The 133848-nt window shown below is 51.7% G+C and overlaps 2 protein-coding genes, 1 long non-coding RNA gene and 1 other non-coding gene across 7 annotated transcripts; 1 reads left to right on the top strand and 3 right to left on the bottom strand.

The window, feature by feature from the left end:
• Positions 1-14727: 14727 nt before the first annotated feature.
• On the bottom strand, positions 14728-42157 carry Padi3 (peptidyl arginine deiminase 3). Its single transcript, NM_017230.2, is given in 16 exon segments — positions 14728-16024; positions 18344-18469; positions 19302-19381; positions 21820-21922; positions 22037-22181; positions 23693-23844; positions 24659-24766; positions 26353-26464; positions 26553-26656; positions 27223-27401; positions 29015-29140; positions 29881-29998; positions 31064-31125; positions 32697-32769; positions 34385-34565; positions 42025-42157. Coding segments are annotated over 16 exon segments (1995 nt in total). The 5' UTR covers positions 42117-42157; the 3' UTR covers positions 14728-15790.
• A 2420-nt stretch (positions 42158-44577) lies between these two features.
• On the bottom strand, positions 44578-77041 carry Padi1 (peptidyl arginine deiminase 1). Its single transcript, NM_019332.1, is given in 16 exon segments — positions 44578-46432; positions 48618-48743; positions 49801-49880; positions 50841-50934; positions 51782-51926; positions 56480-56631; positions 58130-58237; positions 58589-58712; positions 59593-59696; positions 59781-59953; positions 60838-60963; positions 61058-61172; positions 62281-62342; positions 62963-63035; positions 63857-64037; positions 76820-77041. Coding segments are annotated over 16 exon segments (1989 nt in total). The 5' UTR covers positions 76912-77041; the 3' UTR covers positions 44578-46198.
• Trnaa-ggc1 (transfer RNA alanine (anticodon GGC) 1) lies at positions 73365-73436 on the bottom strand. The gene has a single exon. It is a non-coding gene; the product is annotated as a tRNA-Ala (tRNA).
• A 27641-nt stretch (positions 77042-104682) lies between the features above and the next one.
• On the top strand, positions 104683-109610 carry LOC102546642 (uncharacterized). Of its 4 annotated transcripts, none has more exons than XR_005505073.2 (3): positions 104683-105067; positions 108997-109273; positions 109411-109610. It is a non-coding gene; the product is annotated as an uncharacterized LOC102546642 (long non-coding RNA). The 4 variants fall into 4 exon arrangements; XR_005505074.2 differs by having other exon boundaries at positions 109196-109273; XR_354383.4 differs by having other exon boundaries at positions 108997-109610.
• Positions 109611-133848: the final 24238 nt, after the last annotated feature.

Raw genomic sequence — 133848 nt, forward strand, 5'->3', positions numbered from 1 at the left:
TGTAACACCAAGCATCTGAGGGCAGGTCTTTGCCAGCCCATTTTATAGATGAGAAAACCGAGGCTCAGAGAAGAAAAACACACTTGTCCTGAGGGCCATGGATTGCCTGTTGCTTGACCTAGAGTTGAGGTTTGCTGCATACCTTGGCTGTATGACTCTATGGGATCTTCCCCAGAAGACCAGATGGTGCAAGTGTGGGCCGTACCTGCCCTGAGGGCACTTGAGAGCACTTGAGGGCGCTGCACTTGGTGCCAGGGCTGTCTGCTAATGGGTAAACTGGGGGTGGGTGTGGACAAGTCCCAACAGGGAGCACCCAGAGGAGGTGTGCTTCAGAGGCTGTGGAGAGCACAGGGTGTTTGGGGGGCTGTAGACCTGGGCTTTTCTTCTCCATTGGCTTCACATCAGAGGCTGCAAGATTAGGTAGACTTAAGCACATGGCTTCCTTGCCAGCGTCTCCAGAGTTGGGTCTCAGCACACGTGCGTGTTGGAGAGGAGGCTGCTGGGGCTCCGAGAGGCTGAAAAGGCTCCTGGGTCCAGAGATCCCTACATAGGAGCAAGGACCAGGGTCACTTCCTGTCCTCAGGGGGTTAGGTACAAAAGCCAGTGTCCGGCCATAGGATAACAACAGAAGTCCTTTTTGTCCCTCCTGTCCCTCTATCATGTGAGTCCTGGGCGTCAAACACAGTTCCCAGGCAAACACCACCTCCCTGTCCCCAGCTTGACTTTTGAAACAGGGTCTGTCATTGACCAGGACCCACTAAGTACACTCTGCTGGCTTCCAGTGAGTCGCAGAATGAGTCTCTGCCCCTTCAATGCTGGGATTCAAGCGCTGGCCTCCCCCCCTGCAGGGCCTGATACATGTGTTACACACCTGTGCACATCTGTGTGAGCGTGTGAGCCCACATGTGAGTGTGTGAGCCCGTGTATGAGTGTGTGAGCGAGTCAGCGTATGAATCTATGAGCCCACGTGCGAGTGTGTGAGCCCGCGTGTGAGTGTGTAGAAGCCACTGGGCAATGTTGAGCATCTTCCTCCATTGACAGCCACTTTATGTTTTGAGACAGGGTCTCTCACCGAACCCAGAGCTTGCTGATTGGCTGGATCTGCTGGTTAGTAAGCTCTACATATCCCTTGTCTCTGCCTCCTCCCCTCACAGTCCCCCTCCCTCCCCCATTCTCTGCCCCTCTGCTACTGCCCCTGCCTTTTTATGAGGGTGCTGGGTGTTGGTATCAGGAATTGCTTTCACCTCCAGCAGTGACACTGTCCGGTCACTGTTGCCATGGCAACAGCCATACATTCCCAGTATACCTTTGGCTTAGTTCCCAACTTCACCTGGGAGCAGTTACATCATATTCCAAATAAAAAGCAGGCATTTTCTGCCCTTTCTCTCTTTTCTTTCTCTCGTCCCTTCCCCTTCTCTTGTTCTCCCATTAAATCTCTCCACGCGGAACCGTGTTGGCTTCCTGTGCTTTTTCCGGGCGTGGGCCGATATTTAAACAACGACACCGAGGAGGGGATCCAAACTCAGGTCCTTGGGCTTGCAAGGCAAGCACTTCACTGACTGAGCCGTCATCCCAGACTTACCCACTGGTTGTTGAGAATTGTATGTTTTCAAGATGCACAGTGTGCTGTGGGATGTTTTCCTTGTTGTTAAGCAATAATATCATTATCATTATTATTGGTTATCATTATTATTAGAAGTGGTACTATCATCATTATTATTTATTATTATTATTATCATCATCATTATTATTGCTATCTTTGTGCGATGCATGCATGTATGGGGGACAGAGGACAAATCTGTGGATCTGATCTCCCCTGCTACCTTTACCTAGGTTCCAGGGATCAAACTCTGGTCGTCAGGCTTGGCAGCAAGCCCCTCTACCGGCCGAGCCATCTTGCTGACCCAAGGTCGCCATTGTCAAATGATGGTTACAATCAAGCTATCTCTTCACGTAGGAAACTGTCACATTTTCTTTAGCCTGCCCTTTTTGATGGGCACTTATATTTACCGCCGCTCTCCCAAATACCGATTTATCGTTCTATGCCCAGAAGTGGGATCGCAGAGCAGAGTCAGACACTTTTCCAAACGATTCCATCAAACCACACCTACCTGAGCCCGCTCCTCTTATCCTTGTGCCATCCCTGTTTGTTTGGTTTCTGTTTCCACGGTGTCATTTGCCACGGATGTCGCTGTCGATGAGACCCGCAAATGCTTCAGATGTCGGGGTATCGAGCGTTAATCAGCGGAGGCCTTGCAGACACTGGACTACTTTGAAGATTCACCCCTGTGCTTTGACGTTGAAGACCCCGTTCCCATCTCTCCGATGGCAACTTGAGGGCTGAGCCGGCAGCCTTCAGAAGTAACATTGACATCTGAACTTGAACCTGGGGAGGGTTTAAAATAACACAGACACCTACACTTTCCTCAGGCATGCGTGGGTGATTCTCTTCCTGAACTTGTTTATTTGCCCAGTAGATTCACACCCAGCAGAAAGTTGCTGGGCAGGGCACAATGACCAGGTGTGGCCAACACAGCCCGGGGCTTCTTGGCTCCGGCTTCTTGGCTCCTCCGTGCTTCTGCTCCCTGTCTCCCAGACCTCACCAAGCTCCTCAATTGTTGAAGCATCATCTGTCACTCGAGGGCCCTGCCAGGGCAGCGTGAGCAAGCTTCTGGTAGTTATGGAAGTCATAAGTAGCCATGGCGCATGCTCGCATCCCTTGGCTGTTCCCCTGCTCTCCCAGCTGCAGTAGCTGGCTGTTTGTCTGGCTCTTGGTGCAGTTCCTCCTGCCACTGGAAGGTACACTATCTTCTAGGTCTCAAGGATTCAGGCCTTGGCTTCTTTGGGATGCTATTGTTTCAGAACTCGGGCTCATAGTCTATGTGACCCAAGAAGCTAGGCGGAGCCACCCGATCTCAAGAAGCCAATTAAAGCAACCACAGAAATAGCAAAAAGGTTGGGGATTTAGCTCAGTGGTAGAGCGCTTGCCTAGGAAGCGCAAGGCCCTGGGTTCGGTCCCCAGCTCCGAAAAAAAGAACCAAAAAAAAAAAAAAAAAAAAGAAAAAAAAAAGAAAAAAAAGAAAAAAAAGAAAAAAAAGCAGGAAAAGGAGATTTAGTTAACGTGGCCACAGTGGGAAGAGGGACAAAGAGATGCAGTGAGCCTCTCAAGTCCATCTTCAGGGTCCTGAAGTGAGACTGAAATTTAAATATTGGGCCGGAGAAATTGGCTCAGGGAGTAAGAGTGCTTGCTGCTCTTGCAGAGGACCCGAGCTCAGTTCACAGCCATTTGGAACTCCACTTGCAGGAGATCTGTCGCCCTCTTCTGGTCTACTGTGTGTGCGCGCATGCGCGCGCACACACACAAAAATAAAAATAAAATTTGAGAGTTTTTTTAACTTTTAAATAAAGGGTCGGGGATCTGCACATCTAACCACATCATGGTCAAGGGGTCCTGCCGACTGCTGACCTGTCATTATCTGGGCTCCAGTTTCTTCAGAAGGGTAATCTAGGGAGTTGTTGGCACTGTGGGGAATCTTTTGTGGGAGACGATTTTCCAGCTTTTTCCTTTGCCTACCATGAGATAGCCAGGTGGACTCCAGTGTTGGCGTGGTCCACCATTAATAATCTGATAGTCAAAGTGAGGGACACAAGAGTCTCTAAAATATCTTTCTCTCTGGGAGGCCAGTTACATTGTGATGGCTGATATATGGCCCCTGAGTGCAGAGAATATCCCAGGGCTACTGAGTGCACCCTGAGCCTGGGCGACCCTCTCACCTGCCTGAGAGAAAGGGTCTGTCTGTAAGAACACACGACGAGAACGCACAGTGGAGTTGCTGCTCCACTCCTGCCACTCAGATCTGACAGTGGAGACTGTCACAAAGGCCTTGTTAATTCAGGAATAAGAGATCCTTCTGGGCTGGGAGCTGGTAGTGCACGCCTTTGATTCCAGCACTGGGGAAGAAGAGGCAGGTGGATATCTGTGAGTTCGAAGCCCGCCTGGTCTACAAAGTGAGTTGCAGGGTCATCCAGAACCACATAGAGAAACTCTGTATTGAAGGGTTTGGGGGGCGGGGAGATAATATTCTGAAGCCAGATATGACTGGCTATGGCCTGGTAACGTTCACGCCATGCTTAACGACCATGTTTTAGTGCAATCACACTTCCATGAAGTTCTCACAGTAAAAGAACAAAAAGAAGTCACAAATCAGCGATGTGTGGTGGCGCGCACCTTTGATCCAGCACTTGGGAGGCAGAGGTAGGCAGAGGCAGATCCGTGAGTTCGAGGCCAGCCTGGTCTATCCATCAAGGTCTAGACCAGCCAGGGCTACAGAGAAACAAAACAAAACCCACTCATAAATGAAGGCTTTTTTTTTTTCAGATATACTGGTGGGAACATCAGGTAGATACTGGTGGGAACATCAGGTAGACGGTTACAGAAGCTCAGGGAAGCTCTGCTGTGGACCGCAGAGACTGTCTGATGATATTCTGAGGGCTGAGGTGCTAGAAGTTGGTGGTTTGTTACATCACATCCCCCAAGACCTCAGTGCCAGTCACAGGGGTCACATCAGACGCTGATTTTGCTCCCAGATCTGCAGCTCCAGGGGAACTGATGCTCTCTGGCCTCCACCGGCACCCCCACACTTGTGGTGTATATGAACTCATGAGGGCACACACTACACACTATGCTGGCAAGTCTTGGGTCAAATTGACAAAAGATAGCATTGTCTGAAAGGAGAGAACCTCAATTGAGAAATCCATAAGACTCAGCTGTAGGGTTTTTTTTTAAAATTAGTGAATGGTGGGAGGGGCCAGCATGTTGTAGGCGATGCTATCCCTGGAGTGGTGGTCCCGGGTTCTATAAGAAGGCAGACTGAGTGAGCCAGTAACTGGCTCTCCTCCACAGCCTCTGCATCAGCTCCTGCCTCCAGGTTCCTGCCCTGCTTGACTGAGTTCCTGTCCTGACTTCTTACAATGATGAACAGTGATGTGGAAGTGTGAGCCTAATAAAACCTTTCCTTCTCAACCTGCTCTTTGGTCACAGTGTTTCATCATGGCAGCAGAAACCCTAAGAAACACACACACACACATACACACACACCATACACACACACACACACAGACACACACACACCATACACACACAGACACACACACAGATACACACACACCATACACACACAGACACACACACAGATACACACACACCATACACACACAGACACACACACAGACACGCACATACACAGACACAGACACACACACAGATACACACACACCATACACACACACAGACACACACACACACCATACACAGACACACACACACCATACACAGACACAGACACACACATGCACATACACACACACACACCATACACAGACATACACAAACACAGACACACACAGACACACACATACATACACACACACCATACACAGACACACACACACATACACACACCAAACACCACACACACAAACACACAGAGACACACACACACACATACACACACACCATACACAGACACAGACACAGACACACACACACCATACACACACAGACACACACACAGATACACACACACCATACACACACAGACACACACACAGATACACACACACCATACACACACAGACACACACACAGACACGCACAGACACAGACACAGACACACACACAGATACACACACACCATACACACACACACAGACACACACACACACCATACACAGACACACACACACCATACACAGACACAGACACACACATGCACATACACACACACACACCATACACAGACATACACAAACACAGACACACACAGACACACACATACATACACACACACACCATACACAGACATACACAAACACAGACACACACAGACACACACATACATACACACACACACCATACACAGACACAGACACACACACACACCAAACACCACACACACAAACACACAGAGACACACACACACCATACACACACACACACACACACACACACACACACACCACAACTGGGCTAGTCTGGAGGAAGAGCCCTGACTAGACTTCCGGTGTGATTCAACTGCCTTCTCTACCTTTCTGGTCTGCTTGCTCTCACCAGGATAGGTGAAACTATTGACACAGCTGTGCTCCACCCACACACTTAGGGACTCTTCTGGCTTTGGCATGGCAGTGCGATGTTATCTTGCTCTTTTGGGAGCTCCAGGCAGCTGGCCCCTTGCCAGCAGAACCCCAGAACCCCTTCTCTGTATGCTGCCCAGTTGCCCACTGCCTGCCGCAAGCTCGGCTTGATCTGCTCACTTGCACATTCCAAGTTCCCCTTATCAGCCACCATCTCTTAAAATTGCACAGCGTGCCAGGCATCACGAGGATGCGCAAATACATGGAAACTTTAAAGACTGTTAAGCTGGAGTCTGCACCGATGCCACCTGGGTAAAGAAACAGCCTTGAGGAGATGTCGGTGATCATCCCCCTGACTGTACCCCTCCACCCCAAGCACAATGGTGCAAGCTTTTCCATCTAGTATGTCCTTGTTTTCCTTTATGGGTTTCACATTATTGTTTGGGCTTGCCTTTGTGTTGACGGATGGATACTGTATGCCTCTGTGACTGGTTTCTTTAATGCCATGCTGCTAGGGGTATTCATCCATGTAACTGTGTAGGATACAGATGGTTCATGGTCTATGTGACCTTTCAGTCCCCGCACATGTAGTAATACAGTTATGCAGCCTACGGGCAGCAGGAGTCCAAGTTTTTGGTTAATACGACCATTGCCAACTTGACATGCGACAAGCCATTTTTCATGGTTGTACAGTTTCCTGTCACCAGCAGCTATGAGTCTCCAGCCACCCCGTCTGTTGCTAACCTCTGCTGCTGTGCTTGACTGCTTGTCTTCTCTGTATCCAGGGAGTATCATACATTCCTTGTTTGTTTGTTTGTGTCCCTGTGTGATGTGTGGGACAGTTGGAGGATGTGAGTAGGGTGGTCAGAGGACAATTTTCAGAAGTGGATTCTCTCCTTTCATCATGGAGGTTCTCAGGATTGAACTCAGGTCTCCCTGCTTGGTGGCAAGCGCCTGGATACCCTGCCAGCACCCCCTTGGGCCTATTTGAACATTGAGTGAGTGGACTCAGGCTTGGTAATGTGAGATTTCTTGTAGATCAGTGACTCTCAAACATCAAAGCACCAGAGTGGCTTTTAGAAGGCCTGTCAGAATACAAATGGGGTCTGGGACTCAGTTGCTGGCCTAACATGTACAAAGCCCTGATCCATGCCTGGCACTGCACAAAACAGGCATGATGGTGAATGCCTATAATCCCAGCACTTGGGGGGGGGAAGCAGAGGGTTAAAAGTTCAAGGTTATCCTCAGTTACAGAGCAGGTTGGAGGTCAGTCTGGGCTCCATGAGACCCTGGGTCTAAGAAAATAAATAAATTCCCAGGCTATCTCGCTGGGCTGAGTGGAAACTGTCCGCCATAGTTATGAAGGTGGACTAGCCTGGGAGGGGATGAACAGGGATCCAACTGGGCTTAGGAAACTAAGAAATGGGAATGTTGGGTCTTTGGTGTCTGCCAGACTCCCATATTCCTTAAAGAACACAGACGACTCTTGTCCCTCCCACCTTCTGGATGAAGAGGGACCCAGTCACAGGACACCTCTCAAAGTCACAGCAGCTGCAGAGTGGTAGCTAAGGACCTGACTCCATGCCCCCCGATGGAAGTCATTGCTGAGAATCTCATTGGTGTTCTTCCTTCCCGCTAAAAACCGAGGCTGACACCCACGGTCCTGGGTGTCTGGTTAAGGTAACTAATTAACATCGAGCCACGGAGTCAACAACAGCCATGATTCAATTAAAGACCCTCTGGGGTCTGGAACTGCCTTCCATCCTGGCTCCCAGTTCTTCAAAGGCGACAAGGCATCTTTCTTCCTCTAGATTAGGAGGCCCGAGTCTTTGGAGGGCCACGCTGACCATGCCACAGAGGAGCCAGCCCCAAGGGAAGCCATGTCCCTGGCTTTCTATCAGAGCTATGTCAAATCCCTCCCACCAGAGAACAATGAAACTCAGGGACCCTGGTTGGGGGCCCAGCACTGAGAGACAGTCAGTCTTAGGGGAAGCCAGAAGCCTCCATCTTCTCATGAAAAAGTGTCTCCTGTCGTCTTCAAGTCCTAGGGAGTGGCTCTGGCATTTTACTATGGGCATCCGGGAACACATGCCTGCTTTGCCGTCAAGTGTTGTCACACTTCTGTAGACAGACAGATGTCACTTCAGAAGACGCCAACATCAAGAAAGAGTGGTTAAGAAAAAGCGGTTAAGAGACTCCTGGCACGGGAGAGCAGAAAAGCAGCAGTGGAACCAGACGCATCTGACTTTCTGGGGTTTGTTGTTGTTTTGTTTTGTTTTTACTTTATATATATATATATATATATTTAGAATTTCAAAGTGTGTGTGTGTGTGTGTGTGTGTGTGTGTGTGTGTGTGTGCTTAACAGCATGTATGTAGGCACTATGTGTGCACAGTGCCAACAGAGGCCAAAAGAGGGTGTCAGATCCCCTGAAACTGGAGTTACAGAGGGTTGTGAGCCACCATGTGGGTGCTGGGTACCCAGGTCTGCCAGAGTCCTGAGAGCTTTTAACTGCCCAGTCATCTCTCCGGGCCTGACAAATTGTGTTTATGACTTTGCTTTGTTTGGGTTTCTGTGTTTGTTTGTTTGTTTGTTTGTTGCTTTTTGTACTAGTTCTCACTTTGTAGCTCTGGCTATCCTTGAACTCAGTATATAGACCAGGCTAGCTTTGAGATCATGGAGATCTGCTTGCTTCTGTCTCCTGAGTGCTGGGTTTAAAGGTGTATGTCACCATGCCTTCCTCTTCCTCTTCCTCCTCCTCTCCTCTTCTTCTTCCTCAGTTACTTCAAATTACATCCGTCCCCCTCACATAGCAACAGTCCACTGAGCGGGTGCACGGTGACCTCTCAGCTGCTCCCAGAAGTCCCTGGGATGGATGCCAGCACTATCTCCATCTTACTAAGGAGAGTAAAGTCCAGAGAGGGTGAGTAATTTATCCTAAGTCACACAGCTAGCGAATGGCCTAGCCAGGATGTGTATCTGGCGCTATCTGATCTGTGTCACAGACATGGTCACTTACTGTCTGGGATACATACAGTGTGCCTTCCACACGTAGCTAATGGATTGAGAGAGTTCGGATCAGAGGCTCCCGATTCTTCCCCCATCCACAGAGCTCTTGCTCCTGAGCAGAGCCCACACAGGGTGCCAAACAAAACCTCAACCCAGTGTGTTGGCCCATCGTCCACTTCCTCCCTTGTAAACAGGAAGGCAGGAGGAAAGACAGAGAACCACTTCTGTCTTCAAACTCCGAGTCCCAGAGGGCGGCTTCTGTCCTCAAGCGCTAAGACTTTTCTTTTTGTCCTTCTTGTCTTTACATTTCTTTGTTTTGCTTTGCTTTTTACATTGAAGAGGCCCCTGACTCTTTCCTCCATTTTTCGTGTGTGTGCTTGCACATGTGCGCGCGTGTATGTGTATGAATGCACTATTGCTCTCCGTGTGTGTACGCTTGCACATGGAGGCCCAAGGCTAACATCTGGATTCATCCTCAAACACTCTTCTACTACTTCCTGAGGGGCATGGTAATCCTGTGATTCGCCAGAAAAACCAACTCTACCTTCTTGGGCCAAATGTAAAGCAAGAGTTTATTAAATATTAAATATTATTAAATATTAAAAATTGACCAAGAGATGGACTTTGGTCAGGACCATCCCATGGAATTTCCTACCTGAGAATGGCCTTGAGCCACTGCTGCAGGGGCTTATAAGGGCAAACTTATAGGCCATCATACTTTCCCATGAGGCATTGTTATTTTCCAAAAACTACATTTCCCAGCATTCAAGGAAGTTACCTGGTTCCTGGGTAGTTGGGGCTCACAGGCTAATTTTTGGGCATTACACTGGGTCTCTCAATCAAGCCCAGAACTTGCCAAGATGGTTCGTCTTACTAACCAGCTTGCTCTGGGAGTTCCCGTCTCTGCCTTCTGAGGCTGGACTCCAGACGGCTTGCCCATGTTAACCCAGCATTAACCTGAGTTTCTGGGTATCTGAACTCTGGCCCTCACACGTGTGTGGTTAGTGCTTTAACTACTGAGCCATCTCTCCAGCCAAACACTCTTGGATCTCTTCAGGATGCTGATGACTGGTAGTGTCTATAGGGAATGGCTGATTGGAGCGGGGATCAGACAGGAGCCTGTAGGCATGGGCTGGGTCTGCTCAGCCGCAACTGTGACAGAAAAGGTGAGGGTAAACCTGACTTCTTATTGTGAAGCAAATGAAATGTGTGCTGGATGTGGAAGGCTGGGCCCTAGCTGCCAACAAGGGGAAAAGAAAAAAAATAAAATTTTTTGAGACAAGTCTAACGCGTCCAGGCTGAACTTGCTATGTAGCCAAGGATGACCTTGAATTTCTGATCCTCCTGCATCTGAGTGCTAAGTCTTCATGGGTGAACTATCATACCTGGCTTAGGTGGTGCTGGGATGGAAGCCAGGGTTTCCAGAATGCTATGCAAGCCCTCTGCCAGAGAGCTACATCCCTGGCTTGTGAAACATTGTATTTTTTCCCTGCCTCACTTTTTTTTTTCTTCTGCCTGTTTTCTCCTGGGAGCTTGCAAACAGTTCTCCCTTCTCTGCATAAAGGAGACTTGACTCTGGGAGGCAGTTGCCCAGCCAAGGACTACATTTCCCAGAGGCCTTTGCATCTGAATATAACCAAGAGCCATGGTGCAAGTCCCTCTGATCTAAGGCAGTTAAAAGCAGGTTTGTCTTCTCTCTCTTCCGTTCTTTTTTCTCAAGCTCAAGTTCATGGTGACTTTGGAATGCACACTTGGAGGCCGTCTGGGTCTCTGAAGGGCAGTGCGGAGGAGGGAAGCCGTCCCATCCAACTCTGACACACAGCATGCGACACACAGCGTGCCCATTATTCAGACCTAACCACCTTAGCAATACATTTATCACTGTGTCAGTGTGGGTGGAGCACATGCCATAGCCCGAAGGTGGAGGCCAGAGAACAACTTTGGGGAGTGAGTCTCCCCACCATTTTGTGGCTTCCAGTGATCAACTCGGGTTGTAGGCATGTCCAGAAACTTCCTAGACTGCCTGAGACATTCCCTTGACCCCTAAACCACCATCAACTGTGGACCTGGGCAAGGGAGGCAGGTTTATAACGGCTGGGCTTGTCTACACCTTCTAGTGTCTCTGCTGGAGGAGCCGGCCTTCCTGGAGGATACTTCCCCATACTTGCCCCCCTGTGTATCCTCTCCTAGAGCCACTGCCCTGCCTTTCATTAAAGCCAGGGAGCTCAATATATAGACTAGAGGAATTAGAAAAGATCTGCTCCAAGGAGCCACACCCAATGATGAAAGTCGTTTTGGTTTGGTTTGGTTTGGCGGTATCCTACGCGTGCCAGCCTGGGCCCAGGAATGCAGGGTACTGCTCTGAGGCAGAAAAGGAAGACGGGGAAAATTATAGGTGATAGGTTACTTCTTGGCTGGCGAAATGAGCCAATTAGAGCCAGATCAGATGATATTAAAGGCAGGTTTATTGAGAAACTGCTCTCGAGTGAGTTGCCTGGCTCCAAGGATTGAGGTCAGGGGAGTCGCCATGGTTGGGGGGAGGGGGAGAAGGAGAGAAAGAGCGTGAGTGCAGAGAAAGAATAATAATAATAATAATAATAATAATAACAACAACAACAACAACAATAAGAAATAGGGGAGGAGGAAGAGGAAGAAGGAGAGGAGGAGGAAGGGGAGGAGGAGGAAGGGGAGGAGGAAGGGGAGGAGGAGGAAGGGGAGGAGGAAGAAGAGGGAGAGGAGGAGGAAGGGGAGGAGGAAGAGGAGGAGGAAGGGGAGGAGGAGAAGAGGAAGAGGAAGAGGAAGAAGAAGAAGAAGAAGAAGAAGAAGAAGAAGAAGAAGAAGAAGAAGAAGAAGAAGAAGAAGAAGAAGAAGAAGCAGAAGCAGCAGCAGCAGCAGCAGCAGCAGCAGCAGCAGCTAAAATGTCTAGCTTATATAAGGAAGAGACTCTGCCCCTGAGCTGGAAAGCTCTAGCTTTGGGGCAGGGTCTGCCAGATGGGGACTGAGGGATGCTGGAAGAACCTGGAGGCCAGGTCTGCTTTGATATGTAAAATGTGCATGTCAGTCCCTTGTCTCCAGGTTCAAAACCAAACAATGGGAACACAAAGGTGCCCCTCACCTTTCTGCCTTCCTAGAGGTGAACCTAAAATCTAAACCTAGGGATCTCATTAGAAACCCCATGTATAGGGAAGGCAGGTGCACTTGTGTAACCCTGGCCCCCGGGTTTAACTTACTTGGGTGCTTTAGCCCCACACCAAGGCCTCTCTACAGAACCCCCACAATCTCATCGAGAGAGAGAGAGAGAGAGAGAGAGAGAGAGAGAGAGAGAGAGAGAGAAGGAAAAGGACATACAGAGATAACACGAATGTTTCCAGCATCACCGAGAACAACAGAACCTACTTCCTGGCTCAGGAGGGCTTAGCCCAGAGATCAAGGCTCCCAGAGGCTTGATGGCCTCTCAGGTCACTCCAAAGCCAGTGACTCCCAGGTCGGTGGATCCTGGGACGAGCAAGGACAGTATGAAAGCAGGCAACGCTTTGTGGAGTCGGAAGCAGCTTCCCACAGGGGCATGGACACAAAGACCCGTGGCTGGCCTTGCCTCTTGGTTCTTTTTTATGTCCAGGATCTGGGCCTAATTGGTTGGGCCTCCATGTAAAGGAGAGATTGAGTTTGGGCTCCTGTTTGGCAGAGTCAGATGGGTGTAGGGTGAGGTAGGAGAAACAGGCCTGGGGTGGGGGTGCAGTTGGGGTGGGTGGGGATGGGGTAGGGGTGCAGTAGGGGTTGGGGTGGGTGGATGGGAGGCAACCACCAAGAAGTTTCAAAGAGGGAGGAGGAACCAGGAAGTGGGGAAAGTGAGGTAGCAGTCAGTCATTATTACCATGGTGAGGCAGGGCCTTTTAAAAGTCACAGCTTCTAAGCTAAGCGCACCCAGTTTTGGGGGTTGGTTTAAGAGGTTTTGGGTCACATCTCTGCATCTACTGTTGGAGCTCATGTAGAAGCCTCCCATTAGTTTGCATTGCTAGTCTCTCTGGAGGCACACATAGCACCCTTGGAGGCATCTCACTTCCTCTACCATGTCCTCAGAAGCCCCTGGCCACTCTCACACTTTTGGGTGCCTTTCATTTGTTTAAAAGAATAGGAATGGAAGCTGAGTGGCGGTGGTGGTGAGGCAGCGGTGGTGAGGCAGCGGTGGCGGCAGCACACATCTTTAACCCTGATGCTTGGGAAGCAGAGCAGGCAGTCTGTGAGTTTGAGGCTAGCCTGATCTACAGAGTGAGTTCCAGGACAGCCAGGGTTACCCAGAGAAAACCCGTCTTGAAAAACACAAACATAAAAATACGCATGCACGCACACACGCACGCACGCACGCACATTGATAGGTTATTTCTCTGCAGGTGAAATGAGCCAACTTAAACCAGATTAGATCAGATTAAAGGCAGGTTTATTGGGAAGCTGCTCTCAGGTGGGCGAGTTCACTGGCCCCAAGGACCAAGGCCAGGGAAGTCGCCATAGGAAAGGGGGCATAGGGGAGGGAGAGAGAAAGAGAGAAAGGGGCACAGGAACAGAGAGAGAAGAAGAGAAAAAGAGAGCAAGAGGGAGAGACCATATGTCTGGATCATATAGGGAGGAGCCTCTGGAGGGAAGGGTGGCTCAACCCCTGGGCTGGAAAGTTTAGGGTTGGGGGCAGGATATGCCAGATAAGGGTCTGAGGGATGCTGGGAGAACCTGGAGGCCTCTGCTTTGGTATGTAAAATATGCACCCCAGTCCCTTTTCTGGGGGTCCGAAACCAAACGTGCACAGGCGTGGGTGCCTCTGTGTGTGTGTGTGTGTGTGTGTGTGTGTGTGTGTGTGTGTGTGTACCATGTGAGTGCAGTGCCCACAGAAGCCAGAAGGGGGCATCAGATACTCTGGAGCTGGAGTTATGGATGGCTGGGAGCCACTAGGTATGAGAGTGCTGGGATCTTAACCCTCTCTCTGGCCCTTCAGGATAGCAGTAAGCACATGAACTGTGGAGCATTTCTTCAGCTCTCACGTGTGTTTCTGAGGTGCCATCTTCCCCCTCCCCCGGAGCACTCAGCACGTCTTGGGGTTACCTTTAATAAGGACTCCAACTCTGCTTCCTATTGACTACATTCCTTTCTGCATCGAAGCCACCAATCCTGGATTGGTCTGAGCCAAGATCCTTAAAAATCAGGGGGACTCCTCGGGCTGCTCTGCTGAGGGTGACAGTGTGGAACTGTGCCCTTTGCTACTGGCACTTGGACGCCGCACTCAGAACTCCTACCCCAACACTCCAGCCCCAGCCCCAGCCCCAGCCCCAGCCCCAGCCCGCCTGATCCCTGGCAGCTTGCTCAGTCCCTGTCCAGCATCCTACCCGTCGGCTTGCTTCTCACCGATTTCATCCCATCTGTTCCCGGATCCCTGGTTCATCCTTATAGCATGCTAAGGCGTTCTCACCATAGTACCCAAATCTGGGATTATCAAACCTCACACGCCCGAGGAGGAGCCAGGCAAGTAAATGCACCCATTGCAAGCAACCCCCTCATTTTAGTCACCCAAGGAAGACCAAGATTGGACCCAGGGCTTTTGAGCCTCTGTTTTATTTTTTGGCCAGCTGAACTCACAGAAGACCCATACTGAGACAGCCACATCCCTCCCTTCTCCCAGTATGTGGAGAGGCTTAACTGTCCCTCTAAGTCCTGCCTTGATGGCACCCAGGGTGGCACTTCCCGGGCCTCTACTACGGGATGGCTGTATAGGCAGAAGGCTCTGGGCTAAGTCAGCCTGGGGTCTCCTCTGCACAGAGCCCCCAGGCAAGCTGATGGAGGAACCCCTTCAGATGGTGGGACCCCGAGGGTCAATCCTGTCTTAGGAAAGGCGTTCTCCCCTGGGAATCCAGCCCCCCAATCATTCACTTCAGAGAAACTCCAAAAGGATTTGGACAACCAGATTCCCAGACATCGGATGATGGGAAGCCTGGAAAGCTAAGGGACATCTGTCATTGCAAAAGCATCTAGAGGTCCCCATTGTGTGACAGGTCCCCACCGTGTGATAGCCCAGGCTGGCTTGCAGTAAAGGCCGGTCCTGCCGGGAGCTTGCAGTGGACATGATGGACACACTTTGACCTGAATGGACCCGGGGTGCTTCCTGGGAGGGTAGACTCCCTCTAGTCGAGTAGTGAGGGTGTGAAATAGTCTGACTTTACAACCATCCCCTGCAGGGCAGGAGGCAATGGCCAAAACAACCCCACCAACCCCCACCGCCCCAGGCCTTCCACCATAGGAAGCACAAGCCAAGGTCAATGCTTCTAGATACCCAAGCGGATTTTTCCCCACAAAGAGGAGTTTTGGAGTTTGCGGGGGTGGGGGGGGGGTGAATGGTATTTAAAGTTATCCCCATGGATCATCTCGACCCGCAGGAGAGTTTGGTTGACATGGGACCCTTCTTTGGGGGCACCAAGAGGATTCATGTCTGGGAACTGAATGGGCAGCAGGTGGATGCGGACATTTCAAGAGAAAAGGCTTCTGAGAAGCTTGGGTCATTCAGTCTAGAAACTGGGAGTCTCTGGGTGCTCTGGGGTCTGTCGCAGTCTCCACCTGCCGGGCGGATGCCCTATCCTGGGGGACGGATGGGGGATGGGTGGCGGGCGGCTCAGGGCACCATGTGCCACCACTTGAAGGCAAAGGGCTCCCGGCGCACGTTGGTGCCACAGTGAACCTCCCCGTGCAGCATGTGGTACGGTGTGAAGTCATCAATGAAGGTGCAGTGCAGACCCAGCGGCTCCAGCAGGGAGCGCACCTTCTCCTCCAGGCAGCAGCGGCCATTGATGATGGGCCCGAAGGGCTTAGGGATGCCCAGGTGCTTGCCCAGTACCAGCATGTTCACCTGCGGGAAGGTAGGGGCCCCGATCAGAGGCGGAAACTCAGCATTACTTTCCCTCCCTGGCAGCCCCAGGAGAATCTGGGATTATCTCCAGGCAGCCTTAAATAGGTCTGCTTGCTCATTCCTGTGTGGTGATAGGAAACCTGGCTGGGAGAGCCAGTGAATCAGACACCAGCAGAGGGATCTGCACAGCCAAGGCTTGTGACTTCCCCAGCCACTGCCCTCATCACTGACGGACTGTGCTGGCGGCCATGTTTGTTAGGAGGAGGCCCGACCTCCTAGGCTAACTCTGATTGGACCAAGTTAAACAGCTGTCCAAGATGAACCAATCAGATTCTCTCTCCCAGGAAGTTAAGAGTTGGCATGGGGGAGTCTCGGTCTTTGTCTATGCAGGGCCTGCATCTCATGGCCATGGTCACTGTGGTCGTTTGAATGAGCCTCATATATGTGAAAGCTTGGGCCCCAGCTGGTGGAACTGTTTGGGAAGGATTAAGGAGGTGTGGCCTTGTTGGAGGAGGTGTGTCACTAGGGTAAGCTTTGAGCTTTCAAAAAGCCCACACCATTCCCAGGCAACTCTATCTGCCTCCCACTGGTGGATCAGATGTCAAGTCTCAGCTACTGCTCCAGTGCCATGCCTGCCTTCCTGCTGCTGTGCTCCCAGTCCTAAAGGTCATGAACTCAGTCTCTTAAGCTGTAAGCCCTCATCAAATGTTTTCTTCTATATGATTGTCTCAGTCATGGTGCTTTGTCACAGCAGTAGAAAAGTCACTAAGGCATTTGTCTGTTTGCAGCATTTGTGTCTGTTTGCAGCATTTGTGTCTGTTTGCAGCATTTGTGTCTGTTTGCAGCATTTGTGTCTGCAGAACAGCAAAGGAGAGAGTGCGGCAGAGAGATAAAACAGAGGAAGGGATATGGACTGAAATGAGAGAGCTCCAGGCCATGCTAAAACGCTTGCCATAGCTGTCCCCACCCTCAGATGTCACAGTGTCCTTGTCAAACCTCCATCTGGCTGGGCCAGCTTGGGTAGGCCTCTGTTTCTAGCCCACACAAGAACCTCAACCCTTGCACAAACTTCCGGGAGCACGTGGGTTAATTACAAGGCTGCCCCAAGCATGTTAGGAAGGAAGGGGGTCAAAGAGAAGCTTTGCAAGCTGGGGCAAAAAGCCAGAGAAGGAAGGAAGGAAGGAAGGAAGGGAGGGCCAGGTCAGGGTTAGGTTGGTGGATACAGGCTCAGAGGATGGTGAGTGGAAGGACAGTTGGTGGCCAGGGAGGCAGAGGTGAAGCTAGAGTTTCATTAAAGGGACCTCTTCTGTGCAGCCCTCTGGGATCTCTGCCCCTATCTCAGGTTGGCTTCACTTTGTCCTGTCTGTGAGTTGACCCCTTATCCCTTCACCATACACAGTAGTTGGTTGGAGCATGTCCTCAGACACACGAGGAAAGGGTCCCCTCACTGGGGAGCAGGGACCATTCTTAATGATCTCTGTTCCCTACGGGACATCTGCATCTGTGTGGGGTGATGGGCAGCCAAGAACTGGGAGGACAGAAGCAAGCAGACCCCCCTCAACTCCTGGGTGATGCCACGTATCCTGCACACACGATCTTGGGCAACTTTACTTCATGCCACGGATATCAAATGTGTCCCTTCTTCCACGGGCAGCCACAGGAAGCCACAATGTCAGCCTGGGCAACCTGGGACCCTGGTTCTCCTTACAGCCACTGGTCACCACAATTTCATCTGTGATGGAAGTCAGATGCCTTCCCCCAGAAGTGAGACTCAGAGTCTAGCCGAGGAAGCCCACGTGTTGAGGTTCGGTCTGTTGCTGTGTACCGTAATGCTAAATTTTGTACCTGAAGGTTTAAGCCTACAGTGAATTCTCACAGTTACCAGCTTCTGTTGTGCAAACCTTGTTCCTTAATTGACAACTATTGGCTAAATAAAAGTGGCTACAGCCAATCACTGGAGGTGGGAGGGTTCTGAGTTAGCAGGGGAGAAGACAGAAAAAGGTAGGGGGAAGAGAAGACGTCGTGGGTAAGGGGTCCTGACGCCTGACCATGAGGGCTGGCCACTGGAGTAAGAGTGGCCCAGGCGGAACATGGGAAGTCATATCTCGGTGTAACTGACATAATCTCACAGAATAGGGAAGTAGACGCAATAGCTTAGAGGGTAGGTATCTGCCCAGCTCTACTGCTGTCTAAGGCGTATTATAAATATCCACGTTTTGTGTCTTTTATCTGGGAACTGAAATCTCTAAGGTGGAATAGAAATCTCCTATTCAGATTAAATAGTTACCACAACACCCAGGTGCCGGGTGGGGAACTCACCAGGTCCGGGAAGAACGCCACCGCCTTCCTCTTCTCCGACTTGAAGAGCTGTGGGATGTCAATGATGTCGCTCTCCCCCAGGCCTAGCTCCCGCTTCAGCACCTCACGGTTCCAGTCAATACAGCTCTGCAGATGCACAAGGGGCCAAACTGGAGAGACCCTGCAGGTGTGGCTGAGGCTCAAGGGCCCGCCATCAACTATACAACCCCTCCTGCCTAGATCCCACCCTCCATGCCCCACTCTTACTTCCTAACACCGAGCTAACCCTAGAACAAGCCACCCTAGACCCCGACTTAGGGGAGACCCATCATTCAATACATGGTTTAAGATTCTCCTGTCCAATGTGTGTGTGTGCAGTACCCAGGCTGGCCAGAAGAGGGCATCAGATTCCCAGGCCTAAGGTAAAGTCATTTGGACTTGCCTGCGTTCTTCAGTTCTGTGACCACCCTATACTTAGCAGTCCGGGCCGCAAGCCTTGCTGTTATTTCGAGATCTACTTCCTTTCCCTCCACACTCAACAACGCTATCCCAGTCTGTCCCCATCTGCTTCCTCCTTGCCACCTCCCTCTGGAAGGCTGCCCTCTGGCCTGCTGGGAATTCAGTGCCTTTACCCACTGATCTGTGCGTTCCTTCCCCCTACCCCCCCCCCATCTGTGTTTCCACACAATCCCAACCACAGGGGCACAACAGGCCATACTCTTATGTCTAGCTCGATACTCATAGCCCCGGAGGCTCACAGCCCTGGATACTCACCGCCCTGGGTGCTCACAGACCAGGCTGACAATATTTTTTAGATGCCCAGGCTGCTCACCCTTAGTTCTCCCAGGTTAAAGGAGGGTCTGGGCCTGTTTCAGTCTGACTGACCTTGCATGAACTGTGGGTGCCAGATGTCTGCCCTGGCCCTGACTCCAGCTCTATCCACATCTCCCTCCCATCCACAGCCCCACGGCCTTCGTACCTGTGCAAACTTATTAAAGTTGATAAGGCTCTGGTTGGAAAGAACCTGATTGATGGAGATGGTCTGGACCCGCCTGTCACCTGTGAAAGAGATGGCACTCACCCCAGGACCAGGGTTTATGGGTTCACTAGGCAGTGAACCAACCGGTCCCAGCAGGTTCTAGGAATCCAATACCAACAGGTTTTGGCCTGCTTTTTAGGAGACTTCAGGCCTGGTCTTCCCGCCTGCCTAGTGGAGACCACAGACACAGGGCTGGCTAGAGAGGGGATGTAGGAGCCAAAGGCTTCCAGTCCTCCTGGTTGCCAGCTAACCAAACTCAGATCGTGAAGCCAGAAGAAAGCACCACGGGTCTCCTGACTCTGCTGCACTCTGCAAGGGACTGCAAGGGACATCTGACTGACACGGGGGCTCAGAGAGGTCAGGTGACTTACCCAAGGTCACACAGCTGTGGTTCTCAACCATCCTGACGCTGCGACCCTTTAATACCTCCCCTCATGTTGCGGTGACCCCACCCCCAACCATAAAAATCATTTCATTGCTGCTTCATAACTGTAACTTCAATACAGAACGAAGTGTTACTTATGAATTGTAATTCAAATATCTGATATACAGGATAGTGACCTGTGGGGGTCGAGACCCACGGGTTGAGAACCACTACCACACAGCAATAGGTTGGGGGGGGGAGGTCCCTGAGAGCTAAGTGCTTAGGAAATGCTCCTAGACCTTCCTTTAACCTGGAAGAAGTAAGAGGGTGAATTTTGTGTCTCTGAGGGCCAGGTGGGGCACACAAGAGCTCCTTTGACCTATACACAGAGCTGTAGGTTCCATGTTCCCACCTAGAGGCAGCCACTCTCATCACAAACCCGCTCCATGACATCTTCTGTGAGGCCCTAGGGCCAGCACCTTCTCCCTCCAAGCCTCGACTGACGGCAGATCCCCCCACTGAACCCCTTCCCCAGAGGCCTGTCAGGACCATCAGGATAAAGCCCGTCATACCCCAACCCTGGGGCCCGACACTCCTATGCTCTCGATAGCATCCTGGTGTGTCTGCGAGTGGGGGCGTGTGATTGCTGCGTGTGGTGACACTGGCAGCCCCTCTAGGACCTTGCCGGTCCAGGCAGGTTGGACTAATGCTGGTCCCGCCATTGCACACTGTAAAAAAAAGTGTGGACCGCTGTCTGTGTGCAGGCGAAGGCAGGCACAAGATAAGACGAGGGCTGTGATTGGGCAATGAATAAGTAAGAGTTTCGGGGAGAGGAGAGGGAGAGGAGAAAGAACCAAGAAGGAGGTGAAGGACAATCCAGACCTGTGTGGCCTGAAAGGGCCACACGTAGTTATGAATATTTCATAAGGGATGGAGTCTCCTAGGACAAGCGTCTGATCTAGGTGGGCGGTTTGTATCATTATCAATTGGTTGCGAGTTTACTGTGCAGACGTTTCTGCGGAATGAGAATTGAAGATATCAACGATCGATAAACTATACGCTTATTGAGTTTTGATTTTAACAGGTTACTGGGTGCTGTGACTCCAACCACAGGGCGTGGACACTGGGAATGTGGGCAGTGTAGGGATGGCATCTTTATGCAGCAGGGCAGGCCCAGGATAAGGCGAAGCCTATCATTGGATGAGGAGGAAGCGTAGGAGGGGGAAAAGTCCAGGAAGGAGAGAGGAGAAAAAAAAAAAGGGATCAAGAGGGAGTCTATGGAGGATGGTTCAGATGTGGGTGAACTAGATCGATTTTATCTTGTCTAGGTGGGCGGTTTATATCGTTATCAATGGGCAGTCAATTTATCGTGTGGATGAATTGTGGGTTGAGAAGTTAACATGTAGATCTAATTGCTAAATTACAAGTTTCTGGAACTTTGATTTACTGGGCTAAAGAACTCAGTGTGTGAAAGAAACGGCTGGGAGGCAGCTGGAGGGTGCGGATCTGGTTCTGTTGCTGGTCCAGAGTGAGAAAACGCAGGGACCCCAGGATGAGGTGTGAGGTGTGTGTGTGTGGGGGGGGGCATGGTAACTACCAAGCATGGAGAGGGCAGCTAAAAGGGAGACAGCCGGGAGAGGGCGGCTTGCGGACCACATGGCAGAGCAGCAGCAGAGTGAGCGAATCCGGCTCTCAGGAACTGATAGAAAACGTTCCTTTCTAAATGTTACCACAACAGCAGAGGGTGGCAGAGACCCCTCCCCTCTTCCCAGGGAGACGGAGGGCAGTGATGGAGATTCTGGGGTTCGTAAATCTGCTAGACTTCATTTAAAAACTGACCTAGACTTCGAACATAGCCACCAAAGGACGTTAAACCTGTGCTCCGGGACCTTCTGAGCAGAGACCTAATGGGACATCCCTGGGCACACCTGGCCCTCACCTTCTCCATATCCTCTGCCCTGCATCTGCCATAGCCCTACCCCCCCACAGCCAGAGGTCACCAGTGATGGAGGGCGCCAGGTCAGAAGTCATCGTGCGTTCAATTCAGGAGAGAGATTCCGCACAATTTGGGAGGGACTCGGCATCTTTACTCACCAATGACCCCCTCGAAAAGGAGGGACCGGCCATGGCCCCACTTCTGCTTTTCCTGGAATAGCCTGAAGCAGGCACCAGGGCTGGCCAGGAGGAGCCGGAAGCCCTGTGTGTGGAGAGCAGGCACAGTTGAGCTCATGGACTTACAGGCCTACCAGCCCCAGCTTAGCCCCGGGCCCCAAACTCTAGAGGCCGCCAAGACACATCTAGAAGTCCTTACCTTTCCATCTGGTGCAGGGACGAAGCTCAGAAATTCATCCACGTGGCCCACAGCCAGCCAGTCCACAAACAACTCCACCAGAGGTTGCACCTTCTGGGCATGGAGGAAGTCTCGTACCACCTGGGTAACTCTGCGGCCTCTCGACCTGGGCCGGGGTTAGGGAAAGACACCAAACTAAACACACACTCCAGAAGAAACAGAATAGCCTCACAGCGGCTCTCTCCACAGCATCTGACTCCAGAATACATTCCCGGGCACAGTAGCTCAGACCTAGCACTCCAGCATTTGGGAGGCTGAGGTAGGAGGGTTGCAAATTCAAGGCCAGCCCACAATATATAGTGAGTTCTAGGCCAGCCTGAGTTACATAGTAGGACTTTAATCTCAAAACAGCACATTATTTCATAAACAAGAAAGATAGGAAGTGTATTTTAATAATCCACTCAGGGTGGGTTCCGATGAACCCACTTAGCACAGGCTAGTTATGATGAGTAACGACCACTTCAGAACCACTCATTCTCCATGACATGACCGCCTCTTGCCTTGGGTCTCACATAGCTGAGTATCTACACCTCTCTTGCTGCAGCCTCAGTTTCCCAGGATGTCCATGGAAAGATTGCCCCAGCAGGTCTCACGACCCTGGTACTTTCTGTTCACACATTTGCAACCTACGCATCTTTGGCCTTCTGGCAAAGAATCAATAGCTCAATCCCAGCATTCTCCCTCAAGCTCCACTCCGGATCCTTCTACCATTGGATCTTGTCTTCTGGTGGTTTTGTTGACTTGATTATAAATATTACTCTCCGCCATCAGCTGGTGTCACATGCAGAACACCCCACCTCTGTTTGGATGTGTGCACATGTACATGTGTGCATGTATGTGTGCATGTATGTATGCAGATGTGCACACATGTGTACGCATGCATGTGTGTATGCATGTGTGTGTGCATGTGTGCATGCATGTATGCATGCATGTGTGTGAATGTGTAGGCATGTATGTGTGTATATTCATGTGTGTGTGCATGTGTGTATGTGTGTGCATGCATGTGTATGCACATGTACAAGCATATGCATGTGTGTATGTGCAAGTGTGTGCATATATGTGTGCATGTATGTATGCACATGTGCACACATGTGTACGCATGCATGTGTGTATGTGTGTATGCATGTGTATGCACATGTACAAGCATATGCATGTGTGTATGTGCAAGTGTGTGCATGTATGTGTGTGTGTGCATGTGCATGCATGTATGTGTATGTGTATGGGTGTGTGTACACATCAAGGCTACAGTCGTCTCAATTTACAGTTTAGTCAATCCCTCTCCTGCTCTCAGAAAAAGACCGAACAGTAGTCGTTTCCACCACTAGGCGGAACAAGCTTCCACTTAGATGTTACTTTCCTCTCTGCTCTCAGCTGATACCTCTCTTATCTACCGTATGTCTGTTTCATAATCAGGACTTCAGTCTAGCCAGAATGTTCCGAGTGTGACTCAGCCTCTCTGGCTGAACTTAACAACATAACAACATGTTAGGTCCCTGTCTGCTCCCGCCTGCTTCTGACTTCCCAGGGGAAGCGTAGGCAGTCTGGAGAGTGGCCCATCCCGTGAAGGACTTCCCTGCTTCCATCCCGCCACCACCATTAGTGCCCCAAGCCTCTCACCCAGGCAGGTTGCCCCCGATGAGAATCCTCCCCAGTGGATACTCCTTCCCATTGGCCACCACGGGCGGGCTGACCTCCAGGTTGCCAAAGGAGTCCAGACCGCTCACAGAACTGTCTGGAGGTTCTCGAGTCACGTAGCCAAAATCTAGACCCTGGTGGGGGAAACTGAGTCAGGCAGGGGCAGAGTACCAGGAAGAGCCTGAAATCACGTGATGGGCCCTCCTGTCAAGTCCAGGCCAAGGGGTCCAGGGTCTGGTTGGGTGCAGGGGGAACCTCTAGGCCTCAGTCTTCAAATTCTGGGCAGTGGTGGCCTCCCCCACCCTGCTCCCCTCCTGTGTCTCTCAGAAGGAATTCAGTTACCACTGAAGGCCAATGGGTACCTGATGCGGTCATGTGACCAGTCGGGGAGTTAGCCCAGCCCTTGTGGAGCTGAAGGAGTCTCCCCTCCTCACTCAGGGGAGTTCACTGTTACTCAGTCTATTCTAAAAGGCAGCAGAGCACTACAGGCTCCTTCCCACAGGCAAGCCATCGCAGTGACAATGACAGGCTTTATAAATGCCTGGGAAGCTATTTCTGCAGTCGAGGAAGTAAGAGCTCTGAGGGAATGTAAGTCTGACACACAGCCTGTGAGTGACAACACACAGCCTGTGAGTGACAGCCAGACACCAAAGCCCTCAGGCTCTGCCCCGCCCCCTCCCCCTCCCCCTACCTGCTCCCACTGATCAGCAAATAAAAACACACCACAGTACACCGCCGTCACATTTGAAGCATAAATCAATGCATATTTTAGCATATGTCTATCCCGTATAAAGTGTGGGATAGACTTACAGCAAAAGACCATCCCTTACCTCTTTACAATCACCACTGGCCGTCTCATCCACTATAGAACAAGCGCTCCTCCCCGCACACCTGGCTGTCCCCGGGATAAGTGCTCCCCATCCCCAGGGATGCACACCCCGGACTCACCAGGATCCTTTTGTAAGGGAAACCCTGCAGCTCCCCATTCCTCGGAGAATCAAAGACCACAGGCAAAGTCTTGTGTGGCGCCTGCGTGTACCCCAGCTCCATCTCATCCTGCCGATGGGGAGAGAGACCGTATCTGTAGATAGCCGGCAGTGCCCCCAAGTGTTGGGTACTGGGCTCTCAGGGAGGGCAGCTCTTAGTGACGGGGCATTCTCTGCCCTTGGCGGTGGGGGAGCCAGCAAAGAGAAGGGACTGGGGGCTTGGTTGCCTATGAGAGTCATAGGAGTAGAAGAGAACACAGTTTGGGGTATGGCTGTGCTGGAGAGGGTTCGGGGTGGCCACAGCAATGCAGTGTGGCCGGGGCTCAGAATGCAGGCCACCCTCTGAGCATGCACCACTCCTGTGGCCTCCATACTTGGTCATGAAGGCAGCGGGGCTGAGGGACCTGAAGCAGGGCTGTGTCCTCAGAGTTCATAAGAAACAATGGCCCAGAGTGTGTAACGTCACAGCAGGAGAGCAGCCTGCTATGTGCCGGCCCCCAGCTCCCTGTGAACACGGACTCCATTGGTGTCCACGACTCATCCATAGAAGACACCATTATCATCATGTGAAATATGAGACCAGAGAGGGATAGAGGAGACTGTTTCTTCAAGGGCACACAGCCTGTCAGTGGCAAGAACCTAAACTCTAGCTGTGTCTCGCCAGGATCCCTCCCAGAGTCACCTCAAGGGGCCAAACCTAACCTCTCATGGCTCGAGTCTAGCTGAACTACAAAGTCTGGAGGAGCTTGGTGTTCAAGGCCTTCGCCTCGGTGTTTGTCCCTTCCCAGAACCACTGCCCTGACCCGGGAACAAAGGAGGCTCTATCTCCTGCCTCCTACCTCTGGGCCTCTGCAGGACCCAGCCCGCCTGATGCTTGGCACTTCCGAGTCCCAGCACTGCCTCTGTCAGCATAGTGGCCTGGGTGTTCATTCCATGAGCTCATCAGCAAACACCCAGAGGTGACTGAGGCCAGAGAGGAGTCAGTAATGCCATGCAGGGCCCCCGGGGGTGGGGGGTGGGAGAGAGCAGGGAATATTCCCAGAATTCCCTGTGGGATCTAATCCAGCTCACACAGAGGCCCCTTTCCTAGCCTCTCCTTCCTGGGCCTTTTCCTTAGAGGATCCTCCCCTTGGGCTTTCTTCCAGAAATCTCAAACCTTGGAGCCCATCCCCCCTCCCATCCATGCCCCTTGCACAAACAGTAAGGCCTCTTCCAGTCCCTCTGACATCCATCCGGTACCCCCTTACACCTTTCAGGACCGTCTTACACCTTCCGGGACCTCCTTAAACCCTGGGCTCGAGGGATTCAGAAACAGTCATTCTCCATAGTGGGTCTTCCCTGACCCATGCTATTGATATGTTGGGCCAGGTTGTTCCCTGTAGGTCTAACCTTGGTACTGAAGATTTAGCAACACTATTGGGTCACCCTATGTGACAACCATAATATCTCCAGATGCTACTTAATATCCTCTTGTGGGACAAACTGCCTCTTAGCTCGGCTGCTGCATGCTGGGAACGTGTGGCTTTTTGCGTCTCACCCAGCGTCCTGCCTGCTTGAGAAACTTTGGAATGAAGACTCTGAGTCTGGAGACAGGGATCCCCGGGGACTCCTGGGTATTTTCTTGCAGGGTGGTATCCCAGAGGGGCTGCTGGTTACCTGGATCCATCGGTCATTGCGGTTCTCTGCCTGAGGACAGATGGTGAGTTTGCAGCCTGCCTTCCTGGCCAGCTCCTCCACAGCTTCCACAAAGCAGGTGTTATTCCTCACCCTGTGAGTGACCGGGGAGGACGGAGGGACTCAGAGCCAGGGTCCAGGAATGGAAGTGACTCTAAAGGTAGAGCTCCACCCAGACTTACTGGCACACGTACACCTCCAGGGGTGGCAGGGTGCTGGGCGTCATGATCCAGGGTGCCACTCGGAACACCACTGTGTCCGTGAAGATCGGGGTCTCGGAGTAGTCCTTTGCAGGAAGACCAAGATAAAGAGTGCTGGACTCAGGAGGAGTCCAGTGGTGGCAGGAGAGTTCTGGATCTCTGAACCCTCTCTAGGGTCTTTAAGAAATACCCTGGTAGGGGTTGGGAATTTAGCTCAGTGGTAGAGCGCTTGCCTAGCAAGCGCAAGGCCCTGGGTTTGGTCCCCAGCTCCGAAAAAAGAGAGAGAGAGAGAGAAAAAAAAAGAAAAAGAAATACCCTGGTTTGGGCTGTGGATGTAGTAGTACATCTGGTAGAGTGCTTGCCTAGCATTCGAAAAGTCCCAGGTTCAATCCCCACCACTGCATAAAAATGGCAGCCTTATAATCCTAACAGTCAAAAGGTGCAGATAGGAGGGTTAGGAGTTCAAAGTCATCCTTGGTTATGGAGTGAGATAAGACCAACCAGGGTTACAAACGACCCTGTCTCAGAAAAGGTCCCTTGGCTTTTCTCAAGGATGGAGATGCCCACTAGGGTCATGTGGGAGTGTGAGGCCCTTATCTCTAGCCATGCCCACATCTGTCATTTGTGTCACCCTCTGCCTGGCCAACCTTACCTCATTGGAGTCATCCAGCAGGGTGATATGGAAGGAGAGGATCCCTGGGAAGCCTGCATCAGGGAAGGAGAGGCCCTCCACGTAGAAGCGCTCCTCATAGCCCTTCAGGCGGGGTACCTCATAGGACATCCGGTCCGGGCCCAGAACACACCTATAGGCTTCGCAGGAATCCTCGGGGCCTAGGGGAAGAGGAGTGATCACGGCCATGACTTGCCAGAGACTGTGAAGGGGTCAGGAGAGTTGAGCATCCTCACCCAGGGGCAAGGCAAGCATCCCCTTCCTCTCCGACCCCCAGCCAAGAAGCAAAGAAGGCACATGTCTGTGGGGATGGTGGGGACAGGCACTCCTTCCTAAGAGACAAGGTAATGTTTGCCCTAGCCCATCATGCTGCTTCTACAAGAATATGCAGACAGGCGCTGGAGAGGCAGTTTTGGCAACCAAGAGCTAAGAGCGCTTGCTGTTCTCGGTCCCCTATGCCCATGTTGGAAGGCTCACAACCACCTAATTCTAGCTCCAGCGGATATGATGCTCTCTCCTGGCCTCCCTGAACACCGGCACACACGTGCAACACCCACACCCTCATGCACATAAAATAGAAACAAACCTGGAAAACTATGAGTGAAAATTCATTAAGAATGAAGGGACTCTGGCCAGCCTGTGTGGCAAGCATGGGAGCCAGGCCTTCCCTCCTCCCTCTGCCTTGCTAAAAGCCAAAGACTACATTCTTAAAGCCAGCCACCAACATCTCTTCCCTAATGTGGCCACTTCCTTCTCCTGAGGCCGAATACCAAGGTCCATCCACTGAAGTCTTGAACTCCAGCAGCCAAGAGCTCCCTCTGGTTAACCCTAATTGATACGCCCATTTAAAATTAAACACCCCATTCTAACATGTGGTTTCCTTTGTACTATTACAAACCACCATTTGCTTATGGGCGACACCTGTCACCTAGAGAGGCAGTTCTTTTTCCCTCGGGGACAAACACCCCTTAACCCTGTCCCTGTTCCCTTAGCCTTCTTCCTCACCCTCTACCTTCTGTGTTTGTTTCTTATTCCCTGACTTCTGTCCCCTGAGGCAAAGAAATCTCCTATTGTGCTGAGAACTTGGTCTTGGGGGTCCTGAACTGATCCATTTCCTTTCAAAGAAGCCCCACTTCAACACGTCCTTAATCCCAGCACTTGGAAGCAGAGGCAAGTGGATCCCTGAGTTCAAGGCCAGCCTGGTCTACAGGCGCCAAAGTTACACAGAAAACCCCTGTCTGGGGGCAGGGAGAAAGAAAAAAAGAAATCCCGTTGCAGGGATGGAGTGGACAAGCCCATTCTACCAGCTACAGGGATGATGATGGCTCAGTCAATAAAGTGCTTGATAGGTAAGCACGAGGGGCCATCCGAGATCTGTGTCCAGAAGTCTTGTTTAAAAAGCTGGTGAAGGAGCTGGGTATGGGGGTACACGCCTCTAATCCCAACACTTGAGAAGCAGAGGCAGGCAGATCTCTGTGAGTTCGAGGCCAGCCTGGTCTACCAAGAGAGTTCCAGGACAGCCAGGGCGCAGAGAAACTCATCTTGAAAAACAGCTGGTGAGGGACTCCGTCTCAGACAAGACAATGACACCTGAGACTATGTGCTGGGCCCCACACTCCATGCACACTCGCATGCACACATGCACGCACCCCTCTCCCATCTCCAACTGCTCTGATACCAAGGGTATCCTCGGATCCGGAGCTGAGATGCACATCTGCCCGCAGCAGGGAGGCAGAAGAGGTCCCTGGTTGGGCGCTGCTCGGCAAGCACTCACCACAGACGTGGAAGACCCGTGCCCGCTCCGCATCACAGCTGGAGGTGTGGAGGATAAGCCTGTGGTCGTCAAAGAGAGATTCGGGGCCCTGGGTCCGTAGGACCATGACGGACATGTCTTCCAGATCTGCGAAGGCAGACAGGGGCTGTTGATTGACAGCTGTTCCGCAAGGGCACTGATCGGGGCTGGGGGCTGAGGAGCCCAGCCTCAGCTCATGGAGACACTAGGATCCACTGGTGTGAACAACAGTGTCACGTGTATACATGTGACACTACCCTGCCTGTGTCTTCTTTGCAGCCCAGGTAATCCTCATCCCAGAGAAGCCCACCTGGGCATCTCGCTGGGCAAGCTATGCCCCCTTCCATTTCCAGGGGATTCTCACTTTAGAAGGAAGGGGGCTTCTGTGAGCATTATGCAGGGACTGGCTCAAACACAAGTTAGAGATCCAGTGGGGAAGGGTCTGAATTTGGGGTTTGCAGCCCACAGACTCGATGTGCAATTTGGGGAACTCTCCTGACCTGTGAGTCTCCTCTCTAAACTGGGGTGACAACACTCGCCCCCTTGGATGATTAAAGAAAGTTCTCGGGGAAGGGCCTTGCACACAGTAGGTCCTCAAACAACACTAGCAGCCTCTTTCTCTCCAGCAGGAAGAGAATTCTGGGTGACCCCAGAAGGAAAGAGTACCACTAGGACCAAGGACTGTGGAGAGGCAGCCGCCAGCCGGAGCTGGGTTCTGAGGAATCCCATGATAAACTCTACCTCTCCCTGGCCCCACTTCAATGCCCCAGCTGGGGGTTGGGACTCCTGTGGGGTAACTGAGGAGGGACCTTGGGTACCCAAAGACTGGGCTGTCCCAGCACACTCACCTTGCAGGCAGCGCACACATTGGTCACAGTTATCTTGGGCATCAGAGCTGACCTCGTCCCGATCACAGTTCACCAGCAAGATGGCTCCGTACCCATCAGGTCCCCACATCCACTGCCTCTGTCAGTGAGAAAATACAGCTGTCAACAGGGCTCCAGCAGACCCAGGGCAAGCCTCTGACTCAGTACTTCCTGCCAGCCTCCTCAGTCTTCACCACATCCCAGGAGGAATCCACCATCACTGAAACATTAACGGCACCTCAAAGCTTACACCATCAAGTCCAAACCACAAGGCTGGCTGTTATGGCTGGCTGGGAGGTGCCTCTCTGGCCATGACCCTCTTTCTTTGGCTCCTCCCTCATCCCGCCTGCCCAAGTCCTTTTCCAGCCAATGGAATCCCTCCATCCCTCACCCTTCCCAACACAGCTCGGTCATTCCTTCCAGGAAGTCCTCCTTCCTTCCAGTCACCTTGGTCTCTTTTAAACCCACAATGCATCAGCCCCACCAAGACTGCGTGGAAGACAGTTAATGGTGTCTTGTACGGTGGGCTGCTCTTTCTGCCCAGATGTGCGCCTCACATTGATTACCTGTGAGACAAATCTGCTCACTGCCTGTGTTTATCAATAAAGTTTTATCAGAACAGTCTCACGATCAGTTTCTGCTTCAATTGGCTGCTTCAATGAAATATAGGTCACAAGGCCTAAAACACTTACAATCTGGCATTTACTATCTATCTATCTATCTATCTATCTATCTATCTATCTATCTATCTATCTATCTATTTAAGACAGGGTTTCTCTATGTATCCTTGGCTGTCTTGGAACTCCCTCCATAGACCAGGCTGGCCTCAAACTCAGAGATCCACCTGCCTCTGCTTCCTAAGTGCTGGGATTAAAGGCATTTGCCGCCATGATCCAGTAAGTGGATCTGTCTGTCTGTCTGTCTGTATATTTAAAGTTTCACAACCCTTGACCTAGTTTATAAACCTAGAACTTTCTCCTCATCAACCAAGGATAGCCCAGGGCTGGGAACCCATGTTGTGACCATGCTTGCTGATGATGACCCCCCCAGCCATGCCTGGTCCCTTCTGGCTACCCTGACCTCGCATCAACTGGGAGGAAGGAGGACAATCTTAATGGCCTTGCCCCTCTGACCTGGAGGACAAGAGCTCACACCTGCTGCCTACCTTATCCACGAAGCTCCTGTCCTGCCGGTCAGCACAGTTCATGTCACAGTCCAGGGTGATGTCTGTTGGGGAGGCAGCAGCAAGTGAGTCCCCATGACAGACCATGGGTAACATTCACCTCAGTCAGCTGGGCCACCCCGAGGTTAGGGCCCTGGAGTCTCCCATTCTCAGGCAAGGGAGAAGGTCTTTTTTTTTTTTTTCTTTTTGGTGGAGGGGAGGGTCCAAGCAAAAATGGACCAAAGGCTGCCCCTGCAGGAAGCTCTCCTTGATGGCTATCAGTTCCAAAGCCCCAAAGCCTTTGCTGCATGGGACACAGCAGGCGCTGAACCCAGGTGACTAGGGACAGTCTCTATCGACAGGATGCTCCATGGGGGATGCTCTCAGCTCCTCAGGAGGAAGCAGCGAGCTTGGATTTTGGTGTCAGAAGGACACAGTGTGAAGATGGGCTCGGCCACCTCGCCGTACAGCCTGGGAGACGCTCCCTTGGCGTCTACTCTCTGACCAGCCCAGCTGCTCAGCCTTTCTCGCTGGAAACCATAGGGCTCTTAGAATGCTGGCCCGGCCTATAAAATGGGTAGTTCTTAAAGGACAGACAGACAGACAGACTTTATCCACCTACCATTGTGACAGGAATGGTAGAATCTTACCAATATACCACAGAAAAGAGCAGGTACCGAGGGGATTCTAACCACAGAAAACCCAACAGACTCCACACTTGGCTACATGTGTGACAAGCCACAGGGAACATTAAAGGAAACCCAGGGCGAGACAGTGTCAGTGTGGTGGCCTACATCCCGGACTCGGTGTTTGCTGCTTGTTTGTAATTATTCATTTGATGTACACAGTTGGGTGCGTGTAGTGATTTTTGTTTTGAGACAGGGTCTCCCTCTATAGCCCTGGCTGGCCTGGAACTCACAGAGGTCCTCCTGCCTCTGCCTCCCAGTGGTGGGGTTAAGTGCGTGTGCCACCACATGTGGCCTTCAACTTTAACGGCAGAGTCTCTCGCTGAATCTGGAGCTCAAAGACTCAGCTAGCCTGGCAACCCAGCAAGACTCCAGGGTCCTCCTGCTTCCTCCTTACAGCCCTGGGATTATAGGCACAGGCTACCACGCTCTGGTCTGATCTGGGAGCTGGGGATTCGAACTCAGGTCCTCTCGCTTGTTTAGCAAGCACCTTACCTACTGAACCATCTCCCCAGGCCTTTCAATCCCTATGCTTGAATTTTCTAATGTGCACTTCTTTTTTCCAATTAAAAACTTTTTTTTTAGGGGTTGGGGATTTGGCTCAGTGGTAGAGCGCTTGCCTAGCAAGCGCAAGGCCCTGGGTTCGGTCCCCAGCTCCGAAAAAAAGACTAGAAAGAAAAACGTTTTTTTTAAAGTTTGGAGGGGGGAGGGGGTTGTGCTTGTGTGTGTTGGTTTGTGTGTCTGCGTGTCTGTGTGTGTGTGTGTGTGTGTGTGTGTGTGTGTGTGTGTGTGTGGTGTGGTGTGGTGTGGTGTGTATCCTTGCAAAAGCTAGGAGGATAGTCTACTGTGGAATTGCATGCCCAGCTCCCAACTGCTTCTTTTACAAAATTCAGTTCATCTCCAGCCCTCCCAGGACTCCCTGGCCATACCCTCAGCCCTGCTCCACTTACCCACACAGGTGAGGTAGAGTACTGCATAGGCCAGGGGCAAATGCTCGTGACTGGAGTGGTAAGCTATTTGAACCTGCAGAGAGATACTCAGTGTCACATGTGGACAGGCCCGTGGAACCTGGCAGTCAGCAACCTCTGTCCCTGTGTCAGCGCCCCTTTAAGCTTCTCAGGGTCACTTATTCCCATACCTGGGCACATCTATAAGTGGGTGCCATTTGTCCTAGACCCATGGGGATCTGGATTCTAGTCCTACCCACAACTACCTGGACTTGAGGTCAACATCTCTTAGCCAAGGTCCTGTGCCTGTCTGAGCTACCTCGATTTCCTTCTGATCAGAACTGGAGACCCGCACTCCCCTCCTCACCCCCATTTTGCAGGTAAGGAAACCCAAGAGTCCTGCATTTGGCTGTCCTGAGTTTGCCACTCACTGGTCACAGAAGCGCACTGCCTGTGAGCCCCACGGCCGGCTTGGTCCCAGATCCCACACCTGTGATCGTAGCTATCCTGAGACAGGTTCTGACCTTCTCTGGGCCTCAATTCCTTCAACCATAAAGTGGCGGATAATAATGGTTGCTACCCTGTAGGATGTGTTACAGAAGGTGGGTTAAAGAAGCAGAGCATGTGGGGTTCACTGCTGTTGGCCCAGCTCAGCTCCCAGCCACCATTATGGGGGAGGATGGAGGTGGCAACATTGGGAAGTTGGTGGAGGTGGTTTAATCACTGACTCTTTGATCTGTTCCGTGGACCGGCTAAATCCTTTCTCAGCCTCAGTTTCTTCTTCTGAACAATGGGTTTATCGAGCTCAGGACAGAAGCCAGATTCAGAAGGGAGATGAAAGGAATGAGTGGGTGGGTGGGGGGATCAGATCCTGATGTGTAGGAATTCTGTTCCTTGGCTGGGTGAGCTCCCTGACAGTTACTTGGTGCCCCACACAGGGGAGGGGGTCTGCCAATAATAGATGGGCTACCCAGGGCGTAAAAGTGGTCAGTGCTTCTTTCTTTTCTTTTCTTTTCTTTTTTTTTCAGAGCTGAGGACCATACCCGGGGCCTTGTGCTTGCTAGGCAAGCGCTCTACCACTGAGCTAAATCCCCAACCCCTGGTCAGTGCTTCTTAAAGGGCTAGTTCCCCAAAACATTGTCTTTGATACTAGAATATCTTCCTCGTGACAGGTCCTGGTCCCCATCAGCTCTTCAAGGGAATGCTACCAGAAACCATTCAAAGGCCACCTATGTCTTGCTTTAAATCTCTCCTAGCTTTTAAATGGGGACAGGAAGAGGGTGGGTAGGAGGGAAGTGAGACCCATCAGGGAGGTATCAGCTCCCAGATGTTAGTTTCCCTCTCCGTCCCTGCTCTCTCCTCCACTCAGAGCAGCAAGAACCTTGTACCCAAGCCCTTCCTTGCAGATGTGGAAACCGAGGCCCAATACAGCAGGACTATGCTAACTCCTTTCCTCACGGGAGCTGGTCAAAAAGAAGGCACTCAGGGTCCATCCCCATCCACCCTGGGAAGAGGACTGGGATGACCCCATCCTTCAGATTGACACACCGAGGTCTGAGGACATACAGCCAAGACCTGTAAGTTGGAGAATTGGGGTTCACACCCAATAGTCTGGCCCTCGGGTGAGTGTTCCCCCATGGAGGTATGGCTTTCTGGAGGAAGATGGGAAGCAGGACCTGGGGTGAACTCACGTGACTGTCGTTGAGGTCATTGCTAGGAGAGTTCATGACCACGATGATCTCCAGCCCCTTGTTGAAGCACCACCGCCTGGTGTCAGCTCGCTCTCGGTTCCTCTCCATGCTGGGAGACACGTAGATGTCCACTCCCGGTGTCCCATAGACCTCAAACATGTCTGTGCCCTCAGGAACCGACCTGAGAAGAGCAGGGAACAGGAGCAATGTGAGGGACTTACTCAGACACGTGAGCTCAAGCCGCAAGCTCTCCTCCAGAAACCCTTCCCTGACTATCCCAGCAGCTCACGGCAAGCTCTGGGAAAACGGAGGTCGGGCACTACCCAAACCCATGCGCACTCTCACACCTAAGTGCTAAGATTCCAATGTCCCATCACCATCCGGCTCATTTGGCACTGGTGAACACACACACACACACACACACACACACACACACACCAGAGAAAGACTCAGAGAGGTGGAAGAAAAGGCAGACATAGGCTGGGCACTGTGGTGCATACCTTTAATTCCAGTACTTGGGAAGCAGAGACAGGTGGATCTCCTACGAGTCTACATAGAGTTTCAGGACAGCTATAGCTACATAGTGAGACTCTGTCTTCAAACACAACAAATGGCAGGAAGGAAGGAAGGGAGGAAGGAAGGAAGGAAGGAAGAAAGGAAAGGAGGCAGGGAGGAAGGAAAGAAGAAATAGAAAGGAAGGAAAGAAAGAAGAGAGGAAGAAAGGAAGGGAGGAAGGGAGGGAGGGAGAAAGGAAGAAGGAAAGAAGAAAGGAAGGAAAAAGGAAGGAAAGAAGGAGAGACAGAAGGAAAGACAGAAGACAGACAAAAGGAAGGAATGGAGGAAGGGAAGAAGGATAGCCGAAAGGAAGATAAGACAGGCACGAAAGCTTAAGCCACAGAGGAAGTGCTCTCTTGGGCCCCAGGGAGAGAAGTGCTCTCTCTTAGCCCCAGTAGCCAGGAAGCTGGTCAGATTTCTTTTTTTTTTTTTTTTTTTTTCGGAGCTGGGGACCGAACCCAGGGCCTTGCGTTTGCTAGGCAAGCGCTCTACCACTGAGCTAAATTCCCAACCCCTGTCAGATTTCTATAATAGGTCCACCGCCAAGCTTTTCCCTGTCCTGTGACCACCACGAAAGGCAAGGGGCTTTGACATCTTCCTGGTGTGAAGTCCTTTGGCTCTGAGGCCCCAGTCACTCGGCTCCCCTGGGCTCTTCCCTAGGTCACCCTGTCAGTTTGCTGGGAGTCCCTAGGGTTGCTGGAGACAGCCTGACCAGGAAGAACACACAAAGGTGGTAGCTGTCACTGGGATCTACCCCACAGCCTGGGCAGAGTCCAGGGTTCAGTGGAGTCAGGGCTGGGGTCAGCAGTCGGGCAGCTATCAAGGCGGGTCCCACTTCTGCCAGGTGACCTTGACTAAATCACCTTGAGTGTGGGATAATGACACACACTTGGCCAGCCTCTTGGGAACCAGGAGGCTCGAGTGTGTTTATAGCCATGAGAAGCTTGGAACACTCCTGACTAGCACAGGGAAGGTGCTATTAAGGAGAATTATGGTGCAGGCTGCAGGCGCATGGAGACAGCTCTGACAGCAGCCTGGGCGGGCGGCTGAGATGCGTCTGAGGAAAACGGCTTTCATGCTGGAGCCCTGGGAGTTCAATGCTAGACTTTGATGGCTTGAATCCTGTCTTATCCCTGTGACGGAGGAAGCCAGCAATAGCTCTTGGGTGGGGAGAGAGGTGGCGTGGCAGGGTGATTGACAAACCTGGGTTCTCTGCAGTCAGGAAGCCTGGGTTCAAGTCCCAGCCCACCACTCACACCTGGAGGCCAGCCAGAGCCTCCCTAGCCTGGCAGTCTATCCAGCTGGCATGGTGGAGTTGGAAGGAGAGGGTGTGTTAGTCTCCTGCTGGGGAAACTGAGGCAGCCAAAAGGTGAGACTCCAGACCGCCACCCAGGGCCGATGCCCCAGCATGTAAGCTGTGTGTTAAGATGGCCAAGGTGGCCATTGGAAAGAGAACTGGATCTGGAAGAGAGAACTGGAAGACAGTAGATCCCTGCTTCCTGGAATTTAGGAATTGGCACCCTATCCCCATTTCCTGGAAGTTACAAGCCCCTAAACCTCTCCTTTGCAACACTGTTCCTTAAGCCAGGCCACCATGACTGACAGCGAAGCAAACCCCACACCCTAGCTTCTAGACGGCTCTCCGCCACGCTCCTAGGCTGGCTGAGGCTGTCCCCAGACCTCCCTGATAGCTTGAGTGTACAGCAGGCAGCGGACGCGCTAAGATGACCAACGTCACGGGACCCAGGGGATGTTTTTTGGGACACTGAATATCTAGAGCTAAAACCTAGGCAGGGGCTGGTGAGACGCCTCAGAAGGTAAATGCACTTTCTGCCAACGTTGATCAGCTGGGTTTGATCCCCAGGGCTACAGGGTTAAAAGAGAGGGGGAACTGACTCCTGAAAGTTGTCCTCTGATCTCCATGTGCATCCTGTTACACACTGCCCACAAATAAGTGGTGGTGGTGATGATGGTGGTGGTGGTGGTGGTGGTGGTGGTGATGATGGTGATGATGGTGGTGGTGGTGGTGGTGATGATGGTGATGATATACTGGACAGTCCATTTATCCTATGGGTTGTCAGTCTCTGGAACCTTGTGGACTAAGCTCCCAGGGCCAGTGGCGCTGCAGGGGCCTGGCCATTGAGCCTTTTCAATGGCTACCGATGCCTTAGTCTTATGGCAAAAGGGCTGCTGAGAAATGCTGGCCCTGAGTCCCGTGCTGGGAGCACAAGGATGACTTGGGGTGAGACTACCTGGACTTGGGACCTGTCAGCCAACTCTCTCTCTCAGTGCCTTTGTCCCTGCCCACCGTGAAGATGACACTGCGGTTTCGGCAAATGAAGCTGCACCCCAGCATGATGCGCCCACTATCGTCTCACTTCAGGGAAACTGAGGCTCAGGGGTGACTTGTCCAAAGTCAAGCGGTAGCTAACTGGCAACTGCCGGTCTTGGGGCTTAGCCCTTCCTATCCTCACTCCCGGGCAAAGCCGGCCTGATGCCTCCTTTCTCCAGCTACAGTTGTGCACTCTAGAGGTTCTGGTAGTTGAAACAGAATAAGATAGCAGCCATGTCCCCTCAGTGCTGGCTTGTGAGGATAGAAACCACCATCATCGCACAGGCTTTGAGAGGCAGTTTCAATGAACAAAGGCCCCAGGTGCCCAGCTTGGCTCACGGAACTAAGCTCGGGAAACTCTGGGCCCATCTGACGTCACATCCCACCTACCCTGCTCTGGCCCGGGACAGTGGTGGTAACACTGACATTTCTCCAAAGACAGTGGCTCTGAGACCTCTCATCCAGCCCCTTCCATCGGTGGTCAGAGGAGCTGGCCCTGTTGGTCCAGGGGGCTCTGAGGCCTCAGCACAGGCTCCTTCTATGCTCGCCTCTTCTGGTGTCTTCTAGGAAACTGAGGCCCAGGGAAGAGGATCCAGTGGATAGCACAGACTTGGAGACACGTAGGACCCAAACTCAAGGCACCATAGGGCATCTCATGGGTGCCAGGAGCTATTTCCACCACCCCCTCCCGCCCCAACTAGCAATGTTCAAACCCCTCAACTAATGAGCTGGGCCAGCCTTTTTCATTTGTTTTTGAGGAGACCCAAGCTGCAATGGATGTGTGTGTGTGTGTGTGTGTGTGTGTGTGTGTGTGTGTGTGTGTGTACGTGTGTGTGTGTGTGTGTGTGTACGTGTGTGTGTGTGTGTGTGTGTGTGTGTGTGTGTATGTGCTGGTTTTGACACACAGATTCTCAAATACACTGAGTAAGTGCTTTACCACTACAAGACACCCCTAGCCATGCCCCACCTGAGATTTGGAGATGAGATAGCCTTGGCCACACTTTCTTTTTCCTTCTTTGGTTAAAATCTCAATCCCCCCCCCCCAGGGTCTCAAGTAGCCCAGGCTAGCCTTGAATTTTTTATGTAGCCAAGGATGACCCTGAACTTCTAATCCTTTTGCTTCTGTCTCCTACAGGCCGAGTTCCAGTCACAGGCCAGCGTATCTGGTTTTTACGGTACTAGGAATCACAGCCCTTCCCCACTCCCAGCCTTGCACATGCTAAGGGAGCCTATTATTAACTGAGCCTCAGACCCAGCGGTTCTCCTAAATGCCTCAAAGATGCAGGGAGGAGGGTGCCACTTCATGGCTAGTTGTGTTTGCAAGAGACACCTGACCTAGAGAAAAGCCTCCCTGGGGAAGCCTACACAGCTTCCTGTTGGTAGAGACCTCCCTGGTGGGTTTCCGTCATGGCTGCCCATCTTCTGGGTTTCCCAAGTGTAGCTTCTGGGGCTTGCTCCAAGGTGACTGGGCTGGCTTGAGAGAGCATGTGGCCACCCTGTGACTACTGCCCCACTGCAGCCAGGCAGACCAGACCTGACTCTTCTGGGGTCTCCCAGATGTCAACCTGAATATACATGGAGCCCTGAGCTTCCACCAGCCTCAGGGACCTTGGGAACCAGGTCCCCGTCACCATATGTCATGGGCTGTTTGGGTCTCAAGGCCTGGCTTCTATCTTAGCTCAGTTTCTGAACCTGGCTAAGTCCTTTCACCCACCAGGCCTCAGTTTCCCTACTCAGAAGAAGGGATGGGTGAGCCCCAGAAGCCACCACCGGGCCAGCCTGGGGACTGCTTTCCACTCTCATACATGACACATCACACATCGTAAAGATGACAGCTGGGCCTGGCAGCCCCAGGGGACAGACACCTAGAAGTGAGTCACGTGTGAAGAGAATGTCTGAAGGTTGCTTTCAGTCTGCCTTCCTGTCTCACTGCAACCTGCGACTGCGGCCCCGGGTAAGCCCACTAACCCTTCCAGAACTTTCCTTCTTCCCAAGATGAACCAAACTATCTTCCTCTGCCTTCAAGGCTGATGCCTCAGCCCTGTGAACGGTCCTTCTTTCCCCCCATCCCTCCATCTCCTGGTCCTAGCCAACTGCTCCATGGCAGGGTTTGGGAACACTCGAGACTGTCCCCAGACTTGGGGCAGAGCCATAAAATAATGGAATGATACCGACGGTGACCAATCCCATGACAGAATGTCCTGTGCATTGTCGGCCTTGGCTCTGCCCTCCGTATTCTACATACCCTCTCTCCCCTCCTCCCAGGGTCTCCTCGAAGAAAGAACCAAACAGTTCAGACAGCCTCATGCCTCTCTACCAACTGGCTACGTGACCAGGTTAATTAGCCTCTCTGCATTGACCTATGAGATGGTGAGGACAGCCTACCCTCTTCCGGTACGGTAAGCTCGGGTATCTGGGTAAAATACTTAGGACGACACAGGCCACCAAGAGCCTGGTGCTCAGTCGCATCATTTAGTAGAGCTCAAAGAAGAGAGTCCATGGGGAAAGCGCTTCCCAAGATGAGGCAGCCCGGAAGGGCCAGAGTCAGGGCTGAGCCGTCACCCTGCTGCTCCAGGTTCATAGGCCATGACTCGGCTCCAGGAAGAACAACTCTAAGATGTCCAGTCTTGCTCCCCCCTTCCATGACACAGATTGTGGGCTGGAGAGATGGCTCAGCCATTAAAGGCAAGGCTCACAACCAAGACACAGGCCATCTCTGCAGCCTCACTGGACAGCCGCCTGAACTCCCTCCCCAGGTAGGAACAGTCTTCTACTTCTGAGAGTCCCCAGGGTGGCCATACACTAATGCTCAAAGAAGCCCATGATGGGTATGTGAATAAACCCCACTCCATTTCCCAGGGGGATTGGCCATCCTGGTGTGTGAACATCCTTCTATAAGATACCAAAACCCTGCCACCACTCATGACTGCCCCATCCCCAGTTCTCTTGGTGAACCCCCACCATGGCCCTAGTCACTCATTACCCCCAACCAATTGCTTGCCTCCCACCCAGCCCATCCTCCACCCTCGAAGGCACCTCTGAGAGGATCAGGAGGAGGAGCTGGAGGAAGAGGAGGAGGAGAAGGAGAAGGGGGAGGAGGGAGGAAAGGGGAGAAGGAGGAGGAGGGGAAGGGGGAGGAGGAGAAGGGGGAGGAAGAGGGGGAATGGGGGAAGAGGAAGAAGGGGAAAGGGGGAGGAGGAGAAGGGGGAGGAGCTATCCCCAGCTCCCTGGACAGGTCAAACCAGAGACATATCTATCCAATGGGCACAAGGCAGCCGGGCCGTGAGTCACTCCCATGGGCACGCAGCCCTGGAGCAGGCTGTGGCGCCAGGCCGCATCCACCCCCCTTCCTGTCCTGCCTGCTTCTTTGGAAGCTACAGACTCCCCTCTGCATATCTCCCAGTCCACCAACCCTCGGCCAGGAGCCAGTCCTGGTACACAGTTCATCTCGGACTTGGTTATCTCCTGTGACCGGCAACTCACTCCCTGAGGAGGGTCCGTACCTCAGACCCTAACTGATTTCACCCCACTTTTGAAAAATCTTACTTCTGGACTTGTGTACTGAAACTTTGGCCCCTGGGGCATACCTGACGACATCTGAGTTTTGGCTGACCCATCAGAGGTGGGAGCACTAAGGGCTCCGGCAAGTGGAGACCAAAGATGACTCTCACAGTGTTACAGTGAATGGCACAGTCCCACAAGGGCTGTTGGTGTCCCAGTGCTGAAGCCACATCCAAGAAGGGGGCAGGGAGGTCTGAGGGGTGACACCCGACCCCAGCATCCTTGGAATCTGTCCTCAGCTCAGTCTCAGAGCTGGGACTCAAAAGCCTAAGAAACCAGCCTCGCTCCTACAAAACCCCTACCCAAACCACCCTGTGCTGTATGGGCTCAGCCTGGCACGCAGCAGCCACAGCCCACAGGTGACCAGCCACCGTGGATCCAAAGCCCTGGGGCTCCAGTGGCTGAACAGCTGGACAGGAAGCACTTAGTAAGTCCACAGTGGGCTCAAAGCTCCGCTTAGCCTCCAGGTGACTGTGTGACCTGGGCTAATGGCTCACCCTCACTGTGCCACCACTTGCACTTTGTGAACACCACCACCTGAGATGCTGTGAATGGCAGGGCTCTCGTTGGAGTGGAGTCTGAGAACTGTGACCAGCTCTGGGGACAGAGTTTGGCACCTTAAGGGCTACGTATGTGAGCAGATGCGGCCTTTTAAGAAATGATTCTCCCTGGGTTCCTAAGCCAAGGGATTGGAGGACAAGAGGACAGATCCCTTCCTTTTCTTGTGGGCCATAGACAGAGTGACCAGCCTCTCCTGAGGACCCTTAAACCGAGTAATGAGCCCATGGCCCCCAGAACCATCTAGGACCCTCTATATGGTAGGAGCTCAGTCCTGCCTGGATCCCCTGGTTCAAACACCCTGCTGGGAACCATCTAAGCCCTTCTATATGGTAGGAGCTCAGGCCTGCCTGGATCCCCTGGTTCAAACACCCTGCTGGGAACCATCTAAGCCCTTCTATATGGTAGGAGCTCAGGCCTGCCTGGATCCCCTGGTTCAAACACCCTGCTGGGAACCAGGCTGACTACAGCAAGGACCCATACTTCCCACGGTGGGCAGAGGTTTCAAGGTTAAGACCCCAGGCACCCTTGGCCCAGCCTGTGCCCTGGGGAACATCCATTTGCACAGCTCCTAGCAGGGGAGGCCCAGAGACTCAACACTAGGAACCCCAGACCCTCCAGAACCAACTCTTACCCATAAATGTCCACGATGGTCTCAACCCCTGCCACACACACAGCGCTGGTTGGGTGTTCCAGGGATACACGTACAATCCTCTGCAGAGACATGCCGGCCTAGGATGGGGGCTTTGGCCACCAAACCCAGCACTAGCCAGAGGTCCCCACAAGGATGTGCTTTAAAAGTACCCAGCTCCTCCCCTCCAGCCCAGGGTGCAAGCTCATTGGCTCCAGCTCTAGAAGCCCGGCCTCTTCTCGGAGGCCAAAGAGCCAATCCCCTCTTCAGGATTGGCTGGGAGGGTTCTGATATTTGCATACGAACCTCAGGCTCCCACCCCAGGGGACCCAGGGAGTTAATTTCTAGCTGGAGAGAAAACAAGTCCCCACAGGTGCTTGGCCAGCACATCTGGGATGGTTGGGGGTGGAGTGGGGTTGGAGGGGCGGGGAGGACGTGCAGGGGAGCACAAGGCTTTGTCTGGGCCCTTCTTTGTCTTCTTGCCTCTGTTTTCTCTGCACTGTTGGAAGGACATCTGAGGATGCAGGATGCCTGGCCCATTTCACCCTGGTGCAAGCAACTGGAGGTGCAGGTGGCCCCTGGATTCTTCATGCAAGGCTATGAGAACTACTGGTCTTGCTTCCTTTTTCTCTTCCCCCTCCCCTTCCTCCTCCTCTTCCTCCTCCTCCTCCCCCCTCCTTCCCCCTCCTCACCAGTCCCTCCCCTTCCTCTCCCCACCCACCTTCCTGTTTTTTATTTATTTTTTATTTTTTCTTTCTTCCTTCCTTCCTTCCTTCTTCCTTCCTTTCTTTTCTTTCTTTCTTTTTTTTTTCCTGAGTCTCAATACCCCAAAGTCACTATGAGGTTAAGGAGGGTCTTAAACCTCGGATCCTTCTGCCTCCCAAGCACTGGGATTACAGATCTGCACCGCCCTACTCAGTTTTATCTGGTATTGGGGATCAAACCCAGAGTTTTGTGCATGCTAGGCTCTACCAAGTGAAATACACCCCAACTACCATTGGCCTTCCCCCTGCTCCCACTTTCTTTAAAATATTATCTCTATATGTACATCAAGAGCGCTATGAGTTTTACACTTCTGGAGGCGGCAGTGCCCGTGTGTGCCATGGTACCTGTGCAGAGGCTGGAGGAGTTATTTCCCTCCTACTGTGCCCAGGTTGTCATGCTTGGTGGCTAGCATCGATACTCACTGGGCCACCTTGCTGGTCCCCTGCCTACCTTTGTTAATTAAAAGCTTGGGTTGTAAGACTAGAGTGAGCTTCCTCTTGCCTCAGCGTCTTTCTGGCGGCACTTCACACACACACACACACACACACACACACACACACACACACACCTTGCTTCAGCCCTGGCTGCGGGGATCACTGCTGGACAGATCTGGACTCACTCTCCTAACTGCTGTTGCTGATGTTGGAGGTCAAAACCTCCTGGGGGGGGGGGGGGCAACGATAACAGCAGTGAACAATGCCATCAGGAGCCAAGGGTGTCAGAGTAGGATGCCCTCTTGTAGGTGGGGAAACTGAGGCAAGAGGTGTCTGGAACTGTGAGAACAATGACTCTGGGAAGAGCAATCGGGTCTGATCGGCTGCACCGTGTATTGATGAGATCCCGTCTCTTCTCCCGAGGCCTGTTTCCTTAGCTGTAGAAAATGTGGCCAGTCGCAGGCTCGCCCGCTCAGGCAGAGATCATGGCTGTGGAGGCTCAGAGGTGCTGAGTAGAGGTTCTTTCTTCCTCCCTGCTGCTGCCGCCCCTCCAGGGCAGGGCAGGGACCAGGATCCACTTCCTAGGGTCCCCCATTTGTGCCAGTCAGAGGAGACTGGCATTTAGAGCCTATGACTGTCCCTCTGCAGTGGCTCAGTGTCCGGGAAGGGCATTCTCCAAAGCAGCCAGGGCCCAGGGCAGCTTGTTCCCAGCAAATGGCTGGGTCGTGGAGTCAGCTTTAGGAAAGAACCAGAACTCTTGATAAAAGTCCCAGATAGCCTCCCTGACTGGGGTGGGGATGGGTGGGAAGAGTGGATAACCCTCCTCCAAGGGTACTGGCACATTGGGCTGGTCAAGGGGTATAGTCTGAGGTCACAGCGAGTGTGTTAGATGAGAAGGGAATGGTGTTTCAGACCACCAGGCCTGGGGAACTCAGCACCAGAATCAGTGCTACAGTATTGCATTGACTGATATGTCCTGGACCCCAGCACGGTGGAGCACTGTCCCCCTTCTCCTAGCAGGAGCCCCCCCTTCCTCTTTCCGTCCTCCCCAACAGACAGAAGATAAAGCCAAGGGAAGAGGAGAGGAAGAGGAGAGGAAGAGGCAGGTCCTCCTCGATAGTATCTCAAGCAGGCAACAGGGGTGGAATTGGGAATGGGTTAAGGATTCTGTTGAATCAGCGGCTGCCTGGCACTCACCTGCCTCAGCCCAGGAAGCTGCTCAGCTGACAGGAGCGGCCTGAGGCCTGCTGGCACTGAGCCTAGGGACCTGTGGTAGGGTGTGGAGATCAGAGAATCAGGGCCCCTCATTTTCTTCTCCCTCTGTCAGCCCCGGGCACAAATGAGGCAGCCACGTAAAGAATGCACAACGATGTTTTTAATTGATGAGGGAGAGGGTGGCCAGTCAGCCAGGACCCCAGACGGTCTGAGTAGCGACTCCAGAGCCCACCTCATGTGGCGCAGAAGACTTGCTCCCATGCTTGCCGAGGCTCTGTAGTCAGTCTCCTGAGTCTTCAGAGGCCAGGCCCCGCCCCCAACCTTCTCATCCCCCTTTATCTTCTTCTTCTTCTCCTTCTCCATGGCTTAACCTCAGCCAGGCCATGATCATAGAGGAGGGTGTTGGTGTGGGGAGCCTACAAATGGGGGTTCCAGTTCCACAGAACCTTCTGGAAGGGGGAAGAGCCAATGTCTACCTGGCCATGCCTATCCTAACAGCTCCAAGGAAGCCTTTGCTAACTAAGTGTCCAGTGGTTACCAAGTGACAGCAGCTGCCTCAAGTCAGGGGTGGCACCAGAAGCTACCAAAATACAAAGACAGAATCCAGCAGCCTGTTGTGGCTCCTTGACCAGAGGAAGCCTCTGCCAGCCGTGCCCTGCAGCCGGTTGGCCTGCCTGCTTGCCGACACATGTCTCTGTGACCTCACCCAATGCTATTAGCCTCCAGGCCAGCTGTCTGTCCTACTGTGGGAGGGGGGACACAGGCCTGCCATGGGGTTTACTGGGGCTGTACAAGTGTTGTGTAGGGTCCCAGGCTGCTGGGGGAGTGTGGGCCCTCCCCTCCCACTGCCTGCAGCAGGTTAGGGAGTAATTAGAGACTATTAGAGGAAATTAAGCCTCACCTCCAGATGTAACTTAATGGCCTACCCCACCCTCTTCTAATACCTTGGGCCCCATCCCCTTCACATCTGGACCAACAGCCGTCAGGTTCAGGGGCCCCAAACACCCAGCCAAGAGTTCCAGGCTTCGAGGTTCCCCCACCCCGAGATGGGCAACCTCTCTGCCTTCCTGGTGCGACCTTCCTGCCCACCCTTCCCCACCCCCACCCACGCTTGCAGACTTCCGAGGGCCTCCCTATGCCCCGAAGCATCTTCCAACAGGAAGCACCAGGGCTCGTAATTAAAGGCTGCCCCAACAGGTAACAAGCATTCTGCAGAGGTGGGACTGGATGGAGTTTGGCATTAGAGGGGCTTTTGTGCCTGCCCGCTTTCAAGGACTGGGATTTCCTGCCTTTGTTTGACTACGTTGAGCTGAAGGGTGCCAGGGGGCCATGGCCTGAGGTCCTCTGGGAAAAAAAGACGCCCCAAATCTTCCTTTTCATCTTGCGCAATCCAGGAGTCATACGAAACTATGGTGTTCGTGCCCCAGGGTCCTGGCATGGTGGGCATTTCTGAAACAGCATCAGAGAGGTGTCCAGAAGGGAGGGGGGAAACAGCTCAAAGTAGGGCGTGGCCTACAGGCTTAGCTTCCGACCTTGACCCTCTGGGGGCTCTGGCTGGGAAAGGGTGAAGGAAAAGTGTCAATAGTCTCCTGGGCAGGACAGGCGACTCCAGAAACGAAGAAGTGTGTTGTCCTCCGGGAGCCCAGCTGACCACAGTAGTCAGTCCGCTTTCAGGCTCCAGGAGGGTGGAAGCTGGTTCGTGGCCCTTGCCCTTGCTCTGGGGTTCTCATCAGCAGGGCAGCGAGGGTGGTGTTCGGGCAGGCTCAGGGCACGGAGTTCCACCACCTAAAGGCAAAAGGTTTCCTCCGCACATTAGTGCCACAATGGATCTCTCCAAGCAGTTGGTGGTAAAAGAGAAAGTCGTCGATAAAGACGCAGCGTAGACCCAGCGGCTCCAGCAGGGAGCGCACCTTCTCTTCCAGGCAGCAGCGGCCATTGATGATGGGCCCGAAGGGCTTGGGGATGCCCAGGTACTTGCCGAGGACCACCATATTGACCTGCAAGGGAGAGGAAGAAGAGCCCCGGTGACCAAGGATGCACCGCACCTCTGAGCTCTGGCTCTACTGATCCATCCTCACCAGAACCAAGGATTGGTCAGGAACTAGAGTCTAAGATGGGGGTGGGGTTTGTGCCCTATATAATTTAGGAGTCGTAAGCAGGAAGATGGTGCGTTTGAGGCCAGCCTGGGCTACATAAATAAAACGTATCTCAAAAAAAAAAAAAAAAAAAAAGTAAGCGGTGGGGAGGGCTTGCTGGGGATGTAGCTCAGTGGTAGAGTGGTTCCTGCCCTTAACATCTGCGGCTGTACGGATGGCAGTCAGCCTCTCTCCTGTACTTTCTTCCATCCCTGGCCATATTGTAACAAGTTTGTTACAAAGATGAAATGTGCTGAGTGTCCTCACTGTTAGGTCTCAAACTCGAAACAAATGGTCAACCGAGATGCCTATTTGACCTATCAAAGCCAGTCTGGCCGCCAGGTTCTCCCAGCACCCCTCAGTCCCTACCTGTTACAGGGTCCTCCTGGCTGGCATGCCCCACCCCCTACCCTGAACCCTTCTGCCCAGGGGCTAGGCGGCCCTTCCCTATATAATCCAGTCATTTTGGCTACCCAACTCCTTTACTCTCCTGGCTCTCCCCTCTCCCCCCCTCCCACTTCTCACATGACCCAGCTCAGGGTCATGTTCACTCAGGACTCTCCCAGATGTCCCAGCCTCTGGCTATGCGCTCCCTTTTATAAATAAAAAAAAAAACCTTTTATTTCCACCATATCTAGGAGCAGTCATATCCTCCCCTGTGTGTGTGTGTGTGTGTGTGTGTGTGTGTGTGTGTGTGTGTGTCTCGCTCATTAGCGTGGCCACACCTCTGCAGTACATAGCTTACCTGGCTGTTCATAGCATCCTGCTAGTCCTCAGCTCTTACTGAGAATCCATGTACATCAGAAGCATCATCCCTAAATCTCACAGCCCGCCTCTGAGGTTGTGGCTCAGACAGGTTAAGTAACATTACCAAGTTCACAAAAGCCTGTTGTGCCCACTCCATGGGCTGGAGTGTACGTGCTGAGGGTGGAGGGATTACAGGGAGTCCAAAGATAGGGGGAGGAATAAGAAGCCATGCTTATTGCCATGCCTAGGACTCTGCTCCCAGAGTTAAGAGTTCGAAGCCAGCCTGGTCTCCAAAGTGAGTTGCTGTTATACAGAGTAACCTTGTCTGGGAGTGGGGGCAGGTGGGGGAGTCACAGCCCAAGATCATGGACTTTAATCTCAGTCATGCCCAGTGATCCTCCAGTGTCCTGATGCAAGCAGCCATTAGGACATGTGGCTGTGTAGGGTCAAATCACTTCCTGTCTCCAGTTGTTATCTGCAAGCCACATGTCATCCCAATGGTTTAGAGGACAGACTGCCAGAGAGCTCACCCCTGCAGAAGGCACAGTTTCAAGCAGCACTGATCAGCGCACAGGGAAGTTACAGGAGGCCAGAGAGGCTTTCGGTGCCCAGCAGCGGTAGGCTCAGGGGGATATGACAGGAGGCATGATATCCTGTCAACCTGAAGGCTCCACTTCAGGGACAACCAGGGACCTGGGTACCCCCTCACTCCAGTTTGCACACCCCTTCCCTAACTTGGTTCTACTCTGTTCTTGTCCCAAGAGAAGTACCCAAGTTAAAGGCACAAGAGAAAAGGGGGGTCACTTCCCACTCCAGAGCCCACCTCTCATTGAGAACCTCACCACCTATTTTTTCCTGGCAGGAAATGGGCTGACCAGCTGGCTGCTTTGATACCATCGCTCAGGCCCCGCCCAATGGAGGATGCTTGGCCTCATGGGCCTGTCAGCTGCCTAATGGTTACTATTCATTCTGTCTGTCTGGAAGCCCTACACAGAAGCCCCCTTGTGGGATCCACAAGTGTACGGTGAGAACTAAATAAGCCAGTCAGCCTCCAGACAGAAAGCAGAAACATCCGCATCTATCTTTCCATGTAGAAGATGAAAGCTCCTTCCTGTGCGGCTGGCCTTCCCACTGTGGGATGTCTAGCAGCCCTCTAGGTGCTGTCCACTAGGTACCAAAGACACCAGTTCACTGTGGCCTTCAGAGACGCCCACGATACACATCTGCCCCGCTTAGGAGCTGCTGACCCAGCTGCCTCTGTATCCACCTGTTCTCACATCCACCCACCAGGGACCCTCACCATGTCAGGAAAGAAGGCTTCAGCGTAGGCTCCCTTCAGGAAGAAGAGCTGTGGAATATCCACGATGTCGCTCTCGGAGAGGCCCAGCTCCTGTTTTAGCACCTCACGGTTCCAGTCGATGCATTTCTGGGGAAGAGGGAAGCCACGGGCCAATACAGAGGAGTCTAAGTGTTCTGTGCCTGCCTGAAGCCCTGAGCTCCTGTGGGCGCCTCCAAGCCTTTCAGTGGCTTTGTGCAAACGGGTTCGCAGATGTCCGAAGTGGGGAAACTGAGGCTCAAGGCAGCTTGCCTAACTGCCCAGAGCTAGGAAAAGTTCAAGTTTGGTTCTAAATGACCTTGTTCCTTGATTACGATTTTTAAAAGTTATTTTTTATTTTACGTGTACGGGTGTTTTGCGCACCTGTGTGCCTGTGTGCTGTATGTATGCCTGATGCCAACAGAGGCCAGCAGAGGGCGCCAGCTGTCTTAGAACTGGAGTTATAGATGGCGGTGATTTGCCATGTGGGTGCTGGGAATTGACCCTTAGTCCTCTAGAGGAGCAGCCAGTGCTCTTAACTGCTAACTCCGCTCTTTAGCCTCTGGTTACACTTTTTAACCGTGGTGCACGCGTGCATGCACATGCGTGGGTACATGTGTGTGTACATGCATGAGTCTATAGGGATATGTGGATTCCCAGAATCAAGCTTAGCTGATCAGGCAGCAGGAATCTCTAACTGCTAAGCCACTTTGATAAGCCCCTGTCATGTGGCTGATAGGTCTGTTAGCCACAGCTATCTAGGTAAAGTCCCTGGCTTGGTGCAGAAGGGTCAGGGCATTTTTCCCTTCACTGAGAACAGCACCTCACACAGCAGGCACCATCTTTGACGAGCCATACCCCTTCCTAGACCTGTCCCACCTGATCTCTGCACATGGGCCCTGAGGACCCCATGTCTCTGCCTCTCACATTCACACTTCCAGAGTGAGGGCTTGAATTCACGTCTGTGGAAATGAACTGCACCTCCCAGCGCCAGGCAACCCCAGGTGCCTGCTGCGGCCTGAGGGTGGTCAGCCTATCCCCAAATCTGCCAGCCCCCGAGGACAAGGCTCATTTTCACACCCTCAGAAATCTGCAGGACAAACTAAGGCTGGGCCCTGTCCCCCACAGGCTGGACATTGTCACCACCCAGACTCCATTTTGCCCTCACCTGCACATGCGCACTGTCCCTCCTGAGGTGCCTGTCAGCTAAGATGTCATTGATGCTTCTCTTTGTCTTATGCTTGAGGCCTGTGAAGGACAGATTGCGTGAGTTCAGGGGCACAGACTGACAGACTGTGTGTTCAGGGGACAGAGACAGACTGCGTGAGTTCAGGGGCACAGACAGACTGTGTGTTCAGGGGCTCAGACAGACAGACGGTGTGTTCAGGGGCACAGACATTGCATGAATTCAGGGGTACAGACAGACTATGTGTTCAGGGGCACAGATAGACAGACTGTGTGTTCAGGGGCACAGACAGACAGACGGTGTGTTCAGGGGCACAGACATTGCATGAATTCAGGGGTACAGACAGACTATGTGTTCAGGGGCACAGATAGACAGACTATGTGCTCAGGGGCACAGATAGACAGACTGTGTGTTCAAGGGCACAGACAGACTGTGTGTGTTCAGGGGCACAGACAGACAGACTGTGTTCAGGGGCTCAGACTGTGCATCACTCAGGGACACTGTCTGGAGCCCCCAGGCCTGAAGAAGCACAGTGCAGGTCAGTGACTCTGACTGAAATAGGTTGTGGAGGGAGAAAGGCCAGACACTGAGGGGCTGCTTCCGGCTGCAGCGAAGACTCAGAAATGCGAGGGAAAGGGCCCAGGCTCCGCACAGCTCCTAACACTGACCCCTCACAGCTGTGGGAGTCAGCTTAACTCCTTGACCTTTAAAACCATCCTAGGAGGGGGTGGTTATCATTTTCAATTAAGAGAGGGGAAACCGAGGTCCAAAGAGGCAAGAGCACAGCCTCGGTTGACCCCCACCTCCAGTGAGGGTTGAGCCCATTTGAACTCAGGTGGGACCCGCGCATCTCTCTCCAAGTCCTAGGCTGGAGCTGCACTACCATCTAAGGATCTGGGGTGACTCTCTGGTTCCTCAATTCCCCTCCTTGCCCCAGGGTAGCAGTAGGAACAGGCCCAGGGATGCCAGGAAGGACAGGATCCCTGTGAGGTGACAGGTAACACACAGCCTTGGGCACTCACCATCAAACTGCTTGGCCTCCCCGTAGCCCTCCTCCTTCTTCTCCTGGAACAGCTGGAGGCAGGCGCTGGGGCTGGCCAGGAGTAACCGGAAGCCCTGCCACACAGGAGACAGACAAATGGCTGAAGGCATGGATACACTCGATGCTGGAGACCTCCAAGGACACTTCAGGAGCCTGAAGTGCACTGGGCTGTGCTCTGTGCAACCCTGTCCACCCCACCCACAACTGCCGTGCGTCCCACCTGCAGGCCTTTCCCCACAGTGGTCTCCCTACCTGGAGCCCTGCTCACTTTGCCTCCTAGGGAACTCAGTTCCTGTCCCCCCACCCCCCACCGAATCCTGGTGTGTCCCTGCTCTCCTCTTCACTGTTCCTCCCCTTATCAGAGCTCTCGCCACGCTGGGCCAGATTCATCAACCAGCCACTACAGTTACTTATGTCCATGATGTCCGAGGGCCACTTTCTTCCTAAGCCCTCTCTACAAGATGGTGGGACTCTGGTCAGTATAGAAACCAGAGGCCACACCTCTTTACGATCCTAACCAGCCAGCCTTAGAGTTTATGGATCTGAGTGAGGGCAAATCCCTTCTGAACCTCAGTTTTCTTACCTGTAAAATGGAGTCAATAAAAGGGCTTGTTGGAGGGTTGCATGGCTAAAAGTGTGTGTGAGTCTGGCATATAGTGTTTGAGTCATTTTCCCAACTCTTACCCATGCTGTTCCTGACTCTCAGAGTGGCCTGGGTCTAGCAGGAAGCACACAGTGTCCTCCTGGCCCAAGGCTTTTGATTCCTCCAGGAAGCAATCCCTGATTAACACAGCCCAAGCCCTATGCATGCTGAGGGACTATAGGACTGAGCTGGTGGCAGTGCCCCTGTCCTGAGCTACCCCATCAGGTCAGATGTGACTCAATCGGACGTCGGTGGAGTGGTAGAGCAGGGCGTCACACCTTTTGGTCAGAGGTGGGCACGAAGCTCAGAAACTCATCCACGTGGCCCACGGAGAGCCAGTCAGAGTAGAGTTCCACCGGAGCCTGCACCTGCTGGGCATGCAGGAAGTCACGCACCACCCTGGCCATCCGCCGCCCGCTGGACCTGGTGGGAAGAGATACCCAGTGTGACTCCATATGTCCTCACAAACTTCTGAATGGGTCCCCTTCACCAGAAGGGAAACTGAGGCTCAGAGAGCTCAGGGGACACAGTCTTGGCCGCACTGAGCTAAGGTGATACCGCCTTGGCCACACTGCTGAGAAGGGGCAGGACCACAGTCTACCCATTATAAACCTGGAGATTGGGGGCTGGGGATTTAGCTCAGTGGTAGAGCGCTTACCTAGGAAGCGCAAGGCCCTGGGTTCGGTCCCCAGCTCCGAAAAAAAAAAAAAAGAACCAAATAAAATAAAATAAAATAAAATAAACCTGGAGATTGGAAGCCAAAGCTGAAGCCATTGGGAACAGAGGGTGCAAGAGAGGCAGACGCCATAGTTCAGGGGACAGGGTCATGGCAGATACAGGCCAGGCCAGGGTCGGGGGTCAGGTTTGACAAGGGGGCAGAGCTTGTTTGGGTAAGGCCTCCTGAGCCCAGCTATCCCTGCTGAAAATAAAAGTCCAATCTTACTCCCTCCAGAGTGTTAGACTCTCACTGCCTGGGGCATTTGGGGTTCCCCACTGCCCAACCCCCAGAAGTTCCTGAGATCAGATCTAGCATTTCCTAACCTCTTTTACCCAGGAACCTCCCCTGAGGATGAGGATGGCTTTGAACTCCTGGTCCTCCTGCTTCTAGCTCCCAAGTGCTGGGATTACAAACGGGTTTCCACAGTGCTGGAGGCTCAGGCATGTCACCAGCTGAGCTGTATCCCAGGCTGGTGCTTCAAATCTCTGGCCTTGAAACCCTTAAGGTCTGGCCTTGGCCTTTCTTGGCTGTGTGGTCCAGGCTGTGTTCTTGGCTTGGCTTCCCAAGCCTTAGTTTCCCCTCCGGGAAGAGGACCCACTCGAGGAGTTATTTTACATAAATAAAACTGATCCTCTTCCCGATAGACTGCCCAGCCAAAGGCCACGCCACCCACAAGCTCTCAGACCTGCTCCCTGGGGAGACTCTGCCCGAAACAAGGAGCAGCACCAATCAATTCTTCTCATTCCCCGCAGCCAGCGGAGACCTCCTCTCTGGATGGCCAGTGGACTGTCCCTCTTCTTGGTGCCCATTGGAGCTCTATCCCTTATGATCCATCCAGAGGGAGGCTTTCAAAGGCCAGACTATGTCCTTCTTCCAGACGGCCTCACTCCCATCTCACCTCCAGAAACTGCCTGGCCCCTGCCTAGCTCCTCTTGACTTCTGCATGGCCTGTGGTCTACCTGACCCCACTCTGGCTCTGACCCTCTCCGCTCCACCCATTCTGATCTCCTGCTGTCCTCTGAACTTACCAGACACATTCCTGCCCCCAGGACCTTTGCACCTACTCTGCCCTCCGGCTAGAATCACAAACCTCTCCCCGTAGCCCTATGGTTCCCCTCTTGCCTCTTCCAGGGCTAACTTAAAATCTTGCCATCTTTCTCTGAGGTTCAAACTAATAGAAGCCAGGTCCCAACTCCCTTCTTGGCTTCTTTTATTTCTCCGTGGCACTGGCTACCACTTGGGACATTACTTGCCCGGGGGCTCACACCTTGCTGTGGTGCACATCCTCCCAGGGCAGGGCCAAGGGGGTCTAAGGTGTTCTCTGCTGAAGCTCCAGCCTTTCTCCCACAATCTCTGTTTCGGAAACACTGGTGAGTGAAGCAAATGCTTTGGAGCGGCCCTGTCTAGAGGCTTCAGAGATGGCTCAGTTAGCGCGGTGCTGGCCTAGCATGCATGATGTCCTGGGTTCAATCCCTGGTACCGCCTAGACAGGGTGTGGTGGTACACAACTGTCCTTACAGCATCAGAGAGACAGAGGCAGGGGGATCTTTGGCTGCATTTTGAGTTGGATGTCAGCCAGGGCTACACGAGACTCTGCCTCAAAACATTAAAAATAACCCAAAAGTCCATAATCGATAGTAACCAGAGCCTATCACTGACAAGCTTAGGACATGTGCAGATGATGCACCTGCTTGGAACTGTGGGTAGAAGGTGGGAACCACATTGTTCTGTCTGCTGGTCTAATGTAGCGTGGGCTATTTTGAAGGCCGTCTTCAGAAACAATGAGAAACTATTCAGCAGGTACAGAGCCTTGCTCCTCCTTGGAAGCCTCTCCCGCCCTCCTTTCTGGAGGCTGAGGCAAAGAGGAGATGGTCCAAACCCCAGGACCACCTGCATCATAACCAAAGACACCACCAGGAGGCAGACTTGTTCAAAGATCCGAGCTCAGGAGTGGAGGACCCAAGGCAGCCAAGAAAGTATCCAGTTTGTTGGGTACCTCCTGGGTGCTTGGCTTGGGCTTACCGCCTTTAGTCCTCAAGATCATCCTGAGTCGGGCGGTGGTGGCATGAGGTGGCAGGGAGGCAAAAGCAGGTAGATTTCTGAGTTCCGGGCCAGCCTGGTCTACAGAGCAAATTCCAGGACAGCCAGGGCTACCCAGAGAAACCCTGTCTCAAAAAAAAAAAAAAAAAAAAAAAAAAAAAAAAAAAAAAAAAAAAAAACCCAACCAATCAAAAAAGACCATCTTGGGATACATGCATAGTAGCAAAGTCACCATCGGAGGGTCACCCTCCCAGTCCCTCACCTATGGGCCTCTCCTTTCTTTCTCCCTCAGCTTCAGCCCCTGCCCACCGGTCTCCTTCCCATTTCTCTAAACCCCCTGGCAAGCTCCTACCCCAGGATAGCAGACCAACTACCAACTTCTACACTGGGACCCACAGAGGATACCTGAATCGACTGTATCACTCACTAATCCTGTGTGGCTCTAAACCTGTAGCAGTCCCTCTCTGAGCAGCAGGGTCTCATCTATCTGCTAACGGTCTTATTCCTGGTTTTTAACAGTCCGTAGCCTGCCAGGGGTTCAAACTCAAGCGAGAGGGCCTTTCATTGGGCCCATTTTACAGCTGGAGAAAATAAGGCATGGGGTCTAAAAGAAATCGTTCATTTAAAATGCACCAGCGTCGCCTCTCTGCACCCTTAGACCTTCCTTTGCCAGATGCTGCTCTGTGGTTTGTTTGCTCTGCTTTGTCCTTTCCCGTTTGGTTTGTAATTTTTCACTTAGGTTTCATTTTGTTTGTTTTTTTTTTTTTTTTTTTTTTTTTTGGTTTTGGAGACGCACGCCTCACTGCAGCCAAGCCTGGCCTTGAACTCGAGACCTTCCTGCTTCAGCCTCTTGAGTACTGGGATTATATGCTCCATACCCACAGCACTTTCCCCCGTGCCTGGCATGTGACCTTAATTTGAATGAGCAAACTGACCACTGATTATTTGCTGGACACCACGGTGAACACCTGCTGAGTGGCACAGCCCACAGTCATGGGCATCAGGCGCCAGAGACTCACAGCTCCCTCCCTGAAGACCTCCAGGCCTGAAGCCCAGCCTCTGGTAGGCTATTTGACCACAGGGACCTGGGTATCTGTTGCAGTAGCAATGGTCATACATTCCCAGCATACATTTCATTCAGTTCCCACCTTCATCTAGGAGCAGTTACATCACAGTTTAAATAAAAGGCAAACCTTTCCTGCCCTCTTCCTCTTTTTCTTCTTTCTCTCTCCCCCTCTTCTGTCTCCATCGTCCTCAATAAACCTCTTCCGCACGGGACTCTGTTGGCCTGGTCTGTCTGGAGGTGAGCCACCATTCTATCACAACACCCAGCACCCACCTTCGTGGCCCCCTGGGTACCAGCAAACCCTGCCTTGTATGACTTAGCAGCCTCAGGCTTTCCACCCAAGGCGATGTGACCTTCCCACTGTCAGAGGCCAGCTGGGGCTCAGAGGACAAGTTGGGGCACACCAAGCTCTTCAAACGAAAGGGTTATCCAAGGTCTGCAGGGGAGTGGTCCCCCTGTCTTCCAGGAGCACACTCTCTTCTGGCAACTCGGGGCAGGGAGGGGCTCACTTAGTGTCCTGAGCAAGCATCTCATGAGTTAACTGAACCTTAACAGAGGCCTTGTCCTCTGCTCCCTCACAGCATGGGGCTACTGAGATGCTCAGCCACAGGGCCACCCAGCTACTTACTCACTCCTTTCCGCTGCCTGCCCTGCCCCTGGGCCCTTTCAAGACGGGACGACAGTGAGTGGCTTCCTCATGTCTGTCCCTGCAGCAGTGGTGGAGGCCATGTCACCTCCCAGCTTGGCTGACCTCAGACAGGTTCTCCTTGGCCCAGGCTGACTTTGAATTCTCAATGAAGCTGAAAATGACCTTGAACTTCTGATCTTCCCTTCTCCGCCCACCCAAGTGCCGGGGTCACAGTCTCTGCTACCTCTCGGATTACTCCCTCCAAGGTGGAAATCCAAGCCAGGAAGGTACGTGTGCATGTTAGGCAAGCCCTATCAACGGCGCTCATCCCCAGCCTCTGACGCGCCGGTTTAATGTAGCATCTATGCTTATCAGACTCCGAGGGACTAATTTGACCCTGAGACCTTCTTATCTTTGGGAAAGTCATTCCCATGGGCTGGAGAGCATCTCCCAGCCCGGAGAGCCCCATGGGTGGGTGAGCTTACTGAACTCTCCCACACCCCACACCCTTCCAAGCCACTCACTTAGGGAAGTTGCCACCGATGAGGATTCTGCCGAGGGGGTACTCTGTGTTGCCCACCCTCACTGGCGGGCTCACATCCAGGTTGCCGAAGGAATCCAGGCCAGAGGCACCTGCGAACTGGATCTCCCGGGTCACATATCCAAAGTCAGGACCCTAGAGAGGCACCATCGGAGCCTGCCTCAGACAGGAGGGTCAGGAGGGGGGAGGGAGCCATGCCTAGCTGAGGAGAGGACACTGGATACCCGTTCCCTGGCTCTCTGCCAAAAGCCTGCTTCCATCCCAACCTACCAAGCCCTGTTCTGCATTCTAAACAGCTCAAGATCAAGTCACTGCCCAGAGGCGAGCAGAGAGTCACCAGACCCTTAATCGAGCAGCATATGCCTAAGGAGTTCATGGATGGACAGTCATGGAAGACAGACCATGGCTAGGAAAGGAAGGAAGAATGAAGTACGTAAGAGCTGGGAAGATGGCTCCAGAGGTAAAGCAAGCACTTGCCACACAAGCGTGAGGACCTGAGCTTGATCCTCTGCACCCACAGAAAAGCCTGGGTGGTGGTACACACTCGGCACTCTAGTACTGGGAGGTGGGGGAGACGTGTGGAACTCTGGGACTTACTGGCCAACAGCCTTGGCAAGCTGGCAAGTCCCAGGCCAATAAGAGACACTGTCTCCCAAAAATAAAATAGACGGCTACTGACGACACACGACACACACACATACACACACACACACACACACAGAGAGAGAGAGAGAGAGAGAGAGAGAGAGAGAGAGAGAGAGCGCAACAGAGACAAAGACAGAAGAAGAAGGAGAAGCAGAACCAGCAGAAGCAGAAGCAGCAGCAGAAGCAGCAGAAAGAGAAGAAGGAGGAGGAGGAGGAAGAGGAGGAGGAGGAGGAGGAGGAGGAGGAGGAGGAGGAGGAGGAGGAAGAGGAGGAGGAGACACCACACATTAAAGCTCAGGACTCTTAACATACCCATCAGGAAAAGACCTTCAGAAGCCTCAGTCTAAAAGAAAGAAGCACCATGAACTCAGCAGAGACTGAGGGATCACAGTGAAAAGCCAAGGCACTCCAGTCCCCACAGACACTCTGCAGGAAGAGACTTGGGGCCCACAGACCCACAGAGAATAGGCCACCTCAGGAGAAAGCGCAGCCAACTGTCAGGCAGGTGCCGGAAGGCACTATTAGGATTAGTGCATGGGCACCCCACTGGTTTAACCTCTCCAGCCTCAGTGTCCTTAGTACTGAAAGCTGGAGGGCGGTGTGAGCTGTACCAATGGCTGCCATCGCAGCACGGGGAGTAGCACAGTCCCTGACACAGCATGCTCACCAAGATACAATACCCCTTCAAAGTCAAGGCTGACATTTCCGTTGACTCCCTACCACTGAGAATGACTGAGCCCCTGACCAAGAACATTGCCATTCTGCCTCTCCCAGGATGCAGCAGTAGTGGGAGTGGGTGTCTATTTGCATGTCATTTGAATATGATTTGTATTATCAGATGGCCCCCTTCTACGCTACTACCCTGGTTGCTGTCACCACCCACACCAGTCTCTGGACCCTAAAGTTCCACCATGGCTCCTAGGAGAGGAGCCACCAAAGGCCTTCCCCCCAGCTCCCCCATCCCAGCCCTGTGTACTTGGCCACACACCAGGATCTTCTTAAGGGCGAAGTCCCTCAAGCCTCTGTTTCGGGGGGAATCAAAGACCACAGGGAACGATTTGTGAGGGGCATCAATGTAGCCAAACTCCATCTCATCCTGTATGAAGAAGAAAGACCTACAGGGAGCCTCCTCAGGGGTTTCAGGAAAGGTGACCACCCAAGACTTGGGAAGGATGTGGGGGAGGAGGGGAAGCCTCCAGGGCTCCATCCAGGAGACCCATCCCAGAGACAGGGCATCTGGAGGAGGCAAGAGAGATTTCTCTTGCTGGAGCATAGCTCCTAGTTCTGTGCCAGGTTGCTCTGGCTCCAGACAGGCAGGTCCATGTCCCCAGACTTGGCTGGTAGGCATAACTGAGCTCCTGCCTCTCCCCACCCCAGTCACCCACCCATTTCCCCCAGTCACCCACCACCCACTCACGGTCCTTCCCTGGGTCAGCCTTGCACCGACCTGGATCCATCGATCATTGCGATTCTCTAGCCGGGGACAGACCACTAGTTTGCAGTTGGCCTTCGTGGCCAGGTGGGACATGTCCTCCAAGAACTTGTCGTTGCTGCCATGCATATCTGTCACGCTGCAAGGACAGTGACAGAAGCTGGGACCAGAATCCATTTGTGCATGAACTGTGTCCCTGTGTTTGTTCTGAGCTTCAGGTCTATCTGAACCTTGGAGAGGCTAGAAGACCTGGGGGGTGAGGGGTCGTGTTCTTAGATCACATCAGATGAACAGTGCATGAACCGGGCAAAGCCAGGCTGTGGAGCCTGTACCAACCCTGGTGGTTCAAGGTGGCTGTGGAGGTGACAGGGTTGATGTCACTGATAGAATGTCAGTAAGTGGGCTAGCCTTGTCTTCTCGGAGCAGAGTGAAGGTGAAGACTCCGAGCAGACAGGAGGCTGGGATGTTCCTGGCCACGTCTTGCTCGAATCTGCATCTAGCTTAGGAGGCCTGTCTTCCTCTTCTCCCTGTGATACCTCAAGGGTTGGCCAGCAGAGGCCACCAGATACCAGACCATGGCAGACGGCCCAGGACAGCCAAAATGGGACAGACTCACACTAGACCCTATGGCTGGGTCCCTAGGTCCTCCAAAGATGCAGAAGTGACTGAAGGAGGGTCCCTAGCACAAATGCGGGGCTCAGCCCCACCACCCAGGGTCTCATGTAGCAGAGGCTAGATTTGAACTCACAATCTTCCTCCCTGTACCTCCCAAATGAAGGATTTCAGGCCTGTACGACCACACCTAGCCCCAACTATTACCCAGACTGAATTCAAGGTATCTGGGCCTCAAACCAGGCAGGGAGCCATTGGACTTAGAGCAGGTGCTGGTGGCTGTAGCCTGACCTCCACTGCAGTCCTGTGGCAGCTCTGGGCTACGCGACACCTTTCCTGAATGAGCCCCATGTCAAGATTCCTCACTTACTTCTCTGGCTTTAGCGAGGTGTGGCTGGGGGGCTCACCTGCACACGTACAGTTCCAGGGGCGGCTGGGTGTTGGGGGTCATGATCCAGGGGGCCACTCGGAAGGTCACGCTGTCCGTGAAGACCAACACCTCGGAGAGGGGCTGGGGGAGAGGGGCGCTCAGTGGTTTTGTGGGTTCCTGGAGCCCTACCCCTTTCCCCTGACACAGGCCTCATATTGAACTTACCCGTGTGTCTACCAGGCTGACACTGAGAGACAGCAGCCCTGAGAAACTGGCATCAGGGAAGGCGAGTCCTTCCACGTAGAACTGAATGTCCCTCTCCCCAGGATGCCTTTCCACCTCATAGGAGTTATGACGGGGCCCCAGCACCTGTTTGTAGTTGGAGAGGGAGGTCCCACCTAAGGAGAACAGGGTCAGACCAATGTGGGGACAGGGCTGGGGCTGGTAGGACAGGAGGACAGGAAACCTGTGGCTGGAATCTGGGCCCGAAGCACCTCTGGGGAGCTCTGCTTCAGTTCCTTTTCAGCTCTACGATGATGCAGAAGCTGTGTAACCTTGGCTCAATGACTCAGCCTCTCTGAGCCTCAGGTGAAGGGTATAGCAGATAAGTAGAATAAAGTGTCTGACCCCAAAGGTGATGAGGACCCAAATGTCTGTCCACGGTGCTCATAAACAAATTATGCTAAATAAGGTATGTCCATAAATGGACTATTACACTCCCACCAAAAGCAATGAAATGACGGAACTTCATTGATGGTGTCAGAAGGTGGTGAGGGTGGCTTCTGATGGAGTTCGGTTTTTATTTGAAGTGATTAAATATTCCACCCCTTAACTGCACGCCAGTCCCTTAAAGCCACGGATTCTGATTAGGAAATGCCAGCAATTCAGCCACAATTTGAAGCCAGGATCTGGGTCCCAGACTCTAGGGTTCCTGCCCCTCCCTGCCCTGCTTGGGGGTGGGGGACACTGGACAGAAAGAGTTCTGTGCAGATTGGCTAGCTTGAGGAGCCAACAAATCATATGGGGTCAGGGTGAGGGGGACATGGATGCCCAAGAAGCCTGGCTTGGAACTCTCCCTCTGTCCCACTTGGCTATGTGGCAGTGACTGTGTTTGGGCCTCAGTTTCTCACTCTGAGCAATGGGAGGAGCAGTTGAGGCCCCATCCTTGGCTGTCATAATGTTCCCCAATGGAGGAACCATGCAAGTCACAGTGAGTTACTGAAAGGTGACAGACCCAGGGAGCATGGAAGGAGGAAAGATGTGACAGGCCACAGTCACTCACCCCGGGCACAAAAGACCCCCAGTCTTCTGGAATCCGGCAAAGATGCCTTCAAGACCAGCTTGTGGCTCTTAAAAAGATCATCAGGGCCGTCACAGCTCAACACCATTGGGGACATGTCCTGCAGGTCTGGGAGAGTGGCTTTTGAGACAAGCCCACACACACACACACACCCAGACCCCCTTTCCCTCCCTCCTCACCTCCCACGCCTGTTGTCACTCACCCTCCAGTGACCTCAAATGGCTATCATGTAGGTCCTCTCTGGACCCATGCACATCTCTGTCACAGTTCACCAACAGGATAGCCCCGGAGCCCCCGGAGCCCCAGCGCCAGTTTTTCTGTAGCACAAAGAAAGGCTTGGGTTAGTCAAGCCTGGGGATTCTGGGGAGGGGACTAGACATGGCCTGGGTTGGCTCAGTGCTTAGCTCAGAAACTTTTATATTCTGGGTTTGCCTAAAGATTTAATGAGGGACCATGGGCATAGGGAGCAGAACTTTCAGCAAGGCTCAGACCCAGGGGCGGCCATCCTTGTGTGGTAAAAAACCTGCAGTGGCCGTGCCCAGCGCTCACAGCGAGGAGGCAGGGTGACGTCACCACACACAGAAATGGCCGCTCTTTGGCTCTACCTAAAACCCATTCTGATCTCCTCGAAGAGGAGTCCATTCCAGCAGCCTCCTGGGCCTTACATTCACCAGGGTCTTGCAGGCCCTTCCAGGCTCTCAAGATGCTCGACTCTGGGGTCAGCACTGTCCCCGTACCCTGTGCCTTTTCTCCACTTTGCAACAAAGCATAAACTCCGGGAGGGAACCCTTGCACCATTACTGTTCAAACCCAGGTCTCTGGGACTATACAAATCCATTGTTTGCTTCCATGGTGCTCTATGTGACCCTGGCCCACCCCCCTGAGCAGACGCCAGCCACCCTGTGCCAAGGCCCAAGACATGGTTTCATTGTAGCCCCCAACTACAACCCCCTCAAGCAGTGAATAAACTGTATGGCCATTCAGGTGCCCCTCCCTTCCTTGTCCAAAAGACTTGGTATCCAGGCTGCCTCTCTGGATCTTTCCCTACAAACCATACCTCCTGCTCCTGTGTGACAACATGCTTCTTGTGGGACAACCCCACTCTCCTCTTCATTCCTTACCGCCTATCTGTAGCTGAGTACCATAGTCCCCTCTACTGGAAGGAGGCCATTCTATCATTTAACAACCCCTCAACAGAAACGATACAGCAAGCAGACCAGAGAGGGTAAGTATTTTCTCAACAGTCACACAGCATGTCTGTCACACAGACTAAGCTACTGCTCACTTGAGCCAACTTGGCCATCCTTCCCTGGATAGAACCGATCATGGAATTGGCCGCTCTTCTAGAAGGAGGGCTGTCTGCTGCCAAGATCACCCAGGTCTCTGCCTGCCAGCTCCACACTCTCGGAGTATCCAGGGTCTCACCTTGTCACCAGAGCCTTTCTTCACCTTGCCTGTGCGGCCTGTGTCGACATCAAGGGACACATCTGCAAAGGGGCAGACAGGTCACCGGTTGCTGTACCGTGGCCCAGCCAGCTTGGCTCCCACCCCAGCTGAGGACCTAGAAGCCCAGCTCTGGAGACTTGACATTCAGGAGCCCATCTGCTGGCCTTGGAGCTCTGGCTAGAGTGACACTGGAAGTTCTGGTGTTGGAGGGACACAAGTCGCTGTCTTGGCCATGTGTTCTAGGTGACTATGTCTTGGAGACCCTGGGTTTTGTGTCTCATGCAAGGGACCCTTAACCGTAGCCACTGGGGACCTATGATCAGGGCCTGTCATCCAGAAAGGATGCTGACATGGGCTCTGGATAAGAGGGACATGACTCTCCATGGTTCTAGGTTGGACCTCAGGGATTCAGAGAAAATGGAACTCCCATGAAGTAGCCATTGTGGCTTGAACGGTGACATTCCTGGACTCTACTGGCTCTAACCACAGCTGGGTCTCAATCCCTGGAGTCTCAATGGTCCTGGAGATGTCTGATGCTCCCAAGAGGCCAAGGGACAAGGCAGGTAGCTGAGGCTTTCCCCTCTATGACTCTACAACCTTCAGTCGCCTTCGCCGCACCCGATAGCTACCGTGTCCGCAGCCAGGCAGGAGCAGGACTCACCAACAGCGGTTAGGTAGAGAAGGCTGTGGGCCAGGGCGGCAGTGTCCTGGGACTTGAAGTATGATACCTTTACCTGGGGAAGACAGTTAACCCTGAGAGAAGACAAGGCAGGGGACAGAGGGCCACACCTACAGCCCCATTTCAAGCTAGAAGCTCCAGGACTTGGATGGAGGCAAAACTATTTGGCAATTGTGGCCCGGTTACTGTTCCAGGGCCCCAGCAGTTTAAGGAGAGAGGAGGGCTACAAAGTGGGGGGGTATGGTGACTCCAGGACACTCTGGGATGTGAGACAGACAGACAGACCAAGAGGGGCTACTCCTCCTACTGACCTAGGCAGCTTGACCTTCCTTGGCGTTATTCATCCTCTGCAGAGAGGGAATGGCCCGCCTGGTCCTACAGTCAGTGAGTGCCAGGGCTTTTGCCAAAGTCCGGGAGCCCGCCCCTCCCCCACTTGCCCCATGCAACAGGATTCCTTCCGGGGAAGGTTGTCTTAGGTTCTGCCTACAGTCATGTGCAGAGCCACACACAGGTCCCAGCTTGCCCCATCAGGAGAAAGCACCAGGCCGGCAGTTGAGGGGCCATTCCCGTGTGGGAGACACCAGGGCCAGCTGGGAGCTGTCAGTCGAAGGTGGCTTGCTGGCTACATGTGGAGGGCCCTGCATGAGCACACACAAGTAAGGCCACACAGTCCTGCGTGGGGAGCACAGGGGTTTGGGGGCAACTGCAGGGACGTATGTGGATCTGAAGGGTGACCAGGTTGTTTCGCTGTGCTGTGTGGTGTTGGGGTGGGTGAGATGGGTCTGGGTCTCTCTGTGGAGATGTGTCAGGAGATGGCTGGGCATGGGATACAAGCTAGCTGCCCCACCCCCACCCCCGCCTCTGGATGCTGTTTACCTTGAGGTCGTGTAAGTTCTTACTGACTGTGTCCGCCACCACCACCACATCCACATTGGCATCCAGGGGCCAGTGGGCCCGGCCTGCGGGCTCTGCCACTCTTGAGGGATCGTAGACCATGTAGATCTTCACCTCAGAGCTCCCGGACACCTCAAAGGTCTTGGCGCCTTTGGGCACATCACTGCAGAGAGGGAGGAAGAGACGGAGAGGTTCAGAGAGTGACCATGTAGGAAGAGGCTGGGTCCTGAGACGGTAGCTGTTTAAAAGGTACCCCTGACCGGTGGGGCCGGGGACCTCTGCCTCCAAGTCTCTCTCTGTTCTACCCACATGGTCCTTCCTGCTGGTTCATGGAGACACCAGGCTATCTTATCCCAGGAAACTTCATATACCCGATGCCTTCCCCCAACCCCCAACTTACATCCCCAAGGCTCAGCACCAGGCTTCAGGGCTCTGTTTAAACGCCCCCTTTCAACAACCCTCCTCAGGTGGTTAGGGACAACTGTCAACTTAAGAGCATCTAGAATGATCTGGGAGCCTGGGCTTTAGAGGGATCTGAGTTCAATCCCCTAGGCCCAAATGGCAGAGTGAATGGACCAACTCCTTCTGACCACTATTCATGTATGTGCACACACACACACAAATACACCTTTTTTTTTTTTTTTGGTTCTTTTTTTCGGAGCTGGGGACCGAACCCAGGGCCTTGCGCTTCCTAGGTAAGCACTCTAACCACTGAGCTAAATCCCCAGCCCCACAAATACACCTTTTAACATGATACATTCATTGATGTGGGAGGACTTGTCTTAATGATGGGCTGGACCATTTCCTGGGCGGGCAATTCTGGACCGAACAGGGGAGAGCAATGAGAGAAGAAACGAATACCCACCCCTATCCCTCTAGCTAAGGCCGAGTCATCTTCTTCCCTTCCCAGCTCGTCAACCGTGCATGTCACCGTCTAGCTGTACTGCTAGCTCCGTTCCTGAGGACTGCCATGCCTAGCCTGCTGCTGGAGCCTCAGAGTGTGCGCAGGGCACTCAGGAAATGCTTAGAAAGGAAGGAATACAGCCCTGCCTTTTGCCAACCCCCAGGGCTCCCTTGGGCCCATCTGCACTGGAGTGGGTCTCACGAAGCAGCTTCTCTCTGTCTGGCCGAGGAGCCCCAGAGCTCTTGGCTCTGGAGAGACAAGGAGTCAATCTGCTGGGCCCTCGGGACCACCTGCTTGGCAGTTGTAGCTTCAGATGGAGTGACTCAGGATTTGGGGTACACAGAGCCACACCAGCAGGGTCCTGGGGAGATGTATTTGTCTATTGACTTGACGAATACAGGCTGCCCACCTGTGTCAGGCACTAGCCCGGGGTCAGGCTCCACAAAGCCCTCATCAATGAGAAGATATCAGAAGTGCGGGCCGAAGTGCTTGCCTACCTCCTCACCCATCAGTGTTCAGGGTTCCACCACGGTGTCTCGAAGCAGTGAGGCCCATGAAGACAGGTCCGCTTAAAGAAGTACTCCTGACTCCACATACAAAATGAGAGGTCTTTTCTTTTACTCCTGTCTCTGCTTTTTCCTGGGCCCCTGAGAATCCATTCAAGCAAGCCTTGGAGAAAACCCTCCCACAGCCCCTTATATGGTCACCCTGTCCCTACCAAGTACCTGCCTTCCTTGACCATAGTGATAATGGTCACTATTCAGTCCCGCTCTACTGATGAGAGGAGGGGCAGAGAACGACAGGCCTCCCCTGACCACCCTCATACCCGTAACCATGGAAACCGCACCCCCCCACCCAATTCTTCCAGGTGTCCTCAGCCTTTGATTTAGAGTGCCGATTTAGACTTGTCCCTCAGTGGCTGTGGACCTTCTGAAGCCTTAGTCCCCATGGCTACTGCTGTGCTGACCACATGGCTCAAGGCCCCAGGTGTCCCTTGAGCCTCGCTGTCCCAGACTTGAACCCATCAAATAACCAAGGATGACCTTGAACTCCGGAGCCTCCAGCCCTTGAAGTGAATTGTTCAGATATCAGCATGTACCATGTTCCCTCCCTCCCTGCTGGCTGTCACTCTGACCTTGTCACTGGTCCAGCCCCCTGGGGACCAGCTCCCAGGCTGTGCAGTCTGCTGTCCCCAGGTTTTATTTGTTTTCGATGTCTCAAGCACCCTTTCATCGCCTTACGACCACCCATGTTCCAATGTGGCTGCTTGCACCTGGCCCCAGGCATCTCTCTGGGGTCGCACACACTGTGGCTTCACTTAGGTAGGCTCCACCTGCTGCGAACAGCCCTGTCAGCACTGACAGGGACCTTTCCTGAATCCCGGCACTCCCACGCCAGGCCTCAGTCCCCTGGGCCTCCTGCACCTGACCCTCTCAGCCTTCGAAGCTTTGGTCCCAGGGCATTTTGGGCTGAGTTTAACCTCTGCCAGCTGCTGCCTGGCAACTCCAGCAGTTGCCAAGGCCAACTCCCAACCCGGTCCCTGAGCTGTGTGGCTAGAGATGAAGACGGATTGTCTGAGTCTGTGGCTGCTGATCTTGAGTATGACCTTTAACACGCTGTCTGTCCATCTGTCTGTCTATCTGTCTCTGGAAACTATTGCCACCTTCCCCTTCTCCCCAAGAGCAGGTCAACTTTATATCACCTGTCACTGGTGTCACATCTAGCCCCACCCAAGCCTGTCTCTGACCAGGACCAGGGCTATCATCTGCACCCTACCTTACCCTCACCCTCACATCTCATGTACACGGCAAACATCACCCGTTTTGATAACTACTGTCCCCTTCACTCTCCTGCCTGTTGGGATCCTCTACAAGAAAGATCCTGCTCCCTATCCCCATGGCCCCTCCCTGGAACACACCTTCACCTGCAGCCTTCCTTCCTACACAGGCCACGAGAGTTGCTCCATTCCCAGAGCCAACATCCTTACTCCTTTAGCTTGAAACATGTCCCCAGCTGGCTGCAACCCTCCATGCTCTCTTGCTTTCCCTCTGCCCAGCCTCACCCATGTATCCTTTGCTGCCCCAACCCCAACCCCAGGTTTAACAGCCTTCTGGGGGCACTTGTATGCATACACACTTATTGTAAAGCTTATTAACATGAAGAGATTCCTACAACCGTCACACCGTATGTTACTCCTTATTGGCAAGTACCTTGTAAAGTCTCTAGAGCCCATTTCTCCTCGCTGTAGCTGGCTGTGGCTGCAGCTCATACCACGATTTGGTAAGGCAATAGTATCTGTCCCAGATTGATCATTATACCACCAATAAAGCCACTGTTATTGAAGCTGATGCGTGACTTGAATGCGGGTTGAGATGTACGGTAAGCAGAAGTGTGTGTGTGTGTGTGTGTGTGTGTGTGTGTGTGTGTGTGTGTGTGTGAGCGCGCGCGCCCCTGCGTCTGCCCTTCCTTCAGGACTTGAGCAACTTCACACAGTCAGTACTGGAAACTGTGGCGGTTTAAATGAGAATGCCCTCAGAGGCTCATGTATGTATTCCAATGCTGGATCCCCAGCTAGTAGAAGGAGTAGGAGGCGGAGCCTCGGGGAGGTGTGGCCTCGGGGAGGTGTGGCCTCGGGGAGGTGTGGCCTCGGGGAGGTGTGTCACTGGGGCCCGGCTTGGAGGCTTCTAAAAATCCAGGCCCTTCCCAGTTATCTCCCACTCCCTCTCTGTCTTCTGCTTGAGGATCAAACTGTAAACTCTCAGATGCTGCACCAGCACCGTGCCTGTCTGGATGCCGCCATGCTCTCTGACGTCATGGTCCTGGACTCTAATGCTCTGAAACCAGGAGCCCTAAATTAAGCACTTTCTTGTATAAGCTGCTTTTGGTCTTGGTGCTTTATCACAGCACCAGAAGATGGAAGGACCATCTTGATTTCAAGCTCATCCATCCATAAAGGTGCCATATCCCTGTCTGTCCACCTTAACAGCCAGGGACTGTCAGTGGCTTCCCTTGAGAGGCAGCTACAGGCAGAACAGGCCTTTCAGGGCCCTTCTCTGGGACATGCGGGGGTCTATCCAGCTCAATCCTGGTGTCTTTGAGGCTCTGGCCATCCTCAACCTGTCCGTGTCAGCGGCAGGTGTTCAGCCAGGTCCCAGGGGATCCGGTAGTGTTGTCATAGCTATTTCTCGTGGTGCCTGAGAAAGGAGGGTTTGCCAGGAGGGTGCTGTGTGTCCTTGGAATCTCATTCCCTTGGCATCCTGGCCCTACCCCTCCCAGAGCCTCGGGCATTGGACTGGCACTCCAAGTCTGTGGTGGGCCATAAATTAAGGGACAGACATGCGTGGGAACTGGAGTAAGTCCAGGAGGTCCACAGTGGGATTGCTTCCTGCACACACCATTACCCAGGCTGCCTCTCTGTGGGGTATCTTGCTAGGAAGATCCTGGCGGTGTGAAGTCCTGGCACATGTCCCCAAGCTCCCAGTCAAAGGAAACCTCTCCCTAAAGTGTGGTGACAGGACAGGCATGGCGGTACAGTCCCCTAGTCTAAGCACTAGAGAGGCAGAGGCAGGCAGATCTCTGAGTTTAAGCCAGCTCCAGGCCAGCTGGGGCTACATCGTGAAACCCCATGGCAAAAACAATGCGGAGGGACTAAAAGAGGCGAACTGGTCAGGGTTTTTTGGTTGTCCCACAGCCAAGTGTGTGGGGCATTTTCTTGATTCATGATTGATGCGGGAGGGCCTTGACCGTTGTGGGTGGTGCCCTCTCTGGGATGGTGGTCCTGGGTGTTATAAGAAAGCAAGCTGAGGAAGCCACGGGGAGCACGCCAATAAGCAGCATTCCTCCATGGCCTCTGCCTCCAAGCGCCTGCTTTGAGCTACTGCCCTGACTTCCTTCAGTGATAGAGTGTGACCTTGACCAGCTCTACAGGCAGATCCTCGCGGTCTTCCCGGTAACTAGAAAACAGTTCCTCTTGCCAGGCTGTGGCGAATAAACTCTCCCCTCCCTAGAGTGTGACCTCTGGTCCCTGACAGAGTCAGCCTTGGTTTTCCTCCTCCGTGTAGCCACCTCCCAGGTTGGTGAGGGTGCGGAGATGGGGGTGCGGGTGGGGACTGCTGTAAAATGTGCTCTGATTGGTAGTTGCTGTTGTCAATCTTCTCAGCCTGTGCCTCCTGCCCTGGTCTGGCACCATTGCCCCCCTCTTATTCGCAGCCTGTAACACAGGGGTCCCTCCAGGTCTGCCTGTATGCTAGAGGCACCTTCACCAGCCTGACTCATCCTGTAGCTTGGAGGAGGGCCAGCTAAAGCCGAGGCGAAGGCCGCCAGAACCTAGAGGACACCAAGGGGTCATGAGGGTGGGGCGGCAAGATAAACTCTGAGCCCCGCCCTCCTCAGTCGGCTGCTGACTCAGCCAAGGTGCCTGCTGGGGACATGTCTGGCTGCTGGGGGCCGAGGGGCGCTCAAGCACCTCATTTAGCTAACTTTGTGATACTCTTGCCCTTGTCTCTGCTTCATTCACAATAACCCTCTCAGGCGGGCGTTCAGAGAGGTGAGGCAACCTTCCTCAGATCACACAGCAGCGGGCAACATGGTATCTCCCACCTCTCACAGGGGCTGATAGTACAAGGAGCACGTGACTGGAGCATGTCCCGCTGAAGGGAGGGAGTAGCTTACAGGAGAGGATGAGGGAGACTTGGAAATGGCAGAATTTCCACATGAGCTCCTCAGAGGGTTTCCCTGTGAGCAAGCCTAAGGGACTGAGCAGGAAAGCCGCCATTCCTCTATCCCCACCGTCAGTACAGAATACAGTGTCCCAAGAACAGTGAGCACGCATGCTCTCCGGGTCCCAAGAATCCAGGGCTCATCATGGCCAGCCCCCACCCCAAAGGACTCAGCCTGAGCTCTTCCCACATCAGGCAGTGCTCTACACCTGTCCTGTAATTACAAAGTATTTCTTTCTGCTAGGCTGCAGGCTTCCACGCAGAGGCTTCCACACCCACTCTCAGGAGGACGACTATTGGGACCTTTGTGCTACCCACCCACACTTGGCCATCACCCTCAACTGGGGCAGGAGCTAGGTAGGCAAGGCTCGTGAGAGGCAGTGGCGCTGCAGGAAGGAGCAGGAGATACAGGTAGCCTCGGGGACTAAAACAGAGAAGGTCTCACAGGTCCAGGTGACTGGAGCTGACGGCGGGTGGCAGGTCAGACCCTGACAGGGCTGTCAGTCTCCCAGGCTGACCTGGCCCCCAGAGTCGCTAAGCCTGAGAGACAGTGCTGCTCCCGACTCAGTCTGAACACCCCCGTACTGTGTGACGTGGGCACCTCAGGACCCAGTGGAGAATGGCACCTGGATGAGACACCACGGTTCCTGCTCTGCGCTCTGACTCGATCCCTAGCATCTGCCTGCAGAACAGGAGTTTACAGAGCAGAGAAGTCCCGAACAGTCATACAAGGGGCTACACAGCACAGTGATGAGATTAAAGCACAGAGCATGTCTAGGGCTGCCCCCACCCCACCACTCACATGGACTCTGCAGAATTCCCAGAGATCAGGCTTCCCTGCGGTAGCGCTCACAGAATCTGGAATCAGGCAGCTGTGGGTTCAAATCCCAGCCCCAGCAGTTGCAGGCTCTCTGTCTTCAGAAAGTCTCTCAATCTCTCTCTGTCTTAGTTTCTTTGTAAAACGGAGATTATAGTTCTCTCCGCCTTGCAAGCTTGCTGTGAGAGTAGACCGGCATATTGTGGGAAGCAGCAGATGGTTCTGAGGGCCTCAGAGGGATGAGCACCAGATAGGATGAGACGAGGACCCATGGGTGAGAATGCTGTGTGACCCCCTTCACTCTCAGCAGACCAGGGAGCCAGACGAGGCTCACCACCACACAAGCTAGCATCTCGAGAGGTGACTGGTATCTAAGATGGCGGCATGCAGGAGGATTAGGAGTTCAAGGCCAGCCTGGCTTCTGTAGCAAGAACCATCTTAAAATAAATAAGCAGGGACTGGGAAATTGGTAAATCCTTGCAAGTGAATCTAATGTCCAAACTCACATTAAAAACCTAGGGACGGGCTGGAGAGATGGCTCTTGCAGAGGACCCAGGTTCAATTCCCAGGGGATCTGATGTCTTCTTCTGACCTCCTTGGGTACTGCATTTGTGTGTGTGTATGCGTGTATGTGTGCATGTGTACATGCATATATGTGTATATGTGTATGTATGTACATGTGGGAATGTGTGTATGTATGCATACATGTATGTGTATATGTATGTGTGTATTGTACATATGTGTGTATGTGTGCATGCATGTATGTGTGTATGTGTACATGTGTATATGTATATATGTGTATATATGCATATATGTGTATCTGTATAGGTGTAAATATGTATATATGTATATGTGTATAGGTGTGTGTATGCATGTATGTATATATGTGTGTATGTGTATATGCATGTGTATATGTATATATGTGTATGTGTATAGGTGTATGTGTATGTGTGTATGTGTGTATGTGTACATGTGTGTATATGTATATATGTGTATATATACATGCATATTTGTATACACATATTTGTATATGCATGTATATATGTGTATATATGTATATATGTATATGTGTGTTGTGTATGTATGTGTGTATATGCGTATATATGTATATATGTATATGTGTGTATACATGTATGTGTATGTGTGTTTGTATGCATGTGCATGCATGTATGTGTATATGTGTTTGTATGCATGTGCATGCATGTATGTGTATATGGGTACATGTATATATGTGTTTATGTACATATGTGCATGTATGTATATATGTGTATATCTGTGTGCATATATAAATGTATATCCAAACAGAGTACTCATAAGAATAACAATAAAGGGGCTGGAGAGATGGCTCAGCGGTTAAGAGCACTGACTGCTCTTCCAGAGGTCCTGAGTTCAAATCCCAGCAACCACATGGTGGCTCACAACCATCTGTAATGGGATCTGATGCCCTCTTCTGAAGTCAGCGACAGTGTACCCACATACATGAAATAAATAAATAAATCTTTAAAAAAAAGAATAACAATAAAGTAAAAGCCTGGGTAACTCATATACCCAGGAAAAGTCGATAGGAAGAAGGCTGGAGATCACTGACCAGAGAATCTACTCTAATTGGCAAGTCCCAGGTCCCTGTCTAAAAAGAGCCAGGGTGGATGGCTCTTGAGGAGATACACCCAAGATTATCCTCTGCCCTCCACACACACACACACACACACACACACACATGCACGGCACCAATACATACACACATGCACACACCCACATTTTAAAACCAGCTCTCATGCTGGCTCTCGTGAGCTCCTCACAAGCAGGTACCAGCCAAGTGGACTAGGGTAGCCAACCAGGTCGGCGGGAGAGGCACTGCTCAGATGCCACTCAGCCTTGGCTCTCTCCCTCTGTCCCTTTAGCTGTGTGCAGCTGGCTGGGGTCATGAAGGGCCATGCATGGCTGGTCGGGTAGGTACCACATGTCCTCACTTCCCTAAGGTCTATGCCATATGGGGCGTGACTGTGACCTCTCCTTTCAAGAGATAGTGATCGATGGTTCATGGGCACCTTGCAACGCCCTGCCATTGCTCAGTGCAGGCTGCCTAGCAAGCCCAGGAGGATGGCCGGAGACGGCAGACCTCCCCACAGTGGATACAGGGCACCAGGTGGCAGCTATCACTCTCTGTCTTTAGAAGCAGAGGAAGACTGGAGCCTGGGACCAAAGCACCCCAAGAGAAAGGGCCCTGGTTTAAAATCAGTGCACCGAGTCATTTCCCCCTTGCCAAAGGAGATCTGGGGCCTGTGGGTGATGAAACTTCTCATTAGTAAAATGGGGAAACTAGAAATGCCAACAGTCACACAATAGGTGACATCACCCGTACCTACTTAGGCTGAGAGAAAGCAAACTCAGAGGAGCTAAGTGATTGGCTGAAGGTCGCCCAGCCTCCAAGGACCAATAAGACCCTCAGTATCGTGTTCTAAGAAACTACTAAATTGGCCACCTCCGGGTGCTCCTCTCAGTGCAGCCAGGTGAGTGTTGGCTAGGGTGGGGGAGGGGAGGGTCTAGTCCTCCTCTCTCTTTACCAAGCCCAGGGGTTGGGACCACACGTGCCCATGTCCAGAGACTTGGTGACTAACCTGGCTCACAGCATGCCTGCTGCCCCTCTGCTGAGTCCCCTACAGAGTTAATGACCTGTCTTCCATCCAAACTAACTGACTCTATGCCCGAGGCCTAAGCCAGGAGCAGTCTGGTCAGATGTATGGGCCCCAAGGGCTCATGGGAAGCACTTGTTAGTAGTGTTTCAAGTGTTTGAGTTTTTTGAGCTCAAACCCAGAATGCCCAGGGTCCTGCTCTCGGGCCCAGGGTGCACTTGGAGGCCCAAATGCAGATAAAGCCAGGTTGGCTCATGTCCACAAGTCCCAGTTTCCTCAGTGCCAGCCCAGACTTGCTAATAGCTTTGGAATCCTCTTGGCTTTTCCCCAGCTGGCTGAGCACGGTTGGCAGCAGCCGTGTCTGTGGAATTGAGAACTCAGCCCTCCCAGACAGATAACAATGTCGGGCCTTCCATTTAGACAGTGCTGGGGACTGAACCCAGGGCCTCCTGCATGCCAGGCAAGCACTCTACCGCTGAGCTACACCCCCGGCTCCCTTTTTACTTTTTATCTTCAGACAGAGTGTTGCTCAGCTGCCCGGGCTGGCCTTGGACTTGCAATCCTCCTGCCTCAGTCTCTTAAGGGGTGGAATGACAGTATGTCCCACATCCTGCTTGATGCCCTTTATGCTGTCAGGATGCCCACTGTTCACTCACTGTCCTACCCCCGATAGCCCTCGGGCCAGCATTGAATTGGAGCAGGGCTTCTTCTCTTGGCCTCATGTAATCCAGGAACTCAAAAAAAATGTAAGCGTTCCAACGTCACCTCCAAATATGGACAGTCTTCCTTATGTAGAGGCTGGGGTGAGGAGAGCGGGTGTCCAGCCTGGGCCCAGCATCCCTCCGGTTGGGATCCTGACAATCCTAGCGTCCTTCCCTGGCAGCCCAGCTCCCTCTGCCTCCCGGAGCTCCTGCGAGGCTGACAACACTTATCTTCCCGGCGGGGGGGGGCGCAGGGGACAGACAGACACATCGCAGGGCATTGTTGGTTGGGAATTCAGGAAGCCTAGGAGATGCTCAGGCCTGGCCCTTCCGGTAGCTCATCTGAGAGGTTCACGGACCCCCCATACTCCTGTGCCCCAAGTCCCTAAACATCCAATTCTCTTTGCCGAAAGTGAGGTTGAGACGGTTGATGTATAGCCTGCTGGCTTGATGGGGTCAGGGTGCTAAAGCAGCCTACTGGGGGTGGGAGTCGAGGTGGTGAGATAACCCACTGGGGGAGAGGCATCAGGGTGCTGAGATAGCCCGTATGTGATGGCCCACATACCTGTTGAGACTAGTTACTCCACGGCACACAATTAACCCCGAATACAGACATTTTTTTTTTCAAATAGCCAGGTCAAATAGCCAGGCCATGTGGCCTCTGGGGGATTAATCACTTCCTCTGATGTCACCTTATGCACTATCACCTGGAGGTTCAAACTCTGGGCAGCTCAGGTGACCGGCACACCTCATACTTGGGGGGGGGGGGCTTCCCCAGGCTTGTCAGCAAGCAGGACCAGTTCTAAGCCCCTTGGTTGGCCTCAGCTGGAGCCAGTCACAAAGCAAAGGGGTGGAGGAGCCCCAAGTTCATCACATTATCTTGTGTGACCTGGCTCTAACCCAGCCCCTGGGGGAGCCTCAGGCTCTTGGAAGTTCCAGTGGCTAGTCCATTCAAGGCACCTTTCCGGGTGTCACTACCTCCAGGCAGGAGAGCCCTCCTCAGTGTCACAGAGCAAATTCCTGTGGCCCTTGTTAACTCTAGGTAGCTGTAATGCTGGTCAACACTCAGGGTACAGAGCTGACTGACACTTAAGTCCCTCCCAGAGCCAGTCAAGGGATACCACAGTCAAGGCAGCTCCCTCTGCCTTCATCTGGGCCAGCCACACTGAAGGACGCTAAGGGTTTGGTGTCCCTCCATATGCCCTGTGCTGTCCTTGTCCCCGCCCCCTCCGAGGAGCAATGGGAAGAACAGATGTGGGGGTGCCCACAGCTGGCATAGCCTATCAGTCACCTACCACGGACAGACACATGCAGGTCTCAATCATCTCCCCCCAACCCAACCCATGATGGTGGCACTGTTGAGTTCACTCAGAGAGGCAGAGGCAGGCTCACAGAAGGGCAGTGGCGTGCTGCAGAGGGGGCCCAGTTCATCCAATCAGGATCCAGAGACCAGGGCAAGGAGAAGCCAGGGACTCTGGTGCTGGCGGTAAGGGAGGGCAGGAGGGGCGGGGACATGATATGGATGAGGGGCAGAGGAGGGATGGGGAACAGGATGGGATGAGATGGGTACGGGGACCGGGTGACAGAAGGCAGACCTGGCTCCCTGCCAAGTGCCTTAGTAGAGCAACACAGGGCTGAGGTTTGAAAGAACTTTCTAGAAACAGCGTTGTCCCTAGGCGAGAGCAGGGTCCTGGAATCAGGCAGGCGGGACCCCGGGACCCATGAGCTCTCCTTCCCTGACACCAGTGTCAAAGCAGGACTGCCAGACACAGTAGAGGAAGGCTGGTCTTAATTGATCTTCAGGTGAACTGCAGGCTGAAGGATACGGACGCCCCATGCTATCGCTAAAGAACAGTTACTGGGGGCTGGTCCTGGGGTAGAGCATGTGTAAAGCCCCAGGGAGTACCAAAAATTCGGTCTCTGTCTCTGTCTTTCCTTCTCCCTCCTCCTCTCCCTCCGCCCCCCACCCCGCTCAGACTCTATTCCTTAAATCTAGAATCGTATGCTAAATGGGCAAGAGTGGATAGGATCCCATTAGCCGCATAGGTCTGACGAGACCAGCCTGACCTCTGGTCTCGAGTGGTAGGTAGTCAAGGTCTGGCCTCCAGAGCATCTGTCTGTCCCTCCTCATCCCCGTCCCCGGGGCCCTACACCATTACATGAAAGGGGGACGGTAAGATGAAGCATCAGTGACGGTCAGACAGGCAACAGGTACAGCTTGTCCCCACGGCTGGGCAAGCACAGGAACTGAGCCCCCAGGATGAACTGAGTTCAGATGGTGCCTGAGAACCCCCAGCCCTCAGCTCCCTGTGGAAGGCACCCCACTGGAGCTCCACAGGCTCCAGAGATCAACGACTTCCCCAGTGGTCAGGTAAAGAGCTGAGGCTGCCCAGGTTCCTGCATCCCTATCTAAGCAGAGGCAGGACAGGGAAGATTTGGGTCAATGGGGGAAACTGAAGTCATGGTTATCCTGTTCAGATGTCACTATTGCTTTGATCACAAGCACCATCATCACCACCACCATCATCATCACCATCATCATCACCACCACCATCACCATCATCACCATCATCATCACCACCACCATCTTCATCACCACCACCACCATCATCGCCATCATCATCACCGTCGTCATCATCATCATCATCGTCATCATCACCACCACCACCACCATCATCTCTTGCTGGCCCAGGACCCAGGCTTTGTTCCAGGATGGCTTCTTAGATTAAGTCATTGAGAATTGTACGTTGACTACTCCCTCTTAATCCCTGTCACTCTGGTTGTCCCTGGCTGGCCTCCAAGGGTCAAGATGTCACATGCACACCCCTAACCGCAGAGAGGAGGAAAACTGGCAAGACATGAAGGGAGGAAGGGGGGCCCAACCCTCTTCCCTGGCTCAAGCCCCACTTCCTTCTGCTGCTCTACTTGAAGACTGTCATGTGGAACCCAGAGGTTGGCCCCAGGACTCAGGGTCGTCTCCTGAGTCCACTTTCATCCTGGGACTGGATCCAATGTCCTGCTCCCAGTGTACTTGGGCAGACCCTATTTCCTTCCCTTGATAGCTCTGAAGCCAGCTCCACCTTCTCTGGTGTCCAGGCATCACCCTGTCCACCCTCCTGCATCTTCTTTCGCCTGCGGATTCCTAAGTACAGGAGAGCGTCCCAGGTCTTACCTGTACACATCCACCAGTGTCTCCACACCTATCACACACACGGCATGAGCAGGCTTTCTCAGAGACAGCTGCACAGCTCGCTGGGAGGCCATCCTGGGCCCAGCTTCCAGTCTCCTGATCGGGTCAGCTTGGGTACCCAGCAGCCACAAGCCTCAGCTGTGCCCCGGATCCCCAGCTCTTCTTGGGGACACCCGGCTGCCGGGTAGGAGCGTGCGTTCTGATGGGCTGGAGCTCTCTCCTCCTCCCTTTTAATTTCACCTTGCAACCTGGGGAGCCTGCCTGAGCCTGGTCCCCACCTCCTGGCTCCACGCCCAGTCACCTAAGTCATGGCTGTCAATCTAGGAGGCTGGGAGGGAGGTGTCTGAAGCTCTCTGTGGGGTGGGAAGGGGACCTGAAAACAGCCAGGTTCAGCTGCCAACAGGAAGCTCAGAGGGGCCCGGCCCTCCCACTCAGCCCCTTGGTGCCTGAGCCAACCCTGGGACTGCCTTTCTGAGGGCTCACACTAAGAAATTTGTAGATCCTGTCTCCTGAGTGTGGCAATCCAGTCCTCAGGGCCAGCTCAGCGAGGATGAGTGTTGTGGGGTTCGAATCCCAGGCCTGGCACTCAGAGCCAAGGGGGGGGGGCATAGGAGTACGTGAGTTCCCCTGGACTCAGTTATCCCACGTGTGTGACAGCTGCTGAAACTGGAGGACCTCGTTTATGGGGTGAGCATTCAGGGCAGTGGAAGAGAGATAGCTTTGTCTAAAAGATGTGCTGGCGGCTACTCAGGATGGCAGTGCTGCCTGCACACAAACCCACCATGAGGTGATGTGCTGGTACCCAGAATTCAGAGGGCACAAAGTCAGCGGGTGACCTAACACTTTGAACTCATGATCGAGATGCCCCACATTTCTCCTTTACTTACATGTCTTTCTTCTTTCCTTCCTTCCTTCCCTCCCTCCTTCCTTCCTTTAGTTGTTGTTGTTCCTGGAACTCACTCTGTAGACCAGGCTGGCCTCAAACTCACAGCGATCCACCTGCCTCTGCCTCTACCTTCCGAGTGCTAGGATTAAAGGTGTGCACCCAAATCACTTTCATGTCTTTTATTCCCACGGCGCTCTTGTGAGGAGGGAGGGAATTGTCTTTATGTGATCCTGGGGAATGGAGGCTTTCTGGGGTACCTTACCCAGCTTTCCCATAAGCAAACAGCAAAGCTAGGACCGTGACTGAAGTCACATGACTATGGTCTACACAAACCTGATGTCACGTGACCGTGGTCTATGCAGACCTGCTGTCATGTGACCTTGGTCTACACAGACCTGATGTCATGTGACCATGGTCTATGCAAACCTACCTAGTGTCATGTGACCATGGTCTACACAAACCTGTTTTTACACTGTCCCTAATAGTATTTTCCTATTCTAGGAAATTTATTTCTTTAAATTTGAAAATGACCTACGGGGAACCATGAAGAGAGTAAAAGTTACATAGAGCATGTTCCTAATAATGTTAATATATATTCTTCTGATCACGTATGTGTGTCTGTGTGTATGAGAAAGACAGACAGACGCAAGCACAGACATGGACACTTTTAAAATGGTTTTATGATTTTTTCTTCCTCCCTTCCTCCCTTCATATCACACAAAACTGGGTGTTATGACAGTGAATGCCTACATTTGCAACCGGGGTCAGGAGTTGGATGTCATCCTGAGCTGCATAGTGAGTTTAAGTCTGGCCTTTCAACAAGAAAGGAAGGAAAGAGAGAAAAGTATATAGAAAAACTCTTGTCTTCTGAGCTCGGGAGCCAGGTTCTGAGCATGCGGGGTGGCGGTTTCCGGATGCCCCATGCTCACACAGGCGTTGCTGGTCTCCTGTGCACTCATCCCTAGGAGAAGCAGAAAAGCCCGGGTTTCTTGCTCCAAGGACTTGATTGGGTAGGAAATAGACACCTCCCAGAAGCAAGAGAGAGGCACGTGACTTTAGAGGTTGCAGGCTCTCTATCCTTTGGGCAGAGGTGATGGTGCCTTGACCCCAGGGTGTCATGGGAGTCAGGAACCGGAATGAAAGCAAATCTTGAAGACAGTGCAGCTGTTGACGTCAGCAGATGATGGGAGTTCAATAGGAAGAAGAATGCAAGGATGGCCACAGTGTTCGGGCCCGAGTAGTCAAAGGGATGGTATCTTGGTTGAATGGATGAGAGGCTCGGTGTGGGTCTTGTCTCCGGTTGACGATTCTGTTGTAAGCAGGAAGATACCACAGGACTGCTGATTGGAGAGGGTGAATGACATGTCCGCATCTCGGTGAGTGTCAGGGTCCAGAGAAAGATGTTTCTGGAGCCATAGGACATGCTTCCCAAGCAGCAGACACACAGCCAAGAAGCTCCTGTCCACCCGCAGGGGATGTCAAAGACAGGTACAAAGATGGATTCTCTAAGGGGGCTTTCTATAAATAGATTAAGGAATATAAAGGAAGCTCACCTGAAGACCAGAGGCCTCCACTGAGGAAGATGGATGGATGGATGATGGATGGATGGATGGATGGATGATGGATGGATGGATGGATGGATGTATGGATGATGGGTGGATGGATGGATGATGGATGGATGGATGGGTGGATGATGGATGAATGGATGGATGGATGTATGGATGATGGGTGGATGGATGGATGATGGATGGATGGATGGATGTATGGATGATGGGTGGATGGATGGATGATGGATGATGGATGGATGGGTGGATGGATGGGTGGATGGATGGATGATGGATAGATGATGGATGGATGGGTGGATGATGGATGGATGGATGGATGGATGATGGGTGGATGGATGGATGATGGATGATGGATGATGGATGGATGGATGGGTGGATGATGGATGGATGTATGGATGATGGGTGGATGGATGGATGATGGATAGATGATGGATGGGATAATGGGTGGATGAATAGATGGATGGACAGATGGAGAGATGGATGGATAGATAGATGGATGAATAGACAGATGGATGGACAGATAGAGAGAAGGATGGATAGACAGATGGACAGAGATGGATGGATAGATGGACAAACAAGTGGATAGATGAACAAGGGTATGGAGGACATATGGATGGAGGAATGACTGAATGACCAAATAGATGGATAAATGGATAGGTGGAAGAGAAAGAAGGGAGGGAGAAGAGGAGAGAGGTGATTGGTGTCTAAGGCATTGCTGGGATGAAGACAGTGGCGGTGCTCATGACATGGAGGTATGCCAGGCTGGTAAGCACAGAGCAGCCTCAGCCTTGCCAGACAGTTTATAAGACTCTTCCACACACTCACTCATCTGGCTTCCCAACAATTCTAGGTGACAACTTCCAACCAAGCCTGGAAAGCGAAGTTCAGATAGATCACGGCTTGCCTAGGCTCTTGGCCAGTGTGGGCAGAACAGGGGGCCATCAGGACCTGGTCTCTCCAAGGGCTCACTCTCGGGCTTAAGGAAAACGAAGGGAGGCAAGAAGGGTTGTGGAGGATGGGCGGGGGCGCCCTAGGATGCACTTCTATTTTCCAGAGAAGGGAACTGAAGCCAGAGCTTTTTGCACACCAGATGCCTCACCTCCACCGGGGCTCTTGGTCATCCACAGGCCCCTGGCAGGGAGGCATTAGGCCCTTGTCTTCTTCTTCTGTGCGCTTTCTCCTGTTGTCCAAATAAATTCATGAGCAATCTGAACAGTCATCTGCACTGCTTTAGAAAAGAGCTCGCACTGCCGTGACTCTCTCATCGAAGGAAAGGCCCGTGTCTCCTCTCCAGTCCCCTTTCACCCCTCTTCATTTTCTTCTACCTGAGAACATTTCCTGGGAGATACCATGACCTGCCCAGGCCCCCGCCCTACCCACAACCCACTAAATCACACCCTGCACACCCAAGCTGTAGTCTCTTTGAACTTGAGACTCCAGGCAGGATAGGTCAGATCTGGGAGGAGCAGGGCTGGGAGCTGGGTGACGTTAGCTGCCCAGGAACTGTGGGACTGAGAGATTCTTCCGGGATGCTCCGTGAACAAGCCCGAGGTACGGCAGCTGGGCAGTGTCTAGTGCTGGGCTCTGACATCCATGTCCCATTTCCCCATCCTGCTTCTTCACAAGCTTGGCGGGAAGCTGATTGCTGCCCTTGGTGCTGGGGACACAACAGGGAGCCAGACCCACAAGGCTTTGCTTTCGTGGGGCATAGACAGCATGAAGCTGTGCATACAGTGACAGGCAGCAAGTTTATTCAGAGGGAGGTGGCGATCGGAGCAGGCTTGGCTATAGAAATGACTTGAGAATAAGTCAGAAACACAGACACACACACACACACACACACACACACACACACAATATCTTAGTAAGTTTCCAGGGTGCTGCTGAATTATTACAGCCCCTAAAAGCCCCCTGCTCCCCATGTGGGGAATTAGTTCAGAGTTCTTCAGGCAAGCTGTCCAAGTGAGAGGGTTTGCCAGAGGTGATATGATAGGGCTCGGTGGCAACTGTGGCCCAGGGACAGAGCACACCTGGGCTGACCACAGTGGTTATCCCCCTAAGAACAAAACCCTGATACACTGAAGGCAGGCATGGTGTGGGTTTGGGGTAAGGATATGGTTAAATCTGTTTCAGGAGGTCGCTGGTGTCTGTGAGGCTAGGCTACCTGAGTCAGGGAAGGCTTGGTATCCAGCAAGCCATAGGAATGGCTGGTCTAGGCCTTGTGACAAATCTGGGGGATTCTGAGGGCTGCCAACCCTAGCTGGCTGTGGGCTCTGCCAGCCTGAGAGTCACGGCCCTGGCTGTTCCTCGGCTTAGTCAGGGCAGCCTCCAGGGAGTGGCATCTGTTGAGCTTCTAGCTCCCGACCACCTTTGTTCTGGAAAGATCCTCTGACAGATCCTGGTCTCTAGGCACATTTTCCAGATGGTTAGCCAAAGCTCGAAGGGAGCAATGACTTACCTGAGGTGACATGGGAGAAATCAGGAAGCTGAATCAGGACCCAGTGTGTGCACTCATTCATTCATTCATTCATTCATTCATTCATTCATTCATTCATGCACTCATTTATTCCTCAAACACCTAGGGGAACTTGCTATTTACAGGTGCCAACCTAGAACCCAGAGTTCCAGAGAATGGGTGAGGGCTCTCGACTCTTGTCAGAGTCTTCCAGATACCCTCCAACCTCTTTCTGCACCCCTGTTACCCAAGGCAGGTTTCAGGGCCTGCTGGTAGACTGGGGAGTGTCCCCAGGCACTCTGACTCTCCAGTCATGAGAGAGCAGAGTACCCATCAATTCCCTCAGTGCAGAGGACCCTGGGTCAGTAGCTGTAATGGCAGGAAGGGGTGAGGGCCACAAGCCACATGACTCTTGTCAGCCCTGTTCCCACAGAGCCGAAACCCCAGGCTCGGCTCTCTGCCGAGGGTCACCTGAGTTCCATTGAGACCATACAAGCAATGCTAAATGATACCTTTGCCAGGGTTGGGTCAGGCTTGGGCACCAGCTGAGCAGACATGAGGATGCTGCCCTCAGGGGCTCAGGATCAAGAGTGCCACCCCACAGGTGGCCAACTCAGTGACCTCAGATCAATCAGCCCTGTCCTGGCCACACTTGACCTCCACATCTCTGAAAACGATGACACCCATGAAGGGATGCCCGGGCCACCTCTTTAGTCACTGCTTCTCTTAGCTGCAGACTCTAAGCAGTTGCCTGCCCTCTAGCCCATCTTCTCTGCCTCCCAGTCTGGGTCACAGGCCTTTCCCTTCATGCTCCCCTGTCATCACCCTCACCCTGACCCAGACACCACTGTCTCTCTGTGAAGACCTCAGTGGCTTCTCCTGTCCCAGGCCCTAGTTTGTTGTAGTCTGATCATGACATTCTTCTGCTGAAAGCCTTCTGCATAGCCCCAGACATTGAACTGTTGGCAAAATGCTCCCCCAGCATGCTTGAAGTCCAAGGTTCAATCCCCAGCACCAGATAAACATGGTAGGGCAGTGCACGCCTGGGATCTCAGCACCCAGGAAGAGAAAGCAGGAGGATTAGTAGTTCAAGGCCATCCTCAGCTACATAGGGAGTTTGAGGATAGCCTGGTCTACATGAGATTCTATCTCAACTAAATGAACAAACATAATAAAAAAAAGTCCTCCCCTAGCTGCCTAAACCCTCAGGATGGAGGATATGGCTGAGTGGGAACCAGAGAGACTTTGGGCCTATCCCTTGTATTCCAACCTGGGTTTGGCCACGCCAGGATCCTGGGCACATGACTGGACTTCTCCGTGGCTCCTAAACTTCTAAATTTCTCCCATCTCCTGATCCTTAAAATCTTCAATAATGCAGAAACTTAGAAATATACACTGAATAGCGGCTAGCTTATTGCAGATGCTCAAGAAATTGGGAAATTCAGGCTTGACCTGGCACTCAAGATCCCCTAAGACCAGTCCCCTCAGTAACCCTCCTGACTGGATACCTGATTTAAATCCCTCTGGGCCTCCCTGCTGCCTCCACTGGGGACCTACTTCCTGACCTGAGATTTCCATGGTTTCATACCTTCTGGTCCCCAGCACCACCCCGTTCCTCCTCCCACCTCCACACCTCTCAGCCCCTCACACATCTCAGAAGACTCAGAGACTACCTTGGTGGGGGGTGCTGGCTGGTTTTGTGTCAACTTGACATAAGCTAGAGTCATCAGAGAGGAAAGAGCCTCAGTTGAGGAAATCCCTCCATGAGATCCAGCTGTAAGGGCATTTTTTCAATTAGATGGAGGAGGGCCCAGTCCTCTGTGGGTGATGCCATCCACAGGCTGGTGGTCCTGGGTTCTATAAGAAAGCAGGCTGAGGGAGTTGGGGATTTAGCTCAGTGGTAGAGCGTTTACCTAGCAAGCACAAGGCCCTGGGTTCGGTCCCCAGCTCCAAAAAAAAAAGAAAAAAGAAAAGAAAAGAAAAGAAAAGAAAAAGAAAGAAAGAAAGCAGGCTGAGCAAGCCAGGAAGCAGCACCCCTCCATGGCCTGCCTCTACATTAGCTCCTGCTTCTAGGTTCCTGCCCTGTTTGAGATTATGTCCTGATTTCCTTTAGTAATGAACAGCAGTGTGGGAGTATAAGGCCCACAAACCCTTTCCTCCCCAACTTGCTTTTGGGTCACGGTGTTTTATTGTAGCAATGGGAACACTCAGACTCTAGGAAAAATGATTTGAGAATGCCTACAGAATACAATACACCCTCTAGGGCAAAGTTTCCTCCTAGTGAGGACATTAAGTCAAATGAGGGGGAGGGGGAGAGGGAGAGGAAGGGGGGGAGAGAGAATGACGCTAGTTATAGAATTTTTCTATACAGCTGATTTAGCTATGAGTTCCCTAGTAGACCAGAAAAAAGATAACGTGGTATGGATTTTATAAATTATGGTATTCACACAGTAAGACTAAGCCAGTCGAGGCAGAGAGCCCAGCTCTTCTGGACCCAGATGACCGACTCTGCTGCGTGGAGTTTAGTGGGTCAAGGGTAGCCTCCTGACCACGTGGTTCATGCGAGCCACACAGCTGCATCTGTCTACAGACACACATGCTCTGCCTTTGTTAAAGTCTTCTCCATGAGACTTCGTTGTTTTAAAGCAAGCTTCTGGGTAAGTATGGCGGGCACTTTGGAGCGTCTGTCCTGAAGTCAGCTCCTCCCTGAAGCTGCTAGGACAGAGGGACCTAGGCTCCAGGGATATCCCAGGGAAACATTAGCCCAGGTCTAGCACCCTCCACTGATGGTGCTGAGCAGAACATCACTGGAGGAGTAAGAGAAGCTCTGCTGGGCTTCACATCTCTCCTGGCCCCTCCATGAAACTTGCCCTATTTGTCGTATGAGCCACATGGACACAGGAGGGCTGTGTGTGCCTTAAAATACACAGCAGAGGAGCTGGGCGTGCGGCTCAGTTGGTAGAGAACTTGTCTAAAGTGCACGGAGCCCTGGGCTGCATCCCTGGCATCCGGTAATCTAGGTTCCACAGGGAATTCCTCGAAGGCGGCTCTGCCTGGCGGAGACTTCCCATGGAGGTCTGGGCTCTTGTCATCCATATTCTCTGACAGTCTCCTGAACTGACGAGGCGTCATCTGTGTGTACATCATCAGAACAAATCCACCAGCTTTGCTGATGTTATCGGTCGCTTCGCATTTGGCTCATTGTGCTGGTTAATATTGATTACCAGCTGTCAGTGAGGGATTAGCTAGACTAGTTAAACTCAGAAGACTCACTCCCAGTGGAGGCTTCACTCTTCCCTGAGCTGGAGTCTCAGTCTGAATAAAAAATGAGAGAGTGAGGGGAGTGCCCATCTCCCTTCCCTCACGCAGATACAAAGTGACAGCTGTCTCATGGTTCAGCCACTGTGCTCACCCTGCCATGATGGAATGTACCTCAAAGTATGAGCTGAGATAAAGCCCCCCTGTCTCTCTGTCTCTGTCTCTGTCTCTCTCTGTCTCTCTGCCTCTCTCTGTCTCTCTCTGTCTGTCTCTTTGTCTCTTTGTCTCTCTGTCTCTGTCTCTCTCTGTCTGTCTCTTTGTCTCTGTCTCTCTGTCTGTCTCTTTGTCTCTCTGTCTCTGTCTCTCTCTGTCTCTCTGTCTCTCTGTCTATCTCTTTGTCTCTCTGTCTCTCTGTCTCTCTGTCTATCTCTTTGTCTCTCTGTCTCTCTGTCTCTGTCTCTCTGTCTCTGTCTCTCTGTCTCTCTCTATCTCTCTCTCTCCTCCCTTCCTCTCTCCCTCTCCTCTCTCTCTCTTTTCTTCTTTGTTTTTGTTTTATTTTGTTCTGCTTTTTTTTGACCCAGGGTTTCTTCGTATAGCCCTAGATATCCTGAAACTCACTCTGTAGACCAGATTGGCCTCAGATTCAGAGATCTGCCTGCCTCTGTCTCCGAATGCTGACATTAAAGATGTGCGTGCCACCACCGCCCAGCTGAGTCTTCCTTTCTTAAGTAGCTTCTTGTTAATTATTTGATTCTAGCAGCCAAGAGAGGGGCCGGTGCAGTCAGTAATCATAAGACCACAGTGTCTTTCATTCCACTTCCACTATAGTTGCTAATACTGAAGACTCTCAGACCCCACATCACACTGCAGAATGGCCAGGACAGAGTTCAAGAAGCCTCAGGGCTCAGACGGCTGAGCCTCTCCAAATGAGAAATCTAACAACCTGGGCACAAGGCTGTCAACACCAACTGGTGTCAATCTGAAGAGGGCCCTGTGCCACCACACGCACACGCACACGCACGCGCACACACGCATGTGCACATGTATGTCACCATCAGGGATACATCCCACCTGAGCTGAAGCTGCCAAGGGACAGCGATGGTCAGGCAGGTTCTGTGCTTTCCCTGCGAGGTGTCGGAATGAGAAGCCAGCATGCAAGGCCATATGGCAGTCTTGCAGTGTTCCTGGAGAGTCCTAATGTGGGGTGACACCTGGTACGGGGACAAGCCCTTCTGCCTGGTGTTTCTGTGTGATTGGATGAGCTCACAGGTTGTTGTTTATTGACATAGGCAAATCGCGTATCAATTTGTAGCTGACAGATGGCAACTGTTTGCCTAGATAAAGAAGGTTGAGTCCTGGCTTGCACTTACACTCAACATGGAGTAACTCATGACAAACCGTTGCTTGGTAAACCAGGGTAACCGAGAGCAAAACCATCCTGAAAGCCACCACCCTATACACATAGTGTAAGCCAGAGCAGGCAGAGCCCTGGTCCTTACATGTGTCCCATTGCTCCCAAACTAAGCAATACAGTGACTCCTCAAACCCCCATGAGCGAAGTGATGAACAAGAGCTGGTGACAGCCTGCCTTTCAGGGTGTGTGGGGTATCCTACAGGACCCTGGGTATGAACATCTCTCTCTCTCTCTCTCTCTCTCTCTCTCTCTCTCTCTCTCTCTGTGTGTGTGTGTGTGTGTGTGTGTGTGTGTGTGTGGTTTTTCTGCACGTGTGTGTGCATCTATGAAAGGCAGGGGTTGATGTTGGCTGTCTTCCTCAGTCACTCCCTGGCTTACGTTTTGAGGCAACCTCTTGCTGAACCTGGGGCTCACTGATCGGCTAATTAGCTGTTGAGCTTGGGGGTATACGTTGTCTCAGTTTCCCAATGCTGAGATGACAGGCATGTGGCACTGTGTCTGGCTTTTTTGTGGGTGCTGCAGACCTGAACTCAGGTCCTCAAGCTTCTGCAGCAGCCATGATGCCAACTGAGCCATCTCCCCAGCCCTCTACTAGAACATAAAAAATTGGGGGGGGGGTTGTGTGTGCATATGCGTGCTACACACTGTGCGTGAGTGTGTGAGTGTGTGAGTGTGTGAGTGTGTGTGTGTGTGAGAGGGGGGGCACAAGGGTTGGGGATAGCATAGTAGGCTTATTTTTATATTAGAGGGCATGGCTTCCCCTGTGGGTGTTCGAAACTCTCCCCTAAAACAGTGTATTGGTTCAAATTATAAGTGTTAAGTTTTTTCTCTAATGTAGCTAGCTCCCAAATGATTGATACAGAGACTATTAGGCTTATTAGCAAACTTTATGGCACAATAACTGAGCAGTTATTAATCTATTCTAATCCATTACACTAATCTGGCTACCTTCCGGCCAAAATTGATGAGATACTTGAAGTGTAGCATTGATCTGGCTTTCTCTGTTCCAGGTGTGTTCCAGTGATGGCTCCTCTGTGTGACAAATCCTCCCTTCTCCACTCCCTACCCCTCCTCTCCCTGGAATTGGAACTCCAGCCCTATTATCTCTCCTTCCCAGTCATTGGGTGGTGAGCTTTTACTGGCAAATCAGAGAATAAAAGGGGGGGGGAATGTTTACACAACATTGAGACAGGGGATTTTTAGACTAAGCATTACAATGCCGTGTCTGGATTGCAATCAGACATGAGGGCGAAGAATCAGTGTTTAAACAATACAAGGATAACCATCAAACTGGGCAAAATAACATTAAACCAATAATGGTGATCTTCCTTCTTCTCCTGCCATCTTCCAAGTTTTTTTTTTTTTATTTTTTATTTTTTTCTTTTTTTTTATGTTATTTTTTTTGTTTTTGTTTGTTTGTTTGTTTGTTTTTCTTTTGTTTCTCTTCCAAGTTTTTTACTTTGTCAGAAGTCCAGCCTTTCTAGTTACAACTGGAAGGCTCACAGACACCAATTGTCAGGGGCCTTATATCAGGTCGTCCAGGTACCAGTCATTCAGTCCATTTCCCCTAACAGTTTTGACCTGGCTGAGTTCTGGTGTTTGAGGAGTCAGCCTGGGTATGAACGTGCCACAGGGAGGGTCCCAATAGCTGGGCCAGGAGACTCTTACACATACCAAGAACATCCGAAAAGGACACTTAGAGAGAACCCAGAGTCCAGATGCTCTACAAATGAAAGAATGGAAGGTCAGGACTAAGCCTAGTGTGGAGCCCCTCCCCCATAGTTCCTGTCAGGAGCCTGGGGCTCAGCACATCCCCTAAGAAATCCATGACTGACTTGGCACTGATAAGAAGGTCCAGATAGGGGGTTGGGGATTTGGCTCAGTGGTAGAGCGCTTGCCTAGCAAGTGCAAGGCCCTGGGTTCGGTCCCCAGCTCCGAAAAAAAGAAAAAAAAAAAAGGTCCAGATAGGGTGAGCCGTTTACCCAAGGCCACACAGCCCATTCTCCTTTCATACATGAGGAGAGGAGAGTGCCAGGATAGGGGGAGGGGAACACAGGCCAGCATTAGGGCAGGCAGAACCAGCAGAGGGACAGGATATGGGTCCAAGAACAGGTGCCCTCAGCCTTCTGGAGATGCTTTGGACCCATCTGTCCATGGGCTGGCAAGTACACAGCTGCATATCTGGCCCAGGTATCGGGGATTTATAACTCGCCTTTCAACAGCTCCGAGGGAGCTGGCCATGAACACACAAAATGCGTGCTCGTCCTTCTGCTGGCCCTTCGCCGCCCACCTCCCCCAGGAGCCTTTCCAGCTGTCCCTGGCACCCACAGGCTGTGCTATAGAAAACTGATGACTTTGGCCGAATCCTTTTGTCCTTCTAGCAAGACATTTCATGGACAGATAGGGACAGGGCCAGCTCAGACAAGTTGCCTCATGTGAAAAAAGTTTTAAACTCCAGGTCTTGTGAGACGGAAACCGGAACAATACATCTTGCAGGTAAAGGGCTCTATCTGCAGTTGAGACAAGAATGAGTTCTTGTCTTGTTTGTCATTCAAGAATGGGTTCCTGTTTGTCCTGGGCTAAGTCCTTGCAAGTTAAGGTTTTTATTTGCCATTAAGAGTTACGTTTCTGTTCCTCAGATCCGATGTAAACCGCAAAACGTGTTTTTCAGCCTACACTAAACTTTCGACCCCGTTCACGTGGTGTCCATTCACATTTGTTCTGCCTTTCTAACAATGTATCACAGCTGGCTCTCTTGCCCCTGTGAACACTTCATCTCTTCTATAAAAGGGACCTCAAGAGCCAGCAGGGGCTGCTCCCTAAAATCCTGATTTAGGGAGAGGCAGTCAGACCAGCCAGTCCCGGGTACACCCCAAAATAAAGCGTGCTTCAATTGGACAATCGTGGATCCAGTCTTTCTCAGCTTTAACACTCTGGGCAACAGCCCACCCTTGGTGGACAGATCCCCTAGGCTCCTCCCAGTCCCTTGGGTAGCAACTCCTGGAGAGCAGTATCACCTGGGAGCAGACCTCTCAACCCTACCTCTCCTGGCCCAGGATCCCAGTGGGTGGAGAGAGGGAAGGACAGAGGGACAGGTAGAGGTGACTGAGATGACTGAGGTGAGAGAAGCTCAGAGGCAGAAGAAGGAAGAGTAAGAGAAAGGCAGAGGCAACAGCTGGAAAGCAATACCAGAAAGAGTGAGGCTCAGAGATGGGCGGTAACTGGCTCTGGGTCACACAGCAGACAGCAACAGAGCCACCTCCCCTGGCGCAATGCCTGGCTCCAGAGAAAACAAGGTGAAGCTCATTAAATCTCTGGCCAGGTCTTATCAGATAGGAATGGCTAATACCTTACATCTGTCAACACTTCCTGCTGTGTGTTCCTCCTCCCTGCCTCCTGCCTCCCTCCGCTCACTTTCTGCAATGGGCACCGGGGACTGCCCAAACTTGTCTTCTCCCTGTGGAGTTAGGCTGGCTCCCAGCTCATGGCAATGACACTTACCTACCCCCCTGTGTGTCCAGGATAGGCCACCCATGCAGAGATGGTAAGAGGCAGGTGGCTGTCATTCTACCCTCTTCTGTGGTATGTCAGCAGGATGTGTCTTGGCTCCCGGGCTCCTGCCTTCTGAGGCCAGACAGGGGTCTGGTCTCTCTTAGGCATCTTCCTGGGTTCACCGTGTCTCTGGCACTCCACATGTGAGCAGGAGACACAGGACGTCTGTGCTGACTTATACAGGTGACAGGACAGTCATCACACTCCGACCCCCTGTCCCTGTCATTTCCTGAGCTCCCCAGCTGTGCCTCTGTGTCCTGTTCTCATTCTCATCCTGGAATAAATGTCAAGTGGGTAAGCTGCAGCCCTTCTCTCTTCACACACGAGCAAACCTGAGGTACATCGGGCAGGACAGGGACTCTCTAGCAATGTCTTCTCAGACATAACAGGCTCTTCCTGGGCCACAATTCTCCTGCTCACAACTTACAGGTAGAAGGGGAGCCTCCAGGGTCTCAGAGCTATGGCCCACCTCACTGACTTTCATCTTGTTGGGCTTGGAGACCTCCCTTCTCTCTCCTTCAAGGGTCAGGCTTCCAGTCCTTTTGGGAGTCAGCACTTCTGACAGAAGGGGTCATCTAGACTAGTGTGTGGTGATCCATTTGACTCTCCTGACCCCGGGAGGCAAGAGAGGGCTGAGTGCCCAGGAACAGTGTCTGGTGATCTGTTGCAGACATCAGCTTTTTAAAAAATGATTTGTTTGTTTGTTTGTTTGTTTATGTATATGAGTACACTGTCTCTGTCTTCAGACACACCAGAACAGTGCATCAGACCCCATTACATTGGTTGTGAGCCACCATGTGGTTGCTGGGAACTGAACTCAGGACCCCTAGGAAGAGCAGTCAGTGCTCTTGACCACTGAGCCATCTCTCCAGCCCAACATCCAGTTTTAAGATAACTCATCCCAGGCATGTGTGCGGGGGCGGGGGGGTACCAGGAACTGCTCAGGGAGGGGCCTTTGTGTGGGAGGTGGCATTGAATGGTAACCTAAGCAAGGGAGGGTTTATGCCTAGGTCAGGCATCCCCTTGCCTCCCTGTCCTCTTCCTGGGCATTCAAGGTTAGCCCTACCTCACCTACCTACCTGCCCATAGTACCTCCCACTTCAGTAAACTCTAGTCCCTGGGTGACACACGGGTTATCAAATGGGAGATGCTTGACACCTGGAAGGGAGTTGGTGGTATCCGCTCATTACGAAAGGGCCAGACAAAAACCCCAGAGTCCGTGGCTCCGGGTGCCCTCTGAACTTGTTCTTGCTCCCACATCTGCCCAAATGCCTGTCATTCAGTTACTAACTGGCCATAGACGTCTGTCCTGGACTGAGCCTGGCTCCCAAACAGGTCAATTATGAAAGCCATCCTCTCTGGTCTTACATAGCTAACATGTCTGCCTTCTGTGCCCCATGTGGCTCACAACCTCCTGTTCAGCAGGAGCAGCCACAGGGATTCAAAGGAAGTTCTGCCTTCATCCGAACCGGACATGCACCAGCTCCTCAGAGCCCTCACGGGCGGGGCCTACTGCACCCCCGCAAAGCCTCCACCCTCCCTAGCTCTTCTGACTCAGCCCCACGGAGCCCCAGACGCCAGGTTCTACCGCCAAGGCCCCCATCAGCCTGGCAGGCCCAACCCCAATCCCTCAAGTTGAGGAAAGAAGTGGGGAAACAGAGCTCCCTCTAAGATCTGCGCCAGCTTAGAAAGCTTGCTTCTCAGTTCCCCTGACCTTTGATGACGTCTCCCTAAGGAGACTTCCTGTTCAGACAGGAAAGTAACCCCAGTTCACCTAGGACACCTATGTCGGTAAGCAACCTGCTCAAGCATTCAGCTATTCAGAGGACCCCCTGTGTGATGCATTGTGGGGCAGGAGTCAAAGTGCATGGGGCTGCTGTTTTTGTTTGTTTGTTTGTTTGTTTGTTTTTTGTTTTGTTTTTTGGTCAGGGCTTCTCTGTGTTGCCCTGGCTGTCCACGCGCCTCACTCCAAAGACCCTGTGGGAGAGCATCCTGAACCTTGCTGGCCCAGAGAGTAAGGAGAGGGGGAAGATGAAGGAGGTTTGCGAACAGAATAAGAAGAGGGTGGCTTGCTTCTCCAGCAGGACCAGGAGGGGATGGCCGGCTCGGGGAGAACTGCTGAGCGCAAAGTGGCTTGGATCTTTTTTTTTTTTTGGTTCTTTTTTTTTCCGGAGCTGGGGACCGAACCCAGGGCCTTGCGCGCTCTACCACTGAGCTAAATCCCCAGTCCCGGCTTGGATCTTAAGTGTCCTCTAAAGGCTCTGGCCTGTGGGGTTCGGAGGCGTGGCCTGTGGGAGCCAGGGATCCTTGAGGCCTTTCCCTACTTGATTGATTAGTGCATCGATGGCTTAATGGGCTATTGGGTGGTGGTGGAGTCTTCAGGAGGAGCCGCCACGGAGGAAGTAGGCCACCGGGAGTGTGCCTTTGAATGGGGACATTTGTCCTGCACCCCATCTCTTTGCTTCCCAGCCAATCTGGAGACGGGAGTTAGCTTGGTCACCGCTCCCTGCCTGGTTAAGGTGACCCGGAGGTGAAACCTTCAGTACCCTAAGCCAAAATAAATCTGTCATTGTGTATGTTGCTTTTCTCAACGGTGGTGTATCCAGCGATGGGAAGCTAAGGGAGCCAAGCAGATGAGATTGCAGGGGTCTCCCTCAGTACAAACTGGTCTCTCCAAGAGGTAGCTGGACTGAATTTAGGGAACCCTGGGTCCCAGTTCTGAGATCCTTCACAGACGGGTGGGATCTTCTGTCACGCTCTCCTCTTAGCTCTGTCTTTCTCTGATGCTGCACTGGTTAGGTATCGCTCTGAGGCCTGTCTGGCTTCAACTCTGTGAGACTGAAGCAGACCCTTCTCCAGCCTCTCCTTTTTTTTTTCTTTTTTCTTTTTTTTTCGGAGCTGGGGACAGAACCCAGGGCCTTGCGCTTGCTAGGCAAGCGTTCTACCACTGAGCTAAATCCCCAACCCCCTCCAGCCTCTCCTTAACAGCACCCCAGCCTCGGTGCCACTCACCAGAATGAGGCCATTCTAAGTGGGGTTGGGTCTGAGAACCCACAGCCCAACCCAGGCCTGAATCACCCCACCTGATCTTGGCCTCCAGCCCTGGAGCTGGGGTTGCCAGCCTAGCCAGGCAGGGCAGCACCTGCCACAGAACCACTGCTTCCTGCCCCACTTCCTCCAGTGGACGGGCAGCTCCCTTCCCCCAGACACCAAAGCGCTGGCCCCAAGTGCCAGCCACCTACAGGGCAGAATATGCCTCCTGGGTGCTTCTCTCACAGGTGGGGGTGGAGTGGGAGTGCTGGTCTGATAGTAGAGGCAGAGGTTTTGTGAGATCCCAGGCTGAGTGTCCAGCCCTAGGATCCTCCTCTGAGAAAACAAAGCACCACCACCCTCAAGATTCTTGGTCCAATGGACAGGACTCAGGCCTGGTCTTTTGGAAAACTCCTGGTAGACCAAGATGAAACAGGGTCTCTAGACTGCCATGGTCCAGGCAGTCAGTCCCTGCCCATGCCAGCAAGCTCCCTCTGGCTAAATGTGGTCACGGAAGACATGCTAGGGGCCACCTCCAGGACAGGAAGCCCCTTGTCCTATGCCGTCCCAGCTGTAATTCCTGGCTGCCTATGCACACGGCCAGTCAGGTATCCATGATCCTGCTTCCTGACAGACTTCCAAAGAGAAGACATAAAGCCAAGGCCACACACCAAGGCCAGACCGGGACTGTTTTACCACCACAGGGAGGTGGGAAGGAGCAGCCCATGACTCAGGAAGCTGGTTCCCCACATATTGGCCCAGAAGGCTTGGTCTGACGGGCACCCTCTGCCCTAGTGCCCTGGAGATGGCCTTCCTCGGGTTGCCCAGACTTGGCCTTTCTCAACCCCATTTGGAAAACGCTTTTTATTTGAGGGAGGCCTGCTCCCTCACCGGGAGTTTATGAGCCTGGTTTATGGGTCTGCTACAGAGAGCCTGAGGCATAGCTTTGGCATGTGCCTACAAAAGTACCCACTGAGGTGTGGCCTGGCCTCTGACTTGAGCTTCTCTGGAAGCCAAGACTAGGGATGAGTCAGCATTGTGAAGGAAACAGGAAAGACCAGAGAGGGATAGTAACTTACTGAGGTCACACAGCTCACCCATAACAGGCCTTGGCCCTCATATCGTTCCCCCTGTGCCAAGGCTAGGAGGGAACAGGTCTTTATGCTCTTAGGGACAGCTCAGACCTATATTGAGGGCATTAGGGGCTTTGCCTTTTATGGGGCTGAATTCCTGGTTCTGTAAAAGGCAGCCTCAGGACCTTGGCAAAGCAGGGTTTCAGGGACGTAGAGGATCATGCCACCCCCCCCCCCCTCAACCAGTCACCAGGATCTTCTAAGACGGCCAACTTACAGTGGAAAGAGAAAGACACAAGTGCATCCCGAGCCCCTCTGGACACAGCCAGGGCAGGGTACCTACTGGAATATGTCACCCATTACCTCGGGCAGTCTGCAACTATTGAGAGACCATACACATATACAAGAGGACTTGGGGGTTCAGAGATAACCAGACACTTTCCCCCAAGGTGGCATAACACCTAGGTGGGGAGGTGAGTGCTCTTGTCTGCTTCAAAAAACCACACTTATGTCTTCATCTCTCCCTTTAGCTCCCTCCCCCTGGGGCTGCCTGCACCCTCCACAGAGATGACCTTGTCACGGGTTCACTGGCCTAGTCCTGCAGAGGCAGAGTCTCATGCCTAGCCCTGAGAAGAATAGCCTAGACAGAGATGCATATGACCTGAGTTTGCTTGCACCGTTGAGATTCCCAGAGAAGCTCAGAGCAGCAGAAGGCAGAATGCACAGGCCGCGGAGGGAATCAGACACTTGGCTTAATTGAACACGGCTGGCATGACCTCCTGTGTGACTTCAGGTATGGTTGGCTCTCTCTGAGCCTTGTGGCAGAGCCATGAGCCTATCTGTACCCAGGGAAGGAAGACGAGGGAAGAGGCTGGGCATAGCAGCACAGCCCCCCCCCCACCTTCCCATCCCAGCCCTTGGGAAACAGAAGCAGGCAGATCACAAGTTCTAGACTGGCCTAGGCTACACGATGAAACCCCGTCATGCATTCACACAAGTGAATGAAATTTTTAAAATTGAAAAGAGAAGACAGGGAGAGAGCTAGGCCAAAGGGGACTCTGTGCCAGGGCCACAGTTGGGACGTCCCCCAGTTGCAGCATCAGCCACTCTCCCAGAGTAGAAGGTAGCTTGGTGGGGCCTCTTCTATAGATAGACAAGAACCGTTGGAAGCCCAGGAGTTGCAGGAATGCAGGACTGAGGATGTGGCTCAGCTGACAGAGTGCTTGTCCATCGTGCACGAAGCCCTGGGTTCAAGCCAGATATTGCATAAATCAGGCATGGTGGTGCATGACTGAAATCCCAGCTCTTGGGAGGTGGAGGCAAAAGGCTATCCTTGGCTACTGCCTCAGTCAGGGTTTTTATTCCTGCACAAAACATCATGGCCAAGAAGCAAGTTGGGGAGGAAAGGGTTTATTCAGCTTACACTTCCACACTGTGGTTCATCACCAAGGAAGTCAGGACTGGAACTCAAAACAGTTCATGAAGCAGGAGCTGATGCAGAGGGATGTTACTTACTGGCTTGCTTCCCTTCTTGCTTAGTTTGCTTTCTTATAGAACCCAGGACTAACAGCCCAGGGATGGCACCACCCACAAGGGGCCCTCCCACCTTTGATCAACCAGTACAACAGCTACCTGAATTTGAGACTCTGCCTGGTGTGTGTGTGTGTGTGTGTGTGTGTGTGTGTGTGTGTGTGTGTGTGTGTGTAATCTGAGGTCTCCTATTTTGCATCATAGGCTAGCAGCATGTGGGAGCCAAACGTGTCCATTGCATCTCAATGTCACGTACAGCCAAGACTCATGGATAGCTAGAAACTGTCATGGTGAGACTACTGATCTCTGGAAAGAGGTCAACATGTGCATCACGGTAGACCTCTGTGCTTTGGGCTGGTTATCTTAGAAGCTAATGTAAAATATTCACCAAACATCCTTGGTTGTGTGCAAGGTACCTTTCTAGAAGTATGCCCATGGGTGTTTGTTCCTTTTATTACCATTGCAACGAAACAACAGACCAAAGCAACTGAAGGGACAAAGAGTTTATTTGGCTCACATTTAGAAGGTACACAGTCTATCATGGCGGGGAGGGAAAGTGGGGCAGAGGCACAGTGGCAGGAGCAATGAGGTGGCTGGTCACATTGCATCCACAGTTAGGAAGCAGGGAGAGGTGGATATGCTGTGCTCAGCTCACTTTCTCTGTTTTATACAGGCCAGGATCCCAACCCATGGGATGGGAGATGGGGAGGGGTCTTTTCTCCTCAGCTAAACCTCTCTGGGAACCTTCACAGAAATATCTTCAGGTCTTTTAGAAGCCACCAAACTGAAGTGGCTCTGGTTCTTTTAACTCTCAGTTTCATATCTTTTTTTTTTTCTTTTTTTCGGAGCTGGGGACCGAACCCAGGGCCTTGTGCTTGCTAGGCAAGTGCTCTACCGCTGAGCTAAATCCCCAACCCCGTTTCATATCTTTATAACCCACCCCTACCCTTTCTCTCAGTCTCATATATCCCAGACTGGCCTGGAACTCATGATATAACCAAGGGCGGCCTTGAACTCCCGATCCTCCTAAGTGCAGGGTTGTGACACCACACCTAGTTTTATAAGGTGCTGGCGAGAGAACCCAGGCTGCGTGCCTGGTAGGCAAGCTCTCTATCAAGTAAACCACATTCCCAGGCCCCAAGGGATGGGCTTTTGTTTTTATATTTTATATTATATATTTTATCTGTGTATGAATATCTTGCCTACTTTTATGTATGTCTATGCTGCCCTTGTATGCCTGGTGCCTAAAGAGGTCAGAAGAGGGCATTGGATACCCTGGAACTGGAGTTTCATGGGAACAGAACCTAGGTCATTTGCATGAGCAGTGAGGGCTCTTAGTGGCTGAGCCATCTCGCAGCCCCTGGTTATGGTTTCTTCATTAGCCGGGATTGAACTCACGGCCCTGCGCATGCTCACTGTACCACTGAGTTGCATGCTGCCTGTGCTCTCTTAAGTTCCTTTGTTTGGACCTTCTCTTTGCTAAGGGACCCATTCTAGATATTCGTCGATTTCACCAGTCTTTCCTAAATTTTTTTGACTGTAAAAGAAATTTTTTTTTTCAGAGCTGGGGACCGAACCCAGGGCCTTGCGCATGCTAGGCAAGCGCTCTACCACTGAGCTAAATCCCCAACCCCTGTAAAAGAAATTAAAAACAAAAAAAAAAAACCTTTCCCTCATCATTTCCCATGTTAAGATCCGTCATTCTCTTCTCTGGATTCATCTTTCAGCTTTCTTACTTTACCCAATTCAGGGCCCCCTCCTTCCCTTCCTGCTCTGGCCCCTCCGCCCCGCCCTCGGCAGCATCCATGGCACGCCCCCCAGACTTCCGTTCTCTTGACCGGTTTGCTGAGCGCATGCGTTCCCAGCTGCCTTTCCCACTGCCCAGTCCGCGGTTTCTGTCCTGCTCTCTTCTTTGCAGAGTGAGTTACTTCAAAGGCCGCTTTAGACATTTCCAGGTGATGGCCTTTCTTACCATCCTGCTGAGCTAATTGCATCAGAGGATGTGGTAGGGATGACAGGATTTATTTCAGTTTTGTTGAAACTTGCTTCAGGTTTCAAGGCTGGCCTGTATTCTAGCTCGAGGCTGACATCGAGTCTCCCTCGTGTTAACTGGGTGGGACTTGTTACATGTGTTCATCAGATCTCCTGGCAATAAGAACTATTCTCCCGAGAACTGGACCAGTCGATTTTAGCCGATTTAGTCATATATATATATATATATATATATATATATATATATATATATATATATATTACTTTGTGCATGTGCATGATTGTGTCTTTTGAGAAATTAGCCCTGTTTCATCTAACCCGTCAAGCGTGTTTGTGAGCTTTTTTTGTGGTACCGAAGACAAATAGAAAGGTTGGGGAATTCAAGGGGATACAGGAAGGGACCCTTTTAATAAACTATTGACTTCAGGCTTCAAGAGCGCATAAGAAGTAGGCATCTGAACTCTGGGATCCCTGGGGGCTGGTCCCAGACAGAGCTCATCTTTAAGCAGATGACTTTCCAGACCCGAGCCCTGGGGATGCTTTGGCCCACATTCAGGTTGTGTCTTCCCTCTCTTCACACATATGCCCCACCCCACCCCCGCCGTGGATCGTCCGTCATTGGGGAGTGTGATCCTCACCAAGTTGACAGGATCTGCAGTCACCTAGGACACACCTCTAATCATTTCTAGAGAGGCCTAACTGAGGAGAGAAGACCTGTCCTTAATGAAGGAGGCACCATCCCATAGGCTGGGATCCCCAGCTACGTAAAAGGGAGGAAGCCAGCTGAACACCCGCATCCATCTCTCGGAAGATGACTGCAGATACTGTGGCCCGCTGCCTGCCTGGCCGTGCACTTTAAGACATTTTGTTCCAAGCCAACCAGGTAAATGCCATCAGGAACCTCAAAGAGAAGACGGTAGGTAGGAAGGGTCGCCCCCCCCCTTTAGACCTCCACCACAGCTGCTGCCCAGCTTCTTGGAGGTCACATCGAGTTTCTACGGTGACAGCGATGGCCATAATTAGCTGGTATAAAAATATAATGCACAGAAGGGCAGCCAGCTGGGCGCACAGGCAGAGAGGTGGCATCCTGGGATTCATCACAGTGCTGTGGAGCAGCAGGCCTGCCCCAGGAGGCCTGTGGTTGGCTAGGCTTCTGAGAGAACCCAGTAGATCTGAAGATATCCCCAGCGTGGGCAGTATCAAGGTCAGATCTTTGAGAAAGGGCTTGACTCAGTTCTAGTCAGCATTTACAAAGACTTGGGCCTAGTCAGCATCCACAGGGACTCAGGATCAGTCAGCATCTACAGAGGCTCAGGCCCAGTCAGCATCCACAGGGGCTCAGGAACAGTCAGCACCCACAGGGGCTCAGGCTCAGTCAGCATCCACAGGGACTCAGGTCCAGTCAGCACCACAGGGACTCAGGCCCAGACAGCACCCAAAAGGACTCAGGACCAGTCAGCATCCACAGAGGCTCAGGCTCAGTCAGCATCCACAGGAGCTCAGGAACAGTCAGCACCCACAGGGGCTCAGGCTCAGTCAGCATCCACAGGGACTCAGGTCCAGTCAGCACCACAGGGACTCAGGCCCAGACAGCACCCAAAAGGACTCAGGACCAGTCAGCATCCACAGAGGCTCAGGCTCAGTCAGCACTCACAGAGACTTAGGACCAGTCAACACTCACAGGGACTTAGGACCAGTCAGCATCCACAGGGACTCAGGCCCAGTCAGTACCAACAGGGGCTCAAGACCAGTCAGCATCCACAGGGACTCAGCTCAGTCAGCACCCATAGGGCCTTATGCTCAGTCAGCATCCACAGGGCCTTATGCTCAGTCAGCATCCACAAGGGCTTAGGACCAGTCAGCACCCACAGGGGCTCTGGCATATGCCAGGGAGCAAAATCCACACCACCGGTTCCACTGTCAGCTGACCAGGTGGGGCGCTCTTGGAGACCAGACTGGGAACCAAGCCCTTCACCCACAGGACTGACCTCTCAGACACCTCCCTAGCCTCACCTGCCTTGGGGCAGTAGGAAGGTCCAATTAGCCACTATGTAAAAGGCACTTAGCACCTGTCCGCCATTATCATTAGCCCACCCCCACCCATTTAACAGCTGAGGTAACCAGAAAGCTATTCAGGGACCTGTCCAGAGTCACACTTGTTACTTACTGGGTTGCGAAATGGGTTCGCCACGGTCTAAAACCTCACAAGATGGCCTTGCTCTGAGAGAAGGTTCTAGAGCTAGACGGGACCAACGAATATTACAAGGCTAACACTGCGGTTCTCTTGCGCCCCTCCCACATGTAAATTTGGCCATGATTTTCAACAGTGAGGCTCCGAGTCCTAGGAAGGACGGAACAAACTGCCCTCCTTGGCCCTTCCCCACCTTCCTCATTTCAAAGCTCAGGCGCCTTGGCTGTGTAGTAGGAACCCCCCCCCCCCCCCCCCCCGTCCTCACGAAGCTGATTTTCTGATAGAAAGGAAAGGTCAAATTTAAAGCAGGAAACACGGGGCTGGGGATTTAGCTCAGTGGTAGAGCGCTTACCTAGGAAGCGCAAGGCCCTGGGTTCGGTCCCCAGCTCCGAAAAAAAAGAACCAAAAAAAAAAAAAAAAAAAAAAAAGGCAAGAAACACAATTTCAAACTGATGTGTCCGCGAAGGAGTCAAATAGAAATTCCACCTTCGAGAAACACACATGGAAGTTGAAACCTCAAATAAGGGCTTAGAGGAGCCATGAGACCCCAGAAGAGAAGAGGGTTAGGAATTTGCAACAGGTAGGCCCCGGATCACGAGCCCTGATCACCGAGCAGCCCTGCCCCCAGGGGAGTGAGGCATCCAAGGATTAGGGCCTCAGCCAAGGGGCCTCTGTAGAGGGCACCGTGCAGGGAGAGGACTCTGAGAGAGAGGACCGGAAAGAGAGAGATGCAGGTCCTCATGGCCCTGATGGAAGGTGGGATGGGATGAAGGCAATGAGGTGGCAGGAGGTGCGAGATCGTGCCCCTGTGGACCCAGAGTTCCGGTGTGTGGACCCAGGTTTCCAGTGTGTGGACCCAGAGTTCCGGTGTGTGGACCCAGGGTTCCGGTGTGAGATCCCAACCCTGTGAACCCAAGGTTCCGGTGTAAGACCACAACCCTGTGGATCCAAGGTTCCGGTGTGAGATCGCGCCCCTGTGGACCCAGGGTTCCAGTGCGAGATCGCGCCCCTGTGGACCCAGGGTTCTGATGTGAGATCACGAGCCCCGTGGATCCTGGACTCCTTTCCTCATTCTGCTGCTGGCCAGAAGCACTGCCGTTCCTGCACATTAATTTCCTCTAAGCACCTCTTCCAGGAAGCCCTTGCCAATTCTCCCAACCCCTGCCATAGAGAAGCCTCTCCCAGACCTTCACGCACCCTGTTCCAGGCGACACCCTCCTAACTACAGGATTAGTGGCTTCAGTTGGGACTGGAGAAAATGCCTCACACCAGAGGTTTAGGACAAGCTGACTCCAGAGAAGTGCTGATTTCCTTAGTAGAGAGCTTGTTTCATATCAGGGGACGCTAGATTCTGTCTCCAGCCCTGCATCAACCGGTCATGGTAGACAACGCCTGCCATCCCAACAGTCTGGAAGCAGAAGCAGGAGGATCAAAAGTTCAAAGTCATCCTCCTCAGCAAAACAAGTTGAAGGCTAGCCTGGCTACATGAGACCTCTGCAAAGCTAGAAGTTCTGCCCCTGTCCCCAGATCGATGGCCACGTGGTGGCCTTCCAGGCACAGAGGTGAAGGTTCTAACCCTCATACAATCTTCATCCACGACCTGCTTCCTTAATTCTCCTGAGCTCAGTCCCGAGCTTGACCCTGAGACCAAAGAACCAGGCATAATTCTTTCCACCCATCAGGAAAGACAAATGGATGGACTGGTGATGGTGGTAGGGATGGAGATGGAGGCAGGGGGATGATAGTGATGATGGTAATGATGAGGGTGGGTTGGTAAGGATGGTGACTGTGACGAGGGTGGATCACGATTTGCCTTCCTGAGTGCTCACCATGATCCTAGCAAGGTACTTGACACCAATCCCCATGCCAGCCGGATGAGGTAAGAGTAATCTCGTTAATAGTGGATAATATTTACCACTTAGTGCATAGCAGGCATTCTCCGAAGAGCTTACATGTGTCAACCCATTTGAGGCAGGAACCATTATGCACTGTGGTTTACAGATGAGGAGACGAGGAACTTGAACAGCTTGTCTGAGGTCTTCCAGCCAGTTATTTGAGCTCATGTGCTCTGATGACTGTAGACAGGAGTTGCCTGGTACCCTGAGGAACAGAGTGTCTCCCTTCTGGAGAGACCGAGAAAGACATCCTGTTGGAGGCTATACCAGCCCTGTCTTAGGGATTTGATGTTTTCCAGGTGGGGCGCGTACTAGGCGAGGACAGTACAGGTTGGGACTTAGGTACTTGGGTCAGTTCCTGTGAAACTGGGGGTGTGTGGGGGTGGCCAGGGATCCTTGGCTTAAAGAGTGGGAAGAAGCCAGGTGTTAGTGGCCAATGGGACCCAGCTAGGTTGGAAGACTTGAGCTGTATTCTGAGATCTGTGCGGGGCTCAAAGCCCTGGGTTCTCCCTGGGCTGTTGAGATCTAGTGTAGCCCAATGGCTGTGGGTAAGACGAGCCTTCCTAAAACCAAGCCCCCAGCAGCCTCCTCCACCCTTCCCATCCCACTCTGGCCATGCCCACAGACCTCTCTACTTCTATCTCACACTGCTCCTGGACTCAGCATGCCACTTCTCCACAGTCGTGACGCTCATTCCTTTTCCCGTGGGCTCTGGGTTCTCCGGCACCCCCAAATCATCCCTCCCCAGGGATCCTCTCAGAGGCACTGTGCTCCAGGGCCCCTTGCCCCCTTGAACTCACTGATTACCATATCAGGCCCACCCAGAGGCCCGCCCAGATGATCTGCCAGCAGAGATACTCCCTGCTGCCCTCACTGGGGACCTATGTCATAGTGGGAGTGTTGGACCCTGCTCCCTTCCCGCTGGTCTAGCTCTCAAATGTCCTTGAGAGCTGAAACCAAACCTCGTAATTAAGTATAGGGCTGGGCACTGCTTCCTGGACACTCCACAGGTGGGCCAGCCTTATGAACATGGCGGCATCCTCTCATCCTATCCCCATGGGCACTTTGCCACTTGGGGAGACTGAGGCTCTATAGTTAAAGAGGTTTCTCCATAGTCACCAGGTCAGGAGCTGAACATCAAGTCTGGTGACGCTGGTCCACACAGGCAGCCACCAGAGCCTCTCCCAGACACAGCAGCTGCTTGGTAGAAACTCAGACATTGCCGGACACTGGCTAGGACCAGGACTCATCACTAGGGCAGTCCTCTGTTCTTTAAGACACTAAAGTGTCCAGCAGGGGCACTGGGGCCCTCTTCATCAGCGTGGTGGACACTGGCTGACAGCCTTGGGGTCTGAGTGGCCCACAAGTCCTCACGGAACTAAGATGTTGGACAGATGCTAGTCCACACTCACACCCAGGCCAGGTCGGAATTAAGGCCCAAGAGTCAGGCAAAAACATGAGTTCCTGGGGGTTGGGGATTTAGCTCAGTGGTAGAGCGCTTGCCTAGCAAGCGCAAGGCCCTGGGTTCGTCCCCAGCTCCGGAAACAAAACAAAACAAAACACACACACACACACACACACACACACACACACACACACACACACACACACACACACACACAAAATGAGTTCCTGACACTCTGCCCTGCCAGGCAAGGCAGACAACAACCAGCAGGCAACACTTAGTCCTGACCCTCCCAGAACTTCTCCCCTCGCCCCATGGGCCCTCTGTACACATGAAGGTGTCCGGGGCATTGATTCTGTCACGCAGACACCCACAGTCCTCAGATACTGAAGACCTAGAATATGCCATAGACTGGAGCCCAGGACAAAACCCTAAGAGATACACACAATACCAGATCGTTAGCCCAGCATCTCCACAGTGCCTGCCATGGAGCCCTTGGGTAGAGACACTCAAAGACCTCAGTCACAATGGAGTGTGGCTCCGGACCTAAACAAGCCAACCTGACACATCTAGATGACTTGTCCTGTTGGACACAGGCCATGAGCCCAGAGGCAAAAGCCACGCGAGAGTGGCTGGGAGAGACGGCAAAGTCCAGCTGAGTGTCCCCAACCCTGTACCCTGCCAGCATGAAGAGGGTGATGGGGTGTGAGGATTGACCCTGGAACCTGGAACACCCCTAATTCAGGGAGGAGACGGGTCCTGAGGACAAAACCTCACATGGAGGGACCTGTGGCTTTCACAGCAAGGACATCCTCCAAGGGGCTGGGAAGGAGTTGCCTGAGGAGATAGTTCCAGTGCCTGGTAAAGGACCCTGCACCCCCAGGCACCGCCCTGCTGGGTAGTGCTGAGTCACCCCCTGCCAGGGGCCCCATGGGGCTTCCTCAGGAGGCCCCATCACATCGAGGCCCCATCACATCCTCATGACCAGTCGTTCAGCCATTAAGCAGTTACTCACTGTCTAGAGCAGTGGAGGAGGTCGGCCTTGACCTTGCTCCCCCCACCTTCCCCCCCTCCATGACAGGTAATCTCACCCTAGCCACCTCCCCCACTGTCATCCCTCTTTCCTCACTACAGCAGAGCCCTGTCTCCTTGGGTAGAGGGATTCACTCCCAGGCAGTCGATCCCCCCACCCCCACCCCCACCCCCGCCCTGATCTCGGCCCAGGCAAATGTGAGCTGGTCCTCAGAGAAGCCAGACCAGAAATGTTCTAGACTCTTGCCTTGAGACTAAGCTAAGCTTCAGTTTGAAGTCACCGTGGGGACCTGGGTACAGCTGCATGGCACAAGGCTAGAGTCAAACTCATCCACGGACCCTCAGGCAATCTGTGACCACGCCCCCTCAGCCCCCAGAGCCTGAAAGCGCCTTGAAGGGTTGGCACGGAGCCATGCAATGTTTGTGGAGTGTTTAACTCCGGCCAACCCCTGGTGAGTGGCTCTCAAACGCGTGCTGTTATCATCATTAAAAAGGAATCAGAAGACGGCCACACCCCAGAGGTGCCCAGCACTCTAGTTTACAAAGCGCAGGGTAGAGCATGGAGCCTTGAGGAGGTCTGGGAGGCGACCGGGATGGAGGCTTTCTGCAGATTCACACATGCTTGGCCCAGTATGGTGTCCTGCTCCCAAGCCAGCAAGTGGCAAGTGACAGGGCTGTATGTACCACGGGAATCTTTACAAAGCAGGGTGCCCGCAACACTGTACCCCACCTCATTGTCCGTGAGAGAACAACCTCTCTCCCAGCCCGTGATGGGCGGGGCCAGACCCAGCCGCCTCCCACTTGGGTGCTCCCAGAACCATCCTATGCTAACTACTGGTCTGGGCTGCGTGTTTGACTGAAAATGTCATGTTTCCGCCTATGGTGATGGCCACAGACGGAGGGAGCCTTTCAGCCTGGGTTCCTGGGAAAAGGAGGAGAAGGACATTAATTGGTAGGTGTATTCGGAATCATCACCTGGGAGGCAGGGGGAACAGCTTGGTGGGTGGAGGAGGAAGCCTGCACTGGGGACTCAGCCACACCGAAGTCTCGGGGCTGCCCTACCCTTAGAGGTGACCTACGTGAAGGAATGCACAAGGTTGTCCCATAGAGGAGCCTCTGTATCTGTGGTAACTCGCTTACCATGGCTAAGATGTATGAGAGGAAATGACAAATTCGTTTCTCTGTTGTGTCCAAGAAAGGAAAGGAGAGAAGGAAGGAAGGAAGGGAGAGAAGGAAGGAAGGAAGGAAGGAAGGAAGGAAGGGAGGGAGGGAGGGAGGGAGGGAGGGAGGAAGGAAGGAAGGAAGGAAGAGAGGAAGAAAAGGAAGGAAGAAGGAAAGAAAGAAATCACTTCATCTTCCCCCATTCTCCCTCCTCATTAGCTAGAGTACAAATGTGATGTAGGGACCTAGGCAGCCCCTTTAGATCATGAGGTAGGGGCCGAGTATAAGGTGGGCGGAGCAACAAGAGAGAAGGAGCCTGGGCCGCTAGCACATCACTCAGCTCTCTGGTAGTTCTAAACAACACAAATCCCACTCTGCCATCTCCTCTCTTATTAAAGCCATTGGCTTTCTGGTCTTTGTGACAGCTTACTGACAACCTGTTTGGAAGGATTATTCACTGCCTCTCCTTTTTAAGAACTGTGCCTGTGCAGGGAAAGTACAAGTTTTTGTTGTTATATTCCCTAAACAGTGCAGGGCAGTAGCTCTCCCTATAGAGTCTATCCTGCACTTGGTAGCCTAAGCCTGAGATGTGCTCTGGCTATATGTGTGTCAAGTTGACACAAACTAGAGTCATCTGAGAGGAGGAAACCATGACTGAGATGTGTCCATAAGATCAGGCTGTAAGCAAGATTGTAAGGCATCTTCTTAATTAGTGATTGATGTGGGAGAGCCCAGACCATTGTGGGTGGGGCCATCCCAGGGCAGGTGGTCCCAGGTTCTGTTTGAAAGCAGGCTGAGCAAGCCCACCAGGAGCAAGCCAGTAGGCAGCACCCCTCCATAGCCTCTGTCTCAGCCTCTGCCTCCAGGTTCCTGCCCTGCTTGAGTTCCTGTCCTGACTTCCTTCAGGGAAGGGACTGTTAGCCAGATTAACCCTTTCCTTCCCAGCTTGCTTTCGGGTCACAGTGCTTCATCACAGCACCAGTAACCCTAACTAAGACGAGACACTTTATAACCTTCAGTCTTTCCCCAGATGTTTGGGGGTTAAACACACCAAGAGCTACAGCATTTCGGAAAGGAGACAGGGCCGTTTGGGCCTCTGTGTTTGCCTACAAGTTATAACCCAGGGAAACAGAGACACAACTCCCTCTGGGTGCCCACACCAGTGCCCACCTGTTTACTGAGGTGTGCTTTCTGACAGAGGTGTGTGTGAAATCGCAGTATTAGGCCATTGTGTCCACGTGCAAAAGCATCAGACAGCAGTGCCGCAGCCAGGAAGTCCTAACGTGGGGGCGTCGCCTTACTACACACAGTCTGTCATTGACCAAGACCACCTCACCACAGCACATGACTGTGTTTGACATGTGGTGGGCTTGGGATTCCCAGGAGGCAAGCTCCAGTTTGGGAGGCAAGACAAGAGCAGGTGTGGCTCAAGCCGTTGTCCCCACACTCAAGGTGCAAACGTCCACAGCCCCATGACCTGTTCCACTTCAGATCTGCTTCGGCAAAGCAGGATGCAATTGCCTTTGAGCAAATCACTGAGATGCAAGGAGGGTCCTCTCTTGTCCTCAGCTACTTCCTCATTTCCCCGAAGCTCCCAGGTTCCTGTTGGTGACTTAACCCAGTGTCGCTGAATGGATCTGGGGATGTCTGCAGTCAAATGGACTCAGAGAATCATGGCATGTGGTTTGTGACCCACCTTTTAAAAAAAAGCAAAAAAAAAAAAAAAAGTCCTATGTAGCCCAGGTTAGCCCACAGCTACAGATGACCTTCCTGCTTACACCTCCACGTGCTAAGATCAGAGACATGTATTACCATCAGGGATGGAACTCCTGTCTTTGTGCACATTAGGCAGTCTATCAACTGAGCTGCGTCCCCCAGCTGGCTCCTTTATTTGTACTACTTAAACTAGCGCTTCTAGCTGCTGGAGAGACGGCTCAGTGGTTAGAGCACTGACTGCTCTTCCTAGAGTTCAAATCCCAGCACCCACATGGTCGCACACGACCATCTGTAATGGGATCCGGTGCCCTCTCCTGGCGTGTCTGAAGACAGCGACAGTGTGCTCACATAAAATTAATAATAATAATAATAGTAATAATAATAATAATAATAATAATAATAATAATAATAATAAAATGGTTCTCATTAAACCAAATAGTGCTTCCCTGTCAACTGGTGGAGGGGAGGGAGTCTCTTCTGAGGATAGGAGAGATCTGACAGCACAAGCCTGAAGCTGGCTCTCTGGTTCCCAGCAAGAGGCAGGGAAGGGGTGGGGAGCTGTGTGTGTGCCTACTAATACTCCTTTGATGTAAGCTCACCTCTCAGAAGAGAGGCTCTGGCCCCTGGGAGTTGGTGCCTGTGAGGGGGGGAAAGGCTGTGGGAGTTGTGGTTCGAGCCACAGCTGGATTCTCACATCAGTCTTCCAGCCTGTGCCTTGAACTGGTGACAGGCTGCTGGGACCTGAACACAGGCATCTGTACCCAACCACAAGCCCCCCTGCCCCTGACATGTCCTGCCCTGTCCTGCTTCACTCTTCCCATCTTTGGATTTTAGCAGACATCTTCCCCAGAAGGAAGTCAAGGAATGGATGGAGCAAGGAAGTCCCGCCCACCCCCGTTTACAGGGAGGGAAACTGAGGCCCAAAGAGGGATGCCAGCCTTAGTGAAGTTAGGGCACTTGGCGTGAGGTCTAGACCAGGTGTCCTCGTCCAGGGACACTGCCTCTCACAGACCCTCCTGCACATTCCTGCCCCCATGGCATGTCACAGAAGGACACAGCCACGGCAGAGCCGGCCTTGCCTTTCCCTGTGGCTTCATCTCGGAACGCAAAAATCATTACGAGGCTCTCGCCCTCTGCCTGTCTCCCTGGAAGGCACTCCAGCCGGGCAGCTGGCAGGGAAAGTCAGCCACGGAACCCTGACTCACTCTCTGCCCCAATTACCAGGAGCAATTTGGGAAGGGCTGGTCTCTCCTGGAGCCAGGAAGAGCAACTTCAAACGAAAACCACAGGCAAGTGTGGCTGCTTAACCAGGAGGCAGCTACTGTGCCACAGGGTGTGAAGGGAGAGGTCGTGGGACCCCGCAAGAGCCCTGGGGACTCCTAGGTTCAGGTCCCAAGTCCTCCACCTTTAAGCAGCTTTCGGAAGGCCATCACCCACCCATGGCAGCTGAAGATGTTCTTATGACACCAATCTCAGTTACTGTGACAATCCGTTTAGGTCCTCAACCGTTGTGGATGGGTACAGATGCCTGTGTTCAGGTCCCAGCAGCCTGTCACCAGTTCAAGGCACAGGCTGGAAGACTGATGTGAGTCTTACTGTGTCTGCCCCGACCATCACTGGGTCCTCAGGATGAAGCATGGTACACAGTAGTCACTTAAGAAATGGTGTTGAGGGGTTGGGGATTTAGCTCAGTGGTAGAACACATGTCTAGCAAGCGCAAGGCCCTGGGTTCAGTCCTCAGCTCCGAAAAAAGACAAAAAAACAAAACAACAACAACAAAAAACAAAACAAAACAAAAAAAAGAAATGGGGTTGAAAGGCCAGATGGTCCCTTCTACTTACTTTTACAAACCCCTCCCTTTGTCAGTCCGGGGGATTTGAACTCTCATTTTATACGCGTATGCACTACTTAACCGTGAACCGGCTCTCCCCGGATTTACTCCTTACTGCCACTGTCCCCTCCCCAGTTTCCTTACTGCCTGAGCTCACATGCCAGTGTCCACAGGTACTGTCTGTCAGGTTTCCTTCTTATAACCAAGAAGCCAAGAAACCCACTCGTGAAGAGGAAGGCCCTACCATGGCTGCGGGTGACACGTGCCTTCGGACCTAAAAGACTCATCTCTCCCAGCATCGTCACCCTACAGACCAAGCTGTCACCACGTGAGCCTTAGGTGACATTTAACATCCAGAATTTCTCTGCTTAGAGGGAGCAGAGCTGGGTGACTTCCCAAAGAGACATGACAGCTGAGAGGACGTGGGACCACAAACAATGTCGACCCGAGGTACGACACAGTCTGATTGGGACCAACATGGTCTCATTCCAAAGTGTTTTGAGTCAGCAATGAGGTAAACTTTTTGTTTGTTTTTCTGTTTGTTTTGCTTGTTTTTCTGTTTGTTTTGCTTTTTGTATTTGAATCAGGGACCAAGTCCTGGTCAGCGTTCCTTGTAGCTGTCTTAGGAACCCAAGAAGAGAATCTGGCTGAGGAAAAACGCCGACATTAAAGCCATAAAACTGGATATGAATGAACTTCCGGATCAAGCTGTACCTAAAAGTCTGGCTTTCCAGTACCGTGTGACATTAAAGACCCCTTGGGAGTTGAGCAGGGTTTTCTAAACCTGGCTACTGCTGAGTGTACTGTAACAAACCTACGTGGCTTCAAGCCTGTCTCTGGGACAAACACATTGCCTTACAGAGGTCTCAAGACTTTTTATTTTTGCTTTTTTGAGACAGGGTTTCTGTGTAGCCCTGGATTTCCTGGAACTCTCTCTGTAGACCAGGCTGTCCTCGAACTCAGAAATCCACCTGCCTCTGTCTCACTAGTACTGAGATTAAAGGCGTGAGCCACCACCACCCGGCTTCAAGACTCCTCTTGTTGTCTGAGTCTGAGGTAAAAGAACAGGAGGGGCTCTGCTTTCCCCCAGCCCCCCTTGCATTGCTCCCTTTCTCTATGGCTCAGAGCAACCAACAACCTCAGATCCCAATGTCCAAAGCTGGGGACAGCCAGGTAAGTGTAAGGACGACGGCTGGCCGTGGGACTGGGGCCAACCAGGCTTCCCACTGTCACCTGCAAGGAGCAATTTTCTCTCTCACAGATGACCTCCTGCCTTTAACTACCCTGGGAGAGACAGAATTTCCATGGCTCTTAGGCAGTCTGGCTCCTCTGTCTTCAGGGTGGCTCTCCTCTCATCTTCTATCTCCAGGACACCTGTGAAGGTGTCTCAGTTAATTGTCAAGTCAGGAGTGTCCTGTGGCCACTTTCCAGTGAGCCCCCATCCAGTCTGTAGATATCAAAACTGGAATGGAAGACTTTGGGGGAAGGGGCTAGGGGCTGCACTGCTTCTGGGCGTCTGTCAGATGGGGGTAGGGGTAGACTGCTTAACCTCTCGATCCCAAGCTGAACAACGACCCATCAACGAGACCCGCCCCCAGCTAAGTTGGTAGATTTGTTACCTAACCTAAATGAAGCCCTGGGTTCAAACCCTATTGCCACCTCTACTGGACCAGGTAGCCCCTGCCACACATGTCAGCGCTTGGGAAGTACCAGTGGGAGGATCAGAAATTCAAAATCATCCTCCATTACACATGAAATTCAAGACCTGCCTGGGCTAAGAGTTTCTGGTCTCCACCACCCCACAAAAAAAAAAAAAAAAAAAAAAAAAAAAAAAAAAAAAAAAAAAAAGATGGCTACCTCCTCATTCCTAAAATCTTTGAAGCCTACGAAGTGGATTGTGTGGTTGGGATTAAGACTCAACACCTGGCCCTGGCAATGGTGGCACACACCTTTAAGAGCAGCAGTTGGAGAGGCAGAGGCAGGTGGATCTCTGTGAGTTCAAGGCCGGCCTGGTCTACAGAGAGAGTGCCAGGACAGCCAAAGCTATCCAGAGAGACCCTGTCTCAAAAAAAGACAAAAACAAAAACGAAAAAACAAAAACACTCATTACTTTGGCCCAGGAGATATCACCAAGTGGGCTCAATCCGACCACTGGAGGTTTTAAAAGCAGAGACCCTCTTGAGTGTAGAAAAGAACCAGCTACATGTCTGTCAGGAACCAGTGAGCCTTGCTTACTTTGAGGCTGAGGAAGGCTCCACACCAGGGGAGAGGAGGGTCCTCTCGAAGCAGAGAGAAGGGGCCCACCGAGAGGATGATATTGACCCTAATCTTAACCCAAGTTGGAATTCCGACCTCCAGAATTGCTACAGAGCCACCGAATCTGTGGTTATTACAGCAACCATAGAAACTAGCCTGAGCACCCAGCATCACTCGTCTTCCCCACCTGGGAAACATGAGACCTTCACCAACCCCACCACCGAATCCTACAGGGCCCATGCGAGCTGAGCCCCAACTCCACCAAGCCTGAGGTTTAAATCCAGGCTTCCAGTGGGGGCTTGCTGCCAAGGGTGCGGCCTCTGCCTGTTCCTGGACCAGACATAGAGGCCAGCACCACCTCAGTCTTTCTTTGGACCTTGATCTTGAGCCAGGCAGAAACAGTAGGGATTAAGAGAGGGCTCTGACAGGGACTGGAAGGAACGAGGGCCAGGCCAGATGCCAGCTGCAGCCAGACTGCTGGGGTAACTGGATCTGTCAGGATCAGAGCCTGAGCCCAGCTGCCCCAACAAGCTAGGCCCAGCCATTTGTCCCCAGCATGCTAATCAAACAGCAGATCAAAGCAGGGAAAGGAGATTTATTCCATGTGACCCCTTTGGGGAAAGGAACTAAGAAGTCTAGTGACCTCTCCACATTTATTTCTTGCTCCTAAAATGAACTATAACCAGAAAAGGGGACAGAGAGATGGCTCAGCAGGTAAAGGTCCTTGCCACCAAGTCAGACAACCGGAGTTTGATTTCTGGGACCCTAATGGTAGCAGAAGAAAACTGACCCCTGCGAGCTGTCCTCTGACCCTCACAGGCACTTTGTGTGTAGGGGTGGTGGTGGTGATTGTGTCCTTTAAATAGAGAGACAGAGATAAGCACAAGTCAAGTCACGGTCCAGGTGTGGCCAAGCTGACCCACCCTTATGTCCGCTTGTCTGTCTTGTAAGGTGGTCTGACAAATTGTCCAAGGGTGTAGAACCTGCAGCCTTTTCCTTCTCCCAGTGTGAAACTTGCAGGAGAAGTTTGGGTTCCTTGGGGACAGCTGTGCCTGGGCAGTTAGTTACACTGGGGGGACGGAAATGAGACTTCCAAGGAGCAGCTCAGTGGGTACCGTGTGCTTTTGGCTGTGGGATCCATATAGGCAGTGAGGTTTAGCCTCAGCTAATATCCTGCAGAATGAGAACCACTGCAGAGCCATCTGCTGTTAGAGACGGAGTGCCTGCTCTCCCCCGCCCCCTCTGTCTCTGCTTTTCTCTGTCTCTCTCTGTCTCTCTCCTCCGTCTCCCTCTCCCTCTCCCTCTCCCTCTCCGTCTTCCTTTCCCTCTCCCTCTCTCTCTCCCTTCCTCCCTTCCTGCTCTGCTTCCCCATGGCGGAACAAGAACAAGGGAATATGGGGAGAGATTCACGCCTCCCAGAGCTGTTATGAAGCACATGTGGACAATCCCATGAAATAGTTACCAAGGGCCGGGCAATGGTGGCTCACACCTTAAGTCCCAGCACTCGGGAGGCAGAGGCAGGTGGATCTCCATGAGTTCAAGGCCAGCCTGGTCTGCAGAGTTAGTTCCAGGACAGCCAGGGCACTGGGCCTCCAGGAGGACTGTCCGCTCTGACCACTCCGGGTACCATATAAAAGTCCTAGCATTCAGCTTGGCCATCGGGGGCAGGGGGGAGAAGAGAGGGGAACTGAGTCCCAAAGTGACAGGGACCTACTTCCCAGGAAAGAAGGCTGAACAGGGCAGGCGGAACTGGGTGACCCAAGACCCCTTGGTCCTAGAGTTATTTGTGAAGTCCCTATTTTAAACAAAACACTGTTTTTTCTATTTTTAGGTAGTATTAGCCCATCAGCTCCCCCCATCCCATATGTATGTATGTATGTATGTATGTATGTATGTATGTATGTATGCATGCATGCATTTTATCACTGGTCTCCTCTTTCCAGAGGAGGAAGCCACACCCTGTCATAACCCAGAGTAACCCAGCAGGAGTCAGAAGGCAGAGCCTGTCACCTGGGACTCCAGCACGCATACTGTGCTCCTGGGCCTTGGGGATCTGGTTAGGAGGAAGTCTGGCTCTGCAGGTCTTGCAGGGCTCCTGAGGCTGCACCTCCAGCCAGGTGACTCTGAGGGGATGCGGGATGCTGGGTCCTTAGGAGGTGCCTGCTCACTGCTTATTCACACTTCCTGGTGAGGCTGGGGGAGCCAACCCAGGGCCCTGTGAAGGCTAGGCAGGTGCCCTGTGACTCTACCCCGGCCCTGTAACTGTTATGCTGAGCGATGAGATTTACCTGGGTTGAGTAAGCTGGGGCTTGAAAAGTTCAGTTTGTCCCGGGATGGAAGTGATTGGAACCGGAGGCTGTGTGCAGGATGACTGCACCACCCATGGGAGGGTGGGCCACACTGGGGATGGATGGGAATCACAGCTTTCCCCGGAGGACCACTGTCATGCAAGCCATCTCTCTTTCAGGTCCCCGCCCTGGACTAGAATAATAGCGTTAGTCACTACCAACCTCACAGCCAGCCCTGATCCACCTAATCCCCGCTAAGTACCTCTGCCAGCTCACGCCCAGACTGCCGCTCATGATCGGCACGGTCACTACAGGGCCAGGTGCACATGGCTTGTTCCCATCACACCAGAAGAATCCCTGCCCCAAATCCTAGGACTTCAAAGAGGAGGCCTCACCTCGCCCCACACTAGGCCACAGCAAGAATGACTTCATTCCCAGGTCACATGGGGGAAAACCAAGGAACTTCCTGATGGTTCTCAGAGCAGGACTGGAGAGCTGGCCAGCTGACTGCTCTCCCTCTTCTGCTGGAGACTAAAGGAATGTTCTAGAGACCAATCTCAAGTCTTACAGTTTAGGACTGTGGGTGGATCACAGCATTCACTGGGCGTCAAATAAATGAATCTGGAGGAATAACTCAGAAACCCACAGTGAACTGGAAAAATAGAAAATAATTGTGGGGGTTGGGGATTTAGCTGAGCGGTAGAACGCTTGCCTAGCAAGCGCAAGGCCCTGGGTTCAGTCCCCAGTTCTGAAGAAAAGAAAAAAAGAAAAAAAAAAAAAAGAAAGAAAAGAATTGTGGTCCAAAGACTTAAACGTGAGGGATAGAACATTCTGGAATTTATAGAAGGGTCTATCGCCATTGGCGTTAACGAGATTCACTTTTCCATTTTTAAACTTTTTGCTTTTTCAATTATGCGTGTGAGTGTATGCACACTTTATGGGTACAGTGCCCGGGGCATCCAGAAGAGGGCATCAGATGCCCTGGAGCTGGAGTTGTGGGGTTTGTGAGCTGGCAGAACTGGGTGCTGGGAGCTGAACTCAAATCCTATGTAAGAGTAGTAGGCGTTCTTAACTGCTGGCTGTCTCTCCAGGAGACTGGGTAGTGCCCCGCCTACCCATGGCTGAGATCTGAACTCAGCTCTGGGCTTTGTTTCAGCCTCATCAAGTGTTGTTTCTAAGGAGGGCTTTGCTGTGGTCCTGATGCTGTGCTTACATCATTGAACTGATCGTTCCCCATCCCTGATCCATGCCAGAGCCAGGTCCACGGTAAAGCCCTTGGTGGAGCTCACAGTGCTGAAAGTGCCCTCTGAGCTGGCTATGCTGCCAGCGGCAGCTCTCCTCAGAAGTAACCTCTCGCCCCAATCCCTCAACCCCCGTCTCCTTCTTTGTCTCTTTATCTCTCTTTCCCTCCCTCCCTTCTTCCCTCCCTCCCTCCCTTTTTCCCTCCCTCTTCCTTCTCTCTCTTCTTTCTTTTAAGATATAATTCGTGATCCTCCTGCCTCTGCCTCCTAAGTGCTGGGATTACCACTGTGTACTACTATCCAGAGCTTCGACTCTATTAGGATTGCACTGAGGGTGGGGAGACCATTTCTGTGTATCATAGCATACTGAACTCTGTTCCTGGTCTCTGCTCACCAGATGCCAGTAGCATGCACATGTGTGCATTCATGTGAACACACAAATACATATGTATACCCATTCCCCAAATGGTCAATTCGAAGTCTCTCTGGATCCTGTCATATGGCTCCTGGGAAGGAACCTTCCAGGCCTAGACCACTACTCTACCAGAATTCTCTCACAAAACCCTTATAGCCACTGACAGTTGGTCCCTTTGATTGTCTGCATTGAACAGGTGGGGAAACTGAGGCCTGTGCATTTTAGTTCAACTATCCAAAGCTGTGAGGTCTAGTGGAGAAAGGGGACACATTCGTGGGCTTTTTGCTTTTGCAAGTGCAGTGAGCATCGGCAGGCAGGTATGGGGCAGGGAGGCATATGCCTGTGACTGGAGCTTCTGTGGTGGGTGCCTGATGTTTCGATGGATGGTCACCATAGGACAGTTTGGGGACACCTAAGGAAAACATGACACTTGTGCCTGCTCTCTCAGGCATCACCAGTTTCTCTTTTGAAAACATCCTCACATTCAGGCACACAGAGACACAGAGACAGACAGAAAGACAGACAGACAGACAGACACACAGACACACAGACACACAGACACACAGACACACAGACACACAGACATACAGGTGCACGCAGGCACATAGACACACACACAAACACACACAGGCACATAGACACACATACAGACACACACAGACACGCACACAAAGAGACACACAGACATACAGACTCATACACACTCACACAGACACACACACGTGCACACACACACACAAGTCACACACACACAGACATACAGATTGCGCAAGCGCACGCACGCACGCACGCACGCACGCACGCACGCACGCACGCACGCACGCAGCTGACTCCTGCCCTGTTTCTCGGTAAACTCCCTGACTGAGTTGTGAGGTCTGTGTCTTCCCACCAGCTGCTCCACCCGCTTCAACTGACGCCCATGCCAGCATCTGCTAAGGCTGTGAGCTGCGGGCTCTGCATTGCGCGGTCACTCCTCTGTCCTCACGAGCCCTCTTTGAGCTCTGGAAGGTGGCTCTCCCTTTTCCTTGAGGCACTGTCTTTCATCGGCTTCCTCACAAGGCACAGCCGGCCTTCCCTCCCTGGAGCCTCTAAACATAGGAGGTTCCAGAACATCCGGCCAGCTGCGCACGCACCCCTGCTTACGCAAAAGGAGAAACACAGATGCAGCCCATATCCTGAGGGTGTGGGACGGTAGATCCCGGGAGAATGACCCGATGGAGCAGACAGAGCTGGGGTTGCTGCTCAGTGTGACAGACCTTGGGGGTCACAGCTCGGTGGAACAGCCCCCGGGGGAGTGGCTCAGTGGCACAATGCTTGGCCCCATGGTACAGCTCTTTCCTTTAATGCAAGAGGCTCTGGGTTCAACCCCTGGCTCCCACTGCAAAATAGTGATGCTCAGGACGATCAATGCCATACTTTGCCAGAAAGTTTTATTTCGGGGGTATCCCAAAGTGCAAGATATACAACTTCTCAGTTACCCTCACTCACCTCTGCAGGTTTCCCAGATTCTAACAAAAACATTCTTCTCTCCCCTCCCTTCCCCTCTTTTACATTTTTTCTCTCTCCATATTTCCTCTCTTTCGCTTTTCCTCTCTCTGCCTTTCTCTTTCTACTCTGTCTATATTTATACTTACATTTTATATACAGCATGTTTTAAATAAATCATATATATATGCAATTTGAGAATGAGGCTCATGTTTGAATACTTGGTCTCCAGTCGGTGGGACTGTTTGGGAAGGATTGGGAGGTGTGGCCTTGTAAGTCATTCCCAGACCCCCATGTCCTCCACTCTCCTCACTGCCTGGTAGCCGTGACTCACAATGTGAGCTCTGAGTTATACAGCTCTGGTGCCTGCCTGCCTGCCTGCTGTCATGTTCCCTGTCACGATGGTCATGGACTCGCCCTCTGAAAGCCCCATATCCCATATAAACCCTTCTAGAAGTTGCTTGGTCACGGTGTTTTATCACAGGAGTAAAAAAAATGACTATGACATTTATGTCTGTATCTCTTGTATATTAACACAAGCTACCTGCTAGCACATTACAGCCGTGACATCCATCTTCAGGAAGGAATCTATTTAAAAAAAAAAAAAAAAGAACAGAGGAAATTGACAAGGGCACACCACGTCAGCCACAGAGCTGAGGTTTCCACAGTTCTCAGCATAGTCTCCCTATGAGCAGAAGCGAAGCCCTGGGTATTGTGTAACATCCGATCATGGCATCTCTTCATTTTCTTTGTAGCTGGACAATTTCTTGACCTTGTGTTTCAAGGTCCAGATGACAGGATGAGTCCTGGTGAATTGTTTGTGGCCACCCTACCCCACCCCCTGCCGCCGCCCCAGGTTACTCTGGCACATACATTCTGTCTCCTCCCAAAATCCTGATGAAATGGTGGCTCAGCTTTTCTTGTCCCCTTTCCCTCTCACTTCTTTTTTTTTTTTTTTTTCCAGAGCTGAGGACCGAACTCAGGGCCTTGAGCTTGCTAGGCAAGCTCTCTACCACTGAGCTAAATCCCCAACCCCTCCCTCTCACTTCTAATATCAGCTCTTCTTCTGCACTCAGGGGGGCAGGTTTCTTTTTCTCTGTGACAACATCCTGCTTTGGGCGGGGGGGGGGGGGGAGGGGGTTGCAATTTCTTTTTTTCTCTCCTCCTCCTCCTCCTGCTCCTCCTCCTCGTCTTCTAGAATCTGATCTGTACACAGGAATCTCTAGTGTCCTGGTAGCATCTGTGGATAGGGAGGAAAATGGGCCAGACACATCTGAACACAAATTCTTAAAAGAACAACACATGCTTGGGGCTGGAGAGATGGCTCAGCTCAGCAGGTAAGAGTATGGCTGCTCTTCCAGAGGACCCAGGTTCAATTCCCAGAACCCACATGGCGGTTCACACCCATCTGTCACTCCAGAGGATCTGACACACATGACGCACAGACACCCATGCAGGCAAAGCACCGGTGCACATAGAAGTAAATCATTTATTAAAAAACAACAACAATGTGCTTAAGCTGTGTTTCTGGAAAAGCCTCTAGAATCCACCCAAGGACTCTCTGAAACTGGCTTTTCAAGAATAGACGTGTGAAACCAGGCATGCATAAGGGCCCCGGTGTATTCCCAGGGCTATAAGAAAAGGGAACTTCTGGAGGGTGTGGTGGCATATACCATGGGCTTTTCACAGACTCACCAGCCTCATAAATAAGGACATGGAGTCTTCTATTCCGTTTAAAGCTGAGGCCTTTGCTGGGGCAGTCTTCCACCTACCTTTTAAACCTGAGCTGACTATTCCAACGCGCGATGCACCACAAGGCTAGCTCCATACCTCTCAGCTTATCTGTTCTCCTCTACGTCTGCTCCCAAATCTTCTGGGTCTCTTCTTCTCTCAGCATCCCTCTCTGTGTTTGGAAGTTCGACCCAAGCTATTGGCCACCAGATCATTCTTACAACCAATCAGCAGCGAGGCAACCTCTGATAAGGTTCTAGATCGCCTTCAGGCAGATGAAGAAGGATGAATACTCAGAAATGCAAGGCCAGCGAGGGGTCATAGAAAAGACAATACCACGATCTGCTAGCATTTAGCTCTCAGCTGGTGCAGAATTGACCATTGAAGACACAAGAGACATACAGAGTTAAAAAAAAAAAAAAGTCACCCGGACAGTGGCACACACCGGTAAGCCCAGCACAGGCAAGCAGATCCTAATTTCAAGCCTGGGCTATGGAGTGAAAAGTGTCTCAAAAAGAAAAAAGTGACCATGGTACTGTGGTTAAAAACACTCCCTGCCTCCCCAAAGGCACCCACGTGCACATTCTCTCTCTCTGTCTCTCTCATACACACAACACACACACACACACACACACACACACACACACAAATAAACCATGAAGTGCCTAGTAAGGATAAGATGCAGAAAGGGGCTGGAGAGATGGCTCAGTGGTTAAGAACACCGACTACTCTTCCAGAGGTCCTGAGTTCAAATCCCAGCAACCACATGGTGGCTCACAACCATCTGTAATGGGATCTGATGCCCTCTTCTGGTGTGTCTGAAGACAGCTATAGTGTACCCACATACATAAAATAAATCTTTTTAAAAAAAGATGCAGAAACAGCAACTGAAACAATGTATAATTAACACAATGTACTTTCCCTAAATCTTTTTTTTTCTTTTTAAAGATTTATTGCTTATTTATTTACTTTACGGATATGAGTACATGGTAGCTGTCCTCAGACATACCAGAAGAGGGCATCGGATCCCATTACAGATGGTTGTGAGCCACCATGTGGTTGCTGGGATTTGAACTCAGGACCTCTGGGAGAGCAGTCAGTGCTCTTAACCGCTGAGCCATCTCTCCAGCCCCATGTTGACATTTTTCTCTGAGAGGTATTTGGGAAGGAGAGTTTGGTTCACGACATCTCAGTGTTATCCACTACTAAAAACAGGGGAGAGGGAGGAAAGGGGATAACATTTGAAATGTAAATATATAAAATATCCAATTAAAAAAAACACTGGAGTTGGCTGGGTGCTGTGGCACACATCTGTAGTCAGGACATGTGTAGTCTAGAGGCTAAGGCAGAAGACCCAACATTCCCGGCCAGCCTGAGCTTTATAGTAAGATGCTGTCTTATAAATGGGGGCTAGACTAGGAAGCGCAAGGCCCTGGGTTCGGTCCCCAGCTCCGAAAAAAAGAACCAAAAAATAAATAAATAAATAAATGGGGGCTAGAGACATAGCTCAGTTGGTAAAGTGTTTGGCATACAAACCTGAGGGCCTGAGTCTGGATCGCAAGCACCCACAAGAAAAGCTGAGCATTGTAGCAAGCATTTGTGATTCCCAGCACTGGGGAAGTGAACACTGGAGGGTCCTTGAGGCTTACTGGGTGTGACGGCTTGCATATGCTTAACCTAGAGAGTAGCACTATTGAAGGTGTAGCCCTATTGGAGTAGGTGTGGCCTTGTTGGAGTGGGTGTGGCCTTGTTGGAGTGGGTGTGGCCTTGTTGGAGTAGGTGTGCCACTGTGGGTGTGGGTTTTAAGACCCCCCATCCTAGCTGCCTGGAAGTGAGTCTTCCGCTAAGCAGCCTTCAGATGAAGATGTAGAACTCTCAGCTCTGCCTGCACCATGCCTGCCTGGATGCTGCCATGTTCCCACCTTGATGATAATGGACTGAACCTCTGAACCTGTAAGCCAGCCCCAATTAAATGTTGCCCTTATAAGAGTTGCCTTGGTCATGGTGTCTGTTCACAGTAGTAAAACCCTAACTACAACGCTGACCCAGTCTAGCATAATTGGGGAATTCCTGGTACCAATGAGAGACCCTGTCTTAAAAACTAAGGTTGGGGCCAACAAGGTGGATAAAAGCACTTGCCATCAACCCTGGCAACTTGAGTTCTGTCCCCACATAAAGCCAGGCACAGGACAGAAGTACGCCTTCAACACAGGAGAGGCAGACAGGAGGACTAGCTGGCCAGAAAATCTGAACAAATCAGTGAGCTCCAACTGGTCCCAAAAATTAAGGCTGAGAGGACTGAGGGAGACCTGATGTCAATTTCCAGTCCACACACACATTCTACACATAGGCACAAACACAATGACCCTGCCATATGACCTAAGCCCACTAACTCCCCTTAAAACACACCCAACAGCTGTAAACTGGGCCCCACAACTCTGCCTGTTTTCCCAGAGGCCACCAGCACCAGGAACCCCAGGTAAGAGCCCTCCCTATGCCCTATGCCCTATGCCCACCAACTCCCCTTAAAATGCACCCACCAGCCATGCACTGAACCCCAAGCCCTGGGCTCCATTTTCTAACACACAACTTCAGCAGAAGAACTTTGCTTTCCCGGAGATCACGCCAGTTTGAGTGACCAAAGCAGCAGCGTAACACACACAAACTCCACAGGTTTTGTAGCCACAAAAGCTCCAGTGGAGACACCACTGACTGACTGGTCATCACCAAGCCAGGACACTCAAACCAGAAGACCAGAGAGGAAACAGAAACCAAGTGGGGGAAACAACCATCTATAAACTCAGAAAGCAGCACCTAAACCTATAATAACCCCAAGTCCAGATGACTAGAGGCCAGTGTGGCAGCATAGTCAGCAACAGCCAAGGGAATATGGCACCGCCAGAGTCCATCTATCCTCCTACAGCAAGCCCTGCATAGTCCAACACAGCTGAAGCACAAGAAAATCACCTTAAACCCAGTCTTATGAAGATGATAGAGGCCTTTAAAAGGAAATGAATGGGGTTGGGGATTTAGCTCAGTGGTAGAGCGCTTGCCTAGGAAGCGCAAGGCCCTGGGTTCGGTCCCCAGCTCCGAAAAAAAAAAAAAAGAACAAAAAAAAAAGGAAATGAATAAATTCTTTAAGGATATACAGGAAAATACAATCGAACAGGTAAAGGAAATGAGTAAAATTGTTCAAGGCCTGAAAACGGAAACAGAAGCAATAAAGGAAGCACAAACTGAGGTAATCCTGGAGATGGAAAACCTGGGGAAGAGCAGGAATTACAGACATAAGCATCACCAACAGAACATAGGAGATGGAAGATACGATAGAAGAAAATGACACATCAATCAAAAAATGTAAAATATGAAAAGTTCATGACACAAACATCCAGGAAATCTGGGACACTGTGAAAAGACCAAGCCTAAGAATAATAGAAGTAGAAGAAAGAAAAGATTCCCAGCTCAAAGGCCCAGAAATATTTTCAACAAAATCATAGAAGAAAATCTCCCTAACCTAAAGAAAGAGCTGCCTATAAAGGTACAAGAAGCCTACAGGACACCAAATAGATTGGACTGGAAAAGAAAATCCCCCATCTCTCACCACATAATAATCAAAACACTAAATGTACAGAACCAAGAACGACTCTTAAAAGCTGCAAAGGAAAACGGCCAAGTAACATATGAAGGCAGACCTTTCAGAATTACACCTGACTTCTCAACAGAGACTATGAAAGCCAGAAGGGCCTGAGCAGATGTCTTGCAGACCCTAAGAGATCTCAGATGCCAGACCAGACTACTATATCCAGCAAAACTCTAAATCACCATAGATGGAGAAAACAAGATATACTAGGCAAAACCAAATTTAAACAATATCTGTCCACAAATCCAGCCCTACAGAAGATACTAGAAGGAAAACTTCAACCTGAGTAGTTTAACTACACATAAGAAAATATAGGAAATAAATAATTTCACACCAGAAAAAAAAACAAAAGAAAGGAAACACACACATGCACACACAACCACCACCAACATTAAAATAACAGGAATTAACAATCATTGGTTGTAAATATCTCTCAACATCAATGGACTCAATTCCCCAGTAAGAAGACACAGGCTAACAGAACGGATGTGAAAACAGGATTCGTCATTCTGCTGCATTCAAGAAACACATCTCAACATCAAAGATAGATATTACCTCAGAACAAAAGTCTGGGGGTAAAAATCCAAGCAATTGGACCCAAGAATTAAGCTGCTATAGCCATTCTGATATCTTACAAAGTAGACTTTGAACCAAAATTAATCAAAAGAGATGGGAAGGACATTTCATACACATCAAAGGAAAAATCCACCAGGTTGGCGTCTCAATTCTGAGTATCTATGCCCCAAATTCAAGGGCATCCACAAAGAAACATTACTAAAGCTTAAATCACACATTCATCCGCACACATTAATAGTGAGAGACTTCAACACTCCACTCACACCAATGGACAGGTCATCGAGACAGAAACTAAACAGAGAAATAGTGGAACTAACAAATGTTATGACTCAAATAGACCTATCAGACAGCTACAGAACACAAATTATATATATATGTGTGTGTGTGTGTGTGTGCGCACGCACGCACATATATATGTGTGTGTGTATATATATTTTTTTTTCTCAGCACCTCACAAGTCCTTCTCCAAAGCTGACCATAATAGGTCACAAAGCAAGGCCTCAAAAAATACAAGAAAGTTGAACTAGCACCCTGTATCTTATCAGACCACCATGGATTAAAGCAATAACAGACTTCAACAATAACAGAAACACTGTAAAGCCTACAAATTCATGGAAACTGAACAACTTTCTATTCAATGACCACTGGGTCAAGGAAGAAATAAAGAAAAAAGTTAAAACTTTTTAGAATCCAATGAAAATGAAGCCACAACATACCCGAACTTATGGGACACAGTGAAAGCTAAGAGGAAAGTTCAAAGCACTAAGAGCCTACATAAAGAAACTAGTAAGATCTCATACTAGTAACTTAGCAACACACCCAAAAACCCTAGAACAAAAAGAAGCAAACACATCCAAGAGGAGTAGATGGCGGGAAGTAATCAAATTCATGGATGAAATCAATAAAATAGAAACAAAGAGAACAACACAAAGACTCAACGAAACCAAGAGCTGGTTCTTTGAGAAAACCAACAAGACACATAAACCCTAAGCCAAACTAACTAAAAGGCAGGGATAGAATATCAAAATTAGCGGAATCAGAAATGAAAAGGGAGACATAGCAACAGATATCAAGGAAGTTCAAAGATTCTTAGGACTTACTTCAAAACCCTGTACTGCATAAAATTGGAAAATCTAAAGGAAATGGACAATTTTCTCAATAAATACCACTTACCAAAGTTAGATGAAGATCAGATTAAATAACCTATTACCTAAGGAAATAGAAGCAGTCATTAAGAGGCTCCCATCCAAAATATAAAAACCAAAAAGCCCAGGGCTAGATGGTTTTAGTGCAGAATTCCACCAGACTTTCAACAAAGAACTGATGCCAACACACCTCAAATTATTCCAGAAAATAGAAAAAAAAAGGAACACTGCCAAATTCATTTTATGGGCCACAGTAAAACCTGATACCTAGACCACACAAACCACACTAAGAAAGAGAATGTCAAACCAACCTCCCTCATGAATACTGACGCAAAATACTCAATAAAATATGTGTAGACTGAATCCAAAAACATATCAAAAAGAAGAAATCATTCGCCATGATCAAGTAGGCTTCATCCCAGAGATGCAAGGATGATTCAGCATCAAAACCTATCAGTGTGGGGTTGGGGATTTAGCTCAGTGGTAGAGCCCTTGCCTAGCAAGCACAAGGACCTGGGTTCGGTCCCCAGCTCCGAAAAAAAGAAAAGAAAAAAAAATCTATCAATGTAATCTACCATATAAACAAACTAAAAGACAAAAACAAAAACAAAAACACATGATCCTCTCATTAGGTGCTGAAAAAGCCTTTGATAAAATCTGACACCCCTTCATGTTAAATGTCTTGGAGAGATCAGGGATACAAGGCTCATACCTAGACATAGTAAAGGCAATATACAGCAAGTCTATATAGACAACATCAAATTAAGTGGAGATAAACTCAAAGCTATCCCACTAAAATCAGGCTCAAGACAGGCTGTATCCACTCTCTCCATATCTATTAAATACTGTACTTGAAGTTTTAGACAGAGCAATAAGACAACTGAAAGAGAAGAAGAAGAAAAAAAAGAAAGAAAGAAGACAACTGAAAGAGATCAAGGGGATCCAAATGGGGAAGGAAGAAGTCAAAGTATCTTTACTCACAGACAACATGATAGTATACATAAGTGACCCCCCAAAATTCTACCAGAGACATCCTACAGCCGATAAACGTCTTCGGCAGAGTGGCAGGATACAAAATTAACTCAAAAAAAAAAATCAAGGTCTGGAGAGATGGCTCAGTGGTTAAGAGCACTGACTGCTCTTTCAGATGCCCTGAGTTCAATTCCCAGCAACCACATGGTGGCTCACAACCATCTGTAATGAGATCTGATGCCCTCTTCTGGTGTGGATGAAGACAGTGTACTTACATAAATAAATAAGTCTTTAAAATAAATAAATAAATAAATAATCAGTAGTCCTCTTCTTCACAAATGATAAATGGGACTGAGAAAGAAATCAGAGAAACAACACCCTTCACGATAGCCACGAATATTATAAAATGTCTTGGTGTGACTCTATTCAAGCAAGTGAAAGACCTATAGGACATAGACTTCAAGTCTTTGAAGAAAGAAATCGAAGGCGATGTCAGAAGACAAAAAGATCTCCCATGCTCATGGATTGGTAGAATTTACATAGTAGAAATGGCCATCTCGGGGCTGGGGATTTAGCTCAGTGGTAGAGCGCTTACCTAGGAAGCGCAAGGCCCTGGGTTCGGTCCCCAGCTCCGAAAAAAAAAGAACCAAAAAAAAAAAAAAAAAAAAGAAAGAAAGAAAGAAATGGCCATCTCACCAAGAGCAGTCTTCAGATTCAAGGCAATCCCCACCAAAATTCCAAAACAGTTCTTTATAGACGTTGAAAGAACAATTCTCAACTTCATACGGAAAGCAGGACTGTAAAACAGTCCTGAACAAGAAAGGAACGTCTGGAGGGACCACCATCCCTGACTTCAAGCTGTAACAGACCAGGAATAGAAGCCTCATGCTATTGGTGTAAAAACGGGCAAATTGATCAATGGAATTGAATCAAAAACCCAGAGGCTCACACACCTACAGACACCTGTTTTGTTCTCTTTTTTTTTTTTTTATGAAGAAGCCAGAAATAAACAATGAATAAAAAGAAAGCGTCTTCAACAAATGGTGCAGGTCTAACTGGATGTCTGCATGTGGAAAGACGCAAATAGATCCATATCTATCACCCCGCACAAACTCAAGTCCAAGTGGCCCAAAGACCTCAACGTAAAACCAGATACACTACACCAAATAGAAGAGAAAGTGGGGAAGAGCCTTGAACGCATTGACACAGAAGACAACTTCCTCAATAGAACACCAAACTGAACAGAACATTGAGCTTAGACACTACACTGTCTTAGTCGGGGTCTTATTGCTGTGAACAGGCACCATGACCAATGCAAGTTTTAGAAAGACAACATTTAATTGGGGCTGGCTTACAGGTACAGAGGTTCAGTCCATTATCATCAAGGCAGGAGCATGGCAGCACCCAGGCAGGCATGGTGCAGGAGGAGCTGAGTTCTACATCTTAACCGGAAGGAAGTCAGGAACAGACTCAGCATCCCAGAAGGAGCTAGGAGTAGGGTCTTCAAGCCCACCCCACAGTGACACACTTCCTCAAACAAGGCCACACCTTCAAATAGAGCCACTCCCTGGGCCAAGCATATGTAAACCATCACAGACACTAAGATCAACAATAAGTGGGACCCTGAAACTGGAATTTCTGTAAAACAAAGGACACTGTCAACAGGACAAAATAGCAACCTACAGAATGGGAAAACCTTACATCTGACAGAGGGCTGATATCCAAAATATATAAAGAACTCGAGAAACTAGACATCAACAAACCAAATAACCCAATTTAAAAAATAAGGCACAGGGGGCTGGAGAGAGGGCTCAGAAGTTAGGAGCACTGACTGCTCTTCCAGAGGTCCTGAGGTCGATTCCTAGCAACCACATGGTGGCTCACAACCATCTGTAATGGGAACCAATGCCCTCTTCTGATGTGTCTGAAGACAGTAACAGTGTATTCATATAAATAAAATAAATAATTCTTTTTTTTTTTTTTTAGTGGAGCACAGATCTCAACAGAGAATTCTCATCAAAGAAATCTCTAATGGCCAAGAAGCTCTTAAAGAAAAGTTCCCCATCCTTAGCCATCAGGGAAATGCAAATCAAGTCGACTCTGAGATTCCACCTTACCCTGGCTAGAATGGCTAAGATCAAAATATGCATGCTGGCGGGGCTGGGGATTTAGCTCAGTGGTAGAGCGCTTACCTAGGAAGCGCAAGGCCCTGGGTTCGGTCCCCAGCTCCAAAAAAAAAAAAAAAAAAAAAAAAAATGCATGCTGGCGAGGATGTGGAACAAGGGAGACACTCCTCCATTGCTGGTGGCAATGCAAAGTTATACAGTCACTTTGTAAAGCAATTTAGTGGTTTCTCAGAAAATTAGGAATAGATCTACCTCAAGACCCAGCTGTCCCACTCCTGGGCATATACGTAAAGGAGTCTCCACCATACCACAAAGACATGTGTTCAACTATGTTCATCGCAGCTTTATTTGTAAATGCCAAAAACTGGAAACAACCTAGATGCCCCTCAACCAAAGAAGGGATAGAGAAATACGGTACATTTACGCAATGAATTATTACTCAGCTATTTAAAACAGTGACATTGTGAAAATTCCAGGCAAATGAATGGAACTGGAAAAGATCCCTTCTTTTGAATAGAGTGAAGTAACTCTAAGAAAGAAAAACGTGGTGTGTACTCACTTATAAGTGGATGTTAGTCATAAAGTAAGGCTATGTTACAATCCACTGACCCAAGGAAACTAAGTAACAAGAAAGACTCAAGGTGGGGATGGGGGGAGCAGGGAATGTGAGTGTCACGTCAAGGGGAAATAGAATATATATCCTGGATGGAAAGAGGCAGGGGACTGGATGGGGACAGATTGGGGATTGAAACAGGAGGGAGCATGTAGCAGAGAGGACGGAGGGGGAGAATATTGGGAGAGACTATTGGAACTGGGGTGTCATATCTGAGATGAGATAGAAACCTAGGGTAATGGAAGTTCCCAGGAATCTATGTGGGTGAGCCTTGCAAAGACTCCTAGCATAGGTGATATGGAGCCAGAACTAGCCATCTCCTGTAACCAGGCTGACAATGGAGAGGTTGGTATACCAACCTGGCCACAAAACCTTCTACCTACAATTTGTAATAGATGTGCTATGGTAAAGACGGAGCAGAAATTGAGGAACGAGCCAACCAATGGCCCGTCTAGCTTGAGACCTGTGCTATGTGGGGAAGCCACAATGGCTTACCTAGGAAGCGCAAGGCCCTGGGTTCGGTTCCCAGCTCCGAAAAAAAGAACCAAAAAAAAAAAAAAAAGAATAGGACTGTCGAGACACAAGCTTGCTCTGTAGCTCAGGGTAGCTTAAAACTCACAATGGAGGCCCGGTTAGCTTGAAACTCTGTGTAGCCTAGGCTAGCCTCACACTCCACAACAACCTGCCCCAACCTTCAGAGAGATTGTAAGTACTGTGCCCAGACCTCTTTGTAGGGTTTCGCATCTTCTCTGTGGCAGCCCACCTTCCCCTTGGTTGTCGTCACATGATCCCATGTCTGTCACGTGTTATCTGACGCTCGCGTGGACCCTGGACGGCTGCCTCTTTCCTTTGCCAATCCTGCCCTCTGGGTCCAGCCCTCTGACAGGAGGTTCAGGTTTAAGTCGAGGCTGAGAGGCGGGTAACTAAGCGTCTCCATCAAGGTGTGGCCCCGCCCATCACTAGCCCATCCTTCTCTCTGCTCCAGTCTCTCCTGTAGGTGGTCGGACCAGCTGCCAGAACCACGAGGTTCTGCCAGACCCAAGAGATTCCCAGAATCTCTCTCCTGAGAATTACTTCCTTCGTGGACTGGCCCCAGGTCTCAGCAGGAGACCCCGAGGACTTTCTAGTTCCCCAGAACCGCTGCTTCAGTGGTCCAGTAGCCAAGGGGAGGGCGCTTGGCTTCTTCGCAGGAACCTCATTCTGGCCACCAATCTCCCGCCCAGTACCTGGGAGCGGACGGTGTTCCTAAACGATGCTTAACCTGAACTCAAAGCTTAAAGCAGGGCTTCTCAGCCTTCCTAATGCTGCGACCCTGTAATAAGATTCCTCATGTAGTGGTGACCCCCAGCCATAAAATTAGTTTGTTGCTACTTCATAATTAAATCTTGCTATTGTTATGAATCATAATGTAAATATCTGATATACACAATACTTGATAGGCAAGCCCAGAAGGGGTCACAACCCACACGTTGAGAACCCCTAACTTAAAGCCTATTGGTGGGGAGGGGTATGTGAGTTGGCATTTCTTCTAGGCTCCACCCACAGTTACCTGGCAACAGCCAGGTGTGCCTGACTCACTATAAAAGAAGCTGTTTGCTCTCTTCCCTCTTGGCCTCTTCTCTCCCCATTCCTCTCTTCCTACCACATGATCATGGCTCAGAGGGAAGGGATACCTCATCATGGGCCCCGCAAAGGCACCCCTTTCCCCCTCACCATACCACGCCTCTTCCAGATTTCTGATTTTTTTTTCTTATTTTATAAAACACAACAACGTGGCTTTGATAAACAATTTATTTCGAAAGGAAACTGACCATCTATTCTCATCAGAAAAGCCTGAAGGGAACCAAAGCTGTGCCCCCAAAGTCCATGGATCGACAACTGTGGGGGTTAAAGCAGAGTCACCCACTCCCACCTTTCTGCTGACTCAGGGAGGGCAGTGCCCTGTGACCCCAGGGACCAGGCTGATCTGCACCTGTGTGGGCTGCGCTCCATTTGGCCTGTGCACTCACTTCTCGTAGCCATTATGTATAGAACTTTCACCACTCACCTTTGTCGATGGGGAAACTGAGGCACAGGAAAGCACAGTTGGCCTGGGGTTCCAAGATCCAGCCTCTACTGACTTTGAGATTCTAGGCTGAGTCCTGCTAGATCTTTAACTCTGCTTCCCTGTTCCCTCCCATGGAAGGAGTCCTTGTCATTTTCCTTCCACTGTCCTCTTATGGACTTAGAGCTCCTTGAGTTCCCAGAGCCTTCTCTGCTGGTGGAAGTGGAAGGGGGAAGTAATGGGGGGGCATCAGGAGGTGGGTGGGAGCAGGGAGGGTCCATGACCTTCACCCAAAGTCTCCAGGAATTGTTCCCAAAAGTTCTTTTCACCTCCACACTGATTCTATAAGCTCATCCAACTGGTCTATGCGGCCACTGTCACCTGAAGCATAAACCTCCCACCTGTACCTCAGCCCACATCAGATGACAGCGACATTTCTGCCTCCAAGGGCGTCCAGACACAACTGGGTGTAAACCACACACAAAACACATATTTGGGGTTTTTTTGTTTTGTTTTTGTTTTTTTTTTTTTAAGATTTATTTATATATAAGTACACTGTAGCTGTCTTCAGACACACCAGGAGAGGGCATCAGATCTCATTACAGATGGTTGTGAGCCACCATGTGATTGCTGGGATTTGAACTCAGGACCTCTGGAAGAGCAGTCAGTGCTCCTAACCGCTGAGCCATCTCTCCAGCCCTGTTTTTTTTTTTTTTTAATTAAACTTTAAAACAACGAATCAATAACCAAGACTCGCGGGGTTATTGACAAACATTAAAATGATAAGATAGCCCCTCATTTGGGTTCTCAGTCGTCCCTCTGACCAGAAGGCGGGTCTTGCCTGGGAGACCTGGCGTTGACCTGATCTGACACCAAAGGAATCCCTGAATCCCAGCCCAAGCCCTAGGGAACAAGAGCTTGGACAGCTTCTGGAGACTTAGTCACCAAGAACGCTGACTCCCTGTGCCTCTAGAATGGGGACCTAGTGCCACCTTGTGGCCAGTACCTCTTCCAAGCGGGATCATTTCCTTAAGAATCTTCTAGCAGTGGACACCTGGTGAACTGTAGATTTTGGCTCACCCCAACAACAAGTGTTTTGCCATCGTCATATTCATCATCATTGTCATCGTCATTGTCATCGTCGTCATCATCACCTTTCCACTACCATCCCCCACTGCCCCTCTGTCACCAGTGGCACAGTTACCCATCCACAGGGAGAAGAGAAGAAGCAGGGTTCTTCTGGGGGAAAAAGGCAGATGTGAGAGAATGAGGCAAGGCCAGGACTGCCGATCCAGGCACAGCCATAGTGGGAAAAGTGGCCACCTCTGTCTCAAGTTCACTGTGGTCTCTAACCTGCCAGGATTCCCGTCTCCACGGGGAGTCTCCTCAAGTGAGGTCACGCCCGTCATCGAGTTCCAGAGCTTCCCATGGCTTCCCATGACCTTCGGATAGAGCCCAAGTCACAAGGCAGAGCCAGGCTGTCCCTGACACTGCGGACATTTCGAGTGTCTATGAAAAGAGCCCAGTGAGAAGCGAAATCTCCAGCCCAGCATCCATCTGCAGAGAGGAGTTAGTGGGGCTGGGCTGTGTGGCTGGCCACAATACGCAGCTCAGTTTGCCACCTGTCACTTTTATCATCTGTAATCACTAAGGCTAGTTGCTACAGGGGTTGCCTTTATAGAGGAAAAGGCAGAGAGGGTCACAGAGAGTGAGGACCAGAGTCAGATATGACCCTGTGTCTACCAAACCTCATTGCGGGGGAAAATGTCAGACCATTCCTGACACAGCCTTGGTTGGAGCTTTGGGTCATGGCTGTTGCCTCTGGCAGGTCCTGCAAGATGAAACTCAGACCATGGCAAAGTGCTCGCTTTACCCAGATGAGTGGGGTGGGTGGCCCTCTAGTCTTGCTAAATTGTGGAGTTCCCAGTTCAGGAAGAGATCCTGCCTCAATAACGAAAGGCTGGAGACACAGAGATGATTCAGCTCAGCGGTTAAGAGCACTGGCTGCGGGGCTGGGGATTTAGCTCAGTGGTAGGGCGCTTACCTAGGAAGCGCAAGGCCCTGGGTTTGGTCCCCAGCTCCGAAAAAAAGAACAAAAAAAAAAAAAAAGAGCACTGGCTGCTCTTCCAGAGGATGGGCACCCACATGGCGGCTCACAGCTGTCTGTAACTCCAGTCCCAGGGGGATCTGACACCCTCCTCTGCCCACCTAGGACTTCAGACACACACACACATGTGCACACACTTGAAAGGGGAGGGGCTACTGAAAAAAAAAAAAAGATGTTCACATTGATCTTTGCTGCTAAGTCCTAGACGGTCATGCTTTCTAAACATTTTCCCCAGCAACCACACATGATACCCTCAGTGAACTGTCCATGTCAAGGAAGGCTCATAGATGGTTTAAGTCACCTCCGGGCCAGGCTCCCCAAAGCCAGGCATAGAGCCCCACAACAGAGCAGGGCACCTGGCAGAGGAAGCCCCTCCGCGTTCAGGCTCTCTGGTCCCACACTTGATGGGAGTTGTATGGGAGGAGGGGTCCAGGATGGTGAGTGCTGGGAACTGGCTTTTGTTGTCACCTCCCAAAAGGCACTGAGAGATGCCATGCGGATTTTCTAGGCTCCATGAGAGCAGCAGGGGCAGCCGTGATGTGCGAGACCTCCGGCCCTCAATCCACCAACAGCTGTGACCACTTCTGCTATTTTAAACCCTTGGGCTCTGAAAGCTCCTATCCCACCAAGCCAGGCACCGGGGTGAGCCAGAACCAGGTCAGAGGCCTGAGTGTGGGTGCCAAGAGAGGGGCAAGTTACATAAGGGGAGGGGCTTTGTATCCTGAGCCTTGGACCAGACTCTGCCAGCGTTTTCGGAATATTGTCTCGTTTAATATCAGTTTGCATCTTCCATTATGCTGCGAGATTACCTATGTGCTTCCCAGAGGCAGGGCGAGCCACCCTCACCCACGGATCCCCGCCCAGGTTCCTGCTCTGCCGCTGTCAGGAGCTGTGCACGCCTAGGTTAGTTCTTCACCCTCTCTGTGCTCTCTTTCTTCATCTCCAGGGTTCCTGGGAAGATAAAATAATTTAACTCTAACACTTTGGGAACTATAGCTTGGGTGCAGTGTGGGGCACCGAAACCGCATACGTCATGAGTGCACACCTTCTTCCTGCCCAGCTGGGTAACCAGAGCCGTTGCCTGACAGCACAGCCCTGGCTCTGTTGGGACTCCCTTGGTTGAGAAGAGACGCGTTCTTGTTCCACACGGGACCCCTCTTACTTGGTGAAAGTGGGACTGTTCTGCCCCTGTTGGAGGTGTAGCTTGCGTGCACAGGGTACTCAGACCCAAGCCTACCCACCTCTGCAGGGGTTTCCAGTCTAGTGCCTCTTGGAGTCTTTCCCACATGCTGCCTCCTGATTGGAGAACGCTCTCCCAGGGACCAATCAGAAGTTACCAGCTTCTCCCAGGATCTGAACCCCAAGCCTTTCAGGAGACAATGACCCCTCTGGCTGGGATTCTGGCCCTCTCACTTCTCCACCCACATTCCCCCTAGATCCCTGATACCCAGGGACAGCTGGGGTCCTTACCACCTCCTAATTTGGGCATCTGGAGGAGAAGGATAGAATGGGGACTGACTGGGCATTCCTGGGCATACATATGAGCAATGCGATTAATTCTGTGAGCCCTTTGCAGTGCGCCCTTTGCCGGGTCTCCCATCAGTCTCCCTCCCTCTCCAATACGCATCCCCCACCCCGCCCTTCAGTTTCCATCCCCATGACCAAAAAGTCACTTCCTCAAACGCTGCCGTTTTCTGTATAGCACCAGCCCTGGGTTCAGAGAGAAAAGGCCTGTGGATGGGGTTCAGGGTGCTTCAGACCCCAGTCCCGCCACTAGATGTTACGGTGCACCTTGGCCTTCCAGGACCATACACTGACCTCTACCATGGCACGCTTTTTGGTGCCTCAGGCTGGAGCCCTAATCCTCTGCCCCGTCAGCCACCCGGAGCCATCCAAATCTCCATCCATAAACACCGCTCAGATCAGTCCTCTCCTCTCCAGCCCTCTCACGCCCCATCCGGGGTCTTCACTCCTGGCTCGAGCTCAGAGCTCACCGTTGTCTGGTACAGCCAGAATGCATTCCCAGACAACCCCTTTCCAGGTTCATGCTGTCGCTCTCATGCCTGGGCTTAGCATTCTGGCCCTTGCCAGGGACACGGTTCCCCCGACTCCACCCCACTCCCTATTTCCCATAGCAATGTGGATCTAATGTGGGGATTTCCAGCTTCGCGAAGGTGTTCAGGAGGCTCCTCTCCAGCCCCTGGTATTGGCAAGATCTTTAAGAAGCCTCAGAAGTTTCCTGAGAAGCATCCCCTGGCCCCAGATTGGCTTTGGTTGCCACCCACTCACTCCTGCCCTGTCCCTTCGCCTACTCCTGCTCCCATTTTCTGCCCCTCCGAGCTGGAGGGGAGGGGGAGTCCAGAAAGGGGAATTTATTGAACAAAAG

The sequence above is a fragment of the Rattus norvegicus genome, chromosome 5, assembly GCF_036323735.1.
Source record: "Rattus norvegicus strain BN/NHsdMcwi chromosome 5, GRCr8, whole genome shotgun sequence".
Taxonomy (NCBI): domain Eukaryota; kingdom Metazoa; phylum Chordata; class Mammalia; order Rodentia; family Muridae; genus Rattus; species Rattus norvegicus.